The 144,179-nt window shown below is 40.7% G+C and overlaps 1 protein-coding gene and 1 long non-coding RNA gene across 2 annotated transcripts; one reads left to right on the top strand and one right to left on the bottom strand.

The window, feature by feature from the left end:
• Positions 1–19,571: 19,571 nt before the first annotated feature.
• LOC149469255 (uncharacterized) lies at positions 19,572–39,840 on the bottom strand. Its single transcript, XR_016311623.1, has 5 exons — positions 39,733–39,840; positions 27,719–27,878; positions 24,652–24,683; positions 20,603–20,726; positions 19,572–19,762 (listed from the first exon to the last, which is right to left on the bottom strand). It is a non-coding gene; the product is annotated as an uncharacterized LOC149469255 (long non-coding RNA).
• Positions 39,841–48,000: 8,160 nt separating this feature from the next.
• On the top strand, positions 48,001–129,964 carry AGTR1 (angiotensin II receptor type 1). The gene is made up of 2 exons (XM_089669533.1): positions 48,001–48,131; positions 123,322–129,964. Exon 2 carries the CDS (start codon positions 123,368–123,370, stop codon positions 124,451–124,453), a length of 1,086 nt encoding a protein of 361 aa, XP_089525659.1. The 5' UTR covers positions 48,001–48,131; positions 123,322–123,367; the 3' UTR covers positions 124,454–129,964.
• Positions 129,965–144,179: the final 14,215 nt, after the last annotated feature.

The raw sequence follows: 144,179 nt of genomic DNA, 5'->3' as shown, positions 1-144,179 counted from the left end.
GCCAGTGCTCCCGGTGTCATCCAGCGGTCGTGTCTCCACCGACAACCCTGCCGTCATTGATTGGTTGGCTCGGTCGTCTTCCTCTTCCCAGGTCACCTCTGACACCTACAGCCAACGGTCGGTGGGTACGTCAGACACAACCGTTAGTTGGCATGGCCCGGGAGCAAGCCCACTGAAATCACGTGTCCTCTACCTGCCCCTGTCCTTTGCTGTTCCCTCACCAAGCGAAGTATCGCATGCTGTGGGCTCAGCCCCACTGTACAGTGAGGAAGAGCTAACAGAGGGCGGTCAGGAACGGGGGGAGACATCGGCCTTTTCAGCAGCCAAGCGAACAAGTACTGGCGAGGAGAGTGGCTCGGTAGCCGGTCTAGAGACAGGTCTGTCTCCTGACCCAGACGCAGCCGAGGGGGCTAGTAGTGAGGCGGAGACCCTACTTGATGATGAGGAGGTTGATCGCACTTGGCAGCCTCGTCGTCATCAGGCAATTTCTTCCGCATCATCAGGAGAAGAGGGTGGCAGCTTGGCAGCGAGCAAAACAGTCGGTGGGTTGCCCAGGAGACAGCAGCAGGGTCGCATCAGTGTCAGTGGAGCCAAACGTCCACGGAGTAGAGCACCAGCTCCACTGCAGCCTACCACCACGGCCAGTAGTGGTGCCGGTGCGCACGGAGGAAGTAGCAGTCAGCCAGTGAAGAGTAGCGGGGGCAAAGTTTCCTACTCGGTGGTGTGGCAATTTTTCCTCAAGCCGCCCGAGGAAGTAAACGTAGCCGTATGTCGACTATGTGGCCAGAAATGCAAGCGTGGCCAGGGGGCCCATGTTGGGACTACAGCGTTGCGTCAGCATATGCAGCGTCACCATTCGGTGGCCTGGGAAAACCGTGATAAACATACGGCGGTTCTGCCTGCCCCAGCCCCCGCTCCATCACCCGCTCCGTTACTTGCTCCGTCACCCGACGTCGTCAATCGCCCTCTATCAGCCAGTCAAGGCTCCAACACCTCTGCTGAGGGGAGTTGTCGCTCGTTGGCATCTTCCGCTCGTTCAGATGCTCCTTCTCCTGCTACTCCTCTTCTCGGATTCCGTCAACAGTCTTTCTTGGAATCCGTATCCAAGAGACAACAGTTTGCGAGCACGCACCCGACGGTGCAAAAGCTGAACGTCCTCCTGTCCAAGTTGCTGGTGCTGCAGTCCCTCCCTTTCCAACTGGTGGACTCAGCACCTTTCCGAGAAATGATGGCTTGTGCCGCGCCGCGGTGGAGAGTGCCAAGCCGTCATTTCTTTGCCCAAAAGGCAGTGCCAGCCCTGCATTCACATGTAGAAGAGATGGTGGGCCAGTCTTTGAGCATGTCGGTCTCTGCCAAAGTGCACGGCAGCGCCGACGTGTGGAGCTGTAACTACGGTCAGGGACAGTACATGTCATTTACGGCCCACTGGGTGAACGTGGTGCCGGCACAGCCGCACCAGCAACTTGGACAGGTCACGACGCTTTTGCCTCCACGTTTGCACGTCCTTGGTCCAGCAAGCATGTCCGCCTCTACCACCTCTTTTTCCGCCGTGTCCTCAGCCGCCACCCCCGTGCCAAGTCCCATTACCCGACCGGCATATCACATGTGCAGGGCGCAACGGTGTCACGCTGTGCTGCACCTGGTATGCCTTGGCGAACGTAGTCACACAGGGGAGGAACTGCTGAGTGTAATGAACAGAGAAATCGACAGATGGCTGTCTCCGCGCAAACTAAAAATCGGAACCATGTTGACTGACAACGGAAAGAACATGGTGTCTGCTCTGCGTCAAGGAAGGTTGTGCCATGCGCCATGCATGGCTCACGTGTTCAATCTGGTTGTCAAGCGGTTCCTAAAATCCACCATCCCACTGCAAGACATCCTTAAAATGTCACGTAAACTGTGCATGCATTTCAGCCATTCCTACACCGCAAAGAACACCCTCATTGAGCTGCAGCGGCAGAACGGAATTCCACAGCATCGCCTGATCTGCGACGTTGCAACAAGGTGGAATTCAACCCTACACATGTTAGACCGCCTTTACGAGCAGCGAAAGGCCATCACCGATTTCCTGATGTTACAAGCGGATAAAGGTACTCCCCTGTGTAACTTAGATGTCAGCCATTGGCAGCTCATGCGTGACACCTGCCGCTTGCTCAGGCCCTTTGAGGAGGCCACGCTATTCGTGAGTCGGCAGGACTATGGGATGAACGACGTCATTCCTCTGTTGCACGTCCTGGAACAAATGCTGTTAACAATGGCTGGTCAGGGTGCGGTAGACGTGGCGCACAGATCTCAACGCCACATGACCCCTGTGGGGGCAGGACAGGAAGAAGAGGAGGAGGTAGAGGAGGACATTTGTGCTCAGGAATTATTGAGTGAAATGGGTGGTTTTTCCACTCAGCGGACAGGAGTGGAGGAGCAGGAGCATCTGGTAGAGGAGGAGGAGGAGGAGACAGAGGACCCAGACGCACCGTGGCAGTATGCTGTGGAGATGGAGGCAGGGAGTCCCTCGCATTCCTTGGCACAAATGGCCCATAGCATGCTCGGTTGCTTGCGTAGCGACAGCCGAATAATAACCATCAGACAGAGGGATGACTTTTGGCTGTCCACCTTGTTGGACCCTCGCTACCGGTCCAAAATGGTGGCCTTTTTCACACCTGCTGAGAGGGAGGCCAAAATTACGTACTATAAAAACCACCTATGTAGTCAGTTGGTCTCTGCCTTTGTGCGCCAACGTCCATCCTCAGACACTGTGGGCCCTGTGCGCTCGCGTTCCGCTGGCATGGCAGCAGGGGAGGGGTGGGGTGGTAGGAGCAGTGGCAGCTCCACCAGCAGTGGCTGCCTCAGTCTGCAGTCGATGATGAGTAGCTTTCTTCACCAGCGCAGTGAGGAAACTACTAACCAGCCGCAGCAGCAGCAGCAGCATCAGGTGGACCTGGAGCAGGAGCTCAAACAACAGGCTTGGGCCTACTTGGACAGCACCCTGCCAACCAAGGTAGACAATCCCCTTGACTACTGGGCAACGAAACTTGACCTTTGGCCCCAACTAGCTGAATTTGCCCTTGAAAGGCTGTCATGCCCGGCCAGTAGCGTGGCATCGGAGCGCGTGTTTAGTGCGGCAGGAGGTATTGTAACTCCGCGGAGGACACGACTGTCCACCCAAAGTGTGGAGAGACTCACGTTTGTGAAAATGAATCAGGCGTGGATTAGTCTGGATTTCAAACCACCAGTTCCTGACACAACTGACTAAATCCGCCATGAATCATGCCTCAAACATGTGCCACTTTCAGGTCTCCTCACACTGCTGGTGTGTTTAATTTTTTGACATAGGGTGCTGGCAGATTACGGGCCTCCTATAGCTGCTGCCAGGCCCCTAATCTGCCATAGGCCCCTATATACCGCCTCCTCATGCTGCTGCTAGGTCCAGAGTCTCTCATGGGTCCCTGTACGGCCTCCCATTGCTGCTGTCTCCATCGCCACACTCTGCTGCCATGTGCCACTTTCAGGTCTCTTCACACTGCTGGTGTGTTTAATTTTTTGACATAGGGTGCAGGCAGATTACGGGCCTCACATAGCTGCTGCCAGGCGCCTAATCTGCCATGGGCCCCTATATACCGCCTCCTCATGCTGCTGCCAAGTCTAGAGTCTCTCATGGGTCCCTGTACGGCCTCCCATTGCTGCTGTCTCCATCGCCACACTCTGCTGCCATGTGCCACTTTCAGGTCTCTTCACACTGCTGGTGTGTTTAATTTTTTGACATAGGGTGCAGGCAGATTACGGGCCTCACATAGCTGCTGCCAGGCCCCTAATCTGCCATGGGCCCCTATATACCGCCTCCTCATGCTGCTGCCAAGTCCAGAGTCTCTCATGGGTCCCTGTACGGCCTCCCATTGCTGCTGTCTCCATCGCCACACTCTGCTGCCATGTGCCACTTTCAGGTCTCCTCACACTGCTGGTGTGTAGAATTTTTTGACATAGGGTGCTGGCAGATTACGGGCCTCCCATAGCTGCTGCCAGGCCCCTAATCTGCCATAGGCCCCTATATACCGCCTCCTCATGCTGCTGCCAGGTCCAGAGTCTGTCATGGGTCCCTGTACGGCCTCCCATTGCTGCTGTCTCCATCGCCACACTCTGCTGCCATGTGCCACTTTCAGGTCTCTTCACACTGCTGGTGTGTTTAATTTTTTGACATAGGGTGCAGGCAGATTACGGGCCTCACATAGCTGCTGCCAGGCCCCTAATCTGCCATGGGCCCCTATATACCGCCTCCTCATGCTGCTGCCAAGTCTAGAGTCTCTCATGGGTCCCTGTACGGCCTCCCATTGCTGCTGTCTCCATCGCCACACTCTGCTGCCATGTGCCACTTTCAGGTCTCTTCACACTGCTGGTGTGTTTAATTTTTTGACATAGGGTGCAGGCAGATTACGGGCCTCACATAGCTGCTGCCAGGCCCCTAATCTGCCATGGGCCCCTATATACCGCCTCCTCATGCTGCTGCCAAGTCCAGAGTCTCTCATGGGTCCCTGTACGGCCTCCCATTGCTGCTGTCTCCATCGCCACACTCTGCTGCCATGTGCCACTTTCAGGTCTCTTCACACTGCTGGTGTGTTTAATTTTTTGACATAGGGTGCAGGCAGATTACGGGCCTCACATAGCTGCTGCCAGGCCCCTAATCTGCCATGGGCCCCTATATACCGCCTCCTCATGCTGCTGCCAAGTCCAGAGTCTCTCATGGGTCCCTGTACGGCCTCCCATTGCTGCTGTCTCCATCGCCACACTCTGCTGCCATGTGCCACTTTCAGGTCTCTTCACACTGCTGGTGTGTTAAATTTTTTGACATAGGGTGCAGGCAGATTACGGGCCTCACATAGCTGCTGCCAGGCCCCTAATCTGCCATGGGCCCCTATATACCGCCTCCTCATGCTGCTGCCAAGTCTAGAGTCTCTCATGGGTCCCTGTACGGCCTCCCATTGCTGCTGTCTCCATCGCCACACTCTGCTGCCATGTGCCACTTTCAGGTCTCTTCACACTGCTGGTGTGTTTAATTTTTTGACATAGGGTGCTGCAAGATAACGGGCCTCACATAGCTGCTGCCAGGCCCCTAATCTGCCATGGGCCCCTATATACCGCCTCCTCATGCTGCTGCCAAGTCCAGAGTCTCTCATGGGTCCCTGTACGGCCTCCCATTGAGGCTGTCTCCATCGCCACACTCTGCTGCCATGTGCCACTTTCAGGTCTCTTCACACTGCTGGTGTGTTTAATTTTTTGACATAGGGTGCAGGCAGATTACGGGCCTCACATAGCTGCTGCCAGGCCCCTAATCTGCCATGGGCCCCTATATACCGCCTCCTCATGCTGCTGCCAAGTCTAGAGTCTCTCATGGGTCCCTGTACGGCCTCCCATTGCTGCTGTCTCCATCGCCACACTCTGCTGCCATGTGCCACTTTCAGGTCTCTTCACACTGCTGGTGTGTTTAATTTTTTGACATAGGGTGCAGGCAGATTACGGGCATCACATAGCTGCTGCCAGGCCCCTAATCTGCCATGGGCACCTATATACCGCCTCCTCATGCTGCTGCCAAGTCCAGAGTCTCTCATGGGTCCCTGTACGGCCTCCCATTGCTGCTGTCTCCATCGCCACACTCTGCTGCCATGTGCCACTTTCAGGTCTCTTCACACTGCTGGTGTGTTTAATTTTTTGACATAGGGTGCAGGCAGATTACGGGCCTCACATAGCTGCTGCCAGGCCCCTAATCTGCCATGGGCCCCTATATACCGCCTCCTCATGCTGCTGCCAAGTCTAGAGTCTCTCATGGGTCCCTGTACGGCCTCCCATTGCTGCTGTCTCCATCGCCACACTCTGCTGCCATGTGCCACTTTCAGGTCTCTTCACACTGCTGGTGTGTTTAATTTTTTGACATAGGGTGCAGGCAGATTACGGGCCTCACATAGCTGCTGCCAGGCCCCTAATCTGCCATGGGCCCCTATATACCGCCTCCTCATGCTGCTGCCAAGTCTAGAGTCTCTCATGGGTCCCTGTACGGCCTCCCATTGCTGCTGTCTCCATCGCCACACTCTGCTGCCATGTGCCACTTTCAGGTCTCTTCACACTGCTGGTGTGTTTAATTTTTTGACATAGGGTGCTGCAAGATAACGGGCCTCCCATAGCTGCTGCCAGGCCCCTAATCTGCCATAGGCCCCTATATACCGCCTCCTCATGCTGCTGCTAGGTCCAGAGTCTCTCATGGGTCCCTGTACGGCCTCCCATTGCTGCTGTCTCCATCGCCACACTCTGCCATGTGCCACTTTCAGGTCTCCTCACACTGCTGGTGTGTTTAATTTTTTGACATAGGGTGCTGGCAGATTACGGGCCTCCCATAGCTGCTGCCAGGCCCCTAATCTGCCATAGGCCCCTATATACCGCCTCCTCATGCTGCTGCTAGGTCCAGAGTCTCTCATGGGTCCCTGTACGGCCTCCCATTGCTGCTGTCTCCATCGCCACACTCTGCCATGTGCCACTTTCAGGTCTCCTCACACTGCTGGTGTGTTGAATTTTTTGACATAGGGTGCTGGCAGATTACGGGCCTCCCATTGCTGCTGCCAGACATGTAATCTGCCATGGGCCCCCGTACCGACTCCTCATGCTGTGACGTTGCAACAAGGTGTAATTCAACCCTACATATGTTAGACCGCCTTTACGAACAGCTAAAGGCCATCACAGATTTCCTGATGTTAAAAGCGGATAAAGGTACTCCCTGTGTAACTTAGATGTCAGCCATTGTCAGCTCATGTGTGACACCTGCGCTTGCTCAGGCCCTTTGAGGAGGCCACGCTATTCGTGAGTCGGCAGGACTATGGGATGAATGAGGTCAAATCGGCCATGGGCCCCCGTACCGCCTGTTCACGCTGATGCTGGTCCCACAGTGTGACCTGGGTCCCTGTACGGCCTCCCATTGCTTCCACTCTGCCATGTACCTCTTTGAAATCTCCTCACACTCCTGCGGTTGTCCATTTTGTCATAGGTTGCTGGCAGATTAGCGGCCTCCCATAGGTGCCGCCAGGCCCCATATCGGCCATGGGCCCCCGTACCGCCTGGTCACGCTGCTGCTGGGCCCACAGTGTGACCTGGGTCCCTGTACGGCCTCCCATTGCTGCTGCCAGGAGGCAGCAGGGTCGCAGCTGTGTCAGTGGAGGCAAACGGCCACGGAGTAGAGCAGCAGCTCCACTGCAGCCTACCACCACAGCCAGTAGTGGTGCCGGTGTGCACGGAGGAAGTAGCAGTCAGCCAGTGAGGAGTAGCGGGTGCAAAGTTTCCTACTCGGCGGTGTGGCAAGTTTTCGTCAAGCCGCCCGAGGAAGTAAACGTAGCCGTATGTCGACTATGTGGCCAGAAAGTCAAGCGTGGCCAGGGGGCCCATGTTGGGACTACAGCGTTGCGTCAGCATATGCAGCGTCGCCATTCGGTGGCCTGTGAAAAACGTGATAAAGATACGGCGGTTCTGCCTGCCCCAGCCCAGGGTTCCATTTTGTCATAGGGTGCTGGCAGATTAGCGGCCTTCCATAGGTTACGCCAGGCCCCATATCGGCCATGGGCCCCCGTACCTCCTGGTCACGCTGCTGCTGGTCCCACAGTGTGACCTGGGTCCCTGTACGGCCTCCCATTGCTTCCACTCTGCCATGTGCCACTTTGAGGTCTCCTTACACTCCTGCGGTTTTCCATTTTGTCATAGGTTGCTGGCAGATTAGCGGCCTTCCATAGGTGCCGCCAGGCCCCATATCGGCCATGGGCCCCCGTACCTCCTGGTCACGCTGCTGCTGGTCCCACAGTGTGACCTGGGTCCCTGTACGGCCTCCCATTGCTTCCACTCTGCCATGTGCCACTTTGAGGTCTCCTTACACTCCTGCGGTTTTCCATTTTGTCATAGGTTGCTGGCAGATTAGCGGCCTTCCATAGGTGCCGCCAGGCCCCATATCGACCATGGGCCCCCGTACCTCCTGGTCACGCTGCTGCTGAGCCCACAGTGTGACCTGGGTCCCTGTACGGCCTCCCATTGCTTCCACTCTGCCATGTGCCACTTTGAAATCTCCTCACACTCCTGCGGTTGTCCATTTTGTCATAGGTTGCTGGCAGATTACAGGCCTTCCATAGGTGCCACCAAGCCCCATATCGGCCATGGGCCCCCGTACCGCCTGGTCACGCTGCTGCTGGGCCCACAGTGTGACCTGGGTCCCTGTACCGCCTCCCATTGCTCCCACTCTGCCATGTGCCACTTTCAGGTCTCCTCACGCTCCTGCTGGTTTCCATTTTGTCATAGGTTGCTGTATGGCCTCCCATTGCTGCTGCCTCCACCGCCACACTGTGGCTCCAAACACTGGTTTTGGCCCCGTGACTGGCCAAAGGAGTGAAGTGTGCAGTGATTCTAAGATCGACGGCACTCATCTGCATGTCATACTGACAGACAGTATTATTTCTCTTCCCCAGCAGACTCCAAGGGCATTTAAATTAAAGGTACAGTGTTCTGCACTAATATTAAGTCTCTCTGAAGCCTAGAAACACCCTTTTTTAAGTTAAATTCACAGCGAATTTATTCGACTCGAATCGAATATTGTCTACGAATTCGCCGAATCAGTCGAATCGAATTTTTCATTTCTTCGCTCATCTCTAGTCTACACCAAGAGGTGCTGTGTTTTTCTCCTGTTCTGGTCTGTGGGGCGTGCCCATAGGGGAACTAGTGCCCCCAGAGGCAGGCTGAGGATGTTATTTAATGCAAATGGCTTTTAAGATAGCACTTTATCTTAATGACATTACACAATTTAACCCACATATATTAACTTGGAAACAATTCAACAGTTTAACAAACCATAAAATGCTTTACATCCACCTGCTTACAGGTCTGCATGCAAATGCAGCCTGCCTAGGATCACCTCCTTCACCAGACTCAGACCTACCAATTAAGTTTCATTTTTGATTATCTAAGGCAGGGTTCTGTGATGATGGAAAGCTATGTACAGCACCCTAACATGTGTCTCACCAGTCATGATTAGCCTGTGTTGCGTAGAAATGCACAGGGAGTGCATCACTGGATAAATATTAGGTATGCAATGTAATTGGAAAGGTTTTGCTTTACATTCAATTAGCATGTTAATTGTGACATTTCAACCCCAGTAATAAAGGTATATAGTCTTTAATATAACAGTTTTGGTGTGCTGTGTAGCTATTTATGATTTAGGTTCTATTCACAATGGGCATTTTCCCAGCTCTTCTAAACACCTTTCTTCTGGCAGGAAACAAGCAGTATCCAAAATGCGTCTAACGCGTCAAGCGCTTGGGCTTTGAATCATTTAATTAGCCAGAATATTAATTTATTCTAGCCATTGAAGAGAATGAATGCTCAAGCACCTGACACGACTAGCATTTGGGGCAGTTTTTAGCTGCAAAATGTTCCTCTCCTGAACGCACTGGCTCTGCGTTTTTTTTTTTTTGCTCCTAAACAAGAGAAACACCTTCCATGTTTGCATGGAAATATAATCTAACATGGAAGGGCATTTAGAGGCAGGAAAAAATGTCAAACTCGCTTAAAAGTGGTGATTTTGATGTCCAGTGTACCTTGGTGTATTGTAGGAAGGTAATTCATATCTAAAGTGAGTGTAACATGCCATTCCATAAAAAAAGTGCTTGAATGTTAAATAAAGGATAGCAGCTGTTATGTTTTAGGGGATACCTGTACTGTACGCTTTGCAGTTTTTTGTAATGCAAACTTTTAGATGCAGTTGCTCAATGAAAGTGCTGTGAACTGATATTGGTTCTGACCAATCTTGCCATGACTCTAATGAGGTTTAATTTACTCACAGAAAGCAAGGTAGACAGTCATTAAGTTTAGAAGATAAGGGAATGCTATGCTCACTTCAGTTGTGCTTTTATTTTCAGGAAAAATCTTTTTTTTTATCTTTCCTGCACATGATTGGGCAGTCAGCCTGAAAAAAAAAACTTCTCTTTATTTACTAAGCTCAGTTATCATTAAAGTGTATTTAAAAATAAAAATGTAAAAACAAAATGTAGTGGGGAAGGATTAGAACCCAAAACAGGTTTCTATTGCTTTCCCTATTGGAAAGATTCACCATGCTATTTGGCTTGTGGTTATTGTCACTGAGACAAAAAGTGAGGGGAAATTCAAAATTTTAGAATTGTCACTAGAACAGGTGAGGGTAAATCTTGCAATGTGGGCATCTGTTGTGGTGACAACTGTCTAAAAGGGGATTTCCACTTCCTCTGTGGATATTTCATCTCACTTCCTGCTGCATCTGTAGGATAGAAAGCAAAGATAAATCTTTTTAAGGGAACGCAGCAAAAAAAAAAAAACAACTGACAGGGGTTTTAGCTATATACCTACTCTATTTAAAACCACCTTGTTACACCTGAAAAGATTGCATTGAGATGATGATCCATTGATAATTGTCACACAGCTTTCCTAACCACATGAGTTCCAGCCACCATTTAAAATGTCTCTGGAATAGTGAGTATTTGTCCCAGTGCCATTATAAAATGTCAGCTGGACTCAGCAGCTCTTGGGTACCCCTGCCAGCATTGACTCTGGAGCCGCCAGCTATTACAAACAGCCCAAATCCAGAGCTAGGCCCAGGAGCTAAAACGATCAGTTCCTCAGCTTCTGTGGAAGCATATTTAAACACTTCCATGTTGTAAAAACAAAATAATCGTGCCGCGCTTCTCTTAATAAATAATGTATATAATATTCCAATGTGACAGAATTGTATAAATATAAACAAAAAACTACAAAATTAAAAAGTCCATCTCCATATCTTGATTCTTTAATTATACAATGATAATTTGTGCCATTCAAATCTTCTTTTTAACATATACAGTGTGCCTTCACCAACACCGACACTGGTTGTGCTCTAACCTGAGATTTTTGACCGCACAATTAAGTTTTCTAAAAATGGCTTGCGCCCATTAAATGGACATTAAGTGGAAAGATCTCTATGAAAGCACACTCTATATGTTAAAAAGAAGATCTGAATGGCACAAACTATCATTATATATTGAAAAAAATCACAATATGGAGATGGACTTTTTTTATTTAGTAGTTTTATGTTTATATTTATGCAATTCTTTCACACTGGAATTTTATATACATTATTAAGAGAAGTGTGGCACAATTATTTTATGTTTTTCTGTATTTTGCACATTTTTATGCGTATGTGTAGGTGTAAGCTGCTTTTCTACTTTAAATGTTTTATTTGTATAAATTTTTGGGGGGGATTGCTCGCAGGTTTTCACATTTACATTATTGGTACTTCCATGTTGTGTTTCTATTGTGAGTGCAACAATGTCACATTTCCTGTCTGTACAGAGGCTGGGGCAGAGTTGTTAAAACTTTGTTCAGAGTATCCCTGCAGCAATAGATCAGAAGTTATCTGTTGCTGCAAATCTGCATATGGGATCTGGATCAGATCTGCACTGATTAGATCCAAATATCTAATGAAAAAAAGTTAAATAAAAAAAATTGTAAAAAAAAAGCATGAATAGAAAAAAATAGAAACATAAATACCAATACAGTATTTATTAAAAATAAATATATTATATATATATATATATATAATATATTTATGATGTATATATATATATATATATATATATATAATATATTTATGTATGTATGTATATATATATATATATATATATATATATACATACCCTACCCAGATTAATCCTATGAAAATTTTATGCTAAAAATTTCTGCAAACAATTTTTTTCCCTTCTGCATGTGCAAGCTTTACTAAACTAAAACATTTAGTTCACTTAGAGCTTTACGTTGCATAAAAGTCCCACTAATGGGATAACATTTTATTCAATCGACTTTGTTGATTATATTTTGGAGTGTGCAGATTATAAAAGGTTGTGTTGGGAAAAGATTACAGGAAAAATGCTTTTTATTTCTATTGTTTACTATTTATTTAAAATAAAAACTAAGGAAATAAAAATATATGTATCCAAATCTGGGACTCAAGGGCAGTTAAGGAGATAAAGGCCAAGGGACTCAGGTGTCCGTTTATGACACAGAAAATAGCTGCGATTCAGAGGATCGCAGCTATTCTCTGGTCATTCACAGTTTATGACACTCAGGAGATCAGCGGAGAACATATTCAGCCCTTCACTGGAGATCTGTGTTCTCCCTCCAGATTCTCCAGCCCAGAGCTGGAGAATTGGAGGGACCGCAAGCTAAGCAACGATAATTAACTCTGTTTAGTAAACTGATCTTTTACTGTAATCTTGCGACATTATAGTAAAATCAGCCGTTTTCCAGCGTTTGTAGACCGTTTTCCAGCGTTTGTAGACCGTTCTCCAGCGTTTGGAGACTGTTCTCCCTTCGTTCGGAGAACTGCTTCATAAAAGGCATTCACAGGAGAACTGTGTTCTCCGACAATGCCGGAAAACTGAGCAGCGATCATTTACCTCTGGTTCATAAATGGACACCTCAGGTGGTTAAGCATTTATCTATTGAAGTACAGCATTTACTACAGGATGTTTTATATTTTCTGTTGTCCATTTGTATATGAAATACTTATTAAGGTTTGTCTGCTGCAGACAATAACAGCTGTTTGGGTGAGTGTGGCAATTCGTCACACACAAATGCTATGACGTTATAGTGTTGTAGAAGTAGTGGCTCACTAAGGTCACTTTCAATTATTCATGTCCTGTTCAGAGTTAATATAAATATAATAATCCACGTGGTGTGGCACACAGGCTGATGAACAGCAGGGCTGCTATTTCGTTAGTATATAAATACAAAACTGTGTCACCCAAATTAAATTAAAAAATATTCATTAAAAATCTGTAATTTTGTCAATTTATGGCAAAGTGACAGAGCCAACAGCACTGGAAGCCACAGTCCAGGAAGGGTATAGCTGATGCAAAAACTATGTTTTACACATCTGTATCTGAGGGATGAAAGTGCTTAAAGTGTTAATAAACCCATGACCTCGCATTCACTATATCTGGTCTCCCACGGTACACAGAACATGAAATGCGATTATTTTAGAAAATACAAACTGCTAAATACTTTTTCTCATCAGCAGTATATAGCAGTTGTGTGACTTCTATTAGTTTCCAGCTGAACACTGGTTAAAGCTTCTAGGAGGGGTTTTCATTCTCCTCTGACTGTCCTATGGGTCTGCATGACCCCTGACCCTCTGCCTGAACAATGCTGATTGGCCCTGTGCCGATCACATGCACCTTTCCCAAATAAAAAAAGCTCTAGCAATACACACTAAACCGAGCATGTGCAGAGTGGCTCCTAGACTTCTGTACTATCACCAGATGGATTAGGTTCTGTAGAAGAAGGGGAATATCAGAGAAGACAGGATCAAACAGCCTTTTTACACAATGTGGAGGATTAACCACTTAGGTTCCACAGTGAGTATAACAAGCTTGCTTTACTGCAATTCAGACTGATTTTACTGTTGAGGGTTTGGAAACACTATACTATTTTTAAAATAGCAAACATGTCACACTTACCTGCTCTGTGCAAGAATTTTGCACAGATCAGCCCTGATCCTTCTCTTCTCAGGTCCCCTGCCAGCTCCCCTGGCTCCTCCCCCCTGCTATCTCTGAGCCAATGAGAAGTCATAGAGCCAAGAAGTAGCCGCTCTTGTGCACATCGCTGGTTCATGTAAGTATTAGGGGGGGCTGCTGAGGGAGCTGCATACTGAAGACTTTTTACCTTCATGACACTACAGTGACAAAGTACCTTGTGCTACTATGGGAGTTAAAAAAAGGAAAAAAAAACATTAACCAGTATGTAGGCTTGTTTAGCAAACTTTCAGTACACTTACAGTATAAAACATTGTTGTATGTACTTGGTGTTTCTCTCTTAACAATGAACAGTAATGCTGCCTATAATTTAAGTTTAAATTATACCTTAGCAGCTACATATTATTGTAAACTGTCACTTTAAGATGCCCGGTGTTATAAAAAATGCCATTGTATCTCAGAGCAAAATTGGTCTTCAGCCATAACAGACAAGTATGGTCATATGTGGATTTCTCTCTGCTGAAAAGGATATCCCTCATTTCCTGGCCCAATGGCACCTTTCATTGAGACAAAAAAGGAGGAATCATATATCCAACATGGACAAAGATACATTAACACATATCATTTTATTACAATTTAACAAGGTTAGAAGTTCTGTTCTGACAGTGGTCACCTGCAAATCAATGATATATCCACAATGAAGACCTAGGCATAAGTAAAAATCATATATAGTTTTATATAGTTACAAAGGGCGCTCAAGTTCCTCAAGGGACTTCACAATTCCCACAGAAATTGTGCAATTTTACGACACGTTATGCATATCCAGGATTAGGCATTCCACATGCTGAATGTTCACAGCAATGACTGCTGTGGGCTGGGAACCAACACGGCCGAGCTCGTCACTGATGGACGTTCTGTCGTCTTTGAAACATTTACACCATTCAAATGTCTTACTGCAGCTGAACGTTTAATCACCGTATTGTGCTTGAAGTCTTCTGTAGATATCCGCTGGCTTTACGCCTTCATTCACAAGAAACTTCATCACATGCTGTTCCATGCACGCACTAACACTGTTGTCTGCCATCTTGATTAACGGTCTCTGGACAGGTCACGTGTGTGGCACCTATCAGCAATAGGACACATTTGCCACTTACTACTGTGTGTAGTACCGCCACACTAGCATCCCTTTTTATACCTGTAAAATCAAAAGTTCCGGTTTGACTTGAACACCCCTCTTACATAGTTGGTACGGTTGAATAAAGACACCAGTTCATCCAGTTCAATGTGTGTGTGTGTAATTATATCTCTACAACCTCTTATATCCCTGAACATTGAGTTCAGTAAGATGCTGATCTAAGAATTTTATGAAATTAGCGACACTTCCCGCTGAAACCACAGATTGTGAAAGGGAATTCCGCATCCTTACCGCTCTGAGAGCAAAGAATCCCTTACACAGCTGAAAGTTAAACCGCTTCTCATCCAACTTCATTGAGTGGCCAAGTGTCTTTCTGAGTGACCTGAGACTACATAGTTGCCTCCCAATGTTAGAGCATTGCAGTTTCGGGACAGGTTATGCATTGATTATCCAGGATCAGGCGTTCCACATGCTGAATGTTCACAGGAATGACTGCTGTGGGCTGGGAACCAACACGGCCGAGATTGTCACTGACGGACCTTTCGGCTGTCTTTGAAACATTTACACCATTCAAATGTCTTACTGCGGCTGAGCGTTTCATCACCGTTCTGTGCTTGAAGTTTTCTGTAGATATCCGCTGGTTTTACACTTTTGTTCACACAACCGCTTCTCATCCAACTTCATTGACTGGCCAAGTGTCTTTTTGACTGACCTGAAATGGCATAGTTTCCTCCAAATTCGAGAATCACTATTAAGATATTTGTATATCGCTATCACATCCTCTCTTGGGTGTCTCTTCTCTAGGGATAATAAGCTTAATGTTTGTAATCGTTCCTCATAACTGAGATCCTCCAGCCCCCTTATTAGTTTTGTTGCCCTTCTCTGGACTCTCTCTAGTTCCAGCACATTCCTCCTGAGGTCTGGAGACCAAAACTGGATGGCAAACTCAAGATGCGGTCGCACCAAAGTTTTGTAAACTGTGGAAATATAGTTTTATCTCTTGAGTATCATGATAAAGCTTCTAACCTATCCACACTTTATGTAAAAAAGTGTAGTTACACTACCAACAATACATCCAAGAATAAAAACAACAGACATAGATTAACCACTTCCCGTCCAGGCTATGTACATAAACGGCCTGACAGGAGCAGTGCAGGACCGGGTGGTCATTTATAAACGTCCTCCCGCTTCCCTGCCGGTGCGCGCTCCCTGGAAACACACAGCACCACGATCAGGTGCCCGCTGTGTCCGGAGGATGCAGGGGAACACCGATTGCTGTACGGAACCTCTGTGTGAGGTCCCGATCATGTGATCGCTGATTGGCCAGTCGGTGATCACATGAATAGTAGTAAGCAAAATGTAACTTCCTGACATCATTGCTTACTACTAGTGAAATCTGTGAATGATCACAGAGGTCACATGGTACAAGGCTACTCCCAACAGCCTTGTACCATGTGACAAGCTGTGACCAATCACAGATCTCACAGTATTTCTCAATAGATCCAAGAATTCAGCCAGAGAAAAGGAGAAATGCTTGCTTTTACAGCCTTTATGGGTGTAAAAGCAATCAGTGTAAAAAAGAAAAGTTGTCATCACCCCTCACAAGTAGTACAGTGTCACTATAAAAGATTATTTATTTGCAAAATTTTATAAGAAAAACACTTTTTTTTCAAAATGTTTGAACTTTTTCATTTATATAGCAAAAAAAATAAAAATCCCAGTGGTGAATAAATACCACCAAAATAAAGTTTTATCTGTCTCAAAAAATGCTAAAAAATTCATATGGATACAGTGTTGCATGACCGCGCAATTGTCATTCAAAGTGTGATAGCACTGAAAGCTGAAAATTGGCCTGGACAGGAAGGGGGTGAAAATCTCCAGACTTGAAGTGGTTAAAGTAGTGAGCAATTACAGAATCGCTTCTTGTTGGCCTAATGGCTATTATACAAATTTGTGTTGCCATTGCTGGCTGCTTTAAGAAAAGATAACATAATAATCTAAGAAATAGTTTTGGGACTCAACGGAAAAGCATTTGGTATAAAGAGTAATTAGGGTATGTGGCTCTATCTGACAAGGTGTTAACTTTTTCAGCCACCTTCACAGAGCGCATTGACCACTTTGAAATGGCAATCAAATGTATGGTGCCAAATGATCAAGAATCAAAGCTAATAAATTCCAATTAAATATTTGGGGCATATGTCTGAACTAGGGAAATAGGGAGGAAGGGGAGTGAGGGAAATCAGGTCTGGACTGCACCAATAGATATTTACAGAGCATATTGATTTAATTTGTGCTGTCTGTAAAAAATGTGGTTGTGCTCTGGCTCTCAAGGAAAAGTGTATTAAGGGAAATATAAGATGTAACTGCTGATGTGTTTCTGAAAATGCAAGTTGCCTATTTTTCATGCTGAGTCATTAGCTTTAACACTTTTTAAGATACCTACCTGAAACAAGTATGTTGCAGGGTGAGTTGGAGTGAATCAAAACTCCTAACCTGTATATTCGTTCCATATCAGTGTTCTGGAAAGCACTAAAGCCAATGGGTCAGCATGACAATCAGACAACAATATAAAATACATCTGGAGAAAAGGTTTTTAAGTTTGGATAAAGTTGCGAAATGTCAGGTTATTTGTGTTGTCTATGTGTCAAGGTCCTGCCTTTTCCCTGAGGTTATGTTACTCCATGTGCTGGCGTCCATCTTGGATTCTGCTGTGCATGATGGGAGTCCTTTTTATGCCTTCAGGTCTCTGAGGTCCACCCCCCAGAGGGGCGTGGCTGATGACATATAAACCTGTGGCCCGCACATGCTCTTTGCACTTGTGTCTTGTGTCTTTGTGTTACTATTACTCTGTTCTGACTCTCGTGACTCTCCTGGTATTCTGATTCGGCTTGTGACTTGACTATTCTTTGTATTCTCCTTTGATCTGACCCTCTGTTGCTGAACCCGGCTTGTGACCTGTGATTCTCGTCTGCTGTCCTGTACTGTTTTGTCCTGTTGTTGTTGACCCCGGCTTGTCTGACTACTCTTTTGTTTCTTCCACCAGCTACACGCCATTGGCGGCGGCCATTACCGCAGCTGAGGTGTCTCGGGGGCCGCGACCTGGTTCCTGGCTGCGTAAAGTCCATCCCCACCATCAGGGGCCCTGGTGAAGGGCAGCCTGGGACTTAGACTCCGCGCCCTGAGGGACTCCGGTCTGTGGGTGGTGGTTGTCGTCAGCCAGTGCGTTACATTGTTAGGCCTGCCTGTCCGTTCCTCGGCTCCTGCCCTGACACTATGTCCAGTTGGGGATATTTCCCTTCACTTCTTGTCTGAGAGATGGAATAGAAATTGAAAAGAAATCTCTACAAAATGAGGGGCATTCCCCTTGTATATTAAAAAGCACAAAGAGATATGTAAGCGCTTGAAGTCAATATAGCTGCTAAGACACCAAAAGGTACCAAAAACACCTCCAAAGCATCAACATAAAATTGGGTGCAGCGCTAAAATGAACATAACCACATGTGTAAAATATGTATATAAATAAATGACAATAAAAGCATCTGTTAAAGTGACCAGTGACAAGGTGCTAGCAGATAAATTTGAATAAAGTGACTTAGTGATGACATAAAAAGTTGTCGCTATATGCATAACCACATATACAATTGAAAATCAATAAGAAATCTGTTAAAGTGACCAGTGACAAGGTGCTACCAAAAATGAATAAAGTGACTCAGTGGCAACATGAAACTCTGTCACTATGTGGTGACCAGCAGTGCATACAATATAGTGCTGGAAATGATAATCAGCAAATGTCCAATATAGGTGCATGGAAGATCATGAAGATTTCCAATAACTGGTTGTCTAACCAATGAGGTGGTGATGTGGCGAAAAGTATAAATACTGCGCACTCACCAGATGCGCAATCAATGTGGGCATTTAGAGATAGCACTCTCAGTGGCAAACTGGAGGCTCCTTTAAGGTGAATATGGTCTGGTCTGGTCTGATGTCCCTCACTGCTCAACTCCTGCTGTCAGCAATGGCTCTGCCTCTCCTCTCATGTAGCTCTGTGGGTGGTTAGAAGCTCACAAAGAGCCCCAAGAAGAGGAGGCCAATAGCGTGATATCGTTTTAAATGTATGCAGCTACTGTTGTTCAAACAATGCACTTTTTTCCTGCTGCCCCTTGTATATACTTGTCATTGAAACAAGTGTCCATATTGGAAGATTTCCCCCCATTTATTGTTCTTGTGACAATTCTAAAATGTTGGATTTCCCAACACTTTCTGTATCTAAAACAATGGCTATCAGAACAAGCAAAACAATAAGGGTGAATTTACCTAGCAGGAACACAAAAAGCAATAATGCTTGACAATGGGTCCTATTCTTCCTACTCCATATAAAACGAAAAAATAAAAAATTGTTTGTAGGTTGTATATACTGTACACTTAAAAAAACATATGTTTTCATTGTACAGTGTGGACAATACCTAATTTGTAACATTTACATTTAGATAATCTTAGTAAACAACTTAATTATATGTAATTTGTCCTATCACTGTAGCCTGATGATAATTTATTCTTGATGAAGTTTGGCAGCAGAAGACAACAAATGCATGACTGATCACAACACCAGTACATCAAATTGAAACTTTGAAAACACACTCAGATCTGAAGTCCATGACTGAAAATTAAACTCATTATTTATGAGCAAAACATAATGTTCTTCTAGTGACAGTGGAATCAGGGTTTGTAAATGTCCATTTATGCTAAAATATAGACAGAGAACAGGAGCAAAGTTGATATCCTAGCTCTGAACATACTACAAACACCTGCATAACTTTCGTATATTAAACAAAATGAAGCTATATAGGAAAAATCGATTTGTAAGGTGCCAAAAGTATAGACAAATCATATAGTATACAAAAAATATCAAAATTTTATTACAAAATGAAACATTGTTAAAAACAGAAATTTAATGGTACTGATAGATAAAACCATCACAAAAATATTTTGATGCAGCTTGAAATGTGCAGTGATTTCAACTAGACATGTTTTGCCAATCATTGCCTTCGTTGGGAGATTGGAGTACTGCATATAGATGCCACTACAAGCAAAAAAACAATAATTACAAACACATGAATAATACACACATGAAAACAGTATATACAAAAAGAAACTGGATCGCCTGGGGGCATCTTATCAGGGATGCTAAGGATCATTTAATGGGTAATAACTAGTTACTAGTTATCCATTTAATGGGTAATAGTCAAAGACCCTTATTTGTGGTCCACTAGGATCCCCATGAAGATATCAGCAAGCTATAGGAGGGATACAGCTCACAAAAACCTAATCCTATAGATAGGCAAAATGTGGAGATTTTAAAACTGTCACCCAACAATTGCCCAAAAAGAGCACTTGATTTCTAGAAATAAGCAAATGTGTCATGCATCATTCCACTTAGGTTATAAACACCAATTAGTGGAATAAAACATGAAACAACATAGGAAGTCCTTTGGATTACAGTTCACAAGCCTTGCACAGTATTCCAAAATGGGGACCTAACCCATAAGCATGTACAGAACAAACATTTCCACGAGCTAGAAATGGAAAATCCACCACTGTTTGCATTGAAATACTACAAAAGATAAAATTAAAAAAGGCACTATTATATACATGCCCAAAGAACTCAAAAGTCACATCCATCCCAGGATCAGATATCCAAAGAGCCTTTGCATATTATTCTTACCAAAATTAAGTTGCCAGATCAAGGATGGTTCCAGTAGCCTCTCCAAAGACAAAAACCACCACAAATTGAAATAATAGCCCTCCCATCCTGCTGCCGCTTGATGTCACCGGAAGGACGCGAATGCCCAGTAGCACCAACGTGCACATGCACACCTTCCCATAGGTGTTGTCACACACATGTGCATCAGCACCCACTTACCATATTGGAAGTTCCCTTTCCCAGAGACCAGACTCAGAGCGGGTCTCTCAATAGGCAATACACCAAACCACTTCTTGCAGTAAACCACAGGCCAAGGGGACAACCTAGATGGCAAAAAATATCCCTTGGACCAGGAGACAAAAAAAAACATTATTATAATGATGAAACAATCTACATAACAATCCCAGTATTCAAATGCTATAATTAAAGAAGCCCTATATTGATCCTACAATGAGCCTACAATGAGCAACCTCAGTAAACCTAATGCCACCCCAAAGGATCCTTACAACTGCACAACAAATAAATATATTGATTGGTTGCAAAAGAGAATGTTTAGCATTTTAATACGCCCACAAATATGTATGTAAGGCTAGACCTCATTTGCAAGCACTGCTAGAGGCAAGAACATTGCAAAGATTTGAAGCATCAGTAAGTCCTGGAAATTTGGTTGCTGCCAGATTATAAATTGGTTTAGTTTCATGCTGTAACAACAGCTTATCAACATCTCCTCCTCTCGTGCAGGGGTATGTACTCTAAAGCAAAAATTAAATCTTTAATAAATCAAATCCACGGTACAGCCCCACGTGGCGACTAATTGGGGTTTCACTTTTCTTTCTTTCTTTTTTTTTTAAATAATGGCAACATGGTCACAAATCAGTTGAAAGAAATCTCTTTTAGTTTTTAGAATGTAGAAGGCCCTACACTCAGATGTCATATAGTACACTATGCCAGTTGTTTAACAATCAGCAAAGAATCTGGGAGTAAAAAGACAGCCATTTGGTAAGGTTATTTGTTGGGCTTTCATTATAAACCTACAAAAAGGTATGTACCACAGGGAGCTGTCCCTGTGGTTTTGGCCTTGGTTTTGGTTTTAACCAAATATTGACTATGGACAAGTTGATCTTTTAAAGACTGAGACCTTCATTAGGTAATTTCAAAATAATTACCACGATGAGAAGGCAGATCTGCTTGGCGAAGTCTACCCATGTGAAAGGGCCCTTAGATTTTTATAGCTGTCTGTGCCCTACATATTTGTTATGCTTCCCAACAGCCACATTCAAAAATATACATACAGAAAGTGGAAAAAGTTATCAAAAAACACCTAAAAAAATAAAAATAAACAGACAACAAGCATGTCCCCTTAATGAACATCTATATAACAGTACAGTATTAAAATCATACCAACATGTAGGAACATATCTCCTAGATTGTAAGCTCCAAGGAGCAGGGCCCTTGAACCCCTTGTGTATTGTATTGTTACTGTATTGTCTCATGTACTGTCCCCCACTATAATGTACAGCGCTGAGCAAACTTTTTGGCGCTATATAAATACTATATAATAATAATAATAATAATAATAATATCTTGTTCCCATTAAAATCAACCCCATCTATTCCACACATAATCCCCCTCTCCCTATATCTAGAATATCCCCAGATAAACTGTATACAATAGGCTGTTAGTTCCTAAGTAACAATCGAATCTGGGCATACACATGGAGCAATTCAAAAATAACAAACAATATAATATAGATATCTATAAAGTACTAACTGCAAAACCTAGCAATATAAAGCCCACATTGCACTATTTAAAGTCCAAAATTGAGTAGGGTTAACATGGACAGTTAATTTGACAGATTCATTTAAATTCATTATTCCTCATCCCTTAAAGATATAAACCGTGCTTCAGCATATAATGATATTTAAAGTGTTTCTAAACCCAGGACCCTGCACTCACTATATCTGGTCTCCCACAGTACACAGAACATGGAAATGCAATTAGTTTAGTAAATATAAACTGCTAAATACTTTTTCTCATCAGCAGTTAGAGCAGTCTTGTGACTTCTATCAGTGTCCAGCAGAGCACTGGTTAAAAGCGTATAGGAGGAGTTTTCATTCTCCTCTAGGAGCATGCAGGACCCCTGACCTCTGTTTGGACAGTGCTGATTGGCCCTGTGCTGATCACATGCACTCTCCCAAGAAAAAAAAAACTCTCTCTAGCAAAACACACCAAAATGAGCATGTGCAGAGTGACTCCAAAGCTTTTTTCTGTCAGGAGATATTTAGGGGAGAATGGAAGAAGGGGAGGATTAGAGAAGAGAGGATCAAACATCCTTTTTACACAATGTGGATAATTAACCCCTAGGTTTCACAGTGCGTATAACAAGCATGCTTTACTGCATATACAGACTGATTTTACCCTTGTAGGTTTAGTAACACCTTAAGCCTAGATGGCAAGTTAACACAATCTTAATTCCTCATGGAAAAAATTCAGTAGAATGGTATGACTGGATGTAAACAGAGTAAATGTTCACTGTGGATATCCGAAAATAAAATTAATATTAAGGATAATAAGTAAATCATATAGATTCTATATGTACCCTATGAATCCACACAGAGATTCCCAAATGGCAGTCCCCAGGACTACTTTAAGGTGTCAGGTTCATTTCCAAATGTACCATGTGAGCACTTACAAGGAACATTCAATATTTCCAGTTGGATTGATCTCTTTCAATAGGTATACATAAATTCCACATCTCCAACTTGGAGGGGGAACAAATATCTCAATGCAAGACCAGGCTGTCAGCTGGCACTTTCAATAATTCTCAGAGTAGTTCTTCCAATATTGAGGCTAACGTCCATACCAGGATGCACAGTGAGAGGAGGTTGTAGTAAAGAAGTCTTAAGGTGATTTACATTCAAACATGCACACTCACATCTGCCATGCTACCGTTGCTATACTAATTATTATTATTATTCAGGATTTATATAGCGCCAACAGTTTGCTCAGTGCTTTACAATATAACGGGAGACAATACAGCAACAATACAGTTCTTTACAAGAGGGTTAGGAGGGCCCTGCTCCTTGGAGCTTACAATCTAAGAAGGAGGGGCTAGTGGTACAAAAGGTAGTAACTGTGGGGGATGGACTGGTAGGAGGAGTAGAAGACTCCATTATTAGCTGAGGGCAGGATAGGCTTCCCTGAAGAGATACGTTTTCAAAGATTGCCTAAAAGTGAGCAGAGTAAGCAATAGTCTGATAAATTGGGGTAGAGAGTTCCAGAGGATGGGGGAAGCTCTGGAGAAGTCCTAGAGACAAGCACGGGAGGAGGAGACAAGGGGGCTAGAGAGCATGAGGTTGTGCGAGGATCGGAAAGTACGGTTTGGGTGATATTTGGAGACAAGATTGGTGATGTAATTTAGGGCAGAGTTATAAATGACTTTATATGTTATTGTTAATGTTTTGAATTTTATCCGTAGGGCAATGGGAAGCCAGTGGAGGGTTTGGCAGAGAGGGGTGGCAGATACGGAATGGTTAGTAAGGTGGATGAGTCTGGCAGCAGCATTCATGATAGACTGAAGAGGGGATAGCCTGCGGTGAGGTAGGCCAATGAGGAGGGAGTTACAATAGTCAAGGCAAGAGATAACAAGGGAGTGAGTAAGTTGCTTATTAGTTTCCGAGGTTAAAAACAGCTGTATCCTGGAGATGTTGTGGAGGTACAAGATTTGGACAGTGATTGTATTTTGGGCTGAAAGGACAGATGCAAATCTAGGATTATACCTAGTACCCTGGCATGAGGGGAGGGACTGATGGTTGTATTATTGGTCTTGATTGAGACGTCAGGGGAGGGGGCACGGGCTGGAGGGAATACTAAGAGCTCAGTTTTAAAAAGAATGAGTTTGAGGAAGTGGAGTGACATCCATGCTAATACTAATAAGATAGGGTGCAAAGTTCAAGGAATACTCCCATCACAGGGGGTAACCTGATGGGTAGTGACCCCTGGCTGCATCAGAGGAGTTAGAAACCCACTATAACATGTGTGCACTATTGTGCATTGTGTAGGGGTGATGCAACGTATTGTTGCAAGTTGTAAGACATCACACTTATTACCTTTTGTTTTTTTGTTAAGTTTCTTGATATGTCACAAAATGACATGTCCTGTACGATGGCCCAATCGTGCATACTATGGTAGCTGTACTTATGTTACACCATTGGCCAATATTGCTGTTTGCATGACAATAAACAAAAGCAACAAATCAAATTTCTTACAGTTGGAAGATACAATGGGAATGACGAGACCTCTATAAGAGATGAGAAAAATATATATCAGTTCATTTTAAACAGTATTCAGTATCAATGGATGCCATATCTTGCATTGAAAGTAGATAATATGAGAAAAGGTATAGGATATATGTTGTCACAATGGACCTTAGTATTAGTATGAAATAACAGAACCAGTGGCGGACTGACCACTTGGAAACTCGTGCACTGCCCGATGGTACCAGGGGCTCAGTAGGGGGCCCCATGAGATGCCCCTGGTACCATAGGCTTTTTTGACTTTGGGCAAGGACACAGGGGCCCCATGATCCCCTATTGCCTGGGGGCCCCATGAGTTGTCAGTCCGCCCCTGAACAGAACTATCTCTGTTACCCATAAAACTCTTCATTTTTTAGTTTATCCTACAAACTAGAAAAACTATGGACAGCATGGTTCTCCTTTACTTTCCTATTCCTGATGATACTAGTTCTAGCCAATTACTAGGTTGAATTCTCAGTAGTATAGTTTTTATTCATTTATTCCCTACATTTATTGGTTTTTACTAAATGGGAAAAGTTGACATCATGGGCACCAAAAGGCATTATATGCCCCCCTACATGTATACTTTATATAGTATTTCCTAATATTTCCATAGCAGTGACTCAAGTATTTGGCATGTTAACATAAAGCAAAAAAGGAATGATTATAACCTAGGAGAGCACTGAAAAGTACACTCTAGTTTCTAATGATCAGTAACAATACAATTAACCGGTGATGCTAGAGAGCACAAGCTGTTTTTCTCTTCTGACAGAAGATTTTGTTAATGACTCATTGTTAATTCCTGAACTAGATGTTCAGTAATGACTGTTCTGTCGTCACTCTCTTGTTAATTATTTAAATTGAGAAACATTGCCTTCTGAGCACCAGAATATAGGACCCTATCTGTGGTGGCCCAGTCAGTGTCTCTTGTGATGGCAAAAAAAATCTGTTCTAGAGTATTGTAATCATAAGACCCACTGAGCCAATTTCCTATGGCTGGTGCTCATGTTAAATGTAATGGCCCTGCGTCTATGCTTTTATAATAGACTGATGGGAAATTAACGCAGTTCTAATTCTGTGTTGCAGTGGGGTTCAGTTTAAATTTCCTGGCACTGCCTGTGATGATATTTCAGTCATTTAATTGTGTGTAATTATTTAACAAAGACACGTTCCACAGCCAATTAATTTTGTGCTCCTTTTTAATTAAAAGCATTTAAAAGAGGCCTAAAGTTATTGCTCAACTATGAGGTTTCTATTTAAAAGTTGGTTTTATTATTTCTAACATATGGACATGATGTTGGACTTTTCTTGTGAGCAGAGAAGTGGAGTTTGAAAACATGAGAATGATTACTAATTAATACCTATGTGCAATACTGTATCAGTATAGAATAGATGTGTTCTAAAGAGGCTTTTTTTAACATTACAAATTGGTTCATTTATAATGTTTGAAAACATGGTGTTATGAGCTGTTATTGAAGGTTCTGTCCTTACATTTTCAAAGTAAAGAATAAATATAACTACCGTATTGCATACCATGTTACTGCTGTAACCAATTTATCAAAACATTCAGTAGCCATAATAATATAACCTCATAAACATGCCAACTAAAACAGAACTCCATATATACCAACTTACAAAGCATGGGTGGTTTGACAAGATCTGTCTAAATATTTTCAGTTCTTTAAAGTATTACTAAGACCACAACAGTAAAATCAGTCTGTATATGCAGTAAAGCCTGCTTGTTATATACACTGTGGAACCTAAGGGGTAATCCTCTGCACGTGCAAAAAGTATGTTTGATCCTGATCCTCCCCTTCTTCCAGTGTCTCCTAAAATCCATTGATGGAGCAGAGGCTCAGGGGTAAGCTGCACATGCTCAGTTTGTTGTGTATTGCTAGAGATTTATTTTTCTTGGGAGAGTGCATGTGATCAGCATAGCGTCAATCAGCACTGTCCAGACAGAGGTCAGGGGTCCTGCATGCTCCTAGAGGAGAATGAAAACTCCTCCTATACGCTTTTAACCAGTGCTGTGCTGGACACTGATAGAAGTCACAAGACTGCTCTAACTGCTGATGAGAAAAGATATTTAGCAGTTTATATTTACTAAACTAATTGCATTTCCATGTTCTGTGTACCGTGGGAGACCAGATATAGTGAGTGCAGGGTCCTGGGTTTAGTAAATTTTAATATCATTACACAGGTAAAATCAGTCTGTATATGCAGTAAAGCATGCTTGGTATACTCTCTGTGGAACCTAAAGGGTTAATTATCCACATTGTGTAAAAAGGATGTTTGATCCTCTCTTCTCTAATCCTCCCCTTCTTCCATTCTCCCCTAAATATCTACTGTCAGAACAAAGGTTTGGAGTCACTCTGCACATGCTCATTTTGGTGTGTTTTGCTAGAGAGAGTTTTTTTTTTCTTGGGAGAGTGCATGTGATCAGCACAGGGCCAATCAGCACTGTCCAAACAGAGGTCAGGGGTACTGCATGCTCCTAGAGGAGAATGAAAACTCCTCCTATACGCTTTTAACCAGTGCTCTGCTGGACACTGATAGAAGTCACAAGACTGCTCTAACTGCTGATGAGAAAAGGTATTTAGCAGTTTATATTTACTAAACTAATTGCATTTCCATGTTCTGTGTACTTTTTGAGACCAGATATAGTGAGTGCAGGGTCCTGGGTTTAGTAACACTTTAAATATCATTATATACTGAAGCACAGTTTATATCTATAAGGGATGAGGAATAATGAACTTAAATTAATCTGTCAAATTGACTGTTCATGTTAAGCCTACTCAGTTTTGGACTATAAATAGTGCAATGTGGGCTTTATATTGCTAGGTTTTGCAGTTCGTACTTTATAGATATCTATATTATATTGTTTATTATTTTTGAATTGCTCCAGGTGCCATACTTTAACTGCCATACTTTTACATAAAAAAACACTCACAACAAATAAAAAAAATAAAAATAAATAATAATAATAATACATTAACATTTTCCAAATGGTAACACACCAAACAAAAATGTATGTACCAACCTGCCAAGTTGCACTTTTTGCATTTGTATCTCCTGGTGCTTGTGGCAATTGCATTCCCAGTCTTACCTTGTGCAGAGATTTTTCAGCTCAAAGGATGACAACTTAAGCACCACCAGACAGAGAGTGACCATCACTGGGGTTGGTTTTCAGTTATTCCTATCTGCACACAAACAGTAGCCACCATCATATATTTAACCAAAACACACACTGTTCACATGATCTGCTATAGTAATTCTGAACTGTAAGAAATATCTGTGACAATCACCGCCATGCCCAACCAAGAATGTACAGAGTTTAAAATATAGTGGCATGCTTCAAAAAGTCAAGGATTATTTAATTTCTGATAAAAACATTTAGAGATTTTTCTTAATGATTTTAAAATACTGTGTTTAAGAAACAAAAAAATAAAAAGGCATATTTTACTTAAAAGATATTACAAAATAGACAATAGCAACAGCAAAAAAATTAGATTAAGAGTGAAAAGGACCTGGTCCTTGTTTCCAGAATAATCCAATTTGCTGCAGAGTAATAGCAATATATTAAGGACATAAAAGCACATTTGCCTTTCTGTTTGTGCTGGCTGTAGCTCGGCACCAGGCTGAAGTCAAAACTATGGGTGTTCCTGTGTGGTAGGTACAGCCAGTGTTTAGGTTCCCAACCTCTCTCTCATATGCTGTGTGTTTCCTATTTGCAGCAATGTTCTTATGATCTGGTAATCCAGAACAATTATTATTAATTACCTGATCACAGGTACATTACACAGAACACACAGAACACAAAGTGAAATGTGGATCATTGCACCATATTTGTGTACTGTGTTATGCACTGTACAAACACTGATCTTATACTTTTACACAAGAACAGGATTAGTGTCTGCTCCCTCTGCTAGTGCACAGCCTCTCCTTTGTAATGGGCCATCTTTTTTCCCAGTTAACTGGTTCTGTACCACCCTATAGCAGAAATATTGCTACAGGGTGGCACGGATGTGCAAAATCATGTATATGAATGTAATTTTGCAGTTCCGGGTAGGGGGAGCGTGTTGATCACCGCCATTGCTAGTATTAAAAAATAAAAAAAATTCCAGTATCTATACTGCCATTTGTAGACGCTATAACTAAACCAATTAATTTACACGTATTTGGAATTGTTTTTAGCAAAGACGTGTTGCAGAATACATTTTGGCCTAAATTTATGACAAAATTAGATTTTTTTTTTTACTGGACATGTTTAATAGCAAAAAGTAAAAAATATTGTTATTTTCTCAAAACTGTTGACCTTTTTTTTTTGTTTATAGTGCAAAAAAGTAAATACCACCAAAAGAAAGCTCTATTTGTAGGAAAAAGAGGACACAAATTTCATTTGGGTGCAGCGTTGCATGGCCACGCAATTGTCAGTTAAAGTACCGCAGTACCATATCACAAAAATGGCCTGGTCAGGAAGGGGGGTAAATCCTCTGGAGGGCAAGTGTTTAATTTTCATACCTTGATCAGCTTCACACGGAGCGTCTGTTCCCAGCTCTGATTTTAACCCCTTTTCCTTTCTTCAGGCAGCTGCAGCTAGCAGAGTGAATAAGCAGCACTGTATGGAAATGTAAGGCTCAGCACTGCTCATTCACCTTTTTTCAAACATTATAAGCGACCTCATACTGCCAGGTGCCAATAGCAGCAGTGAGAGTTTCTGAGCCAACTCCCACCCAATCAAAAAAGATGAGAGGTGTGATTTAGGATTGCTACAGTATTTTTTTCTACCAGAGTAGAAACTCCCTTAATGCCACATTTCCAATAATATTAAGGTTTCCTGATGCAAGGCTTTGCAATCTGAGAAATACTGTAGTAATGAATGGAATGAAACCATGATTGATAAAGACCAAACATGATATAAATCATATGCTTATTTCGGTGGGAGATTTATGAGACCAGTTTCACTTCTATACCTTATAGAATAAGCATGTAAACTTGTTATTGATGTAGTGCCATCATAGTATTAATTATGTAAATTGTATTAAAGAGTGTCCATGGTGAAAATTAGAGATGAGCGAATCGAACCTGGCGAAGTGGAATTCGTTTCGAATATTAGGAAAAATTCGATTCGCGCCGAATCCGAATATTAGCAAACTTCGGATGCGCGAATCGAATTTTCCCCGATCGGCCGATTTTCATCCCTTCTATAGCCGGCAAAAAGTGTCCCTGCAGAGAGCTCCGCTATTTCTGACAGTTCTCTGACAGTTCCTTCACATTTACAGCAGTTGAAACATTGTATCTATTTGTTTCCATTTAGGATACAGATGTTTTTATTCGGAAACAAATAGATACAATGTTTCAACCGCTGTAAATGTGAAGGAACTGTCAGAGAACTGTCAGAAATAGCGGAGCTCTCTGCAGATACACTTTTTGCTGCACTGGAATTCTTCTTCATCCTCATCCTACTTCTTCTTCTTCATCCTCATCCTACTTCTTCTTCTTCTTCATCCTCATCCTTCTTCTTCTTCTTCTTCTTCTTCTTCATCCTCATCCTACTTCTTCTTCTTCTTCTTCATCCTCATCCTACTTCTTCTTCTTCTTCTTCTTATTCATCCTCATCCTACTTCTTCTTCTTCTTCATCCTCATCCTTCTTCTTCTTCTTCTTCATCCTCATCCTACTTCTTCTTCTTCTTCTTCATCCTCATCCTACTTCTTCTTCTTCATCCTCATCCTACTTCTTCTTCTTCTTCATCCTCATCCTACTTCTTCTTCTTCATCCTCATCCTACTTCTTCTTCTTCTTCTTCTTCATCCTCATCCTACTTCTTCTTCTTCATCCTCATCCTACTTCTTCTTCTTCTTCTTCTTCATCCTCATCCTACTTCTTCTTCTTCTTCATCCTCATCCTACTTCTTCTTCTTCTTCTTCTTCATCCTCATCCTACTTCTTCTTCTTCTTCTTCTTCTTCTTCTTCATCCTCATCCTACTTCTTCTTCTTCTTCTTCTTTCTTCTTCTTCATCCTCATCCTACTTCTTCTTCTTCTTCTTCTCCTCTTCTTCATCCTCATCCTACTTCTTCTTCTTATTCTTCATCCTCATCCTTCTTCTTCTTCTTCTTCTTCATCCTCATCCTACTTCTTCTTCTTCTTCCTTTTTCTTCATCCTCATCCTACTTCTTCTTCCTCTTCTTCTTCTTCATCCTCATCCTACTTCTTCTTCTTCTTCTTCATCCTCATCCTACTTCTTCTTCTTCTTCTTCTTCTTCCTCATCCTACTTCTTCTTCTTCTTCTTCTTCCTCATCCTACTTCTTCTTCTTCTTCGTCTTCTTCTTCTTCATCCTCATCCTACTTCTTCTTCTTCTTCTTCTTCTTCATCCTCATCCTACTTCTTCTTCTTCTTCTTCATCATCCTCATCCTACTTCTTCTTCTTCTTCTTCTTCTTCTTCATCCTCATCCTACTTCGTCTTCTTCTTCATCCTCATCCTACTTCTTCTTCTTCTTCTTCTTCTTCTTCTTCATCCTCATCCTACTTCTTCTTCTTATTCTTATTCTTATTCTTCTTCATCCTCATCCTACTTCTTCTTCTTCCTCATCCTACTTCTTCTTCTTCTTCCTCATCCTACTTCTTCTTCTTCTTCTTCTTCTTCTTCTTCATCCTCATCCTACTTCTTCTTCTTATTCTTATTCTTCATCCTCATCCTACTTCTTCTTCTTCTTCTTCATCATCCTCATCCTACTTCTTCTTCTTCTTCTTCTTCATCCTCATCCTACTTCTTCTTCTTCTTCATCCTCATCCTCATCTTCTTCTTCTTCTTCTTCTTCTTCTTCTTCTTGCCATGGGCCCCTGTACCGCCTCCTCATGCTGCTGCCAGGTCCAGAGTGTGTCATGGGTCCCTGTACGGCCTCCCATTGCTGCTCTCTCCATCGCCACACTCTGCCATGTGCCACTTTCAGGTCTCCTCACACTGCTGGTGGGTTCCATTTTGTCATAGGGTGCTGTATGGCCTCCCATTGCTGCTGCCTCCACCGCCACACTGTGGCTCCACACTCTGGTTTTGGCCCCGTGACTGCCCAAATGAGTGAAGTGTGCGGTGATTCTAAGATCGACGGCACTCATCTGCATTGCATACTGACTGACAGTATTATTTCTCTTCCCCAGCAGACTCCAAGGGCATTTAAATTAAAGGTACAGTGTTCTGCACTAATATAAAGGCTCTCTGAAGCCTAGAAACCCTTTTTATAAGTTAAATTCGCAGCGAATAAATTCGCATCGAATCGAATTTATTCCACAAATTCGGCGAATCAGCCGAATCGAATTTTTGAATAATTCGCTCATCTCTAGTGAAAATGTAAAATCATATATTCATTTCCACATTGCATTTCAATTATTTCTAGCCTACTCCTCCTGTACAATCTTGACATTTCTGAACTTACTTTGTGGTGATACCCGCACATTTACTTGTTGAATTCTGTGACAAATATTCACTATGCCCTGTGAGTAAGCACTACTGTGTCACATATTTCACACACAGTACAGGAATATCTGCTGATAGGCAGAAAGGTACCATGGGGTACATAAATTGAGTGTAAACAGCAGAGGGGATGCTGCAAATAATGTAGGGAATGCTGGAAATTGTAGAAAGAGATGTCCAGCATTCAGACAGAACTTAGAACATGAAAAGAGATTTCACAACTAAGCCCATATTGGATTGTCACAAATAAGTATGTTTGCATTGCTATTATAGTACTGATGTTATAAAATGAAGGTGTATGTTGTGACCCTAGATTTCCTTTAAACACTGTTTAGTTCAAAAACCAGAATCTCAAATGAGTATTGTAAAGTCCCATATCAGATATTCATTTTACAGCCTAATTCTATTAGAGACTTTGACTTAATTAAGATTTAAAATAGCTATTGGCAGGTTTTGGCTTGCTAGATTCCACTAGGAAGGCCTTCTTTTCAGCCGGAATGTGTCAGAACTCCTTTCTGCCACCTCTGGCACTGGCTCTGTATTCCTTGCTCACTACTGTCACTTGTAAAAACAGAAACCCAGCTTCTGTGCTTACAAGTGACAATGTACCTCTCCCAGTGGCTCTCAAAGAACACTCACTGCTCTACACATCCCTCTGACAGCAGAGGAGGGGTGACACAGTCACACTAGTTTCTTAGCAGCAGTTCCACCTGAAGCTGTTGCCCGAAGACTGCACTTTCCAATTTACTGCTGTAAGTTAAAGCTGCTCTCTTGAAAAAGCCTCTCTCTCTGGTATGTGGGGGGAGAGAGAGATTTGATGGCAGAAGGAGAGCACTGAATTGTGGGGTCTAGGGGGAATTGGTGGGAGGTCATTTTTGGTTGTAAATTAGCCTCTGATATATGCACTCCTGAACCTTGCACTCTGTGCATGGTGCACTCCTGAACCCTACACTGTGTATAGTGCACTCCTGAACCCTACACTGTGTATAGTGCACTCCTGAGCCCTACACACCATACGTAGTGCACTACTGAACTTTGCACACTATATGTGGCATATTCCTGAACCCTACAGTCTGTGTGTAGTGCACTCCTGAACCCTACACTCTGTACCTAGCACACTCCTGAACTGTGCACACTATGTATAGTGTACTCCTGATCCCTGTCACTGTGTGTTGCGCACTCCTGTTTTTTAAAAAAGGCCCTCCCACTGTTAATGCAATTTGGCCACACCCACCATTTTATGTGCACAATGCACCACATCAGTACTCTTCCCCCCATGGATGGGTGAGGTGATGAGTTCCTGCACCTATTCTGACAAACAAGCTCTGTCACTAAGTACTGTTTAGGACAGACAGCCCCTTAGCCATTTATTCCAGTGAAGAAAAAAGTATTAAAAGAGGTGCTGGGACTTTAATCTTAGTTCATGTAAATATTGGAGAAAAAACATTTGGAGAGCTCACTGTCATGATTAAGTCTGCAGTTTCCCTGCCTGTGTAGTTCTTACCATCATGCTGCAGTGGTTCTCCTAGACCTGTGATTCCTTTTATGTGTGTTGTTTGGCTTCTGTGCTCACCTATGGGCATTGCCTGCTATTCTGGGGGTTTATATTTCCTATCCGTTTCATCAATTCATGGCCTACCTCCCAGTTTGCTTCACTGTTTAAGAGAAGCTCAGTGCAGTCCATGCCTGCTGAGCAACTTCCTAGGTCTCTGAGCTCCTGTTTGCCTACTATTATGTTTATTCAGTGTCTAACTTCCCATGTACCGACCCGGCTTTATTTTCCATTTGTGCTTGCCTGCCACCCACCCTGACCTCAGCTTGTTTCCTGGATTTCCTTCTGTTTCTTGCCATTTGTACACTGCACAAACAAGTGATCTCCGCATCTTCAGCTGGGTGTACCTGGGGGCTGTGACCTGGTTCCAGTTTGCTGTAAGTCCATCCCCACCATCAGGGGCCCTGGGACCCCGCACTCTGGGAAAATCAGAGTTGGCATTCTACAAGGGCTCACTGCCACAGAAACATGACACTCACTAGCTCAGTTCACACTGCTCTAAACAGACAGGGCTTCTCTGTAGTGATTTGCAGTTGCATCATTGATCTCACAAAAAGGACCATCAATCCAACTGTTCTCTCACAGTATTAACTATGTGCATGTTATGTGCATATGCAACAGTTATAACATACATATAGCTTCTTTAATAACAAATATGTTTTTCTAAACAGTAGTGATGGGCTTGATGTTCAAGTTGAACGTAAAAGAGTTTGATGGGCTGTTCGCCCACCACACCCCACAATGCACTGCGCTCTCACAGTGTGATGTGAATGGCCAAAGCAATGCACCTGGCTGCAGGTCAGGTGCAATGCTTTGGTCAATCCCAGCACAATTGGGTGGAGCTAACAGTCAAGTCACCACTAGCTCCGCCAAATTGTTTACATGTGACCAGCAAATGTCAGATTGCGGTGAGTGCTCGGTGGATGTGGAAGGGTCATTGTTGTTGTGACAACGCTGGACGCCGTGATTGACGATGGATTACAACGATGGAACCATTTTTTTTCCTTTTTTTAATTATGAACTTGTCAAAAACTTTTGTTTTGTTTTTTGTTCAATAAAGACATTTTCAAAAGACCGGTCTCTTTATTCTTTACTAAATGTAACCCTTTAGTGAATGGGTAGGGGTACAAGTACCTCTTACTCATTCACAAGGGGGGGCAGCATCAAGGTGCCCCCTTATTTAGGGGTACCCTGATGCTAATAAGCTCCCCTGCCCACAGACCCCCACAACCCCCGGACATCCCAATGCCAAGGGCCCATGGCCTGGTAAGCCACAGGGGAGGGCACTTGTTTGCCCCCCCCCCTTTCCTGCCCTGACAGGCCTGTGCTCAGATCAAGGGTCCTGTAGGAATTTAGGGGCCCCACACTTTTTTTCCCCATTTTTGTGGGTGGGGTCCCCCTTAAAAGTTCTACCAAACCTAAAGGGCCTAGTATGGTTTTTAGGGGGATACCCACGCAGTTCCCCTCCCCCCATTTTGAGGAGGTGGGGTTCCCCAATAAAATCCTAATGGGCCTAAAAAAGCCTGCTATGACTTTTATGGGGAACCCCATGCACTTTTAAAACTTTGTGTACTGTGAGGTCCCTCCTAACACCCTACCAGACCTAAAGCTTCTGGTATGGATTGGGGGGGGGGTCCCCACGCTCCTTTTTTTTTTCATAAATAAAAACGTCAGTCCTGCTGCATCAGGTTCTATACATTGTACAGACAGGCAACTTTGCAGGTAGTTTAAACACTTGCATGCAGGGCACTTATACCCCCTTCCTGCCCAGGCCAATTTTCAGCTTTCAGCGCTGTCGCACTTTGAATGACAATTGCGCTGTCATGCAACACTGTACCCATATGACATTTGTATAATTGTTTTGAGCTTTGATAGAGCTTTCTTTTGGTGGTATTTAATCACCTCTGGGTTTTTTATTTTTTTGCTAAACAAACCAAAAACCACTGAAAATTTTGAAAAAAAAAGTTTTCTTATTTTCTGTTATACTATTTTGTAAATAAGTGATTTTTCTCCTTCACTGATGTGTGCTAATGAGGCTGCAGTGATGGGCTCTGATAGGCTGCACTGATGGGCACTGATAGGAGGCACTGATGGGCACTGATGAGGAGGCACTGGTAGGTAGCACTGATGGGCATTGACAGGCATCACTGATGGGCACTGAAAGGCAGCATTCATATATGGCACTGATATGTGGCACTGATAAGCAGCACTAATAGGTGGCACTGACTGGAACTCATAGGCAGCACTGACTGGCACTGTTAGGTGGCACTGACTGGCACTGTCAGGTGGCACTGATAGGCAGCACTGACTGGCACTGATAGGTGGCACTGAAAGACAGCTCAGATGGGCACTGATATGTGGCATTGATGTGCACTGGTAGGTACTGATATGTGGCACTGATGGGCACTGGCAGGTAGCATTGACGGGCAATGACAGGTGGATTTGATGGGCACTGACAGGTGGCACTGCTGGGACTAAACTGATCATCAGGGAACACTGATCATCAGTGCCCTGATGATCAGTGTACATGTCCCCTCTGAGCAATGCTGATTACCGGCTCTCCTCTCCTCATGAGCTGTCAGCGTGACAGCTCATGAAGAGAGAAATACCAATAACAGGCATTTCCTTATTTACATGCAATCAGCTGTAATTGGACACAGCTGATCACATGACACACCCGAAGTCTTCAACTCTTTCCATTGATCGGTAATCCGCTGTGTCCCAGGGACACAGCGCACAAGCGATCACCGCACTGCGCGCCCCCGGGGGGCACACGCACGGTTAGAGTGGGAGGACGTCATATGATATCCTTCTAGAATGAGGGAAACCATCTTGCGCCCGTCATTTCCTTATATAAGGGGCGGGAGGCGGTTAAGAGGACCCCCCAAGCATGACATTTAAAGGAATTTTTCTTTTTTTTTACTTTAAGACAGTGGTTCTCAACCTTCCTAATGCTGCGACCCTTTAATACAGTTCCTCATGTTGTGGTGACCCCCAACCATAAAATTATTTTTGTTGCTACTTCATAACTATAATTTTGCAGTGAGAGGAGTAGTGCCACATCATTGGTGTCAGTGAGAGGAGTAGTGCCACATCACTGATGTCAGTGGGAGGAATAGTGCCCCATCGTTGGTATCAGTGGGAGGAATAATGTCCCATCACTGGTATCAGTGAGAGGAATAGTGCCACATTGTTGGTGTCAGTGGGAGGAATAGTGCCCCATCATTGGTGTCAGTGTGGGAGGAATAGTGCCCCATTATTGGTGTCAGTGGGGGGGGGGGAATAGTGCCCAATCATTGATACTAGTGTGAGGGGAATTGTGCCCCATCATTGGTGTCAGTGGGGAGGAATAGTGCCCCATCGATGGTGTCAGTGGGGGGAGGAATAGTTCCCCATCGTTGGTGTCAGTGGGGGGGGGGAGGAAATAGTGCCCCATCATTGGTGTCAGTGGGAGGAATAGTGCCCCATCATTGGTATTAGTGACACCAATGATGGGGCACTATTCCTCTCACTGACACCAATGATACTTACCTTGCTGACTCCTGCTCCAGCCTGGGCTCGCTCCCTCCCTCTCCCATCTACAGCCAGCATACCTGGCTGCAACAGCACCATCTGTACGCTACAGACACTTACCTGTCAGCTGTCTTCCTTCTATGGCGGCTCCCTCGCTTGATCTTCTTTGATCTTCGCGATGCTGCTCGGCTCCACCTCTCCAAGCTCCACCTCCTCGCCAGTGATTGGCCGTCTGTGTGCCTCTCCTGAGCTACAGTTCCGGCGGCCAATCACTGGCGAGGAGGCGGAGCTGTTGAGCGGGGATGTGGCCAGATGACAGGGGCGGCATGTCATCCTGCGCACACATCGCGGTCCAGGGAAATGTGGACGTATCTGCATGTGGGCGGACCCGCCTGGAGACTGATAGAGGAGCGGTGTCTCGGTTCCTAAGACCATTGGAAATACGTGTTTTCCGATGGTCTTAGGAGACCCCTGTGAGAGGGTTGTTCGACCCCCAAAGGGGTCGCGACCCACAGGTTGAGAACCGCTGCTTTAAGCAATGAAAAATGACTGTCCCCATACTTCTCTTATGGCCAATAATTTGCATATAAGCCTTCAAAATGGGCACTTTTGAATTAACAAGCTTGAGTTCTATAGACTTACAGTACATTGAGTTCAAAGTCCACGGTCGAACATTCATTAGGTTTAAATGTTCGACCACAAACTGAACATGTGAGTGTTTGGCCCATCACTACTAAACAGCAAATGTTCCAGCATCCAAAGTTATGCCTGCTAAATTGTGGTATAACTAGAATAAAATTACATTTCCTTGGGGCTAGCTTACATCAGTTTTTGGGGCTAGCTTACATCAGTTAGTTATTTTCCATTTACTCTTTATTTAAAGTATATATATTTTTCATTTTGGATAAAGTAGGCAATGTTTAAAACCTTCTAGGTAAAATGGAAAAGACAGCATGCAGATTGAGATATGTTAGCACTTCTCAACTGTTGTTTACTTGACCTCTGGAAGATTTACCCCATTCCTGACCATTTTTAGCTATACAGCACTGCGTTACTTTAACTGACAATTGCACAGTCATGCAATACTGTCCATAAATGAAATTTATTTAATTTTTTCCCACAAATAAAGCTTTCTTTAGGTTGGATTTGATCACCACTGTTTTTTTTTTTATTTTTTGCGCTATAAACAAAAAAAGACTGACAATTTTGAAAAAATATATATATATTTTTCACTGTCTGCTATAAAACATATCCAATAAAAATGTGAAAAAAATCATTTTTATCATTATTAATGTTATAGCGTCTACAAGCTATGAGATATACTGTATACTGGAATGTTTAGTTTTTATTTTTTTATATTCGCAATGGTAGTGATTAGTGACTTATAGGGGGACTGTGATATTATGGCAGACAAACTGACACTAACACTTTGTGGGAACCAGTGACACTAATACAGTGATCAGTGCTAAAAGTATACACTGTCACTGTACTAATGACACTGGCTGGGAAAGGGTTAAACATCTAGGGTGATCGAAAGTTTAACCAGTGTTTTTGTGTGTACTTTTAGGTGTTTTTACTAAGGGATGTGCTGGAGTTTATTCCTTGCTTTGCAGGGAAACAAAATCCAGCACATACCCACTGACAGGGCAGAGCTCTGCGCTGTTTACATATGTAGAACTCTGTCTTGTGTGTCTCCTCAACGATCAGTGGGTGCTGGTGGTCATCCATTGGCCAGCAGCCATTGATCAGCTTCTGCTGTGACAAATCAAAGCAGAAGTGGCACGCCCCCTGCCCAAAAGTGCAGAATCACGTATATATAAAACTGCCATAGGTCAATTGGCAAGTGGTTAAGTCAATATTGATAGAAGTTATAAAAAGGCCTCCTGCATTTGTAAAACATTTTAAGCTGCTATAGATGTATTCTCACTTTCCCAGCTTGTACAAGATTCATGTTATGCAGTGTTACAATACCAACATTGGGGGGTATCATCTTGTTGGTTTGTAATGACTTGGTTTTCTATCATTTTTCTTGAAAATGCTACCTACCTGGCTTCTCCTCCATAGACACAGTAACATGATTGAGCATTCTCATCCTAGGACAGAAAGTATGTTATTGGCAGAAGTACCAGGTGAAAATAAAGAAAAAAAAGTCTGAAAATTTGGAATCTAATGGATCCACCTAATCTAAAAACTGTAATCAGCAAAATGTTAGATTTTTGTTTTGCTGTGGGTGTAGATAAGATAACAGATCAGCATGTCAAGGATGAGCAAATGTTCGCAGGTTCAGTTTGCAGGGTGACCAAAAAGTTCACAAACTGAACTTTAAGTCAAACCCCACTGAAATATATGGGGGGGGTGAATTCTGATAATCAACTTCAAGCTTAATAGGCAAGGAATTTCAAAGGGCATGGGGAGCTTGGCACTGCAATGGGTGACATTTACAGTATCAAAGTGAAAAAAAGTTAAAGCTGAAGTTTAGCTATTTTTTTCTGTACAGCTTTAGTCACATTACTTACCAATATAGAAGTATTCTGCATGTCATGCAGGCAGCTGGACCCTATAGGAATTCTCTGTGCCGGGATGCCCCATCATCATCCTCTTTCGACACTGTGATGGTTAATAGCTTCTGGCTGTGTACTGAGTTGTCTATAAAAGTGGTGCCAGAGACTCTTCCCCTCCTCCCTCCTCCATTGAAAAAAGTTATTTCATTGTTTACACTGCATGTAACAGGATCTCTGTCTAATGATTTTCTCATTAATGGCCACAACACTTCTGTACCCAGAGACTAAGCAACTAACAATGACAATAAAAACAGTTATATAGCGTGACTACATACTGTATGTGATTGGTCATCCTAAACCTCTTTCATATATTTTTGTATTATATAAGAGTGACCATTTTATGGCTTCTTTTTATACATTTGTCCTGGGTGGTTGCTTTCCTGGCATAGCCATGGGGGGGGCACCCTGACTCTCTAGGGTCTCTGATGCTGGACTGCATGGGCTTTTTTACATCCATAAGGAGAGTTCTGAATGACATTTTATTTACTCAGGCAGCTTATTTCAGTTATACATCTATGTATGCACAAATTGGTATAAACATGATATACTGTATATTGTGGTAGTATAGGTACATACTGTAGGTACCGCTATATTTCCTCCGATGAAGATTATACAGTAAATGAAACGCGTTAGGTTTAAGACATTGTATTAAAGTCTATAACTTCTCTGTTTGATGCTGGAACATGGAACATAGTCCTATAATTTTAGGGGTACAGGACTTATGATTGTACATGCTCTAAGGGCCAGTTTACACCATAGAAATGTAGTCTGGACGCTTTCCAGATGTGTTTCTGCATGCAGGTTTTTGATGCAGTTTTGATGCTTTTTTTTATGTGCTTTGGTTTATTTTTTCCCCTATTCAACTTAATAAGGACATGTGTATTCTGGTGTGTTTTTGGTGGGCTTAAGTGCATTATGGTGTATTTTTGCTTTGTGTTTTTGATACGTTAACTATGTTCCAGTACAGTTCAGTGCAAAAAAAATGCAGCATGTTCTACTTTTTTTCTGGAACTGGAACGTAATGGAACTGACTGCACTGGTGTGAACTATGCCATTGGAAACCATATAGAGTTACTTGTTGTTTTTTTTATCATTTTAACAATATAAATTTTGTATTCATAAAAAATCTTTTTTATGTATTGCTGTTGTTGTGGCTGTATTAAGGTTGTTCTGTGGGAGACAATTTAGTCAAGGGACTTAGCAGCCTTTGACTCGTGATAATTCATCTACCTCTATCACTTTGAAGAGTGCCCTCCTCAGTCCTAGACCCCACATCATCTGAAATCATGTGAATGAGGTACTGCCTATATGCCTACAAGCATTTACCATCATCGCTGCCTCACCATTTAGGGATGTGAGGAGCGTAGGCAAGTTGGGGATGAGATGTAATTCTGTCACAATCTGTAAATGCAGACAAGAGGTTCTTCCACTGCTTCTCCTCTAAATTGCACATTTGTTGCTTCCTCTGGAATAGAAGCATTAGATCTGCCATTTTCTCTTTGTATCAGGGATCCAAAAGAGTGGCCACCCAATATTGGTCTCTTTCTCTCATGGCCCAAATCCTGGGGTCCATTCGCTGGCATTTCAGCATGAAAGAGCACATTCACCACAAACTGCCGGCAGCAGAGTATCCTGAGCTCTCTGTATCATTGAAAGCCTGCCTCACTAGGTGAAAGATTCTAAGTCTCACTACTGTTGATGTAGCTGCTGAAGCAAGGCCTTGTCCAGAATGAGGGTGTGCCACAGATCAAGCAGTTGGCAGGATGTTTATCTTGCCACTACATTTACTGTAAGCCAGGTGAATACTTGCAGGTTATGACCAGGACATGGGGTAGGATCACCAGCTCCAATGCTGTGCCCCATCCTGCATCCTTTCCAGCCACCATGAGATTCACCCAGTGTGCAGTGTGGGAGATGTAGCATCGCTGTCCATGCTTGCTGGACCACTCAATGTGAACCCTGCCTCTGACAGAGTGGTCTAGTGACATGGACACATTTTTTTCCACATGCTGGTTGAGAGTTGGGATGTATTTCTGAACAAAGTAATGGTGGCTGGGTACCTGCAAGACCAACACCATGAACTGGAATAGGAACAGCTGTAATGCCAAAGGTTTTTCCAAGGTGACTCTTTTTTTGCTCCACTCCAGCAGCTGTGGAAGAGACATGCAAGAAAAATAAGAGGGCACACTAGCAGTAGTTTAAAAAAACTGGACACTTTGGGCAGGAAGAAGAGGAAGGGTTCATAAACTATTCAGCTACAGTATGTCCTCTATGTGCTTTGGCTTTATAGCCCAGAAACTCAGGGACAGAAAAGGCAACTGTTCTGTGCCTTTTGATAGCGTGGCCCGACAACTGCTTTGTCCTAAAGAACATGTTTGTCCCCTATTCTCTCTATGTGTAGAACATGAGTGTCAGAAATGGACTTGCCAATAACGGTGGGACTCACCTGCCTTGTGGGCTGCAGTACCAGGGCTGGCCAGCGGGTGCTCTCAGCAATCAGAGACTCAACTCTGTAGTCAGCCAAACACCTGAAGCTGATTACGGAGGTGTATTTAAGGGATGGCCAGACCTGCAGTCTGGGTCTTGGTGTGTGTTTTTCCATGGGCCCCTGTATCTTGTTACCTGCATTCCTGTTCCTGCCAGACTTACTCGTTGCCTACCCTGCCTGATCCTGACCTCTGCTGTCTTCTCCTGTTTGATCCCTGGCTTGTGACCCTGACCATTCTCTGCCTGACCCCCTGTACCTACCTGCCCGTTAGTTGCTGTACCCGGCTCGTGACCTGACTACTCTCTGCCTGCTCCTCCTGTTCCTACCTGCCCGATTGTTATTGACCCGGCCTGCCTGACTTTGCTTGCATTGTATGTATTGTTATCTGTGGGTGGTTTGGTTCGTTTGCACTGTGTTATGTTTTAGTATTGCACTGTGTTTTGTATTGTTAGTATTAATAAATTATATTGTTTATAACATATCTGAAGCCTGCGTTTCCCTGCGTCAGTTCATATACCTCTGGTCATACCCGGAGCCCTGACAATGAGCATCTCCCTTTAGACTTACAGTACCTTACATTTTAAAACATGATTGTCTAACATTAATGTCAGCTAAAGCAATAGGAGGAATAGAATTTAGTGCTGTGGTGATTTGGTGCATAAAACATTACCACGCAAGTGAAGTGCTGCAAGCAAAGAGCCTGTGCCAGTAATGAGTCCAATCTGCTGACACTTAAATTAATTAAAAAGTACCTTAATTTTAAATAAAATTTACTTCCCCCAAATAATTAAACCTAAAAACCACTTAGCTTCAATCCTGTTTTCTTTTTTTTGTTAGTTGTTTTTTTAACTAATCAGAATGTAATAAACAAATATAAATGTGAAATAAAAGAAAAGAAAAAAAACAATAAAATACCAAACAAGACTGCAAGATGGTGCCGAGCAGCTAAGAAACAATTTACATCCCTGCTGACCCACACACAAAAAGGAGGTCTCAGAAAGGACTGTTGAGTCTTTGCACTGTGAACACAGGGGAGTACACAATAATATGTAGCCCACCACACTGCAATTTAGAAATGTAGCACAATGCAGCACCGTGTATAGCATTTTATAGTAGCAACCATCTCAAACACTCTGTTAGTTCTCCCTTTTTTTATATATTTATTTATGTACTTATATAGCACCGTCAATTTACACAGCTCTTTACATATGTATTGTGCATTCACATATCTATCTTCTCCAACACTAATAAATAACTGTTGGGAACCCATCATTTTATAGCTTGGGGGTGGCACATAAGAAAGCCCCCATTATAGGCCATTCTAAACCATATGACTTAAAGTTCAAAGAACACTAAATGCATTGCTGGTGGTTGATATGGCCCCAAATGGCTGCATTTGTTTACCATTTCAGCAAACTGCAGATGGGTTGAGTTCACCTCAGACCCATGTCTGATTCTATCCTGAATATCCTCTCTACTGTCAGGGCAGGAGCGGTGGAATGGGCAGGCAGGCCTAATGGTAGGGTCACGCAGCGACTGACAACAGCCGCTACTCACAGACCAGAGTCCCTCAGGGCGCGGAGTCTAAGCCCCAGGCTGCCCTTCACCAGGGCCCCTGATGGTGGGCATGGACTTGACGCAGCCTGAGACCAGACCCCGAGTAACCCCAGCTGTGGTAACGACTGCCGCAAATGGCGTACAGCTGGTGGGAGCCAGATGGAAAACATATAGCGTGGTCAGACAGGCCGGGTCGATAACAACGGAGCAAACAGTACAAGACGGTAGACAAGAATACTCAGGTCACGGGCCGGGTTCAGCAACGGGAGGTCAGGTAATGGGATAAAGCAGAGAATAGTCTTGTCCAAGTCGAGTCGGTTACCAGGAGAGCAACGAGAACAGAACAAGAGCTTGCTGCAAAGGAACATACAGGACACGAATGCAAAGAGCAACTGCAGACAGCAGGCTTAAATGTGATCAGCCACACCCTTCTGGAGGAGGAGCCGCAGAGGCCTGAAAGCATAAAGGCTCCCACCATGCTTTGCAGGAACTTAAGATGGATGCCAGCACATGAAGCAACACAATCTCTGAGGAAAGGTAGACCTTGACATCTACAGGCAACTAGATTTTTGTAAATTATATATGAATATTAGAGATATACAGGGTGTCCCTAAAGTCTGGGCACATAGGCAAAATGTATATTTTCAATACATTTCAAGACATTTTTCAACATTTTTTTTCAAATTTATTGCGTCCAACAGCATAAAACAAGTGCCAAAAGTAGGCATATTAGCTTAAAGTACAGAAAAAGAAAAAAGACAATCAATGACATTAGGCAGGTATGACAATACCAAAAACAGGAGTATCAAAGAATGAGAAATGTTTCATACACAAAATAAGAGGATAAGGAAGAGGGTACCATCACAGCCTAGGTCAATGGTTGGGTAGCGGAGCAGGAGTAGCTGCAGAACCGACTCGATAGCATCTAACAAGGAGGCCCTCCAGGAATGACCCATTCCACAGGGTTGCACACAAGGGAGTCTGCCCAACCAAAAAATGAAATGTGAGAGAAAGAGAAGCAAAAATAATAGGAGGAAGGAGAAGCTAGAGGACAAAGTGCTAAAAACAAGGGAAAAGGGAGAGAGAAAAAAAAGGTGGGGGAGAAGGAAGGGATCATAGGAGGGGATGGGCAGGGAGGGGTAAAGGAAAGGACCGACCGCTCGCATCAAATTCTGCCCCCAACAGCCCCCCCAACCATCCCCCATAGTAAACACATGAATACATCATCCCAGAGTAAGGGAAGTACACATAATTCAGCCACTGCACAAAGTCCATCTAGTGCACATAATGTTTGTACTGCTCCGTAGTTTTAAAATGAAACCAACAGGACCAGACAGTTGGGATCTTGTGTATCCGATCATGTGAAACAGAAATCAACTCCTGCATTTCTTCTATTTTAATAATTCTTAAGACCCATTGTTTGATTGAAGGTACCTGTACAGATTGCCAGTGGACAGGTATACAAAACCTGGCCACGTTGACCAGGCACATTGCTAGAGACTTCTCATATTGTTTTCTTGAGAGCGAGGTGTGATGCAGTAGATATTGTTCAGGAGTAAAATCCAGTGTGTATGTGGTGAACAACTCGATTATCTCATGAACCTTTTGCCAAAAGGGATGAAGCTGGTCACAGGCCCACCAAAAATGGAACATCGTGCCCACCTCTCTAACACAACTCCAGCACGTATTCAGGACAGCAGGTGCAAACTTATGCAAAAGAGCCAGGACTCTATACCAGCGGGTATGGATTTTAAAACTATTCTCCTAGATTGCAACATTGAGAGGCCCTTTATGGTAGTAGTCATCTATCACAGACCAATCTTTGTCAGTAAGGGTACAAGCAAGTTCTTTCTCCCAAGCGTATCTAGCACAGTCCAAGGGTAAGGGAGCAAACTGAAGCGATAAAGAATAAATTGTGGACACTAAATGTCTCTGGAGACCTTTTTAAGACATAAGGATTCAAACTGTGTGCAAGATCTGGACCACTGCTCTAGAAGACCCGGTTAGGATAAAAAATGTCAAATTTGCAGATATATCCAGAAAGGAAAGGAACCCCCCTGCACAAAAGTAGACAGCTGGTCATGGGTGATGAACCTCCACCTAACAAAAAAATGATGCGCATGGATATCGCCATGTGGCCATATGGTGGATAGAAATGTGGCAGCAATGCCTCGAGGGAAGTCCGGATTCCTACGTATCAATGTCAAAGGACCAGGGTGCAAAGAAATGTCAGGGAATTTACAAGCCTACCTGGCGCTAAGTAAAGTAGGGGCTATGAACGGGTGGGCAACAAGACGGGAGGGGGTGTATTTTGGAGGAAGCCATGGAAGTAAGTGGAGGGGAGAAGGGGAGAATGAGTTTTCCAATGGAATCCACGCCTTCCAATGTGCATGAGCACACCAGTCTACCACTCTAGTAAGCAGGCAGGCAAGGTAATATTTATGTAGATCTGGGAGACCAATTCCTCCTTTAAGCTTCGGGAGAGTAAGACAAGCAAATTTAAGTCTGGGAGGAGAATGTTTCAAGATAAATAAGGTGCAGCATTTCTTGAAGGTATCAAAGAAGGCATATGGAAGAGAGATTGGAATAGTCTGCATTAAGTAGAGGAAGCGTGGGAGAACGTTCATTTTAAACAGTGCCGAGCGCGCAGACCAAGAAATATTGAGACAATTCCAAGTCTTAAGTTCCTCCTGAACCCTAGACAATAGCGCACAAACGTTTCTGTAATATAATTCAGACAGATTGGAGCGGATCTGTATACCCAAGTATGTGATAGCGTCCCTCTTCCAAGTTAATGGAAAGTGTACTTGGCAGTGAGAAAGTAAAGGGGACGGAAGGGAAATATTCAATGCGTGAGACTTGGTGTAGTTCATTTTCAAATTTGATAATGCCCAAAGAGCTCCAAGTCACTGAGTAGGTTGGGTAAGGAGGTGCAAGGTTCAGTTAAAAAAAGAAGTAGCTCATCAGCAAAGGCCGCTACTTTACATTCCTGAGCATCCACCTGGAAACCCTAGATATTCTGGTTTAGTCCTGAGTCTATTCAGGAATGGTTCCAGGGTCAGCACAAATATCAGAGGCAAGAGCGGACAACCCTGGCACGTGCCATTGGTGATGGGGAAGGCGTCAGACAGGTGACCATTGACCCTAACCTTGGCCGTGGGTGTAGAGTACAGTGCTAAAATACTAGCACACATACAGGGGCCCAAGCTAATTGCCTGGAGCACGACCGACAAATAATCCCTGGCCACCCTGTCAAATGCCTTCTCTGCATCAAGAGAAAGGAAAAAGCCTTGTTGCTTGCTAGTGAAAAGCCAGTGATGCAAGTTAAGCGCCCTGATGGTGTTGTCTGTAGCCTCCCTACCCGGCATAAAGCCAACCTGGTCCTACAAAATCAAGGATGGGAGAATCGTAAGAACCCTGATCGCTAAGATTTTTGCGTATAATTTAATGTCGACTTTAGAAGGGATATTGGCCGATAGCTAGACGTTTGTGTGGGGTCTTTACCCTCTTTAGGGATCACTGTGATGTGTGCTTCAAGTAACCAGTCCATGGAGTCATGAGAAGAAGGCAGAGTATTGAAAGTTTTGAGCAGCCATGGAAGGAGAACCCCGGAAAAGCTCTTATAATATTGGACTGGTAGACCATCTGGGCTTGGACTCTTCAATGTAACTTCCACCATTTATGATGCAAAGTTATATGCTCTTTACAAGAGTCACATGAACCCCATGTAGTAACTCCACATTTACATCAATTTGAGCACATTCGTTCATAATGGGTTCCTTCAAGTGATTCATATTCATTGAGTACACCATCTCCTTTAGCATACCCCAAAAAAGAAGTTAAGGGGGTTAAGGTCTGGTAAGCTTATATAGTGATAAACTATACATGTTTTATACAGTAGACATATAGTGATATTTCTTATGTGTCCAGACTTTAGGGACACCCTGTATATTTAGCAAATGTTCACAGTAAACAGTTATCAATAAATCCCATTTTGTTTAAAAGTATAATTAAAATATTATATGCATGCCCCTTAAAGACCCAAGTAGTTATCATTTTCATTTCTACAAACCTATGTCCATCCCATGTTTTCCAAGACACTGTAAGATGAGATCAGCAGAGGTGTGTCTTGCAACTGATGTGAAGGATAAGGCACAGAGCTGCACTGAACTGCTGCACAGCTGTGAGTACATGCTAAAAAAAAATACTCCACTTCTTTATAAGGCACAAATGCTTCTCTGTCTGCTCATCATCTGAGTACAGTTCAGCCTGTAAACTGACACCACAGTGCTGGATCCTGAGCACCAAGGTAAGGAATAAGTAAATCTCCTGATCATCAATCTTTGTACATTACTTGCACAATTGTACTCACTTTTGACACTGAGAAAAAGAGCATGTCAAGGATTAACTGACATTTCTTACAGGTTGTCTCCTGGTATTCTCAAGCTATAAAACAAGTAAGCAATTACTTCCTTTCCTAAGTTTTCTTTGGAGACAGTAAAACTACATTTGAGTTAAATGATTTTGCAAGCCTATCTTTCTCTTTTTTCTCTAAGGAATTTTATGCAGTTTCAGGAGTATTACTTTGTCATAATAGTTTATTTCAACCATGTGTTGTATTTTACATTTTCTCTGTTGCAAACTCTCGTGTTTGTTTTATTATACATTATTAATTAACATGCTGAAGATAGATAAAGAATGGGGGATTATTTAATACAGAACACATAAATAAATCAGAAAGAAACTTACAACAACATTTTCATTTTGATTTTACCAATAACACTTTTGAAAGGCTGCTACCGTATTTGTCATTTAATTTATTTTTACTTATCTAAAGATTTGTATTTAGTTCAGGAATATTCAGATTAATTTTTCATTAATATTCTCACTATGATATGATGGTAGTTGGTTCCAAATATTTTTTTTTTCTCCACTTTGTAGCATTATTCCTGAATTGGAATTAGAAAACTTTTAAAAATCAATTTTTATATAATTTAATAGGGTTCTGCGATACTGTAAATTGGGTACCTTAAAAATCATTGGAATTGATTTACTAAAAATAGAGACCGTTTACCTGTCAAAGTGAATATTTACTTTGGAAACTGAATTTTAGTAAACAGGGTAAACCTGCATCCACTTTGAATACCCAATCACACATGAGAGAAATTTAAAAAAAAGATTTTTCCTAGCACATGGTTGGGTATTCAAAGCAAAACAATTACATATTTACTATATATACATAGAGCATATGTATTTTCCAAAGTTAACAGTATTTTAACCCCAATGTGTGTCAATCCATAGCTTGTTTTCCATTATACCCTATAGATATTAACTGACCTTTCAAATACAAGTGTCCCAAAAGTCGCCATACCCAGAGAAAATGGGAAGTTGTAGCTAAATTTCCAAATATTCATTACAAAATTTTACAAATATTTACAAAATTGTATCTTTCTACACACACACACAAAATCTTCTCCCCAACTCTTACAACTTTTAAGATACCCTGCATAAATATGTACCTTCCTAATGACAATCCATGTGTTTATCTCCAACCTATCCTAGTCCTTGGAGGTGGTTGTTGCATTAGTTTTCTTTCTTCATACTTTTTTCTTTATTTTAACCTGAGAATCCTGCCATTAACACACACCCTATTCAAGGATTGCAACCATATTGAGCAGTTTTGTCACCATAGGACAGGGAGTGTGCTAGGAGTACATAAAATCTCCCTTTCATCTCCATGACAACAGGAGGAGGTATTTGTAGTCCATGGAGATAGCAGGGAACAATGCAAAGTACAAGAAGTTTTCAGCTCACCAGATTTCTGGCTGGATGAACAGCTACTTTTTTGCACTCTTTAAACAGATATAATAAAATGCTGGTATGTATAGGAATTTACATACACTTTAAGGGATGTCATACTAACACTAATATGTTTTAAGCTGATTAAGATTGAAATAAGCAATCAGTTTAATTCCCACCAGTTTATGACGTTTGTTTATTGACATATTTGAAATACGCCATGTATGTAAGGCATATTTCAGTTTTGGCAATGATTTATAGCAGATTTGTGCATGATTGTCAAAAGTGTAGTTTATTTTTTTAAATTATGGTAATATTACATAAAATATTAATGTATTAGTGCTATTCTTTACTTGATTTTACGTTTATTTTTTCTGTAGTACATGTATTGTTTCCCTGGAGTTTTCACACTGCTTTATCTGTAGGTTAAATCAGTAATCTAATGTCCTTCTCCCCTTCAAATTAAACTGTTAATAGTGTCATTTGTGCTGTGGTGACAGTAATTTAATGTAGAATATTGTGTACAGAAGTAGTTTTTCAGCTTCCTGTTAAGATCCTCTAATCTCAGCTGATTAGATAGATAGATAGATAGATAGATAGATAGATCGATAGATCGATCGATCGATCGATCGATAGATAGATAGATAGATACCGGTAGCTACTCCAAGAGAATTCTAACATTTAATATAAAGATAAATTCATATATTTTTTGCTACTTGTACTTAAGATAATACTTTTTTGGTGAACATATACTTGGAGTAAATGTTTTTTTTTTTTAAATATCTCAAAATATTTTAGGAGACTAGTTTATTAATGAATATAGGCATTTTCAGAACAAAATAGTCATAGGCACACACAAATGACAATGAAAACTCTGCCCACAGGCATAACCGAAAGAAACCAAAAATAAAGAAACACAGATGATTGTGATTATGGCTGCTTGGCTGCTGCAGTCTTCAAAATGTGTATAACTTCCACATTAGTGAGCCCTATAAATGTGTATATAGACTGCGCTGCCAAAAAGGTGAACCAAAACTACCAACAATTTGCCACATGTTAAAGTGCAAAAAATGGAAAGAAATTATATAAATAAACAACACAAGAAAATACAAATAATGTCCAATGTATCAGTAAGTCCCATTCAAATAATCGTTGCTTGAAAGACAAAAGATAGGTGAACAGGTGCTGGTGTCATTAGTAACAACCAGGGGCGGACTGACCATTTGGAAACTCAGGCCCGGGGTCAGTAGGGGACCCCATGAGATGCCCCTGGTACCTTTTTCATAGGCTTTTTTGAGTTTGGGCAAGGACACAGGGGCCCCATGATCCCCTATTGCCCAGGGGCCCCATGAGTTGTCAGTCCACCCCTGGTAACAACGAAACAGGTGACCACTAGGTGCTCCAGGTGACCCCACCTGGATTTACACTCACCGCAGTGGATGGACTTTCTATTACTAGATAGGTCTCACTGCACTTTTTTTGGTTGGACCTACTGTGTGTCTTGACACAAACTTAACCATTCACATGTACCAGAAATGTGATTTCTTCAAATGTAATATACTCAAAAAACAGTATCAGGGAAAAGATTAATTGTGCAAAGCAGCTGACTTTATTTAATCATATAAACCTAACAATTACAATCACATTCACATGTATATGTACCTAGGGACCGGCTTCAGGTGCATACAGCACTTTAAGATGACTGCCACCGACCCGTAATCAGAAGCTGGCTTGCGCTCCAGGGATGGGATGGGATGGGATGGGTTGTGATGTATCGGCTGGGGGACACTGCTTCAACTAGGTTCATCTGTACCTGGATGTCTTCAGGAGCTTCATGAAGTTTTTTTGGAGGGGTGATTTTTGTTGACACACAATGTTCATACATTTCGGGGGGGATAGTATGTATATTATTTTTAAACTTGACCTTCAGTAAAATGGATTTATGTCTTATGTCTGCATTGTTAATTTATAGTCCCAATACAGTTAATTTAGAGGTATATTGTATGTGCAGGGTTAGGTTTTGGATTAGGGAGGTTAAATTGTATGGGCATTAAAATATTTATATATTACAAGCAGACAGTAAGGCTTCCTGTACACAAGCAGCTCCTAAACTCATGTTTAGGAGCTTTTGGCATTTTTTTGCCAAAGCTCCTAAACTCAACTCAATAAAAACATATGTGTCCATGTACACATAGGCTTTTAGCAGAGTTTAGGAGCTCCTGCGTTTAGGTGCAGTTAAACTTCCCGCTCCTGAACACGGAAGAATTGCATTCAGAATAGGAACATTCTGACCTGAGGAAAATGCAAATCACAGCAAAACGCAGCAACTTTCAGAATATGAAAATACTTTCCTGTGCATGATATGGGCACAGGTTCATTTTAGGTTAGTGTGGGGATTTAGTAAATCATTTAGATTTAATGAATATATTTAGCATTAAGCTCAATATTTAGGATGGCTTGGAAGAGCTAGGGTTAGGTTTTAGGGTCAAGTTACTGTAAGTGTTCATTTTTAGGCTTCTAGTTTTATTATTAATCCCGAAAGCAAACATTTATTATATTGCAGCATATCCATTCTTAGGCTTGGTTCACATCTGTGTGGGTGGTGCCACTGCGGGACCCACACAAATACCTGCAGCCGCACCACCCATACAGAGGAATGCGGGACCCGCAGGCAGGTGCCATTAATTCTAATGGCAAGCCACCTGCACTGGAAATCGCAACTGTACTGGAAACCTCAGTTCCTGTGGGGGCTGTGATTTCCCAAGTAGAGCAGGGACTTCTTCCCTGTGTGTCCCAGGGCTCAGGAGTCCATTCAAATGAATGGGCTCTTGTGCCTGCGCAAATCACGGCCCGCATGGCCACACATATGTGGACCTGGCCTTAGATGTATTGGCTGCATTTGTTTTGTTTTGTTTTTAGGCTTTCCTTCCTTGATTTTCATCTGTTGATCTGGCCAGTAAGTCTGTTGTTTTTCTACATAACAAGATCTCCTGCAAAATGTATCAGTTAAGAGTGTTAAGAAAACAAATGTACCACTGACAGGGGTGCTTATAATGATCAGTTTTTATTTATTCATGTAGAACCTTTATTCCAAAAGGTAAAAAACAATGTTGCTGTAACTGCTTGTGTAACTGCAGTGTCAGCTGAAGTTTGGCTTCTATTTGTTAGTTTATCTAAATCTACTAGTACATCTAACACTCCCCTCCCCCCAGATTAACAATATTGCTGTCTGCTGTGCTCCTGTGTTCTTTCATTCTGAGTGGAGGCACTATAATACAGGAGGAGTGTTACTGGCCAGATCTCCAGGTGAAAAAAAGAAGCCTACAAAAGAAAATTAATTAATCCACCACAACTAATGATTGGTAAGCTTCAATATATTACATTTTTTGTTTTGGGTTTAATACCACTTTAAGCTAAGGCTTCAGGCATATTGTTAGGTTTTGGGTTACAGAGACACTATCACTTTGCTCAGACTGAGTAAGGTGAAAGTTTATACAGATATTCCCTCCAAGCTTTTATACTTTGTAAGCCACACTTCCTTGTTGTTTACCTGCTTTAGCATACCAGAAATACCATACAGTCTAAATTCTGGTGTTGACTGGTTTTGACAGGGAGATGATCTCACAGACTCACAACAGTGTTTGGGTTGCTGATTGGCACTGTCAAATTGGGGGTAGTCCAGGGGTGGACTGACAACTTATGGGGCCCCCGGGCAATAGGGGACCATGGGGCCCCTGTGTCCTTGCCCAAACCTATGAAAAAGGTACCAGGGGCATCTCATGGGACCCCTCTACTGACCCCGGGCCCTCAGGCAGTGCCCGAGTTTCCAAATGGTCAGTCCGCCCCTGGGGTGATCACATGCTCCATCATACCTGGAAACCCTTTAGGGGCAGCATGGGAGTCTAGCTCAGTGAGTATAACTGCTTGGGTGGTGGGATATCTGCATTAAATTAAAAAATTAAAATTATGGTGCTTCTCTTACTTTCAGCCTCGGTGATAGTGGTCATACCAGGTGTGAATTAACCTGTTGGGAACACAGACAACAAAAAAAGAACACTTAAATCTAAAGTAAAACAAACAACTAAATATACAGAGATCTTCCAACAAATATTTCAAGTGTCCACAGCAAATCCGTAATTCTCTATAGTCACTATAGTGTAGCAATTGAGTAATCCTTGGTTCACCTCTTGTGATTTTATCAAACCAACACTTGTGCACCTCCACCAGTTGTGCTCTCGCCTTATAAATATGAGCAAACCGTTAAGTGAGGTCATATAAAGCCTGTCTCCTTTATTTGAACTATAATGAGATGAGATTTCTATCCAAAGGGTCTGGGTCCCCTTCACTCCTGTAGTTGTCCTCCTCCATCGGTTCAAATGCCAAGAAAAATAATCAAAACATAGCGCTTTATCCTTATAAAAAGCATTTGTTTAATATAAGCTGTATTCCACTCACGTGTGTAATATATAATAAAGTGCTTTAAACAAAGATCAATTGCTCCAAATAGCCGCTAACGATTCTAGCCTGCACAGCCTGCTGATACCTTTTTAGTCGAGCATCGTGACATCAAACCCCTCCCCTACGTGTTACGCCACCGGGTCATGTGGCCCCCTGATGACTTAATGTTTGGTCATATATATAAGGTAAGAGCACAAATGGTGGAGGTGCAGAAGTGTAGGTTTGATAAAATCACAAGAGGTGAACCGAGGATTACTCTATTTTCTACACTACAGTGACTATAGAGAATAACAGAGAGAATAAAAGATTTGATGTGGACACTTGAATTATTTATTGGAAGATCTGTGTATATTTAGTTGTTTCTTTTACTTTATATTTAAGGGGAGTTTTTGATATTTGTAAGTATTGGCACATCTGTATGGGTATGTGTATGGTACAAGCAATCTGCTAATATTTACATAGTATAATATATTTATTTGTTTTGGTACTTTATATTTGAAGTAGCAGCTCACAAGATTTTACTTAATATAAATAACAAAAAAAAGAAAAGTTCTAGTCCTTTCCAACTCTGTAATAAATGGCTCTGGATACATTTTATATGCTATTTTTATGGGATATGTGTTTGATTGTTAGGGATTCGGTGAAGGTTAACCCAATCACATGAATTCTGCCTTAGGGAAACACATCCCTGAACATATGCAGCCCTAAATGTAAGTACTTCTTGGTACAGGATCCAGCTGCTGAGTAACAAGAATTTGATGCTGAGGGGATTTGATATTGCGGGGCCTTACCACCTTTGTGCATTTAGACTAAATAAGTATTTATTTCCTATGATCATCGGCTCCATCTGGTGGCCAAAATGCAGAACTTTCCTCAGCTATTCTATTATGTATGAACAATACCATTTGACCTGCAGAGAAAGTAGTCTAATAACATTTAGTAAATTGTAGACTTTTAGAGTGCCTCATACAAAATATTAAAACAAAAGTAAACTGGAGAAGAAAAATAGAGTCTCTGCCAACTCCTATTAAGCGGACTTTATAGGCACATCACAAGACAATCTTTATAAAACAAAATTAATATTATTATGAATACATCCTCTTGTTGTTAAAAAAACAATATACACATACATTTATTTAAAATCATATTCTTTACAAATACCCTCTATTGGACTGGTACATCAGCTAGTCCGAATCTATATGCACACTCCTATAGGATAATTATTGTATATGCACAGGCGTTCTTGTTTGAATCCAGATACATCAACAAGTTTTACAAATAGATATCTTCACCAGAAAAATGAGAGTGTTAGAATCAAACTAAATATAAAGAAAAATAACAGTTTACACACAATATAATAGTCAAACAATTTACATAAAGAACGCAATTCATATAAGAGTCTGTCAGTGAATGCTGACTCACAAAATAAGCTTGATTATTATATTGTGTGTAAACTGTTATTTTTCTTTTATTTTCTTTATTTCTAATTTTCTTTATATTTAGTTTATATTCATATACCTTCATTGTCCTGATGAAGCTATCTATTTTCGAAATGCGTTGATGTATCTGGATTTGGACCAGCGCACCTGTGCATATACAATAATTATCCTACAGAAGTGTGCATATAGATTTGGGCTAGCTAATGTACCAGTCCAGTAGAGGGTATTTGTAATAAATCAGATTTTAAATAATTGTATGTGTATATTGTTTTTTAACAACAAGAGGATGTATTTATAATAAACTTAATTTTGTTTTCTAAAGATTGTCTCATGATGTGCTTGCTTAATAGTTGGTGGAAACTCTATTTTTCACCCCCAGTCTTTTTTAGTTTTAGTCTAATAACATTCTATTTTGCTCCCATCTACATGAATGTACATGCCATTTCACAGGACGAACAGCTCTCTGAATTTTATATACACATACCCCAACAAGGGTATCTAAACCCAACTGCAAATTGCAGCCTAAGCACTGGTAAACTGCAATATATCACATTTTTGGTTTTGAGTTTAGTTGCACTTTCAGGATTATAGGACAAATTAGAAACCGAGAAATTACTTCTAAATGGTGTTGTTTTATTTTGTACAATGCCTTTTCACTTGCTAAATAAAGTCTGTAATTTTCTGTCTTCGTACTATTATCACATTTGTACATTTTATTGGCTATCCTTTTATTTTAGCAGTAACAATGTGGTTATTTTTATTGGCGAGTTTTTCACTCCAGTAGTAGCACAATGGCTTTGGTTACATGAAACTTGAATTGCTTTGCCGTGTTTTCTTGAGAACAAGTTTTTGCTGGAAACCATCCAAAATCAACATAGTTTCTATATTAACAATGAGGGGGTGTCTGATAAATAGCATTGTGGTATGTCATTTCTAATATGCATGTTTGCAGATGTGCCAGAAGTCAGATACAAGAATGTAAATTCACATGTGCCTGTACACATATATTTTGAAAGAGCTGAAAACGCAGAGTGTGCAAATCCCAATCTACGTTATACAATAAATTCCACAGCACAGAAAACGCCATAATCTTTAGTCTTCAACACTTCAATATGAATGTGGACTTACCAGAACCTTTATGAAGTGACTGCTTGAGAATATTTTTCACATAGTCTCATGGATATGGCCTTGTTTATTTGATATAAATCATTTCCGCCTGCAATAATAAACAGTACGAATCAAGTGACCCTTAAATTTGCATTCCACAATATTTTTAAGCAAATAGGTCACAGAAAGAGATCCACTATTTATTGTATGTTTATTGCTCAGAAAAATAAAAGCAGGACAGCCAAAAGTACAAAGCAGTGTAAGGCTACATTGGCATTTGAGCGTCTTTTGGTCATTTTCCAGACTTTTTTAAAGCATTTTTGTAAGCATTTTTGGAGGCATTGGAGTCTTGGGTGTATTTTTTGAATATCTTTAGTATTTTTAGCCAATGGAAGCCTGTTGCTAGGGTGTGGTTTTTCATGTATTTTCATGCACTCCAATTGAAATATATTGGAGCCAAAAACTTTTGAAGCTTGTAGCTCAAAAAAGCTCATGTACTTTGTTGAGCTACAAGCTTCAAGCAATAATAAAATCATTCGGTATATGCAGTAAAGCATTGTACTCACTGTGGAACCTAAGGGGTTAATTATCTGCATTGTGTAAAAAGGCTGTTTTCTGTCTTCTCTGATCCTCCCTATCTTCCAGTATCCCCTCTTATCTCCTGATAAGACATATGGTATGGAATCACTCTGCACATGCTCAGTTTGGTGTGTATTGCTAGATAGGGTTTTCTTGCATCTGACCAGCACAAGGTCAATCAACATTGTCCAGACAGAGGTCAGGGGTTCTTTATCCTCCTATAGGAGAATGAAAACTCCTTCTACAAGCTTTAACATGCAATCTGCTGAACACTGATAGAAGTCACAAGACTGCTCTAACTGCTGATGAGAATAGGTATTTAGCAGTTTATATTTATTAAAATAATTGTATTTCCATGTTCTGTGTACTGTTGGAGACCAGATATAGTGAATGCAGGGTCCTGAGTTTAGTAACACTTTAAATTGTACTATACCTTAACAAGCTTCCTACTTACTGCAAAATCTCGTTAGAAGATACCCATAATTGTCTGATGTAAAATAAAACTGGACCATTGCTTGGAGACCAATGCTTGTAAATTTACGGAATCCCTAAACTCTCAAAAATCACGAAATCCCTCTACTCTCATTAAAACAGAACCTGAAATTTGAGATTTCAAATGTATTCACATTGACATATATATGTACGGTATATGACAATATATTATGCAGAGATTTATAGTAGCTGATTAACTAATGGATTTTAGAACGTTCACACAATAAATTGTGTGAATATTTACTTAAATTATCCAGTTATGTGCAGATGGGATAGTAAACAGGGATTTTATTTATACATGATAGTATAACTGAAGGGATCTTATTGTGTGAATATTCCCAAATCCTTAAAACAAAATCAGCCTTAAATATAGAACTAATTATATCTTTCCATAGAATCAAACCCCTACTACTAGGAATAAGGAAAATTGTTTTCATTTACCCAAAATTGTTGGTGAAAATCATCAGAATCATGAATTTTAGTAAAATTTTGGCTAACTTTGTTGAAGTCAAGGATAAGGGGAAAAAATTTAAATTGATTTTGGTGGTTTTATTACCCAAGTGAACAGTTTATATATACTAATCTAATAAGAGTAGATAATGTCAAAATGTACATTCAGCACAATCCATATGAAATGTAACACGCAGAATGCTCTGCTCCTTTATGATGCTCAGTGAGTGACTTGGATGTCATTCTCGCCTTGGCAAGAATCCTGGAAGTGCTGGGGGGAGTCCGAAAAAAATTGTAAAAAATAAATTATTAAATGTCTGGTTGTGAGAGAGGAGGCATGGGAGTGCAATGAGGGAAAGTGGTTCATAGAGAGTGAAGGCCTCTTTTAACCACTTGAGTACTAGCCTGTAACATCCCGTCATTCCCAGGCCATTTTTCAGTTTTCAGTGTGGTTATATTTCGACTGACAAAGACTCTGTCATACAATACTGTAGATAATATATATCACTTTTTGAGACAGATAGAACTTTTATTTGGTGTTTAATAACCACTTTTTTTAAGTACGCCTGTACTAAAATTGTATGAAAAGTATATAGGTTAAAGGAAGCATGCACGCAGTATACATGTGATCCCAAGAATCTGCCTGTTCTGACCTGTCTGGAAGAATGTTTTTTATCTGGGATCAGGCAACTGATATTTCCACCATTGTAAAGGGTTACCAAATGTAAGAATATAAGTCAAAACCTATGAGTGCAATTCATGCTACATTTCTTTCTGCGTTCAAGTATTACATACATACTTGGAATTTCAACTGGGTTATGAATAAATCACCAGATATTCCAGTGTAAGTCTGCTTTTATAAAGTGGTCATTGCTACATTGGGAATGGTATGTACATCTCCCTGGGAACATGCTTTCTGTGCTAGACTTATGCAAGTAATAAGAGAACTAAACATATCAATAATAGGTAAAGAACTTAAGTACGTTTTTATATTACAATGATTGAGCTTTACTTTAAATCTGGACTCCAGGCAAAAAGTTAAATAATAATTATTTAATACTAAATATAAACAAGTGCAGCACTAAAAGTTAGTAATAGTAATAAATAATAGGTGCAAAGTTAATATGTAATAAATAAATAAATAATAAAAACCAAATATAATTAATAGTTCATATAGGTGACTAATTGGTGCTCTTATAATCCTGATTTCTGTAGTCGGTGCTTGTGCTTTCATAAACGGAAGGAATGCGCACTCACCGGAAGCGCAGTTATAATTCGCGTTATGAAATATATCCTGGTGTCATCAAAGGATCATCAGGGCCAGGTCTGGTGTGGAAATCACTCCCTCTCAGGGTGGATGGATTCTGGGGCTTTAAATGATGATCCAGCCGGGGAGCGGTCCCCTATTTAAAGGGCAGCATTTCTACATTTGCAAAATCGTTACTTTTAAAAAGTAATAGGTGGATTTTGACACAAGGCCATTCTACATATTCTTAATTAGTTTAAAAAAACTTTAAACACCCAAAGTGTTTATATAATTTTATATTAGTACGCTCTATGTGGAGAAATCCCAATTTTCCAAATTTTTTGAAAATAAATCCCCATACAATCATCAATGGCATTCACAGTGGGATTAATAGTGAAAATTCACTGCTAATAATAAGGAAAAAACAGAATATTTATATGTACTAAAGAGGGGGAAAGACCCCATGAATTATGATTTCAAGAAAACCTTAAGACTCAGTTCATTATTTAAAACAAATGGTGTCAAAGTTTTTAATTTAAAAATCCAACTTTTTTTCTTTTTTCAGTAGTACTGTATTAAAGTCACCTCTCCTGGATGACAATTTAAGAGCGAAACATTCTTTCACTCTCAGGCCAGTTATTTGGCCTCCATGATGTTCAACAAAATGTTGGGCCAAAGGCATGTCTTCATTTAGTCTAATACTTTTCAAAATTTGTATTTCTGTCCATCCAGTCATGAAATTTCCACAGCCTGCCATGCCAGGTGGACACTACTTATAGTTAAAGCATAAAATGGCATTCTCTTCCCCCTTAGCCTGCTGACTGAACAGTAGAAGAGCAGCAGCAGATTGATAAGGTCTTCTTACTGCTCTCTTTCTATCAGCATTTTCCTTCATGGCTCATTTGTATGCACCACACCTGATTGGCTCCCAGCTCTGCCTTTTCCTCTCACAATCTTTGTTGTGCTGTTCAGTGGATTGCAGGAGACTGATATCAAGTCAAATTCAGGTACTTACACTGCTTTCATGTAAAAATAAATACATTTAATAATATATTACTGAATGCTTGGCTGCTTTGTGCCTTTTATGAATGCCTGGAGTTCAGCTTTAATTATCTAGAGACAATGGTCTAATAGCACACAGTACTCAAAGACAGTTTACCAGTACAGCTTAAGATCAAGATAATCGGAGGATAATCAGCACAGAGAAAAGCAATAAAAAAAATTGCTATCAGTGTCACACGCCATGTCTCTATAATTGTATTTTAAAGTAAAATGCACAAAAGCACCCACGTCAATTAAAAAAAAATCATGGAAACATGAACCATTATGGACCCTTAATATTTTAATGTATTTAGTGCTATTCCATTGACAACATGGATCACATTGACATTGGCCAGTAATAAGTTTTAGCATGATATTATACTGATGTGAAAGATGAGCAAATGTTTGTATTTTGTCTGAGCTCCCACCTCACTGACAGCAACCTTCTCGACCCTTTACAGTCTGGCTTTCGCCCTCTACAATCCACTGAAACTGCCCTACTAAAACTCTCTAACGACCTACTAACTGCAAAAACCAATGGCCACTATTCAATACTCCTACTACTCGACCTCTCTGCGGCTTTTGACTCGGTTGACCATCCCCTCCTCCTCAAAAACTACACTCTCTTGGCCTCAGAGACTCCGCTCTCTCCTGGTTCTCCTCCTATCTACTGCAGAGCTCCTTCAGTGTTACCTATAACGCTGCCACCTCCTCTTCACTTCCTCTCTCTATAGGGGTCCCTCAAGGTTCTTTCATTGGACCCCTTCTCCATCTTCACCTCCTCCCATGGTCACTTGATAAACTCCCACGGCTTCAATTACCATCTCTATGCTGATGACACGCAAATCTATCTGTCTACCCCTCACCTCACCCCTTCAGTCTCCTCTCGCATTACTAACCTACTAAAGTGACATATTGGCATAGATGTCACTCCACTTCCTCAAACTCAACCTTTCCAAAACTGAGCTCCTAGTATTCCCCCCTGCCCGTGCCACCTCCACTGACTTCACCATAAATATCGATAACACAATTATTAGTCCTTACCATCATGCCAGGGTACTAGGTGTAATCCTAGACTCTCATCTGTCCTTCCAGCCCCAGATCCAATCGCTGACAAAATCATGCAGATTTCACCTCCGCAACATCTCCAAGATACGACCGTTCCTAACCCCGAAAACCACTAAGCAACTTATTCACTCCCTTGTCATATCACGGCTCGACTATTGTAACTCCCTCCTCATTGGCCTACCTCATCGCAGGCTATCCCCCCTTCAGTCTATCATGAACGCTGCTGCCAGACTCATCCACCTCACTAACTGCTCTGTATCTGCCACCCCTCTCTGCCAATCCCTCCACTGGCTCCCAGTTGCCCAACAAATACAATTCAAAACACTAACTATGACATACAAAGCCATCCACAACACTGCCCGAATTTACATATCCGATCTTATCGCTAAATATCACCCAAACCGTACACTCCGCTCCTCGCAAGACCTCCTACTCTCTAGCTCCCTTATCTCCTCCTCCCATTCTCGTCTCCAAGACTTCTCCAGGGCATCACCCATCCTCTGGAACTCCCTACCCCAATCTATCAGACTATCATCTACTCTACTTACCTTTAGGCGATCATTGAAAACCTATGTCTTATGGGAAGCCTATCCCGCCCTCTGCCAATACCGGAATCCTCTACTCTTCCAACCACTCCACCCCCCACAGTTTTACCTATTGTACCACTCACCCCTCCCTCCTAGATTGTAAGCTCCAAGGAGCAGGGCCCTCAATTCCCTCTTGTATTGAACTGTATTGTTACTGTACTGTCTCCCACTATAATGTAAAGCGCTGAGCAAACCGTTGGCGCTATATAAATCCTGTATAATAATAAATAATAATAATATTTTATTTAAATGTGAAAATGGATACAATTATTTTCAGGGCAGAAAACAAAACACTCTACAGATTGTTTGTTTTCTCCCAGCAGCCATTTGGTAAGGTTGATAAATAGAGGGAGAATGCAATAATCTGGATATGAAATGTGATCGTGAATATATGACAAAGCATGTGATTAAAATTTTAAAATCACAGGAAACATTACTTTAGCATAAGAAAGCCAACAAAGAGAGCCATTTTCCAAAGACATCTGAACATTTAAATGAACAAAAAATATAAATGATTTAATAAAACTCATCTGAAAGAATTCAAAATAAGATAAAATAAAATAAATAATGTACAACTGGGGGAATCAATGGTGGAGAAGGATCTGGGAGTTATGGTAGATCACAAGCTTAATAATGGCATGCAATGTCAAGCTGCAGTTTCTAAAGCGAGCAAAATCCTCTCTTGTATTAAAAGAGGCATAGACTCCAGACAGAAAGATATCATATTACCCCTGTACGAATCATTAGTAATACGTCATCTGGAATATGCAGTTCAGTTTTGGGCACCAATTCACAAAAAGAACATTGGGGAACTGGAGAAGGTACAGAGAAGGGCAACTAAACTGATACGAGGCATGGAGGAGCTCAGCTATAAGGAAAGATTAGAGGAACTGAATTTATTCTCTCTTGAGAAGAGGAGATTAAGGGGGGATATGATCAACATGTATAAATACATCAGTGGTTCATATAGTGAACGGTGTAGAGCTATTCACCCTGAGGTCATCACAGAGGACAAGGGGGCACTCTTTATGTCTGGAGGAAAAGAAATGTAATCTCCAAATATGAAAAGGTTTCTTCACAGTGAGAGCTGAAGAGAATGTGGAATAGACTCGCTCAAGAATTGGTTCTGGCCAGCTGAGTGGATTGCTTTAAAAAAGGCCTGGATTCTTTCTTGGATACATAGAATATAACTGGTTACTAACATTTATAGGTAAAGTTGATCCAGGGAATATCCGATTGCCTCTCAGGGATTCAGGAAGGAATTTATTCCCCTGTAGGAGAAAATTAAATAATGCTTTGCTGGGTTTTTTTTTGCCTTCCTCTTGATCAGCTGTGGGTGTAGGATTATAACTTTTTTTTATGGTTGAACTGGATGGACTTTTGTCTTTTTTCAGCCAGACTAACTATGTAACTATGGAACTTGAGCTTTTTTTAAAGGAAAAATACAAAAACATGCACACATGCACAGGCATTCCTATCATGGACACTCTGATCTTAGTGCTGGTTAGTCAGCTTGAGCCTTATAAAATCACTCAGCATTACTGAACTTCCTGTCCACAGGTTGCACCTGTCACATAGGCAGGAACAGCAACCTAGGCTCATCACATCAGTTCAGACTAAGCCCCAGTTCACATATATATGGTGCGGGAAACGCAGTGAATCTTGAGCTTTTCCCACACCGCATTAAAATTGCACGAGTGTTGTGACATCAAAGCCCCTCTTGACATCACAATGCTGGTAGGAAAGGCAAGTGCAGTACAGCTGACTGCAGGGTAGTGGTTGGAGGATCCATATTAATAGCATATTAATAGCAGTACCTTTTGGAGTTACTTCAAGAGACACGATAATATACATCATATATGTGAGTGGAACGCTGTTTTGTCAATAAATGTTTTATAAGGATAAAGCACTGTGCTTTGGTAATCATTTTTCGGTATTTATCTGATGGAGAAGGACAGTTAGGAAAGTGGAGGAGACCCATGCTTATCAGACATCATATAACAGTCCACACAAGGGACTCACGCTATATATGACCTCACTTAGCATTTTGGTCATATACACCAGGTGGAAGTTTATACACATTGGTTTGCAGTGTTTCAAGAAGTTGGTTGTATTTCAAGCATCTGTGAAGATATCAATACATGGGCACTTACTGTATAGGAAGATGTTTATGTTGGTTGTTTCTGGTTTAAATCAGAAGTGAAACGCGGCACTTGATTGATATCTTATGTTGTATAACACATTTTGAATGGGAGTGTGATTAGTTTGAGTGATTCACAATTTTGTTTTATTTTATGAAATAGTTTATTATTGACATTTTTTTAAGTTATTTTGCATCACTGACCTGGCATAGCAGCTCACAAGATTTAGCACTTTATTCAATGTTAGCTGAGGTAACCATTTTTGTCAAGACGGGGGTTGGCGGTATGTTTTGGAGAGGGTGAGCAGTAGACTTAGGAGTTGCAAAAACAGCCACCTCAGTTGGCATCCACCCCCAGAAAACTCCTGAAAAAAAACACACTGTGCTAAATTAATCTCCCCCCCCCATGCTTTTGCAAAACAGTGCTTTGGAAATTGCTTCCCATTGGGTTCTTTGAAGCCACTTTCTGAAGTAAAAGATGTTTGGGAGAAGGCCACTAGAACCCCTAAAGAAACTGCTGAACAAATACAGACAGAAAATTAAAGTTCTGAAGATCTGACAGTGAGCTGTAAACAGACACCGAAGGCCACAAGCACTATTGTGAGATCAGCATCTGGGGTGTTCATCCCTTGAGGTTGGGCTAATGATGCACAGAAGGAAGAAGGGCAAGCGGAGGTTTCATAGTGCACGTATTTCTTATAGCCTAGCTCTAACTTCGATGGAGTGTAGAAAGGTCAAAATCCTTTGTAAAGTCAACCTTTTGTTGCTGTCTTTTTTACTATTTGGAAGCTTTATCTTCACTTTCTGTCTGTTTAGGATTATTAGACAGAACAGGACTGAAGAGGAAATCTCTAATGGAGCACTGTTAGGAGAGTGCATCTTGCTCTCTCGTGGCTGCCACTCAGAACTTTAACATCATTACTGTGTAGCCAGTGGCCACTTTCTCCTACTGGTTGCATATGCTCTCTGCCCTGATTGGCAGTCAGGGGTGGCAGTTTCCTAGCTGCTGAACAAAAGGCAGCCTGAACCTTTCTGCCTTCTCCCTCCTGACTGGTTGTGCTGATCGGGCACTTTATTTGAACATCACAAGCCCAGAGATTTGGGCTTGTGATAGTGTCAGCTTCCTGGTTTCCATCTTGTTGTGCCCTGCTGTATTACCTGTCCTTGGATTTATCATCACTGACTACCAGCTGCTATAACCATATGTACAGTACCTTGTCTAATTCGCTCAGTCCAAGTGCTGTCTGGTCAGGAACCATCACATAGTGTTTTCAGACCTGGGACAACTCAGTAAAGGTAGGCCAGCTTACAGTAAGGGAACAAGGCTACTAAAGGCTGAAGTAACACCAGCCAGCTATAGTTCTTGACCTAGGCATCAGGCTGTATGTTACAGACACAGACATCAATGTCTTCTGGTAGAATGGAAGAGGTTTAGAATCATCTCTCAGGATTTTATTGTCTCCACGAAAAATAAAAATTCCCCTCACTCTCTTTGACAGGTGTCACACAGAATAGCAAGCAAAGGTAAATCTCTTCAACAAATAGCATCTAACATTTAAAAAAATGGAAACATATTCTCAACTGTGCAACAGACAGAATTTTAAACCCAACCTTTCCCTTTTCTTTCAAAAATGAAAGTTAGGCTGGTATTTGGCCTTACCAAAAGGCAATATTGTACAGTAAGGGTGGGTAAAGACAGGCAGGTGTCTCGTCAATAACAAAACACAGTAACGCATCTCTGCAAGATGCTGGGACTCGTCTCTTCTTCCTGATTCAGTTCACAGATGGATGAGTTACATACACCATAAAAGTTTTATTAGTGTTTCTTTGTTAAAAAAAAGGCACAAATCTTTTTACAACATGGAAAATCTATTTGTGTGATAAAAATCACTTATTTGTGTGCTTCTAAATGGTGCTCATTTCAGCTTTTATTAGGCTAAGTGCTAGTGAACAGGGGTATCAGGGTCAAGTACAGAAAATGGCTTGGATTTGTAGTCAGTATAAAATGAGAATGGGATACATTTAAATGAACTGGGGTGATGTATAGCATAAGCAGCAACATATGCAATTGTATACTGCTCATTTAAGTCCAATTCAAAATTCAGACATCTGTAAAAAAAAAAATTAATACAACATTGTGAGTAGCAAAATATGAATGGATATAAGCAAAAGCTATTAGTATGGCCAGTCTAGTCCAGGGGTAGGCAGTCTCAGCACTCTAGCTGTGGTGAAACTAAAAATACCATGTTGCATTGCAAGACTGAAAACCATGGGCATAATGCCAAGAGGCAGGGACATAGTATGTTTGGAGTACCGAGGCTGCCTACCCCTAGCCTAGATAATAACAGCCAATCAGATTTCAGCCTTGATCACTTCAGGAAGAATGAGAGATGAGAGAGGACTGCTGATTGGCCGTTATGGGCTGCTGTACATTTCCTATTGTTTTGTGCCTTAATAACCTCTTCAACTATTTTGATGAAGAAAATCAAATAAGGCAGCACTTTAGAATAAACAGCTGAATTCAATGTAAGTAAATCAACAACTAATAAAAAAAATAATATGCAATTTATCAATGTATCAAAGTGTTATAAATGTATATAACATGAAAGTGTACATAAATTATTGTGCAAAAGTCTAAAAGAAGAAAGTGCTGGAAAAAAAAGTGCATATGCACAATGCATAATGTCAATGGACACTTTCATGCTATATAAATTTATTACACTTTGAGACATTGATCAATTGCACATTTGTTTTGGATTTATTTATTTAGTAAATATATATATATATATATATATATATATATATATATATATATATTATATATATTAGACGTGAAATTCAGCTTTTCATTTTTAAAGTGCTGCCTTATTTGTTTTTTCTTATTTAGGAGTGTTTTCATATTAGCACTGGTATAGGCAAGCACAGGGCTGTCTTTCAGGAGGGGCACAAGGGACAGCTGCCCTGGGTCCAGTCATTGTTGTGGGGCCCAAAGCAACTGTCCCATACTTGCCAGTTGTGCTGGTTTACATTCCCTTGTCCCTGGAAGTCTTTGCCCTAGGCTGTGTCAGATACCTCAGTGTGAAGTGCTGTCATTTATGCTACCCAGCTCTGTCCTATTGCCATGTACAGGTGACTCATGTGTGCAGACCTTTTCAGCATTCACATGTAAATAACAAGTAAATAAAAGAAAGGTGCAGGGCTTAAAAATAAATGACTAAAAATGCACATATAGACATTAAAAACTTAATGATATGCCCGCATAAAGTGACATAGTGCAAATCAGGTGTAAATAAATCTGCAATAAGGTGCTATAATAAGTGACAATCGTGAGCACTTATTAGTGCTAAATTACACCATAGATAATGCCATATAAAGTCCACAATTTAATAAAGGTGAAGATCCATCAAATGGTCTCAATCAGGTGATCAGTATACTTCTAGTAGTCATTCAGGTGATGTGCCAGAGTTAGATGTTAAGATTGCACACTCACCAGATGCAAAATCATAATACGCATTTGTATATATGATAAATCAGCTAGAGGTCCCTTTAAGGATATCAGCAGCCTGGTCTGGTCCGAGAGATTCCCTTCCCCTGGGTTATCTGCCGTACCACTGCCGTCCTCCAGAATGGGCTCTGTAGTAGTATTGGCTCATGCAGAGCCAGAAAGAAGGATGCCCATAGTGTAGTACTTTTATCAGGGAATGCAACTTGGATAGGATAAAGGGGTTATGGGTTGTGCAATTTGATTGCAGAATAACAAAATGAGGACAGTTTCCTTCTCTAGCACACTGCAAAAATGACAGATATTTTACTGTGTTCCAGACAGAACCACAACTGTCTTTAGCAAAGTAATCCTTCTAGGAATTTGATGTCTCCTGAGTGGATTTTCGGCAAAGTGACAATCTGTAGGAGCTCTTGGTCACCTTAGTGAACAAAATACCAACCCATCTGGCTTCAGTACCTGATCCCAGGACAAGGGATTGGGTAAGCATTAGACTGTCCCCTGAAGACTTCCAGGAGCTTGCATCTAGCAGACTTCTTCCTTATAGGCCCTGGGGGTGTAGAGGTTCTTGCACTGTTCTTGTCCTGTGGATAGAACTGCTTTCAGGATTTGCACTGGGCTGGTTCTTTTCCAGGCTTTGCAGACTGTCCTTTCCCTGGTGGACTGCAGGGCAGTGGAGCTCCATCTTTCATCTTCCTACTTCCTCCAACCTCCAGCCTGGAGGCAAACCCCCCCTTCTCCGGGGCCCCCTTACAGGCTACAAAGCAGCACTTCAGCCATTCATCTTTCACCTGACTTCCCTGCTGGTCAGGCTCTGTCATATTTATGGGCTGGTCTGACACACTGCCAGGCATCCTGCCTGGGATTGGTCAGACTCCCATAAATATGCAGATCAGCTCCTCCTCCTACTGTCTTCTAGAAGCTTCTAGAGCAGGGGAGTATCAGAGGACTGACCTGTAGAGCCCTTCAGCCTGTCTGGAAGTAACCCTCTGACTCACAGCCAGGTGTCTAGCAAGCCTCTAACTACACTTATTAACTATCTTCACTAGATGGTGCTACTGTTATATATAGCTGTGAATGTTAGAGTAAGAGCAATAATTCTAGGTCCTTCATTTATGGCTAAATCTATACTGACAAGTAAATACATTTAAACTGTAATTTCTTTCCATTTCACAAGTGCACACAGTATTGAGGCTGAAAATATTTGATCTCTATTTATTCAACATTACCTCATCTTTTATTGTGTACAAAAAATTGTGGACTCAATTGTGTTTGTTTGCACTAAATTTATTTTAGTGTCTTTTTTACTGAAAATACAGCGAAGAACACTGAAGCATTTGAACACCCTGCGATTTTGCAAGTTATCCCACTTAGAAATCATGGAGGGGTCTAAAATTCACATTGTAGGTGCATTCCCACTCTGAGAGACAGAATTTTTTAAAAAAATCAGGAAATCACATTGTATGATTTTAAAAGAATTTATTTGTCTTGCACTGCTGAACATAAGTATTTGAACACCTAAGAAACAGCAAGAATTCTGGCTCTCAAAGACCTGTTACTGTGCCTTCAAAAAGTCCACCTCTACTCCACTCATTAATCTAACTTAGTAGCACCTGTCTGAGCTCTTTAAAGACACCTGTCCACCCCACAGTCAGTCAGACCCCAACTACTACCATGGGCAAGACCAAAGAGCCATCAAAAGACACCAGAGACAAAATTGTGGACCTCCACAAGGCTGGAAAGGGCTACGGGGCAATTGCCTAGCAGCTTGGTAAAAATAGATCAATTGTTGGAGCAATTGTTAGAAAATGGAAGAGGCTAAAGATGACTGTCAGTCTCCCTCAGACTGGGGCTCCATGCAAGATCTCACCTCATGGGGTATCACTGATAAGAAAGGTGAGGAATCAGCCCAGAACTACAAGGGAGGAGCTGATCAATGACATGAAGAGAGCTGGGACCACAGTTTCAAAGGTCACTGTCGGTAGAACACTACGCCGTCATGGTTTCAAATCATGCATTGCACGGAAGGTTCCCCTGTTCAAGTCATCACATGTCCAGGCCCGTCTGAAGTTTGCCAATGACCATCTGGATGATCCAGAGGAGGCATGGGAGAAATTCATGTGGTCAGATGAGACCAAAGTAGAACTTTTTGGTCTAAACTTCACTCGTTGTGTTTGGAGGAAAAAGAAGGATGAGTTGCATCCCAAGAACACCATCCCTACTGTGAAGCATGGGGGTGGTAACATCATGCTTTGGCGGTGCTTTTCTGCGAAGGGGACAGGACGACTGCACTGTATTAAGGAGAGGATGAATGGGGACATTTATTGTGAGATTGTGAGCCTCCTTCCCTCAGTCAGAGCATTGAAGATGGGTCGTGGCTGGGTCTTCCAACATGACAACAACCCGAAGCACACAGCCAGGATAACCAAGGCTCTGTAAGAAGCATATCACGGTTCTGGAGTGGACTAGCCAGTCTCCAGACCTAAATCCAATAGAACATCTTTGGAGGGAGCTGAAACTCCGTGTTGCTAAGCGACAGCCCCGAAACCTGACAGATCTAGAGGAGATCTGTGTGGAGGAGTGGGCCAAAATCCCTGTTGCAGTGTGTGCAAACCTGGTCAAGAACTACAGGAAATGATTAACCTCTGTAATTGCAAACAAAGGCTTCTGTACCAAATATTAACACTGATTTTCTCAGGTGTTCAAATACTTATGTTCAGCAGTGCAAGACAAATATATTCTTTTAAGATCATACAATGTGATTTCCTGAATTTTTTTTTAAATTCTGTCTCTCAGAGTGGGAATGCACCTACAATGTGAATTTCAGACCCCTCCATGATTTCTAAGTGGGAGAACTTGCAAAATCGCAGGGTGTTCAAATACTTCTGTTCCTCACTGTATACTGTATATTTGATTAAGAAGATTAGGAAATTGCAATTACCATATATGCATTCAGAAAATATATAAAGTTCTGCAGGTTTTAAGTTTTATAGCCAAAAATGAAGATTTTATAATGTGTGTGAAAATGAAAAAAATTGCTGCAAAGGGGACTTGGTTAAATAAAAGTCATACTTCACCAAACAATGCATTGTCTTCCCCAGAAATAGATTTGCAGATTATAAAGGATTTTCATTTCTAACTTGTTAAAAACATCTATGTATTCATAAAATATAACTGCAATAAACGGGTTATTAAATGTTTTTGTAATTGTTATATTTTCTAAGAACATTTCAGAAAAAAAAAATGACTGGCATGCATTACATAACTATTTCTTTAGTGTGGGAGAACTAGTGGGGGTAATGTCAGGGAAACATGTCTACATCTGGAACAAATGTGGCTTTGCTATTCCTGTTTGGAAATCTGTGATCCCAGGGCTGTGTTTTACATTGAAATTTCCTATACATCCCATTTTGAGAAAGCTTTAGCTGAAAAGAGTGTTTATTGCTCCTTGAGGAATTGGAAAAGGATATCGCCCCTGAGAAGATCTCATGCCATTTTTGTGGAATGTTCTCCCCTCAAAGATGTATTACATGTGTTTTCTATTTCCACAAAATGTTTTGTAGTTTGCTTTTTTTCTGTTGTTTTTGTACTCAAGTTAAAAAAAAATATTGCTATCCAGTCTCATCCAGTCATAGTGAACTTGTATCCAGTTTCTAAAGTTTTAGAGGCAGACTATATACAACATATTTAAATGCTATAATTTAGTATACTGTATATAAAACTAAGTCTGCACAAAATTAAATTTTTTTATGGAAAATTGTGACTTAAATACCAGACTGTGCCTAGTCACAGCTACCTTGTCACTATAGCCTATAGACACAAATGGCAAATAGGTGCTTTTTAGGTTATTTGTGGAGATGCTCCTGTTCTTTCTTTGCAGTTCAGTCCATTGATATGCCTGGTTAACACTATTTATCTGTAAGTGCAATCACTTTGTCTATTCCTCACCACGCCCAAGCAATTTCTTCCTCAGTGGCATCCGCCACCAAATGGTTCAGAGCTTAGAGAGAACTGTAGCATCCCCTCCTCTATCATGTGACAATGTTTGGTCTAGCAATTGGCCACCAAGAATTACATTATGAGAGGAGGTTACATGAACCCCCTTGCCTGGATGCAGATGGAATTTTGCAGTGGCAGCCACAGAAAAAGGAGTGGTGTGGGAGGCCTGGGGAGAAAAGTTCAGATTGGTCAGGAGTAGGCTTTACACAGATGCTGTCATTTAGTTTTAATTGGGCAAGGTGGCATTGTCTCTTTAATCCTTAGTGAATTGCCAAACATAGAGACCATACATTGACGGAGACTGGAGATCTGTTGATCTCAGAGAAGAAGGAGTCTGTTCAAGGTGGGTCAAAGATGTGTGTTTTTAGGGAAAAAGAATTTTCAAAGGAGTTTCTCTAGTAGCTTCTTGCTTTCAGTGTTTAAATTATCATTACATATCTTTATCATACGTCACATTCAGTATTATAGTACGAAAACTGCATTAGGTGTACATAGCTATCATTAAAGCAAAGATCTAGTCACAGGCATCTTTATAAATCTTTAAAAGTAGAACTATAGGTAAAATATGATTTTTTCATTTTGAATATAGTAAGGAAGGGATATAAACCATGTAAGGTATATTTATGCTATATTTGTCCCATTGGGGAGATTTACCTTCACTTCCTATCATATAACCAAATAGGAGGGAGTACCGCACTATACACACATGGACCTTAATGCCCATGCTAATAAATTCAAGTTCTTGCCAGAGCCAGGTTCCTGCAAAAGCGTAGTACAAATTTTAATTTTATTGTCATTGTGAAAATATTAAAAAATATTCTTAAATTGTTTAAATAACTAAAAGCATTCTAAGCCAACAGTCTGTTCACATTTGTTAAAATATGAAACACTGTATTCCATGGTAATATGATTCATAATTATAGCATTAAAAATTATAGCAAACAAAGCAGGTGTGTACATTTTCTCTAGAAAAATTCAACGTATGCTAACTCTAACAAAGTATACAAAATTGATTCAACATGCTAAACTATATTCTTAGCAAAATTTTCTATGATCCTTCTAAAGTATATATAAACTCAAAAACAAAAAGTAATATTGTAACTTACTAGTTCTTAGATTTGGTGGCTGCATTCGTTTTCTTTAGAAGGCTTTTTTTTATTTTCGCCTGGTCACATTTCCTGTCCCAGGTTAACAACACTCACTTATCATACCATATCTATGGAGGAACAGCATTGTCACCCTAGGTATGGAATTGTGTTTCAAAATACACAACATTCTCCTCTCCTTTTCTCCATAGCATTAATCATAGTAATGTGTATCATAATTGGGGAGATGTTTTGTAGCCCACAGAGAGCTGAGAACAATGGTAACTAACAGGGGCGGACTGACCATTTGGAAACTCAGGCACTGCCCGAGGGCCTGGGGTCAGTAGGGGGCCCCATGAGAGGCCCCTGGTACCTTTTTCATATGCTTTTTTGAGTTTGGGCAAGGACACAGGGGCCCCATGATCCCCTATTGCCCAGGGGCCCCATGAGTTGTCAGTCCGCCCCTGAATACAGGATATTGTTTTGAATTAGAACAGGGGATCTGTTTGCGAAAGCAATACAAGTAGTAGGCAGCTGAAGCCTTATCTTCACATTGAAAAGCTTGAGATGCCAGATTTTACACATTTTCCATCATGATTACCTTCACCCAGTGAAAAATACATTGCAAAGTCTTCAAAAACACTTTTGTCACTGATTTTTATCACTGCAGTCTGTAGACCTCCCTGCTAGGATCACCTATTTTACACAGAATATTTTCTTGCTTTACTGGCTTTAACCTGAATTAGAATACTTTGACAATTTGTAAATAAGATTATCAAAGATGGTTATATTTCTACCAGTGCTGGGAGAACAAAAATATCTGGCCAGTGGGGGACAGGGGACAACTGTCTCTGTTTCTTCTACCTAGAGACAAAAGCTGGTGGATGGAAAGATGAAAGATTAGTTTTGATATCCAAATGAAATATTGACTTTTCACATCATTAGTGATTGTGCTTTGCTAGAGCATTTCAGCTATTTTTCCAATAGGGTTTGATGCTACTGAGATAACAGCTCAGAAAATACAAATGTATTTATTTTTTTTGTGGAAGGAAATAGTGCCTTTTCTTGATCTGTCTTGTGAACTTTAACTGATCTGTGACATAGTCCTCCTTGCATTATCCATTGTTAAAACATATCATATAAAACCACAGTACATGATTACTAGTGGCTGCTATTTCCTGTTGTGGAGACTGGTAACTTCAGCCTGTTGTCTATGTGGTGGGTGATGGGTCTCCTCAATGCCCACCCAGTATTTCTAAATTGGCAGCACTGACATGGTGACAGAAGGAGAAAATGCCAGCCACTGATGCTGCATTTACTCTGCCTGTCTCTACCTTGCTCAGAGCCTCCAAATATGGTGAGCATCCTCCAGCACCTTTCTAGAAGCTGAGGAATCTGACAGTGTTGTGAGGCTTTAGTGGAGCAGAATTGCTGTCTGACATGATGTGCCTAGTTTTTTTTCTCTGAACTTTAATCCACTGATCAGCTTCCTTCATCTTCTGACTAAACGTTTTAGTCACATCACTTACTTGTAATAAAAGCTGCCCCATGTTATGCGGGCATCTGGATCCTGGAGAAATCTTCACTGCAGGGATGTCGTGTCCTCTTCCTCTCTCTGAACCTCTGGCACTGCAATGGTTACCTTTCAATCTTCAGACAATACTGCAGTACAGATAGACATGCCACCTTCTTCTTCTTCCAGTAAGAAAAGTTCTTTCTTTGATTACATTTGCCTGTAACACAGTCTCGGAATAGGGACAGTCATTGGATTCCCCCCCCCCACCCCACCCAACCTTCATTAAAATAACTTATCTCAAAGGAAAAGAGGGCAGGAGGGGGTGTGTCTCCATTGGACCATCTGTACTGTACTGCTGTTCTGTCTGAAGACCCAAAGCTGTTAAATATTGCAGGGCCAGAAGTTCAGAGCCAGGAAGAAGACAGGATATACCTGCAGTGAAGATTCTCAACATGGGACATACTTCCTTACAGGCAGGTAATGTGAATTAAGCTGTTTTTTTTCTTAGCTGTAGTTTAACTTTAAGAGTTGCTTTAATTTGGTGTTTCTAAACTCCAGTTCCCACGTACTAAATTGTTTCAAAATTCTGCTTCTGCAGACTGTAGAAGTGAATGGATCGCTTTATAGATACCCTGATCGCTTCTACAACAAATAGCTGAGCCTGCACATAGCAACCACCTCACTGGGAATAACCTTATTGATCCTCTTCAGTCTGGATTTTGCTCTCAGCACTCCATGGAAACTGCTCTCCTCAAACTTACAAATGATCTACTATTCTGTACTCCTCCTCCTGGACCTGTCCATTGCCTTTAACACAATGGACCACCCCCTCTTCCTAAAAAAACCTCTACTCCTTTGGTCTCCATGATGGTGCTCTTCATTGGTTCTCACCCTACCTATTCCACTGCACCTTTAGTGTCACTTACAATTCTACTTCCTCTTCCTTTCTCCATTGGGGTCAATTGATTGCCTCCCATGGATTTCAATACCATTTCTATGCTGATGACACCCAAATCTATCTCTCTACCCCTCAGCTCACTTCATCAGTCTCCATATGCATCACTAATCTACTAACAGACATATCAGATTGGATGTCACACCACTTCCAAAAAATGAATCTATCCTAAACTGAGCTCATAATATTTCCTCCCTTACGTACCCCTTCCACTGACTTCTCTGTCAAAATCAACAGCTCAACCATCAACCCATCCCCACATGACAAGGTTCTAGGTGTAATCCTGGACTCTGAACTATCCTTTAAGACCCACATCCAATCACTGTCCAAAGCTTGCTGCCTCAACCCCCGCAACATCTCCAAGATACGCCCCCTCCTAACCAATGATACCACAAAGCTTCTAACTCACTCCCTGGTCATCTCTAGCCTTGACTACTGCAACTCCCTGCTCACTGGCTTACCTTTGCATAGGCTATCCCCCCTTCAGTCCATCATGAATGTTGCTGCCAGATGCATCCACCTTACCAACCGTTCAGTGCCTGCCACTTTTCTTTGCCAGTCCCTCCACTGGATCCCACTCACCCAACAAATACAATTCAAGATACTTACAACAACTTATAAAGCCATCCACAACTCAGCCCCTTGTTACATCACTAACCTGGTCTCAAAATACCAACCAAATCATTCTCTTCATTCCTCCCAAGACCTCCTACTCTAGCTCCCTTGTCACCTCCTAACAAAGGTTTATCTCCAAGATTTCTCCAGAGCCGCTCCCATCCTCTGGAACTCCCTTCCCCAATGTGTCCAACTATCTCCATCTCTGTCCACTTTTAGATGATCCCTGAAAACTCATCTCTTCAGAGAGGCCTATCCTGCCCCCACGTAGCAACTGTACATGTATTTTGTCCATCAGCCCATCCCCCACAGTTATTAACTTTTGCATGTCTCAGCCCTCCTACTTAGATTGTAAGCTCTAATGAGCAGGGCCCTCTGAACCCTCCTGTATTCATTTGTATTGTAGTTGTACTGTCATATGTTCTAAAACGCTGTGTAAACTGTTGGCGCCATATAAATACTGTATAATAATAATAATAGGGCATATATTTGGCAGTAAAAGTGTCAGTCAGTGTATTGCTTTAATTAGCTTAGAGTCATTTTGACAAGTGGAAACTTTCAGGATATTTTATGAGTAATTTTGCAAAAACTAGTTCTTGGAAATGACTCACTAAATTGTTAATGTTCTTCTAATTCTTCCCCATAAACTACTTCTGTGTGAAAAGATAACATAGATGCTCCATGCTGGTGTCACTAAATCATTTTTTTGTAATTCTGTTTCACAGTAAGGAAACCTGTTATACTGCATAACTGTATCCAAGAGAAATTTGGATGGCAGGTAACAGTAATAAGTTCTTAAATAGCTTAACAAATAAATAATGCTCTGGACATAAATCCTTGGTTTTGCTGGCCAGAAACTTCAAACAATGCTGAAAAACTATTTCCATGTGTTAGCAAAATGATGCCTTTCCAGAGATTATACTTCTTGTAATAGCATATCCTTGGATTAGAGTGTTAACCCCACTAGTAAAATAAATCTCCCCTCTTTCAGAGTGTACCATTTAATAAAGCCATGAGAAACCCAGGAACATTTCTCTACAGAATGTGTTATGAGATGTCAAAGGAATGCGCTCATTTTGTTTTTAATAAAATAGCAGGAAAAAATGCTGCTTCCTTGACATCCATCAATATTTCTGTTATGCAAAGTATTGCACATATACTGCTGCTCATAATTTACCAACATATAATGATAATCACATGTAGTGGGAAGAAAAACAGACAAAAAACAGAACAGAAAAATAATTAAAAAATGAGCATGTTTCAAACCATCAGCCAGGGCAAAAAGAGCAATTTTCTGGGTCCAATTTGACAGGACACCACTAAGGGAGTTGAAAGTATTGTATTTTGTTTGAACGAGAAATAGTTCATATATTAATTTCCAGATGCTCTTGGAAGCCACTAGATTAGTTGTAAATAAGAGAGTATCAACTTTTTTTTCAATCAACACAAACCTGAAAACTTAAACACATCAGTGCTTGTAAAACAACATAGTTAAAGTGGTTTTTAATACAGACGGTTTTTTACCTTAATGCTTTCTCTGAATTAAGGTACAAAACCTCCTGTGTGCAGCTCCCCAGCCAGCCCCCCCCCCCCTTTATACTTACAGTGCCTGAGCCCGATCACGATCCAGCGCTCTGTCCGAGACCAGCAGAACTCTCTGTTCTTTCCCTCTTTACAGGGCAGATTGGCCATTGGCTCTTGCTGTTTAAAAAAAAAATGCTGTGACAAGGGAGTGGAGGTGAGGCCAAGCCACACTGCCTGTGTTTATGGAAATAGAGTCTTCCTATGGTGGCATGTTGAGAGGAGGAGGTGCTAGAAGCATCAGCGGCGACCCTAGAAGAGGAGGGTCGAGACTGCTCTGTGCAAAACCATTGCACAGAGCAGGTAAGTATAACATGTTTATTATTTAAACAAAAAAGGCCCCTTACAATAACTTTAAAGCTAAGACTAGCCACACATGCATTGATTACTCTTGTTCAGGTCATGGACTGAAGGAGAAAAAATAAGTTGATCCTCCATCCATGCTAAACAACATGAATGAAGGAGTCTCCACAGCCGGTTATTGTATTCAGAGAACTGTGAAACTTACAGCTGCCTGAAAATTCAAACAGTAACTGTATCTGATAGGACACAGTCACTGGTTGACACCTAATTCTCCAACCGGCCCATTCTTTTTTTAAATTGACTTATATCAAGGCTGGTGTTTACAGCTGATTGCATTAAATTAGAAAACATTAACTTTATCAACAAGAGTAGTACTAATTTATTTTACAAAATATGGGATCCTTGGCTTGAATATGGTCATTGCTTTTCCTTTCATTTCCTTTAAAAAAATACAATTTTGTCCTCTCACTTTCATTTTTTCATATACCGTGCTGTATATCCCTGAAGTGCATCTATAATTGTTGGCTTTGATGAGTATATGTGTACGGCTCTAACCAAGTATCACAAAACTCTTGAAATCTCATAACACAGTGAGTGAGACAATTGTAGATAACAGAAAACTTTATTCAGTGGTTTCATACTGAAAATGTAATGGTTAAAGCAAACAGAGCAACAAGTTCAATAATCACTAGTGGAATTATAATTTTGACATTAGAACATCAACATGTGTGATAAGACAGTTCATTTTCACTTTCTAGCTAAGCTAACTGTAATATAATTACCAAACGTCTCCATGGTGAGCTCAAAAGTTTGCATTCTGTCACTGTACAACTACACAGTGACAATGTTCTTTCAAAACTATCAAAGTAGTAGCCAACTGTCTCTTAAAGACTCTACACATTGAAAGATTAGTGATGTGCTCAGGTGGGTTTGGTTGATTAGCTGTGAAAGATGACAGATAATCAACCATTTCAGAGGCATTCCCCACCCAGCAGCCACACTTTTACATACCCCTTAAAAATAGGAAAAAATCTCCCGCGATAGCACTGCACATTGATGATAGGATCTAAGAAAGCAGCAAGCACCCAACTATATACTAAAAGAGAGAAAATGCAGAAGGAGTAATGGTGCTGCGCTAACAAACACAGGGGAATCTAAATAAACTAAAGATAGTGAATGACCATAAAACCATAACGCTTGTATAAGACTATATGAACTCAATAATGCCACTATTGCTTTAACAGATATAAAATAAACACACATATGCACGTATTAGACTCCAAACATGTGCTGGGAAACTAAAAGAAAAAAATATGTAATATAAGAGTCAATGGAAAAAATATAATAGTGGATGATGAACAAATAACAGGAGAGCCCAAAAGGTGATATCTAATGGTGGGAAATAAAAATTGGATGATATAAATGTCAGGACAAATCAATAATAAGTGAACACAGACACAAAAATACACAGCATAAACACTAGTGGCATTATGGTGTCTATATAGTCTTCTACATGTGTTATGTTTTTTGTGGTCATTCACTATCTTTAGTTTATTTAGATTCCCCTGAGTTTGTTAGCGCAGAACCATCCCCCCCTTCTTCTATACACACCCCTTGTATACGTGCAGCTGTGGGGCAGAGAATACATCTGCTGCCTATTAAAACGTAGGGTCTTGTGAGCTACTATGATGTAAGAAAGTATTCTTACATCATAGTATTAAATGTATTAAATCAATATTATGAATAATGCTAATACAAATAAACATAAAAAGAAACCAATAGAAATGTGAATGAAATTGAAATAAGTGGGCCGCCTACACTCTACACATACTCATACCCAGTGTGTCGTATGTGAACCAAAAAAATCATAAACAGTGTTGCGCTCCACTAACAATTACAATAAAGAGTGAAGAAAGGTTTTTAAATAAATTAATTAAAATTAAAATAAATTAAATACAGTCCAGCAACAAATTAAATGTGATAATGCAATCATGCTTCGGCTGCATAAATGTCCTTAATCAATCCGTGACTTTGATATTCCTTCTAGTGATGTGATAAGAAATGATTTGCATGCCATCCACCAATCATAAAACTGTGTACACCTTCACCGGTTGTGCTCTCACCTGGCATATATGACTAAACCATTAAGTGAGGTCATATAAGGCTTGTGTCCCTTTAATTGGACTTGGAGATGGATGGGATTATCCCTCTTCACAGTTTGGGGTCTCCTTGCTTCCTTAGGATTCTTCCTTTCAGCTCGCCAGGCAGGACTTATCTGATCCTGTCAAGGTCCTACCTTTTCCCTGAGGTTATGTTACTCCATGTGCTGGTGTCCATCTTGGATTCTGCTGTGCATGGTGGGAATCCTTTTTATGCCTTCAGGTCTCTGAGGTCCACCCCCCAGAGGGGCGTGGCTGATGACATATAAGCCTGTGGCCCGCACATGCTCTTTGCACTTGTGTCTTGTGTCTTTGTGTTACTAATACTCTGTTCTGACTCTCGTGACTCTCCTGGTATTCTGATTCGGCTTGTGACTTGACTATTCTTTGTATTCTCCTTTGATCTGACCCTCTGTTGCTGAACCCGGCTCGTGACCTGTGATTCTCGTCTGCTGTCCTGTACTGTTTTGTCCTGTTGTTGTTGACCCAGGCCTGTCTGACTACTCTTTTGTCTCTTCCACCAGCTACACGCCATTGGCGGCGGCCATTACCACAGCTGAGGTGTCTCGGGGGCCGCGACCTGGTTCCTGGCTGCGTCAAGTCCATCCCCACCATCAGGGGCCCTGGTGAAGGGCAGCCTGGGACTTAGACTCCGCGCCCTGAGGGACTTCGGTCTGTGGGTGGTGGTTGTCATCAGCCAGTGCGTTACATTGTTAGGCCTGCCTTTCCGTTCCTCCTGCCCTGACAGATCCCCAGTCCATCGATGTTCAAATCAATGATTGTGGACTATGATATAATGGATAGGCTAGTCCCATTGTCCACTGCAAACAAAATCTTCACCCAGTGATCCAGGAACAACAGACCTGTCACCTCCACCAATGGGTTGAATGAAAACTCACCAGAAGATGTTGCCATTTAAAAATAAAACAGCAATAGCGTTTGTATGATAATAAATTCCCAAGGTGCAATCCTTCAGTATATCAGGAAGCTTGATAGTACTCCTCATATCCCACTCCACCAGGTGTCAGTACATGCACTCTCATCCTTCAAAACCCACCAACAAATCTCTCATAGTGTAGTAGTTTTAATAAAGTGCATATATACACAAATAAATTGCCGATTAAAAGCAAATAAACCGCTGTGTGTTCACTTACATAAGGGGCTGTCAGACTCTTGGAATGGCGGCACAACATCCAGCAATAACACCTAACAACCCAATTCCATTTCGCGTGACAGCGCGTCCTCAGTGGGTCACACACTAACAAGTAACAGTGGCATCATAATGTAGTCCATCTATACAGATGCTGAGACGTCACTTTCGGTCTCAGCACCATGTTCTCGTGGTCTAAAGGAAGTATAACTACATCATATCTGGTATTGGCGCCATTTTCTTATAGTCTCAAAAGACCAAGACATGGCTTGAAGTTGAAGAGTTGAAGATCAACTCACAGGAACAGGTAACAAAAACCAGACCCACTCTATTAATGCACAAAACATTAAAAGTATAAATCAAATACTCAGATGGGCTACATATATCGATAGAACTAAAACCACAATAATAAATTACATACTGACATAAAGTTTTTCTGGTGGGGGGGGAATCCAAAACTAAACAAAAAATATATATAATAATAATAATAGAAATAAAAATACAAATATTGATACATGTATGACATGTGAATCTAAATATATTGTATATCTATTGGAGTGTCCATGTCAGATGTCAGAAAATATATGTTGGTAGGACTACTAGAAGGCTGAGAGATCGCCTTAAGGAACATGTTTACAATATAAAAAAAGGGTTTAAAAAACATAGTTTGTCAACACATTTTCGGCAATATCATAATAGAGACTCTAGGGGCCTCAAATTTATGTCAATTACTAAATTGCAACCTCATTGGAGAGGATGCCACTGTAGAAGAGAAATTTCTAAACTTGAGATGAAATGGCTGTATGAATTAAAATCTTATGCTCCATTAGGTTTAAATGTAGATTGGGATATACATTGTTTTATTGATACCTTTTATTAATATATATTATATTATTAATTATAAATATTTGTATTTTTATTTCTTTTTTTATTATTATTTATATATTTTTAGAGGATTTTCCCCCCACCAGAAAAAAAACTTTATGTCAGTATGTAATAAGTATTGTGTTTTTAGTTCTATCAATGTATGTAGCCCATCTGAGTAGTTGATTTATCCTTTTAATGCTTTCTGGAATAATAGAATGGATCCTGTTTTTGTTACCTGTTAGATCCTGTGAGTTGATCTTCAACATGATGGCAGCCGTGTCTTGGTCTTTTGAGACTGCAGGAATATGTAGTTACATTTCCTTTACACAGGGATACATACAGTCATGGCCGAAATTGTTGGCACCCTTGATATTTCTCCAGGAAATCATGTATTTCTCACGAAACGTATTGCATTAACACATGTTTTGCTATACACATGTTTATTCCCTTTGTGTGTATTGGGACAAAACAAAAAAAGGGAGGAAAGAAAGCAAATTCGACATAATGTCACACAAACCTCCAAAAATGGGCTGGACAAAAGTATTGGCACCCTTTCACAACTGCGGATAAATAAGAATGTTACAAGCATGTGATGCTCCTGTAAACTCACCTGGGGCAAGTAACAGGTGTGGGCAATATAGAAATCACACCTGAAAGCAGATAAAAAGGAGAGACGTTCACTTAACCTTTGCATTGTGTGTCTGTCTGTGCCACACTAAGCATGGACAACAGAAAGAGGAGACGAGAACTGTCTGAGGACCTGAGAACCAAAATTGTGGCAAAATATCAACAATCTCAAGGTTACAAGTCCATCTCCAGAGAACTAGATTTGCCTTTGTCCACAGTGCGCAACATTATCAAGAAGTTTGCAACCCATGGCACTGTAGCTAATCTCCCTGGTCGTGGACGGATGAGGAAAATTGATGAAAGATTGCAACGCAGAATAGTCCGGATGGTGGATAAGCAGCCCCAAACATGTTCCAAAGACATTCAAGCTGTCCTGCAGGCTCAGGGAGCATCAGTGTCAGCGCGAACTATCCGTCGACATTTAAATGAAATGAAACGCTATGGCAGGAGACCCAGGAGGACCCCACTGCTGACACAGAGACATAAAAAAGCAAGACTACAGTTTGCCAAAATGTACTTGAGTAAGCCAAAAGCCTTCTGGGAAAACGTCTTGTGGACAGATGAGACCAAGATAGAGCTTTTCGGTAAAGCACATCATTCTACTGTTTACCGAAAACGGAATGAGGCCTACAAAGAACAAAACACAGTACCTACGGTAAAATATGGTGGAGGTTCAATGATGTTTTGGGGTTGTTTTGCTGCCTCTGGCACTGGGTGCCTTGACTGTGTGCAAGGCATCATGAAATCTGAGGATTACCAAAGGATTTTGGGTCGCACTGTAGGGCCCAGTGTCAGAAAGCTGGGTTTGCGTCCAAGATCCTGGGTCTTCCAGCAGGACAATGACCCCAAACATACGTCAAAAAGCACTCAGAAATGGATGGCAAAGAAGCGCTGGAGAGTTCTGAAGTGGCCAGCAATGAGCCCAGATCTAAATCCCATTGAACACCTGTGGAGAGATCTTAAAATTGCTGTTGGGAAAAGGTGTCCTTCCAATAAGAGAGACCTGGAGCTGTTTGCAAAGGAAGAGTGGTCCAAAATTCCGGGTGAGAGGTGTCAGAAGCTTATTGATGGTTATAGGAAGCGACTGATTTCAGTTATGTTTTCCAAAGGGTGTGCAACCAAATATTAAGTTAAGGGTGCCAATACTTTTGTCCAGCCCATTTTTGGGGTTTTGTGTGACATTATGTCATATTTGCTTTTCTGCCTCTGTTTTATATTTGTTCCAATACATACAAAGGGAATAAACATGTGTATAGCAAAACATGTGTTAATGCAATACCTTTTTTGTGTGAAATACTTGATTTTCAGGAAAAATATCAAGGGTGCCAACAATTTCGGCCATGACTGTATACACAGGGAGAGCCATATTTGATCAGTACATATGCAGGCTATGCTTTTTCATGCCTGCTTTCCAGTGCTACACAGTGGTTGTGCTTTATTGACTCTTCTTACAATGTATATCTATGGCATACAGAAAAACATGCACTTTTTTTGTGACTGCTATACCATCTCAACAGTTGTTGAGATAGAGAAATTGCAGTGAGCCACTGAGACTAAATCTGGCCATACATAGTGAGATAAATGCTGATGAACCTCTCACTGCTGTCTATTGTATTTTGGCAGCCAACTGTCATGGCTGTCATAATATCTGAACAGTGACTCCAGCTGAATGGTTGCAGTCACTGTTCAGTGGACTTTTTCTCCCACCTGAGGTTTGTTGAGGCAGATCGAGTGGATGTCAGCATGGTCAATGACAGTTCAGTTTTTGGCAGATTTACAGGAAGTGGCCTAAATTCAAGCTGCATATGGCCAGCTTTAATCTATTGGTTCATCTACAGGGAGTGAGACAAAGACTGCAATAAGGACACAGACAAAAAAAAAAGCTTTCAGAGGTTCTAACCTTCCTCTACGGTACTGAAAAATAATTGTTATTGCTGTCTGTGCTCTTCGAGCAGATTTCCACCTTTCCAGCAAAAAATTGTGAATTTATTTTTTTCTTAAAAGGCTGTTTGATCCTGTCTTCTCTGCCCTCCTCTTCTTCAAATATCCATGTCTTATCTCCTGATAAGACAGACTGAACCCAAAGCCACATGCACATGCTCAGTTTAGTGTGTATTGATAGAGAGGTTTTTATTTTCTTGGGAGAGTGCATGTGCTTAGCACTGGGCCAATCAGCACTGTCCAGACAGAGGTCAGAGGTTCTGCATCCTCCTAGAGAAAACTCCTCCTACAAGCTTTAACCAGTGCTCAGCTGAAGTCACAAGACTGCTCTAACTGCTGATGAGAAAAGGTATTTAGCAGTTTATATTTACTAAAATAATTGCATTTCCATGTCATGTGTACTGTGGGAGACCAGATATAGTGAATGCAGGATCCTGGGTTTAGTAACACTTTAATATAGATTGAGAGTGTTTTGTTCTGCTTTAACAACATTTGAACATTATGTGTTAAATATCAACTAAAACCACAGTGCAAAAATTAATAAATAAATAATCAACTAAGAGTCCATTTTATCTGGTGAGTGCAGATCATATTGAAAGTAATGAATGGTGTGGGCACGTTGAAGTTCGTTTAGCAGTGGGTTTATTTATGTTATTATGTGTTAAATGGTTATGAAATATTAAGAAACAGAGACACCTGTGCAGTTAACCTGGCCCCCACCCAGACCTTTGTCAGTGAGCTGGTACAGCTCCCCTGAATCCTGCTGTCACTTGTGAACAGAGCAGGCAAAGGTAGTAATCTACTACTCACTTTCTCTGAGGCTTTAACAGATGAAATCATTTGATAGACATGTGCATTTTGATTCTGTTTTTGGATGAAAATTTAATTTCTGAAGATTTGGATGTATACGAATGTCTGCATGGTAACGAATATCAGCAAATCTGAAAAAAGTTATAACAAATTAACAAATGCATTAATTTCATTCTGATGACATCACATGACACATTAGTAGTTTGGGCCCATGGGGAAATGAATTTAGATTTTGAATTAGTTCAATAATTCGAATTCGGATAATGAATGCATCTGAATTTAATTCAATATGCTGTTGATCCTTTAATCTTTCCGTTGTATAGAATCATTTTAACTTACCCTCATGGATCATCTCCACAATTGTGATGTCTGTATATTTATGTACATGTACATATTATCACTATTTCTAATGTCCTGTTCTGTTAAATTTGATACAAAAATATAATAAAGAAAAATTTGCCTTGAAAATATAAAAGTACTCGTAAAAAAAATGGTATTGGTGCATCTCAACTCTGTGCTATACATTTTGTGTATCACTGTAACCCATTCTGCCCACTGTGCTGTACAATTTACATTCCACATCATCCCATTCTGTATGGAGTGCAGTACATTCCCTATCCCAAACTAGCTCATTTTTCATCACCTCTTTCTTTACAGTAGGTTGTAAATCTCATATTGCACAGCACCTCCTTCTGTATGCTGCATTGTTTATTTTATATCTCTCTATCCCCTATGCAGCCTCATTCTTTATGCAGTGCTATACATTTGATATTCCATTCTAAACACTGAGCTTTTCCTAAGTCACTTGGCAAGGCATAAAAAAATGCTTCCACTGGTGTCAGTAGGAATTTATGTGCCTTAATGCCCATGCTTAGTGACACCAATGCAAGAAGGTGATTTGCTTTAGGAGCCTATCACTAGCTTCTTATGATGACTCTAAAAGCAAAGCAGATAAATACCTTTGTAGGAGGCCTAAAACTTTGCTGTATTGCAGATTCATGGCTGCCAGTTTTGACATTTAATATTTCTGGAAACGTCCATTACATGATCGCCCTATATGTACCATGCTTTCTCCTGCTACAGAATACATTAGTGACATAGGGATCAGCAGGAGGAAGCGCCATACCCAGATAGGAATCATATATTGGATAGTTTTTTGATACCAGCAGTAGCTGGAGAATTGTAATACCATGAGGTTTTAGGCCACTGCATGCCATAAATGTATTTATATTTTCCTTTTATAGGCTTGTCTTAGTGTCATTATGTTAACTCAGTAACACGGTAACTTGAAAGGATAGGTGTACTTTTAGTTAATGTACACGGATATCTTTTCTTTAGTCTCATGGATGAATAATACCAATCATCCCTCTCCACAGATCTTTACATACCTCAATATCACCCCCATGCCCTCTTCAGCTCTTTGTCACCTGCCATGGCAATTAGGGTTTTGTACCATTGTGTGGTTCTTTGGGCGGCCTATGAGTGTTTCTGCTATGGGGACAGTGGTGTATTTAGGTTTTTTGCTGCCCTAGGCAACACATAAATCGGGCGACCCCCCCCCCTCCCCCACGGAGAAAGCCTGACATTGACCAACAACAATCCTGCCCACCCCCCACCTGAGAGAGCCTTCCACTAACCCCCCTTCCACTAACTACCCTTCACAGCTCCAGACATCTCCGGTAAGGAGAGTCAGGCTCTCCATACATCATCAAGCAGCCTGCAACTTCTCTTGGATCCCACCTGGTCAGCATGCTGCATGTGTCCCTTCTTCCATCCCCCCCCCTGAAAAATGCTGCCCTAGGCAAATGCCTTGTTTGCCTTGTGGTAAATACACCCCTGTATTGGGCCCCTTGATTTTTATGTACTCCCTTGTTCAAAAGATGTGTTAATATTAATACACTCAGAGAACAGTATAAACAAATGAAAATATATATTAGTTCAAACCTGGTCAATAGCATTTTAATTGCTACTTGAAGCAAGTTTTAGGAAGATGATTGAATTTCTACTGCATAAACAGATATTCATTTCACTGCTATAAATTTAACATTATCAGCTCCTAAAATGTGATTTAATCTTCATCTAAATCCTAATAATTGATAAAAAGGAATTTAACAGACAAACACACATTTTATATTTCCATATCCTTGGCTGAACTCACATGGGCATTTAGCCACAGTGCGAATCCCAAGGGGAGGAATCTAAAGATTTCTGTTGCTGGGTTTGACAGCTGTGAGGGGATGACTGCGGCCGCCAAGGCCGTATACTGCAATGACAGATTGTCAGCGGTGATCGTGGCTGGACGCACATAAAGTGTGCTGCCACTGGGATTTGCACCATGGCTGAATGCCCGTGTGGATGCAGCCTTTACTGAAAAATAGTTAAGGCAATTATGGTTATTCACAGGACAAGTACCTGAACCTCTATGATAAAAACATTTTGAGAACAAGGTCATTGGTTTTGAATATTTTAATTAACAAGTTAGATGTTGTAAATTATTCAGGTGTGGGTCTGACCTGCCCTGTCATAAAAAAAAAAAGTTAGGCAGGCCATACACGGGTCAAATTCTGAATGAATTTTCCATAGAAAAATTGGAATTTTTTTGCTTTTTGATTTAAAAATTCAACCAACCAATCCTTTAATTTCACCTCATGTTCTACAGAAAAGATTTTTTATGGCTGGGAATCTTTTCTTTTCAGGTCACGGCTCATGCTCATTTCTTTTTGGATTACATATCTCACACGATTCTTCCATCAATGATTAGAAATTTGTTAGTTTTTCAAAAAATTTCCAACATGTCTAATCACTCAAATTCGGTGGCTGCATAAAAATCAGCCGATGCTCCAGCCCACTAATGGTGTGAAATTCGAACGAAAAATCCTAATTACAATTTTCTTAAACAAATTCTTTCAGCATTTGAGCCATATATGTCCTGCATAACTCTTTATAACAGAATTCTCTTAACCAGTTGAGCTCCAGAAGGTTTTACCCCCTTCTTGACTAGAGCATTTTTTTTGCTATTCAGCACTGTGCTACTTGAAGCTACTTACAGCCAAATGAAATGTATAGCATTTTTTCACATAAATAGAGATTTCTTTTGGTTGTATTTAATCACCACTGTTTGTTTTTTTTTATTGCATAAAAAACACTGCTAATTTTGAAAACAAATTATATTTTCTCGAGACAAATACAAAAATAAACCCCAGCGCACAGGACCACCCCTTGAAAAAACAATAATATACCAGGGTAATGAGATTCTGCTGTACACAGGTATTTTGAACCAAAATTGAAAATTGTAGAAAACAGCACAAAACACAACCTAACTCAAATAAATAAATTAATTGATATTGAGAAACATATAAAAATAAAAAACTTAATTCATAGATAAATAATAGTGATCAAATAATATTAATAGTGTCCAAAGCAATAAAAAAGTCCCAGTGACACACAAATAAAATAATATAAGAACTTCATATCTTCCCAGTGCCAATAATGATCCTTCCACTATCCACCAGTGAGGCGACCAACATAAACCAGATAGTGGTGAGTATAGCGCCTTTTAGGACTATTTAGGGCTCCTGGACAGGAAAGAAAATTCCAATAGTGTAATACCGCTACAACTTTATATTGTGTAAAAGCACTTAATGCCAGACCACTCACAAATATTTCGAAATACCTTCCAACACCCAGCGTGTCCTCATACTGTACAGCAGATAATCCCATTATCTCCATTCTCTGTATTCTACTGCCTTCTCTATCTTCCGTGTGTATTCTACCATCATCTCCATCCTGTGTATTTTACCATCATCTCCATTCTGTGTATTCTACCGTCATCTCCGTTCTGTGTATTCTACCATCATCTCCATCTTCTATGTGTATTCTACCGTCATCTCTATCCAATGTATTTTATCGTCATCTCCAACCTCTGTGTGTACACTACTGTCATCTCCATTCCCTGTGTGTATTCTACCAACATCTCAATCCTGTATATTGTGCCATCATCTCCATCCTCTGTGTGTATTGTACCGTCATCTCCATCCTGTGTTCTGTACCATCATCTTCATCCTGTGTATTGTACCATCAGCTTCACTTCATCCTGTGTATTCTCTCTCCCCACCATCAGTGTTCCCTCATTGGACCTTCCTGGCAGCAGTGTCCTTCTCACTGTGGTTCCCCCATCACTTTCCCCCTCATTAGAGGTCCCTCCATTAATGTCTCCCAACACTGACTGCTGGGAACAGACACAGTGCCCCCCACATTGAATTTCTTTAATATGACCTCCACGAGGGTTGGATCAGAGACTTGGTAGGTGGGGCTTAGCGGGCAGGACTTAGTGGGTGGGGCTCAGCAGACAGGACTCATGGGAGGGGTTTATTGGGATCTGGACTGGGTGGGCTCAGTATCACAGTATTTTTTTTATTTTTAATTATGGCACATCCTGACTCAGTCTGAGTGAAGCAGGGAGAGGAGGCGGAGCACTGATGGAAGTTCTGTTCTCCTTCACTGAATGCTGGGGGTTGACCAACCACATGGTTGGTTGCTAGACGCCCTAGCAGCCAACCACTAATGCTGGGTATTGGAGTACAGAGCTCGGCTGTGAGGGAATGCTGCATGCTAATTTAACAGGGAAGCCGCAAGGGCCCCCTGGAGCTAGGGGCTGGAGTCGCAAATGTGACCTCTTTGGCCCCTGATGCTACGCCTATGCTGACAAGTCTGCAGCAGTCCTGCATGGCACCCGCAATCAGCTTTACTGGCTCTGAGTAAAAAAATTAATAAATACACATTACTTACCTGCAAAAAGATGTGTATTTCTTTTTGTTTTAAAGGTAAACTTATCCTTTAAATTGGAATTAAACTCTCTTAACCAACATCAACTATTTTGAATCCTTTTGCTGCTAGCATTAGTACATATAATAGGCATATTATATTTACTTGTTTTAACCTTTTTTTTTACATTTGTACAGTAATTGATTCCTGGTCTCTGGCCTCGGCCAGAGTCATGTCATACATTCCAGGAGTCTTCATGGAAATTTTTTTTCTTTCAACTGGAGGAGCTCAGCTAAGCACACCCTCCTGTCTGCATACCTGAGCTAAGAGCAGATGGATTCCACAAAGTAAATGCTAGATGAATCATCTGCCCTTACTCAAGATGGCAGTGGCTAGAAATGCTAGGGGAGTGTTTTTCAAAGTGATTTCAAACTAAAACATGAAGACATGGATGGGTGAGTTTACTTTGAATATTAAAAATAATTAAATTGTGTTTAGTTTGTGGTGCTCAAATACAGTTCCACTGTAATGTACTTACCCCAGTACACATTTGAAATTTCTCCCTTGAGTGTCATTGCTGCATAAGCAGTGGCTTAACCTCCCACCCGAATCTTTCCTCTTTTATGAAGTGCCTATGAGAAAGAAAACATTTTTACCACAAAACATTAAGAAATAATTGCTGTACATCCAGCAGAGGACACAAGCTTGCACTGCTTGAGTTATGACATTTCATTTTGTACATGTGTTTTCTATCTAATGGAAACCTACTTTGTTTCATCTCGATCAACTTTCTCATGTTCTCCTTTATCTTATCAAAGCACTATATTCAGAAACACTTAACATCAGCAACCAAATTTGTACTTCAACTCTTTCCCTTATGCAAACTGTATTTCCAGCTTGAGACCTGTGTTCCCTGTACTCATGTAAGACTACTTTCACACTGCTCTGTATGAAAAATGCAACAAAAATGCATGGAGGTTTTTGCCACATTTTTCCTGCATTGTGTTAAATGTAACACAATGTATTCTGTGTTTTTTATGCATTTGCATTGCATTTTCCCCATATCACCTCTCACTTTTCTATTGTGATTTTCATGTGGTTTCCAGTGGACTATTGATGCAACTTTGATGAAACATTAAACTGAAGCATGAAAATTTGTCAAGCCTGGGTTCACAGAATTACATAACAAAGCAAATCACATTATATTCCAACTGCAGTGGGATTTCAGCCCCATAGACTTCTTTGTTATCTCACAGAGGTAGTATCAGCATAGATAAGAAACATTCCAATGTGACTTTGATGGATCAGTGCATTTTCTTTAACCCTCACCTCTCTTCCCTCATTCTTGCTGCCTAAAACCTAGATTCACACTTAAAGTGGTTGTAAAGGCTCAAGGTCTCTTACCTTTATGCATACTATGCATGAAGGTAAAAAACCTTCTGTGTGCAGTAGTGCCCCCAGCCCCCTCAATATTTACCTGTGCCCCATTGCGATCCAGCGATGTGCACGACAGCCTTGGCTGACCCGGGTCTCTGCCTCCTCATTGGCTGAGACAGCAAGTGGGAGCCATTGACTCCCACTGCTGTCAATCACAGCCAGTCAGCCAATGAGAAGACAGGGGGCAGGGCCAGGCCACGACTCTATGTGTGAATGGACACACCGAGCAATGGCTTGGGAACACACCTGCTTTGGGTGCTCCCACAGCAAGCTGTTTGCTGTGCAGACATCCGACAGAAAAGAGAAGCCAGGAGAGCCTGTGGGGGACCCAAGAAAAGCAGGATCCAGGCTGCTCTGTGCAAAACCACTGCACACTGTAGGTAAGTATGGACATGTTATTTTTTAAAAAATTAAACTTTTAGAATAGCTTAGAAAAGCAGTTTTGATCATGACTTCAATCGATCGATGAGTCCTTCCTTCGATCAATTGATCCTTCCTTCAAATGATTGGTCCTTGCTTTAGTCGATCGATCCTTCCTGTGATCAATCAATCAACCCTTCTTTTGATTGATCAACCCTTCTTTCAATCAATTAATCCTTCCTTTGACTGACCAATCAAAGAAAGGAAGGAACAAAGGAAGCGTCGACTGATTGATGGAAAGATTGATCGAAGGAAGGTTTGATTGATTGATCGAAGGAAGGGTTGATCAATTGAAGGAAGGGCCAATGAATAAAAGTAAAGATCAATCAACAGAAGGAAGAGTCGATCGCTCAATCAAAGGAACGCTAAAAAATCGCAGCTGTATCAAAATCCATGGATGAAGGATGACTAGGAAGAATAGGTGAGGCTTAAAAAAAAAAAGCACTGAATCCATCAAAGTTGCATAGGAATGCTTTTTACCTATGCTGATGCGACTTCCGTGAGGCTGAAATTACATTGAAGTCCACCAGAAATCTTTTCCAAAATCTCACTGTGCTGAGTTGATTAGAAGAGCACCATTGAATATAATGTAATTTCCCTTGTCATGCGATTCTGTAAACCAGCCTTGAGAACTTCCCATTGGTGTGTTTTATAATGCATTTTTTATGCATTTTTGATGTGGTTTCCATTCATTTCCATTGGAGGGATGCATTTTTGTTGTGTTTTATTTTTACCAGACCAAACATGAACCAAAATTGCAGCAAGCACCAAAAGTGGATCTGTGTGAAAGCAGCCTTATGGAGATTGCCAAGCATTTGAATTATGCTAACCCTTTTATACCCCTATGTTAACTCTCAAAACACTGTTTGCTTTACTGGAATAATTATTTCATTCCTGACATTCAAAAAATAGGTAGGTTAAGCACACACACACACACACACACTGCCCATTGAGATCAGTGGGGCTGTACCACAATAGCCAAATGCTTGCAGTTGAGGAATAGTCAGGTGATGTAAAATCAGTGGAATGCATTAACGCCTGTCTGAAAGAGCCTATAAGGACTTTGGTAAATTTAGCTTTTGCCTGATCATTTCTTCTATCAGACTACCCTGTATTTTGGATTGCTTTCTGTGAATAACTCCATATTTTAGCTTCACTGACTTGACTTCCATCTGCTGCAATAAGTTTTCTTGGCCGACAACTGTGTCTACAGTCCTCAACATTGCCTGTTTCTGTGTGCTTTTTAAAAGTTCTTGAACAGTACATCTTCAAATGCCAGTCTGGTTTGAAAACTTTGCCTGGCAGAGACATTGCTGATGCAGTATAACTACCTTGGTTCTTGTTGCTGTGCTCAATCTTACCATGGCGTATAACCTGTGATATGAAACTCTCTTCTGCAACCTCACCTTAGTAGCAGAGTTTGGCTGTTCCTCACCCAGTTTTAAGTCTCCTACACAACTGATTCTGTTTCAGTTAAAGCGGAGCTCCACCCAAAAGAGCAAGTTCCGCTTTAAGGACTGCTCCCCCACTCCCCATTAAGGATTGGCACCTTTGGGGGGTGGGGGGGAGTGGGTACCTGAATTTGACAGGTACCTGCTCCCACTTTCGGTCCAATCGCCTAGACGATCGGAAGCAGAAGGTGTCCTCCTTCCTTCCTTCCCTGTAGTCTTTTGGGACGTGTGACAGGTCCCAGAAGACTACAGGACCATTCATGAAGCACAGAGCTACTCACACATGCGCAGTGGGTACCCGGCTGTGAAGCTGCAAGCTGCACAGCCGGGTGCCCACACTGAAGATGCCGGCCTCCTGGAATACAGGACGGCCAGTGAAACGGACTTCGGGGGCACATCGCAGGACCGAGAGACAGGTAAGTGGCTGTTTTTCAAAAGTCAGCAGCTACAGTTTTTGTAGCTGATGACTTTTATTTTTTGACAGGGTGAGTGGAACTCCGCTTTAATGACTGCTTACCAACCTACATATGAAATAGATGATCATTAGCCTACTTGGTATTATTGGTTAATCATACACCTGACTCCAATCCTACAAAATCCCTGACTTTGTGCAACTGATGCTGGTTTAAAACTAAAGGGTAGTCACACCAAACATAGATTTGATTTAGATTTTTCTTCTGTTTGCTCACTTTGCATTTTTTTAATTGATAAAAATAAACAATTAAAATATGTATTTTGAAAACATTCTGACTTTACCGCATTTCTTCACACCTACCTAAAACGTTTGCACAGTACTGTGTGTGTATATATATATATATATATATATATATATATACTCATTACCTAAAATCTTATATAAGTCTTACCATATAAATTTAAAAATTAATTTTCAGTATTTATAAATGTGCCAATTTTATTAAAAAAAAACTGGAGATCCATGTATTTGCCAGACACTTCCCGTCATAGGAGTTACAATGCTGTGTGGCTCCTAGTTATTCTTCTTTGTTGTCACCTTGTCATATGGACTTCCATTGGAGACTACAAATGGTCATGTACAGTATCTTGAAATCAACATATTATGCAGGTATGATCAGTTATAGTCACCTTTAGAAACCATCTCTGAGAAACGCCATTCAATTACTACTGGAGTGCATGTAGACATGAAGTGGCTGCAAAGAGGCTGACAGAAAGGATGAAAAAAAAGCAGTGAAAGTATTTTATTAAAAGAAAAATAGAAACTGTTTATGATATGTTGTGATTTAGCAAACTAATTTCAGCTAGTGTTTGCATACATTGTAATGACTGTGATAGTGAGGAGGTAACCTCGGATGTTATTTGGGTACTCTGTTTAGTTCATTGGGTGTTTAGCACGCTGTTTGTATTTAAAACTGTCATCTGCTATTTGGAAACACTGACTGAAAAACTACAGACTTTTGAAATTGTAGCTTTAAGGTAAAGATAGTCCAGCTTGTAAATAATCCTTTAACTGTACTGTACTTCCTTGTTTTTATTGAATTATTCCTCTTATAACTGAATTATTGGGTGAGTTATCCTTACCCATGATTTTGAATCCAATTGATAAGTGCGCAGAAAAACAAATAACCAATTGCTAACCCTCTTTGTTCTAAACTTTACAATTTATTGTTATCACTTACTTACAACTTATTTTATCACTACTTTTAATCTACCTTATTCTCTGTATATATACTTATAATTATGAATGAAGTTCAGGTTTGTTGCTTCTACAAGAATGAGCCAAATCCTGCAGGTCTGAGATTCAAAGCTCCATTGAATTTATGTGCACATCCACCATGGAGATTTTTCTTTTTAACCATAATGCATTGCATGTCCTTTGGACTATGGCCATGAGACATAGAAAGGCCAATTAGGGGGATTTTGGATAAGTCAGCCCTCTCATTATAAAAGGGAGTTCACAGAGAAGTTATTGTGATATTGTATTGAAGCTGCTGTAGAGAAAGGATAGTGAAAAGCAGAAAACTGCATAGGGAGAGATTAGGGTCAGTTAGGAAAACACGACTTAAATTCTGATTGACAAATTATTGAGCAATAAACCCCTTTGTTGCCTTTTTGTTATTGTTTTTGATATCTTTAACCACTTACCGCCACAGTAACTCACAGTACTTTAAGTCCTCATGCACACTAGACGTTTTTACATCTGCTATTTTTAGCTTCTGGTGTTTTTTTTCTACAGCTAGCAAACTCCCCAGCATATTATCCTATGTGTTCATGCATACATAGGCTTTAATCATCTTTTTTCAGCAGGAGCGTTTTCTGGGTGGAAAAAAAACAGAACTAGTGGGTTTAGAGGAGGTTTTTTAGCTGTAAAAATGCTCTAGCATTGATAAAAGCTGAAAAACACTGATAAAAGTTGAAAAATGCAGATAAAAGATGAAAAAAGCTAAAAATAACTGCAGCTATTATGAGCATTTTTGAGCCTGAAGATTTTGTGAGAGTATACCTTTGCTAAAAACGCAAACACTAAAAAAACGCTGAAAAAAACTAATGCAAAACAGGTAAAAACGCAAAAAAACCTCATGTTTTTATTGCAGCATTCTACAGCTAACGCTACTGGCGTTTTCATAATGTCCAGTGTGCATGAGGCCTTACTGTGGACGGGTGGCTTCCCCAGGCTCAGCAAATGTATGTCACCTGGAACATACTCACTGGCACACCCAGTATGCAGGGAGTTGCTCCTCTGATTGCTGTGTCTACCAGATAATTGGTCATAGCAATCACATGATAACATGGCTTTCCATTCATGAACAGCTTGCTCAATGTTGTGATCTGCTTGCTCAATGTTGTGATCTGTGATTGGCCCACAGCAAGTATAGATCACAACCATAAGCAAGCTGTTTATGAAAGGGAAACCCATTCATGGAGAGGGAGAGGTAATGGGCACTGTGAATCATCCCCGAACGGATGGGCCGTCCACCTGACCCTGGCACTTCCTCCAAGCCACAGGCTTAAGTGTTTTATGTTCCATTGCTTATTCCAATAAAGGTACTCCCCCTAGTGGGGTTTTTATATTACTACCACCACAGCGCTGTTTTTTCTATGGATCTTCTAGGTTAAAATAGGGTTGAAGTTTATTGTTTCAGAAATTCTTTGGGGCGGGGTTATACTTTATTTATTTTGTTAGGACCTTTTTATTTTTTTTTATTTCATTATCTGAAGTACACACTTTTTGCTGACACAAGGTAAGCTACCCTTTGCAGCACATTACTGTATATTTGTACAGTAAATTATTGTGCACCAAAGCACCACAATTTTATTCCCCAATTTGCATATAAGGAGAAAACTCTGCACTTAGAAGTGTCAACAAAGAGCAGCCAGCACTAAGATCTGTGATATCAAATCCTAAAAAATATGTAAAAAAAGTGAAGCGATAAAAATAATATATGTAAAGAAACATTCAAATGTGAATATTAAATGTATATGTCACTATAAAGTGTTCATGTATGAACAATATACTCAAAAAACACTGAATAAAGTTCAATAAAAAAGAAAAGTCCATATTCCCAAGTGTCCCTGCAAAGGGAGTAAATAAATCCAAAATTGAAAGGAAGAACTACACCTATATTGGTCTTCCACCATATAAATGCAAGAAGACTCTTTACTCTCCTTCTGATGATCTCTGCTATGACAAAACGCGTTGGCTTGGGCCAGTGGAAGTGTTGTCACCACACACGCTGACACTGGAAGCGGCTTCACAGAGCAGACAGTGGCTGATCGGATGATCATTGAAGATGTGAGTGGGCATTTGTTTATGGTTTTATTAATTTGGGAACTGACTTCACTACACTATGAGAGTCTCTTCTCTTTATATATCATGTTTGTCACGACTTCTGAAGTGCTTGATTGTGTCATCTATTTGAAGATCTTTGAGGCCAGAAGCTTGTGTGTTTTGAGCCATGTATGACCATATCCTCATACATAGTCATATGCCCTTTGGTAAAGTACTCTGCACATAAGGTGAACACGTGGTGTGTGAAGGGTCTTCTTGCATTTATATGGTGGAAGACCAATGTCAATGTACTTCTTCCTTTCTTTTTTTGGATTTATTTGTTGCACAGACACTTGGGAATATGGACTTTTCCTTTTGATTGCACTTTATTCAGTTTTATTTTTTGAATATATTGTTTATACATGGATAATTTATAGTGATTTATTAGTAGACTGAACCTGTGTAAACTGATCAGTCAAACAGAGCTTTTTAAATCATGTCTTCCAGACCTCATCCGCACCATAGGTTCAGCAGGGCCCCTTTCTCATATTCCTGGATGACACTAGCCATCAACGGTCCAGAGATACTCAGCTTTCTTATGTACTCCACTCAAAAAACGGCATACAAATAGAAAAGCCTCATGGTGCAGTAGAAAAGCAAGGTATTTATCACATTAAAATATTCATTTACATTATAGTAGCTAGGATAGGCATATCTGAAGTCCCAAATATTAATTCTGGAAAGCTTGCTGCGGTCCTTAATGTGATGATATCACACGTCACGTAGACTCTGCCACTTTTTCTACTTGCATGCCTGGGGGGCAGGAGTCTTACTGAGCCTGTGATTCTGTCAGCTCTCCATGGTCAGGCTGAGAGGTGGCTGACACCATACTATCTTCTACCAGGCAAGGGTACAAAGGTACTATCCTTTTGACCACCTTCTACAGGGAAATTTTACACATGTTCAGCAGATGTTCTCATCCTGGGGGTGCAGCAGTTTCCGTTTAAATACCCTGGTTGCCAGGAGGTTCATCATCAGGCAGGAAAGAATTTGTGACTACTGAAGGCAGTTAAACACTTTCAGTGATGATCTGCCTGCCAACCACCTGATCTGTGACATCCCCACAAGCTGGAAACCAATATTGGCAATGGCTTTAAAAGTGCTGAAGGGTAAGGGTGCCCTCAGTGTAATTCCATAAATTGGCCACTAGATGTCAACATAGCTAGGTTTGGAAACCCTGTAGTGAGAGTAGGCAGTGCAAGTGCTTACAAAGTCACTAGTACCCTGAGAAATGGGGGGTATGTGCCCTAGATAGCAAGAAAGTGCCATCCCTACCCTCACCAGTATGATGCATTTGGTTCAGCTTCAGCTTGAATATGCAAGTCAGTTTTGGTCTCCAATCCTCAGGAAAGATGTTGCTGAATTAGAAAGAGTTCAGTGAAAGGCAACAAAATTAATAAGGGGGGTGGAGGACCTCAGCTTTGAGGATTGATACAAAGTTTACATTGTTTTTCATTGTAGTAAGAGTAGGCAGTGTAAGTACTTAAGAAGCCACTAGAGGTCTCAAAAGAAATGCCTGCCTGTGTGGGGCATCTTAGGTAAGGGGCTCCGTATAAATACTCTGCTTGAAGTCTGTGTGTCATCAGTTGATCAGTGGAAACAGCGCTGGACCAACTCAGCAAGATGTAATCTTTAGGATCTACTGTACCTTCTAGGAGCTTCCCCTTGGATGGAAGCACTTAAAGAAAGGTATATGACTAATGGGACTATTCATATCCCATGGGTACGGGATAAAAGACTCTGGCAACCCCCTAAAAGTTGTGGGATGTTCCTTTACTTGGCTCTCTGCTTTGCTATTATCTGTTTGCAACTGAAGGAAATGCCATCACCATTCAAATGTGTTTGAGAAAAGTTTTAAAAGTGTGTCATTGTATGTATTCTTTCCTCTTGCAATCCCATGTTGGGAATGTCTTCTAGAAATGAAACTGGTTGTGGAAGGGCAGCTGCTGGGATACACTGCTGTAAGACCTGAGGAAAGTATGGAACAGCCTGGGTGATGCTGGTAAGGCCTGACTAGGAGCCTCCTAGGTGATGCCTCTATCATTGTTCCTGGGGGAGGATCCAAAGTCCATAGCACCTTAGTGGGCCAACCAATGCTGGGCAGGAATAGGCTAAAGAGTGCAGCTGCTTCCCTACCTCGTAGCTGTGGAGCATGGAGGAAATGCAGCTAGAACTCAGCTACTCAGCAGTGCCACACAACTCAACCTCAGATATCAAAATTACAAAGTTTGCTGCAGGGCAAATCCTGCTTGCGCCTACAAATTTGTGGCCTACTCCAACACCCCAGCACTGCAAAGGTGCCACAAAATAGTTCCACAGCTGGAACTGCATTGTGCCTCAAATTATGAGTGGTTTGGGAAAACCCTGCAATATGGCCACTAGATGGAACAAAGGATCATAATTATATAGCAGCTTGGGATTTAACCAAGCTAAATGTAAAACAAAAAATAAATAAATAAAATCACGTAACATCTAAATTATGTGATGCTAGAATATGTTGTTGCTCATGCTGTCCTTGAAACTCGTAGTGTTATGTAACACATACAGCAACCCTACTCTGCCATTGACATGTGTCATATGTTGGCAGCAGCAGGGGTATTTACAAACAGCCCTGTCTGCTATAGTGTGTGAGCACTAGTCAAGGTCCTTTTTCCTGCAACTCCTCTGGCATGTATCCTGGACTCCACTGTCCCACTCGCAGGTCAGAGGCAGGCATGGTGAGTGTCACTGGGTAGAGCAGATGGAGCTCAATGAACATCCCTATGCTGATCCTTGCTATTGTGAATGAACGTTGAAGGAATGTGTATATTACTTCCATGTTCAGTGCTGTCATTTCGCACCTAATGTGGCTGGGGATGAAACTGATCAAGCACAATTTGTGCTTGATCATTTTCATTTTGGATCCACTGAGAACCCCTAATGTCACTTTAAAGAGGACCAGTCACCAGCAAAGTGCTATTACATGGGGGGCTATTGGTCTCCTTTGTGATAGCAATAACGTTAAGTAAAAAAAAAAGTTTAAAAAATTAAAGTAACAGATAAACAAATAAAAAAAAACAAACAAAAAAAATGAAGTTCACTGCTCCCAAGTACATGCACAAATATACATACCCATGCACAGCTTGGGCACCGACGTACAAAAGCAACAATTGGGCCACACATAATAGGTATTGCTGAGCATCCTGACATAAAAGCAATAATTACAAAGCCACCATTTACGGTTAAAGTGAATGCACAGATGCAAACTCACATAATCAAACACAACATTAGATTTAGCTACCATATTGGCATGTACATTTTTAAAAAAGCAATTGTTTCTTTGGGGTTTTTTTGTTATTGTTTTTTTTCGTTCTGTTATTATTTGGTCACGTTATCAACATGATCTATGAATAGAGGGGGGAAGCTATCAATCATCCACTCTTCCCCGAGCTGTAGCACGGCTTTTATGAATGGTGGATCTGGCAGGAAGGGGCAGACGTTGTGATGCTCTCTTGATGAGATCTTTGATTGTATTAACCCCCGCCACACTGAAAGATAATGGTGGCCGGGGGGGGGACAGAGGGGGCTCAGGCCAGAAGAAGATTTCTCTTAAAAAAAAGAAGAATCAGCACAAGGGAATAAAGTGTTAGGTGTAAGAGGAGTTATAGAGGCTAGGGATGTTAGGTAAGGGGCTAAGTTATAGAGGCTAGGGATGTTAGGTAAGGGGCTAAGTTATAGAGGCTAGGGATGTTAGGTAAGGGGCTAAGTTATAGAGGCTAGGGATGTTAGGTAAGGGGCTAAGTTATAGAGGCTAGGGATGTTAGGTAAGGGGCTAAGTTATAGAGGCTAGGGATGTTAGGTAAGGGGCTAAGTTATAGAGGCTAGGGATGTTAAGTAAGGGGCTAAGTTATAGAGACTAGGGATGTTAGGTAAGGGGCTAAGTTATAGAGGCTAGGGTTGTTAGGTAAGGGGCTAAGTTACGGAGCCTAGGGATGTTAGGTAAGGGGCTAAGTTATAGAGGCTAGGGATGTTAGGTAAGGGGCTAAGTTATAGAGGCTAGGGATGTTAGGTAAGGGGCTAAGTTATAGAGGCTAGGGATGTTAGGTAAGGGGCTAAGTTATAGAGGCTAGGGTTGTTAGGTAAGGGGCTAAGTTATAGAGGCTAGGGATGTTAGGTAAGGGGCTAAGTTATAGAGGCTAGGGTTGTTAGGTAAGGGGCTAAGTTATAGAGGCTAGGGATGTTAGGTAAGAGGCAACATTGTAGAGGCTAGGGATGTTACGTAAGGGGCTAAGTTATAGAGGCTAGGGATGTTAAGTAAGGGGCTAAGTTATAGAGGCTAGGGATGTTAAGTAAGGGGCTAAGTTATAGAGACTAGGGATGTTAGGTAAGGGGCTAAGTTACGGAGCCTAGGGATGTTAGGTAAGGGGCTAAGTTATAGAGGCTAGGGATGTTAGGTAAGGGGCTAAGTTATAGAGGCTAGGGATGTTAGGTAAGGGACTAAGTTATAGAGGCTAGGGATGTTAGGTAAGGGGCTAAGTTATAGAGGCTAGGGTTGTTAGGTAAGGGGCTAAGTTATAGAGGCTAGGGATGTTAGGTAAGGGGCTAAGTTATAGAGGCTAGGGTTGTTAGGTAAGAGGCAACATTGTAGAGGCTAGGGATGTTACGTAAGGGGCTAAGTTAAAGAGGCTAGGGATGTTAGGTAAGGGGCTAAGTTATAGAGGCTAGGGATGTTAAGTAAGGGGCTAAGTTATAGAGGCTAGGGATGTTAGGTAAGGGGCAACATTGTAGAGGCTAGGGATGTTAAGTAAGGGGCTAAGTTAAAGAGGCTAGGGATGTTAGGTAAGGGGCTAAGTTATAGAGGCTAGGGATGTTAAGTAAGGGGCTAAGTTATAGAGGCTAGGGATGTTAGGTAAGAGGCAACATTGTAGAGGCTAGGGATGTTACGTAAGGGGCTAAGTTATAGAGGCTAGGGATGTTAGGTAAGGGGCAACTTTATAGAGGCTAGGGATGTTAGGTAAGGGGCAACTTTATAGAGGCTAGGGATGTTAGGTAAGGGGCTAAGTTATAGAGGCTAGGGATGTTAGGTAAGGGGCAACTTTATAGAGGCTAGGGATGTTAGGTAAGGGACTAAGTTATAGAGGCTAGAGATGTTAGGTAAGGGGCTAAGTTATAGAGGCTAGAGATGTTAGGTAAGGGGCTAAGTTATAGAGGCTAGGGATGTTAGGTAAGGGGCTAAGTTATAGAGGCTAGGGTTGTTAGGTAAGAGGCAACATTGTAGAGGCTAGGGATGTTACGTAAGGGGCTAAGTTAAAGAGGCTAGGGATGTTAGGTAAGGGGCTAAGTTATAGAGGCTAGGGATGTTAAGTAAGGGGCTAAGTTATAGAGGCTAGGGATGTTAGGTAAGGGGCAACATTGTAGAGGCTAGGGATGTTAAGTAAGGGGCTAAGTTAAAGAGGCTAGGGATGTTAGGTAAGGGGCTAAGTTATAGAGGCTAGGGATGTTAAGTAAGGGGCTAAGTTATAGAGGCTAGGGATGTTAGGTAAGAGGCAACATTGTAGAGGCTAGGGATGTTACGTAAGGGGCTAAGTTATAGAGGCTAGGGATGTTAGGTAAGGGGCAACTTTATAGAGGCTAGGGATGTTAGGTAAGGGGCAACTTTATAGAGGCTAGGGATGTTAGGTAAGGGGCTAAGTTATAGAGGCTAGGGATGTTAGGTAAGGGGCAACTTTATAGAGGCTAGGGATGTTAGGTAAGGGACTAAGTTATAGAGGCTAGGGATGTTAGGTGTGAAATAGAGGTTGTGGGTAGGAGGCCAATGACACTGACTCATAGCTTTCACTGGGGCCCAAGAATGTCAAAAGTACATGAACCAAAATATAGTTTAAAATGCATTTTCCCTGAAAGAGATGTACTTGTCCTCTGGACATTAGACTAAATGGTGGGCAGCACAGTGGATAAGTGGTTAGCACTTCCACCTGGCAGCACTAAGGCCATTGGTTCAAATCCCAACCACGGCACTGCTTGCACGGAGTTTGCATGTGCCTGCATGGGTTTCCTCCGACATTCCAAAGATATGCTGGTAGGTCAGTTAGCTTGTGTCTAAATTGTCCCTGTTATGTGTATGTATGAATGTGAGTTAGGAATCTTAGTTTGTATGCTCCTTGAGGGTTAGGGACTGATGTGAATGTACAATACATATATGTAAAGAGCTGCGTAAATTGACAGCGCTGTATAAGTACCTGTAATAATCAGATGATACCATGTGTCTCTTAGTATTATAAATGCAACACGCTGTGTCTATGATGCTGCTTTAATATGTACACTGAAAGTCTCAAAAGCTCAAAGCGGTATTAACCCCAAAACTAAAAATGTATTATATTGCAGCTTACTAATCATTAGATGTGGTGACTGCATTCATTTTCTTTTATTTGGTTTTTCCGCTCTGTTTTCACCTGGTGATCTGTCAAGTAACATATCTCCTGTACTAATGGGACACAACTCTGGATGAATGAGCTCAGGAGGCACAACAGACAGCAGCAGCCAGTCTGGAAGGGGGAGGGAAGTGTTAAATGTATTAGCAGATTTAAATATAGTATCTAATTGAAGCCAAAATCCATCTCACACTTTATAATCATTTACAGCAATGTAACTGATTACAAAAGGTTTTATATAAAAAAAATAAAAGCTGATCATTATAACCACCCCTGCCAGAGTTAAATGGTTTGTCTCATCCATGTAAGCTGATACATTCTTCTGGGCATGAGCTTATAAAAAAAAAACAGACTTGCTGGTTGGATCATCAGATGAAACTAGAAGAAAGAAAACCTAAAAAAGGAAATGGCATCACATCTAAGAGTTGGTAAGCTGCAATATAATAAATAAAATACAGCAAAAAATGCAGCGCATGAGTGTATAGTAAGGAGAATTAACATATGTACAACAGACTTAGAATGAAATACATTAAAAGTATGACATGCACCAGGTTTAACGTACATAAATTAATGTAAACAGTGGTCGGGTGAGTAATAAAGATTCATCCAACCAATCAAAGTGCATATAGTGATAGGGATGTTAGAGTCACCTTAGGGACTCGGCAATAAGACCCAAAAGAGAGAAATCTTTTAGGGATAAGGATACCTCTCATACCACTTGTTACCTACTAGGTTCATGCATCTGACTGTCGGCCATCTTTTTGGATTCTGTGAATCAACTTCTTTGGACATTACCATGTAAGTGTGCTACCTGTTTTTACCAATCTCTTGAATAAAAATACTGTAGTAATCACTATCAAGATTTCTCTCTTTTGGGTCTTATTGCCGAGTCCCTAAGGTGATCTCCTGATATGAAAGCACACCACCCCTGGTGATAGAGGTTAGAAGGCATATTCGTGTTACTGTAAAGAGGCGCACTCCCCCTGGTGGTAGGAGACGGCAAGAGTGGTGCACAGGTGTTCCTGAGGGCTCTACGCTGATGACCATTTGGCTGTGACCAGGAGTAGGTCATTATACTCCAATGCGCTTTTACTTGCGCTATCTGGTTAGTGCATTTTACAGCTATTCTCCTATCACAGAAGTCACGGATTTGATTGGCACTTGGATGTACCCCCAGAACTAATGACTCTAACATCCCTATCACTATATGCACTTCGATTGGTTGGATGAATCTTTATTACTCACCCAACCACTGTTTACATTAATTTATGTACGTTAAACCTGGTGCATGTCATACTTTTAATGTATTTCATTCTAAGTCTGTTGTACATATGTTAATTCTCCTTACTATACACTCAAGTGCTGCATTTTTTGCTGTATTTTATTTTCTATGAAGAGGTTATACGAGGTTTACCTTTATGCTAGCGGCTTGAATCTGTCAGATCCAGCGCTCGTTTTTACCCTATTTACCGCATGCAATATAATAAATGTTTGCTTTTAATTTTTATAACCACATCCTGATCGCTCTATAGCAGATATACTGCTACAGGGCAACATGGGTGCACAAAATCACGTAATTTTGTATTTCCGTGTAGGGGCGCGCACAAGCCACGCACACATTCCCAGTAGTCCCCAGATCCCAGCCGGTGATTACCCGCCGGCGCCCGGGGACTACTAAGCATCTCTGATGGGCAGGAGGACTACTTTGTTTACTAACAGTCCTTCTCCCTGTCAGCTCGGGCACACTGCTCTGGATGGCTTTGCACAGCACAGCCATCCAGAGCAGTGTGCTTACAGTGAAGCACCAACACACTGTCCCCCAGTAAAACATTCCCAGCACACAGTTAACCCTTTGATCAACTCTCATGCTAACCCCTTCCTGCCCAGTGCCATTATTACAGTGTCAGTGCTTTTTTTGGCACTGATAACTGTATTGGTGTCACTGAAGATGTCAGTGACACCAAGTCAGTTCCTCCCAGTGTCAGAATGCCCGCTGCAGTTCTGCTATAAGTCGCTGATCACCGCCATTATTAGTAAAAAAAAAATTCCAGTATCTATACCGCCATTTGTAAATACTATAACTTGCGCGTAAACTAATTAATATACATGTATTGGGCTTTTTTTTAGCAAAGACATGTAGCAGAATACATTTTGGTGTAAATTTATGACTAAATTAGATTTTTAAAAATTTTTACTGGACATGTTTAATAGCAAAAAGTCAAAAATATTGTTTTTTTCTCAAAATTGTCAGTCTTTTTTTTTTATAGCGCAATAAATAAAAACTGCACAGGTAATCAAATACCACCGAAAGAAAGCTCAATTTATGGGGAAAAAAGGATGTAAATTTCATTTGGGTGCAGCCTTGCATGACCACGCAATTGTCAGTTAAAGTAACGTAAAAAATGGCCTGGTCAGGAAGGGGGGTAAATCCTCAGGAGGGCAAGTGGTTAATCATCACCACAGACTGGGTAATGTGCCTGACAACATTGCTTTCTCTGCTTCCCTGTTGCTTCATGTGTACATCAGACAGTTTTCTTATACATGTCCAATATATGGAAGTCTACATATCCCCTTTGTTGATGTCTTTTCAAACCTTAAGTGGTGTAGAATCTGTTCCCCAAAACTCCTATAATTATAATAGTTTTAACATTGTAACCTACCCAGGACCATGCTTACCAACATGTACTATAGGTGCGCATTTTTATGCACAAAGCCAAAGTGTCTTGCATAGTTATTAAGCTTAATATTTTTTTCCTTGCTATAGAAAAATATATTTGTTTACAATTGTAAAATATAATCTAATTTAAAATTTGCCATATTCTAGCACATAAAATAACTGGCTAGACAAGAAAAAGTTATTTACACTAAGGTTGCCAGAGTTTATATGCAAACAGGCTCCAGCCATGAAAAACACAACTGCCCCATATATAGTTTGCTGTTGCAGTTTACAGTGGTGGTGTCTGTCTCTATGTGAGAAGTGATCTCAGAGCGAGTGTGAAAGAGGATCTAGTTGATAGAAAGTGTGATGAGGCTGAAGTATTATGGGTGGAATTGCACATGGGGGTGCATACTAGAAAGGTCATCATTGGAGTTTGTTATAGGCCTCCCAGTGTTAGCGAGGAGGAGGAGCTCCTTGCACAGATCGAAAGGGCTGGGACAGTGACAATAATGGGGGATTTTAACTACCCGGAAATTGACTGGAGTAATGGTACTGGAGGAACAGTTAAAGGGCAAAAAATGTCAAATCTACTACAGGACAATTTTATGGCACAGTTCATAGGGCCCCTACTAGGAATGATGCTCTGCTGGACCTGGTAATCTCAAACCATGCAGAGCTTATTACGAATGTCCATATAAAAGAACATCTGGGTAGCAGTGACCATAACATGATTTCATTTATTGTTAGCTGTAAACAGCAAGCACATATGGGAAAAATAAAAACGCTCAATTTCAAGAGAAGTAATTTTCCAAGGCTGAGAGCTGCTCTCCAAGACTTAGACTGGGAGGGAATATCAGCATCAATGAACACAACACAGAAATGGGAGTTCTTCAAAAAGACTGTATGTGAACACACTGCAAAATATTTTCCCATGGGCAACAAGTTTAAAAGACTAAAAATCAAACCTGTATGGCTTACGGTCAAAGTTAAAAAGTCTATAGATAATAAGGAAAGAGCTTTTATTAAATATAAAAATGAAGGAACGCTATCATCATTTAAACATTACAAAGAATATAACAGAATATGCAAAAAGGAAATAAAGGCAGCAAAAAAATTTAAAACAAACGACAGATTGCAAAAGATAGCAGGACCAACCCCAAAAAACTCTTCAAATATATTAATAGTAAAAAGGTCCGGTCCAAGCATGTAGGCCCTTTACAAAATGGGTGACTGGGGACAAAGAGAAGGCAAATTTATTTAATACCTTCTTCAGCTCTGTGTATACAAAGGAGCATGGGGGAGCTCTTGTCCATAATGGGCATGATATGGACACAGCTCCAGATGATCCACATTGGCTCACAATTGATATGATCCAAAAATATTTAGACAGTATAAAGGTGAATAAAGCACCTGGACTGGATGGCATACACCCATGGGTCCTTAAAGAATTGAGCTCAAAGCCATTGTTTCTAATTTTTAGGGACTCTTTCATGACTGGCATAGTACCACTGGATTGGGGTAAGGCCAATGTGGTGCCAATATTTAAAAAGGGGTCAAAATCTTTACCAAATAATTATAGACCTGTTAGTTTAACTTCTATAGTTGGGAAGATACTGGAGAGTTTAATAAAAGACCACATAGATGAGTTCTTGCTGGAAAAAAATATTTTAAGCAACAGACAGCATGGATTCATGAAAGACAGAAGTTGTCAAACAAATCTGATTTCTTTTTATGAGGGGGTGAGCAAAACCTTGGACAGAGGGGTGGCGGTGGACGTGGTATACTTGGATTTTGCAAAAGAGTTTGACACAGTTCCCCACACAAGGCTAGTGTGTAAGGTAAAGTCTATGGGCTAGGAAAAATCTGTATGTAAAGGGATAGAAAACTGGCTAAAAGATCGTATTCAGAGAGTAGTGGTTAATGATTCATACTCTGAATGGTCTGGGGTCATCAGTGGTGTACCCCAAGGTTCTGTGTTGTGACCCTTACTTTTTAATATATTTATAAACGATATAGGGTCTAAGATTAAAAATCTCATTTCAGTCTTTGCAGATGACACCAAGCTGTGTAGTGGAATAACGTCATTACAGGATGTCTTCAACTTACAAGCCGACCTCAATGCACTGTTTAATTTGGCAACTATGTGGCAAATGAGGTTTAATGTTGATAAAGGTAAAGTTATGCACTTCGGGGCTAAAAATATGCATGCATCATACATACTAGGGGGAGGACAAATGGGGGAATCAATGGTGGAGAAGGATCTGGGAATTCTGGTAGATCACAAGCTTAGTAATGGCATGCAATGCCAAGCTGCGGTTTCTAAAGCAAGTAAAATCTTCTCTTGTATTAAAAGAGGTATAGACTCCAGAGAGAGAGAGATATCATAGTTCCCCTGTACAAATCATTGCAAATACCTCATCTAGAATATGCAGTTCAGTTTTGGGTGCCAATTCACAAAAAGAACATTGGGGAACTTGAGAAAGTACAGAGAAGGGCAACTAAACTGATACGAGGCATGGAGGAGATCAGCTATGAGGAAAGATTAGAGGAACTGAATTTATTCTCTCTTGAGGAGATTAAGGGGGGATATGATCAACATGTTTAAATACATCAGTGGTTCATATAGTGAACTCGGTGTCGAGTTATTCACCTTGAGGTCATCACAGAGGACAAGGGGGCACTCTTTATGTCTGGAGGAAAAGAAATGTAATCTCCAAACACGGAATGGTTTCTTCAGTGAGAGTTGTGAAAATGTGGAATAGACTCCCTCACAAGTTGGTTCTGGCCAGCTCAGTGGATTGTTTCAAAAAAGGCCTGGATTGTTTCTTAGATACACAGAATATAACTGGATACTAACATTTATAGGTAAAGTTGATCCAGCAAATAACCGATTGCCTCTCGGGGGATCAGGAAGGAATTATTTTGCCAGCAGGAGAAAATTGGATCATGCTTTGCTGGAGTTTTTTTTTTGCCTTCTTCTGAATCAACTGTGAGTATAGGATTTTAAAAAAAAAATTCTATGGTTGAACTGAATGGACTTTTGTCTTTTTGCAGCCAGGCTAACTATGTAACAGGCTCCAGCCATGTAAAACACAACTGCCCCATATAGTTTGCTGTTGCAGTTTGCCATATTGAGAATATACTGCAGAGCATAAAAGCTTGTAAATCTGAAGACTTGTTCATAGACAAGCGATATGTGACCCCAGCAAGTTTTTGGATTGCTGCACTTCCCTACATTACAGAAGGTCAAACAGGAAATGATTTATGGAGTAATCTGGCAGATAAATAGAGGCTTGTGTTGCCAGTATATCCAGATTTTTTTTACAGAAAATGCATTACTTAGTTCATCTCTGCAACCTCTCTGATACAACTGTACAAATATGTTTGCATCAAAGATATATATGATAACATCATAAAAGGTCTTAGAAATGAGTCACAGGATCCAAGAATAGAAGGTCTTTTCTTAAATGGCCTGAAGAAGAATTGTGTAAATCTTGGCTTGGTCTCCTAACTGAAGACACCTAAATGTACAGTTATCCAATGCATTCATGGAACAATTTGTTCAGTTACAAAACACATTAGTGTCATGGCCTAAGTTATGTTAAGTCCTGTTTCAGCTGGACAGCCTGTATTCCTAAATAGTTTTGTGCAAACACATTGCAAAATATTTCTGAAACTGCTTCTATTGAAATGTTCACTCAGCTAAATTTGAATATAATTTCTCATTTGGTTTCTGTCATCTTTTCCACTATAACACTTTATACCAGAGGTGCAGTTTTTGGGTGTCCAAATTATTAGACACTGCTCTTCTTAGTCCATGCCTTCTTGGTAATGTTTCTCTCTCCTTAAAGGAAAAGCACAATGTTTTGAATATTTTTTTTTTATATTTATATCATTTTACTTATAGTAAATAATGTTTAATTACACCAGTATGAACTACTGCGGATGAATATTTGAATATTTTATATTTACTACATACATTATTCAGCAGTACATTTAAGGCAGAACTTTATAGATCTGCTTGTTATTTTATTGCTAGGCTGTGAGCCTATAATTTTATCTCATACTTGTTAAATGTGTTTACAGTACCCTTGTAAAGTTGAAAGGATCAAAGGAGGGATAAACAGACCTGTATGGATTCTTAATTAGAGAGACATAGGCCAACAGTGAACAGCTAGTGCTGGGCTTTCTTCTTACCATTCTCTGCAAAACATATAATGAAAGCACCACTTACTAAATGTTTGCAAAACTAAAGATTTTATATAAGTGATGAACAATTCCATATAATATCAGTTTATAAATGTGTTAACAGAGAAAGAGGTAATTGATTCCATGATATATGGATATATGTACAGCAATAAAAAGCAAGCACAGCTAAAGCCAGTGTACCTCCACATTAAAATACATTTTATTTATTTCAGTAAAAATTACTACGGTATTTCTCTTGAACTTACCAAATCTTAAAAATCCTGAACCGCAAAGTTTAACTAGAACAAAAGGTTATTGGAAATCTGTTGTTTCTCACAGAGAAACAGAAATGTATGCTTGAGCTTTTCAATGATTACTAGAAAAATTGCACAATAAAAATCTGACTTAATGAGATTTTTCTGTTCTTTCCATTTACTCATTAATCATGAGCTGTTGTAAAGACAGTTTTGTGTCTGTGGACCAAATACATTTTGTAAACTATAGTTGGATGATATGATAACATTTGTGGCGTCTCACCATCTTCATGTCATCTTAGAACATTTCAAACATAAATTTGCTGTATTTATGTATATACCACAAACAAATTCCACAGCTACTTTGTAGAGTACATTCACACGTTTACGTGTCACTGTTCTGTCTATCATAACTTTTTTTCAAGTGTAATTGCGCTGTTACAGCATATGCCATAGTTGTGTAGCCAGGTACTTGGCTGTAAGGAGCAAGCCATAACACTATCTGCAGCTACATGTGAACTGCAACTAAACAGACAAGCTGGACTTCATTGCACTGCCGCACCCATCAGCTGGGGGAGTGGGAGAGTCAGCAGTGCCCCATATACTGTGAAACTGGTCACAATGGAATGTGGGAGTTGACGTTGAGGCAGGGGAAGTTGTTATGGACTTTCATTACTCAATGGACTACAGCTTCCAAGGGAGACTGGGACAGGGGAGGAGAAAAGAGAGGTATATTCCCAGACTATTTTTTGAATAGCATAGTATTTCTATGGATGGAGTTAGAGGGAGAGCATCTAGATCTGTTCATAGCTGTAGCTAAGGCATCAAGCATGTAGGTGGGGGACAAGAGAAAGAAAGGATCATAGAGCGTGGGGACTGGGACTGTGTGACCACTGGAGATAGCCTCTCGCTGCACCAATGCTAGAGCAGTACCACTAGGTGAACTGAGGACCCAAGTCAGGCTGAGCTGAAACATTGGATACCCTATGTTGTGGAATTTAGTCACGTCCACTCTCTTTTGATGAACAAAAGATATGTTTATTGACATATACATGCATGCATGGACCAACCCTCCAGAGGAAAACTGGTCAATAGTTACTGTTTTGCAATGTTTATTTATACTGTGTAGGAGGCACAAACATGGTTGGTCTACATTATTAGACACTATCAGCTTGTCATCATATATAATTTGGAATAAAATATTGAGTATGGCATATCACATTATAAATAGATAACAAACACGGTGCAGGGCAACCTTTGACATATGTTCCTGGATTATCACGTCATAAAACATTCTTAGCTTTCTTGTTTTAGCTACCTAAAAGGTCCTGAAAAGTTTGTGACACAGGTTTGAACCATATTGTTTAAAGCAGCAGTTATAGTATAGTATCTATTTGATATCTAAGGCCTGCTTCCTTAACACCTACATGCAGTGGGAATTCCATGCCGTGTTACTGGGTCTGGTAAGAGGGCCTTGTGACCATTACTTGTTGCTATTAGAGAGACTGACCCTTAAGAACTGACTACAAAGCTACCTAGTAGCCTTATTACTGCCTGCAGGTCTTATTGGGACTGTCCTCGTGTGCACCAACAATACAATTGGGCCCCAACGTTACATGGCTGAAGAGTTAGGACAAAAGACTGCCCATTTACAGATACCACACATACCCTTTGCTTGAGGCTTAGTTGAGAGATACCTCTCAGGGGATATTACACAGAACTCTCCATATTATTTTGCACTCTCAGCCAGCTACAGTATCATTATCCATGCTACAGTTAATGTTTATATGCGCTGCTTATTAATGATCTTGCTGATTTATGAGTTGACTCTAGTGTAGTGGTACAGAATTCTATTCAAGTTACCTTGGTAATAGAGATCACATTACATTGTCCATCAGACTGTGTCTCAATATATTTCCTGTATGCTGTCTTGTGTCTATTTCCTGTTATTAGCTCAACCAAGGTAATGGCATCTATACTTATGTCTCTGTAAGTACTTGCAATGACCTTCATACGGCTAGGAGTTGAGGAACACAGCAAAGAGCCCAAATTACCAAGCGGCTCCTGTGGGGGTAGAGCTACAGTTGTTTAATTTTGTCAATTCATTATTTATTTAAAATGTATAAGTAATTGAGCATTCCTAGAACTGTTTCCAGTTATGATCCATTTTCATGTGTTCTTCACAGTTATACAGTATCTTAAAAAGTATTAAAGCAACAAATTTAGCCAAAGAAATGTACCTCATATGCTTGGGATTTTTATTGTTGCGCCCTGCATTTAAAGAGTGACTGCAACCTTGTCTGCCACAGCAAGTAGCAATACCAGGTGGTTCCAGTTCCTGGCAGCATGTGAGCTCCTCATCAAGCCATGCACTAGGGTTGAGCACTGTTACATGACCAAGATGACCACTGCTCCCTTTTTTTGCAAGCATTAGTGATTTTAGTGGGGTTTGGGGAGCCACCTTGTAGAGACCTGCATGGCAAAATAACAGTGTCTCTTTAATTCCTTCTTTCCTGGATCTCATAGGTCCAGGAAACTCCTTTTAAAATGTAGCCATATTCTAACCAACACTCTTAAACTTTAAGAGGTCATCCCTGTGTATGTTCTTTTTGCATTCCCTAACAAACAAAGACATTTTGAAAGAACTAACAGACTGTTTTTGTATCTATCTATCATTTTCTTGTTCAAATATTTTATTGAAGGTAACATATCTGAAATAATAATTACAGGTGTAAAGATTACTGGTAGGCAACCATAACAGGAGATAACAGCGGTAGTATTTTAAAGAGTGCCTGAAAGACATTCATAAATGGTGGGGACACAACCCCTAGCAGTAAGAGCAGAAACAAAATACATGGAATGAGTACAATGGAGCCAAGTTTACACACTGAGCAGTATATCGAAAGCATTGACAAATCAGGGTAAGATTAGCAGTATGTGAAGAGTAGCTCATCAATTATACCAATGAGGGTAACATTTCTGTTATATTAGTTTGCTTAACCTGGGGGGTAGGGAGATGCAGGTATCACGGAAGGTATATTTAAATAAATCAAAAAAGACAGAGAAAAAAAATGGAGGAGGGAAGAAAAGGAAGAGAAAGGAAAAGGGAGGGAAGTTATGGAAAAGAAAGAGAATGGGAGAGGTATATAGGGGAAGAGTGAAGGGCGGCGAAGAGGTAGACTGGGGGGGGAAGGGTGAGGGGAGAGGAGCGGCGAGGGGGCGAGTAGGGTTTCTTCAAAATCAGCTGGGAGGAAATGTTCTATACAAGGTTTCCACAGCATTTTATATTTCCGCACTTTATCTAAAAGGACTGCTTCAGCCTTAGCATGGATCATGGCTCTAGTGATCCTGTGTTTCACTTCTAGGATATGGAGGTGAGGAGATTTCCAGGCCTTGGCTATGGTTTGTTTTGCTGCAGTTGTGACCTGCAAGAGGAGTTTGAATTATCTATGAGACACGTCTGGTGGCTGTTTATTAAGGAGGGCTGTGACCAGGTCAGGGGGTAGGGAGTAGGAGAACATAGTAGAAAGGATATGGAAAACCTCAATACAGAAAGAGTGGGCCACAGGGCAAGCCCACTGTGTATGGAAATGAGTGCTAGGGTTGGAGCAGCCCCTAAAGCAAGCAGAAGGGTAGGAGGGGAGATATTTAGCCATTCGAGCGGGAACCATGTACCACCTCATAAGAACTTTGTGATTAGTTTCTAGGGCCACTATATTTTGGGAAGCCGGTTTTGTGGATAACCAGATATCATCCAGTGGTTTCCATTTTAAGACCGAGGTCTTACTGTTTCTTTCAGGTTTCATTTCAAATGAAATGCATTTGTAAAATCGTTAATCAAGTAGGATGTAACCAAGTAACAGTGATTTCTCATTTGTTTTCAAGCCTTTAATTGGAATGAAAGGTGAACTTTCAGTCTTAATTGAATTTCCTGGATTTTGTCATCTTGTATGTGTAACACTGATCCTCACGGCAGAGCTCTTTCATAGGTGGTTTTAACATAATTTGATGTTCTAATTATAGCCTTCGGAGTTTTGAAAGAGGTAATTTAATTTATGTATATTCTACAAGGCTGATCAAAATGTTCGCAGTACCTCATGTTGTAATATCTGTCATAAATAAATTGTCAGCTGAATTTTGTTTCACTTTGATGAGTTGTACTAGTCTGTAATGTTTGAGGATACAAACAAGAGACAAATTAAAAATACTTCCATAGGATAATTTAATCCCACATATTGTAATAAAAGGAAAGCAATGGGATGGTTTCTGAAAACGGTAAAGAAATTATCGTGTAAGAAAGCATAATACACAAAGTCATGTAAAGCCTAACTCCATGTTTTAGTGAACTTTATGCAGTTTTTTTGCACAGCCGCTATTGGCATTGTATAAACTGTATGTAGCCTCCGCATACAGTTTACAGTATACAGCACTGACAGCCACTGCATGTGCTAGGAAATAGTTTGTTTGGACCAGCTTGACCCACTTTTCAAATATGTTGTTATTTAACTTTCCATGATAACCAAGAGTTATGGCAATAGTTTAATTTGAGATTGAAAGCAGATATTTCATTAATGTCCCTCCCCAGGCAAATAAAAAATTATCCCTTGCAGTGGAGCTGTGTCTGCACTCCAAAGGTTACTTGCTCATTTATGTCTAGGGGAACAATAAAAGGAAATATCCTTACCCGATCCTCTGCTCCTTCTTGCAACTAGACCGATCCCCGTCCTAACATCATCAAGACCAGAGCAGGTTCCATACTGTAGCTCTGCTTTTGACGTGAGGAATAGTCCACCACTGGAGCATGGGGGAGCACCATCTGCCACGGAAGTGGTGGATCAGGTAAGTAAAACTGTTTATCCTTTCCTCTAGACAAAACAAGTTATTAACCCTTGTAGTATGGGCACAGTCTGCAAGGGATATTTTTTTTTCTGCCCAGAGCTGGGCTTTAAGTAGGTTATCAGAAGCCAAGATTGTTTAAGCAATTGGTGGTCAGCTTGGCCTTCCTGCTTAGGTGCCTGAGACCAGTTTTTGTTTTGTTATAGTTTCCTCTTTCATCTCCTCCCATACTTCTGGCATCTCATTAATAGAGTTCAATGCTTCAAAGATGTACAGTAACTATAATGTTCAGAGCACTAGGGCAAGAAACCAAGAAGGGCCCACTTGACCCCCTCCTTCAAAATAGCATCTGCCAATGAAAGGGTAAATCATGTCCAGTCACCAGGGATCTTCTAGCAATAAAACTTTCATTGCTAGAAGATCCCTGATGACTGAACATCATTAACCTTTTCATTGCTGGCAGATGAGATCCCAGTTGGAAATACATGATTAACCCTTTCAGATTTGTGTTGGAAGTGTATGATTATCCAGTTCAATGCTAGCAGATCCCTAGTGGAAATGCATGATATTTTCACCAGGCATCTGCTAGAAATTAAACAGTTAATCGTGGTTTATCATCTCTTGCGGGGTGCCCAGGGTCCCAGGTGGTGTATTGCCACCTCTGTGGCAGCTAGAATCCGTTTAATTTGGGGGAGAGGAGGGGTAAGAGAATAAGTGATTTGAGGTGCTTTTGCTGCAGATACAAGATGACATGCTAGAAGGGGGTGGGGAGGTCGGATTGCAAATCAAACTGCCACTTCTAGCAGAAGTGCTCTCTGCTCTAAAAGCGTCCCTCCAACACTTATCCTCTTACTTCCACCCTCCCTCCTAAACTCTCCTCCAAGTATACATCTCTTAACTTGACTCCCTCACCCCCCTACTCGGTCATTGTGTCCCCCTTCCCTGTAGTCTCCATACATATTGTATTACTACAGGTCTCAGATTGTGTGGCACATGCCAGCTGCAACATAGAGAAAGTATTGCAGTGTGTTGGAGCCCAGGCAAGCTGTGAGGGAGGTGTCACTACAGCGCCCATGCCAGGCAAGTCAGTGGAGCCCAGTGCCGCAATTGACACTGGAACTTAAATCAAATCCCAGGAGGGACCCAGCAAAACAGTGACATGCCCTTCCTGGTGCCTGGTCCCCCACCATGGTGGTGAAACCACAGGGCTTGGTCACAAGTGCAACCTTTGTGACCCTGGTAGTTCTGCCACTGTAGCACTTATTACCAAAAGCATATTATTATTATTATTATTATTATTACAACAACTTACTTTGTTATAATGCATATGACCAGATTTTTAGAAAGTCTACATAAACATTAGTCTAGGAAAGAAGATATTCAGGAAGGACAACCCCTTTTATATTATCTTAATATATCTCATTCCAATACACTGTAATTCAGCAGGGGAAAAAACAAGGTACGGGTTTCATTCAGTACATTCTTTCTTATATAAGCCTGCAAAGACAATGCAATAGTGAGTTAATACTTCATTAGAGATTGCAGTTTTTTGTCATGCTAAAATTACAGAGTGTCACCTAATTTAGACCTGCCTGCCCAGACTAGCCTTACAGATAATATAGTTCCAATTCATTATAAAAAGCAAGGTAAGGCACCCAAACCCTCCATCTCCAGGCTGTAAAGAACATAGTGGTAATTGAAGAAAGAGGTATAGCTATGCTAAGTGAAGAGAGGGATGGTACCAAAATCAAGTGACATATAATATATCTCATTTATGCCCATGTATCTCAAATGAATGTAAGAATATCTAAAAAGTGAGCAGCATGAAAATTCAAAGATACTATTTGAAAGTCACTCAAGTTCTCAAATGTACCAAGTAGACCACACTATATGAAATTTGTTTGAGTGACCTCGGCTCAAAAACAATTCTTTTAGAGGTGTTTATTGGAGTTTATGAAATATTTCTTGCAAGTGAGTGTTGGAGCAATGTTTGTATTTTTTTTCCATTGAGTACAATGGCTGTCCTGGCATAAAATAGAAGTAATCCAAATAAGTCCTGCCACTATTTGTTGTGACATATGGCTTTACTGGTGGCCAGCGTTTTTGAAAAAGAAATATTTGCTATTGTTTTGTCCCAAAACAACCAGTCACAAATAATGCTTCATTGTCCTGAACTGATAAACATCTGATTGGCTACTGTAAGGCTAGGTTCACACTATAGCAGATGGTTACGGGTGCAGGAATCACACCCGCAACTCCCTGCAGCACAACTGCGCTTCTCTTTAAAAACGCTGGTGTGACGTTCATTCTTAATGGCACCCCCATGCATCTAAAAACGTAGTGCGTTTTTGGGTGTGGGAACCGCGTGAAAATTTCTTGTCCTCTACTTTTACAAAATGCTGCAGGAAACTTTTTCCTGCATGAAACATAGGCACAGCAGCCCATTCAAATGAATGGGTTGTCGTGCCCATGAAAACGAGGCCCACAAAGCCGCAATAGTGTGAACCTAGCTATAACCAATTGTACTGTCTTAGCTAAACATGATTGTTTTATACATATAGTACATGAACCTAAAATGTATTTACTGGTGATGCCTATGCCCTTTACACACTTATTTAATGTATATGCAGTAAATTGGAAAAAAAATCAGATTTTTATATGTTATTTGGACATTTTAAAGTTAAATTCTACATATAGCAAGGGAATTTGTGTTATATCAATGGTATCTCAGTAAAGTTTGCACAGTTGTTTTAATAACATGTGTTTCCCAGGCCTAAATATGGAAACTAGAGGTTTGTAGATTCTGCATTGCTGTAATTACTCTCCTTGTGTACTGATAAGATAACCTCCAAAATAATCAATGTCTTCATTTCACAGTGGACCATAGATCAGCAATAATCTTCTAAAAATGATTTACTATAAAAGCACAATACAGCAATATTTTTCAAGAGCTGTATAAGTGTAAGCAAATAAAAATTAAGTTTTCTCCACTTAGCTTTAATATCAAACAAGATGACATTTAATTTCATTGCCACAGCAGAAATGTTACTATCATTATATTTTCACAATAATATCAAGTCATTTAATAGAGTCCGTTAAGAGAGGGATAAAAAGGTTGTATCAAAGCACCATTAGGAGATAATAATATGAGATGATTTTTAGACTCAGTCAAATTGGTCACTAAAATTTTATGTGTCAATTACATTGTGCCTAGTGAGCCCAGAGGTTTGATAAGGTGCTATCATTTTAAAAAGAGAACTAGTCAGAAACGGTTTATAATAATTTGAAGGGCCCAACTGCAGGAATGTGATGGATGGCCAGCCGGGTCACAATCATACAGATACAAGACATCAGAGTCAGACATTACCTTCCTCTGCAGGCGCAGCTCTGCTTCCGCTTATGAATGGGAAGAGAAGGGCTGGAACTCCACAGTGATCATCAGTCACCAGACGGCTTTCAGTAGTGTGATAGGAACACTGGAAGGAGAAGCATCTCAGCTGCTACACTGCCCCGGACACCCGCCATCTTTCTCTGTCCTTTATTCCTGCCCTCAGCTGAAGGATCATTCATGATGTTGCAGTGTCCCACACAGAGAGAGTGCCGGCCTGTGCTGCGCCCAGGTGCCGCTAGGTGGCAGTGCCCTCCGGCCAGCAGTCTAGATTGCCTAGTGGAAGCACCAGCCCTTCCTGGCACCACCATTTGAATAGATTTAGAGATGATGGTATCTGGTTATCTCTTCATATAGCCTTTGTCAAAACTTGGCTGTTAGTTATACTTAATAGTACAGCTCCCTCTGTACTTCTCCCCCCTGCACCACTAGTGCTGGTGTCGTATTCTTGTCACTATTTATGCTTGGCAACACGCAGCCTATGGTGTGGCCATGCATTTTATGAATGGGAAAATCATACTTGCAGGACTAGCGTTGGTAAGGGGGAAGTACAATTGGAAATGTATTGTCCGGTAAAACTAAGATCCATATTTTTAAGCTGTATGAATAAAAGAGGCACCTCATTATTACACAGCAGAGATAAACAGCTACTAACCACTCTCAAGCTGTTTAAATGATGGTGCCTTGAACTTAACTTTAGCAGAGGTCATTCAGATTGTTAAAAATCATCCCTGACTAGTATTAGTCAATCATAGTATTCAGATTTAGATTCAGAATACTTTAATTTGTAGTAATTAGTATTATGTCACTTTTTTGTTGTAGCTCAGAGTTGGGTATTTTGAAGGCGGACTCCATTAGCTTTCTCTTGTGCAAATTATTATTGTGTTCATGGTGTAAAAATAATATAAATTATATCATGTAAAATCACATTTATTTTTAATTATTCATCTTTTCTACCATTTATTAGGTACAAATGAGGTATGTTAGATCTGAAAACCATAATTAGTTATTGATTTTATTTTTTTTTTATTTACTGCTTGAAAGTTATAAGGAAAATTATTAGTGGCTTAAAAGGGAACATACTAAGTTTTAAAATACATCTGTCAAAAGTTTAAAATAAAAGTTCCCATTTTTATACTGTTAAGTCACATACTAATCCCATGGTTATAAAAATGAACTTATTAAACTCTGGTGCATGTCGCATTCCTGAAACTAGTATGCAGTCCTAAAATCAGAAAATAACTGTATGTCCAGCCAATGCAATTTTTTTGTTTTGTCTTTGTTTTGGATAGAATGGAGGAGAGTTAGAACCCCTACCAGGCATGACTACAAATTTTGATGGGGCCCCCAAGTAACTTCTTTCTGTGGCATTTTGCAGTTACGCAACAATACTGTCACTGATCTTACCAGAAAATAATGCTGAAATCAAGGATAGACAGAAGGAAAACTGTAACTTAAGCTGACCGTGCACATATGGATTTTTTCGGATTGGATGCAGGCACTGTTCTGCTGACAATTTTCTGCCCTGCTCCTTTGACTTTTCAATTCAGAGATGTTGGGTGGGAGGCAGCCAACACAGCCACCCACCTTGCAAATGTAAGCCAGTTCATCAGGAACTTACAAAATTCACTCTGTGTATAGCCAGCTTTAGTCAGTGCACTACTAGTGACCAGCACATTGGATAAAAGTTTTTTAAGTTTATCAGATCTAAATTGTCAGGGATTAAGGCGGGCCATGGATTACTCAGTTTTTTTTTTCATGCAACCAGAAGATTGAAAAAAAAAACTGACCCAATGTCAAATGTGTGGATGGGGGAATCCTCCCCACTGTGATGTATTCTGACAGTGGAGAGACTTCCCTGCCATCAGAATACACAGATTAGCATAGCAGCCTATAGCCTGCAGCGTTAATCGGCTTTTAAAACAGAGCGGTTGTACAGAAGTCGCTAGATTGACTTCCATTCAACCACAGTGGCAATACATGGATCGAAATGTGCCCAGTCTCTGCTAAACCAGCCGAATTTCAATCCATATATGGCCTGATTTAATGTAAAGGGGTGGTCTATTAGTCAGTAAAAAATCAGGTGAAGTAGCAAAAATAACCAGCAAAATATTTCATATGATTACATAATTATTAGAGCGCCTGCATGCATTTTCATTATAGTCTTAACACAAACTTTAAACTCTGACTTTTTTGGCAAAACTACAAATCTCAGCTGTTTTATCAAATTTTAGCTAACGATACACTTTATTAGAATTTCAGAAAGACTGCATTAGATATACAGAGTTAATTTTGGAGTTCCAAGCATAAAGTTAATAAATCCACTCAATCTCCTGCACTTGGAAGTTGTCCCACAAATGACGCTTGGCTAAATCTCCCTCTTGGGTCTGTCAGATATGCCTCGCCTTGTTGCCCTCTCATGACTGGGGATGTGTGAGAACACTATAAACGTAAAAACAAAACAGAGGGCGCACCAGCCTAGTGCATTATTCTTAAGACTAAACTTTATTATTAAAAACATGAAAAGTTGTATACTCATAAGACCACAGATGTACAAAGGCTAGTCACAACACAACAGCAAATTCTAACCAACGATGCATCTTATTACATTGTAGAGTATAGAGAGATCAAACCTCCTGATGTGTTTCAAGGCCTTGCCTCTTCTTTAGAGCTGTATGAATCCATGGTGAGTATCCATACTTATATGGTATAAAACAGGATATGAAACTTGTTCTGTTTTATACCATATAAGTATGCATACTCACTATGCATTCATACAGCTCTGAAGAAGAGGCAAGGACTCAAAACGCATCAGCAAGGTTGATCTCTATATACCCTACACTGTGATGAGATGCATCGTTGGTCAGAATTTGCTGTTGTGTTGTGATAAGTCTTTGTACATCTGTGGTCTTGTGAGTACATGTTTTAATAATAAAGTCCAGTCTTAAGAATAATGCACTAGGCTGTTGCGCCCTCTGTTTTGTGTTTACGTTAATTTTGGAGTGGCTGAAATGTAGTAGAATCTATGAAGCAAATAAATCTGCACTGCTATGACAGCTAAGCAAAAGAAATAGATTGCAGACTTCACTGTTTAACCAATGGAGGTCCACAAGCTCTTAATAAACATTCTGGAATTCAAAGAGTTAAAACAAGTTCATGGCTGCTGTGACCTTATCATTTTGCTCTTGGTTATCAAGTAAAAGTGATGTAGAACCACCCAGTCTCTTTTACAGTACTGTGAAGGTGCTGAAGTAGAGGGCAGTGGAGACATTAGGGCTCACGTAGACCTCTGATGCCTCTTTAAAGAGTACTTGTCACCTGCCAAATGATATCATATAGGGAGCAATAAAGTTACATTAAACAAAAAAATAAAATACAAGTGTTAAAAAAATTCAAATTATGATAAAACAAATAAAAAATTTTTAAAAGCAACCCTGTTGCCCCCCCCCCCCCCCCACACACACACACACACACACACCCATTAATGCAAATGCTTTAGTAGTGCACAGATATCTAAGTAAGCAGAGATGGTGCCAAACATGTTAGGTATTGATGCGAACTGCAAAGTAAGAGCAATAATTCTAGGGCCCTCATGTTCTGCTAACTCTAAAGGCATAGCCTGTAAATGCTTTTAAAACTTTGCTATGGACAATTTTTAGTACCGTAGTGTTTTCTTTTTATTATTGTGCACATTTTTTGGCATGTTTGGTGTCTATATATTTTATGCAACCCAATCTTTTACATATTATGACAAGATTGTGTGTTATATTTGGTTTGTGTGCACTAAAATTCATATTAGTGTATTTCTTCCCGAAATTATAAATTTGATTTAAAAAAATTGTAAATGACACCATTTCTCCTACAGGGCCCCTGCTTTCAGTAAATATATACTTGTATGGGCATTTTAAGTATTTTTCTGGGCACAAATGTAGATTTTAAGATGGCCCACTATAGCTATAGCTTTAATGGTATCCAGACCTTTATTAGGGATTTCCTCTTGCTCCCTATTCCACTTTTTCACCAGACAGTAATTGAGGAAAAATCTACAACAGGGACACAGACAGTGATTAAAAGCTGTTTGACAAAGCATTTTTATATGCATTTATGTTGCCATTAAATATTTACCATCCTTCCTGTCTGATGAAATCATTATCAGCAGTACAGGAGGTAATAGGAAATCTTTTTAACTGAGTCCTGGATAGCAATAACACCTCATAGGGTTTCTAACCCTTCCCCAATATATTCAACCCCTCCCCAAAATTGTTTTGGCTGGACATGTACTTTAAAGCTTTAAAAAGGTAAGTACTAGAGTTAATCACTATGTAATATTTAAAAAAAAAAACTAATTATTGTTATCTTTTCTCTCTTCAGGTACAATTTCAAAATTGTGAATTAAATACCCTTAATAATTCTCAACATGAATGCATCAATAGAAAATGTTGATGTTGACTGTTCCAAATCAGGAAGACACAATTACTTGTTCATCACTGTCCCAATAATTTACAGCATAATATTTGTTGTAGGAATTTTTGGGAATAGTCTTGTGGTCATCGTCATTTATTGCTACATGAAGATGAAGACAGTGGCCAGCATATTTTTATTGAATTTAGCCATTGCGGATTTGTGTTTTGTGATCACGTTACCTTTGTGGGCAGCCTATACAGCCATGCACTATGAATGGCCTTTCGGTAGCTTTTTGTGCAAACTGGCATCAGGAGCAATTACATTAAATTTATACACATCCGTCCTTCTACTTACGTGTCTCAGCATTGACCGATACAGAGCCATTGTGCACCCTATGAAATCTCGCATTCGGCGCACCATGATGTTTGCCAAGATAACCTGTATTGCAATATGGATTCTTGCATGTTTGGCTAGCCTCCCCACTTATATCTTTCGGAGAGTAATCCTTATTAAAGAGGAAAACTTAACAGTTTGTGCTTTTTACTACAAGTCTAATGATACACAAAATGTGTTGATTGGAATGGGCATTACAAAGAATGTTCTTGGATTTTTCATTCCTTTCTTGATCATTTTGACAAGCTACATCTTCATTGGCAAGACACTGAAGTCAACATTCCAAAGGCAAAAAGGTAAAACCAGGAATGATGATATACTTAAAATGATAGTCGCAATCGTTCTGGTGTTTTTCTTCTGTTGGCTTCCACATCAAGTGTTTACTTTTGTGGACATTTTGATCCAGCTGGGGCACATAAAAAGTTGCGTAGTAGAAGACGTTGTAGATTCAGCTATGCCAATTACCATATGCATTGCTTACTTCAACAGTTGTCTGAACCCATTCTTGTATGGTTTTTTTGGCAAGAACTTCCGAAAACACTTCCTGCAACTTCTTAAATACATACCACCACAACTAAGGACACATGCAAGTCTGAACACGAAAACAAGTACTCTTTCTTATCGGCCATCAGACAATAACAGAGCCTCAGTCAAAAATCCTTTGAAGTTGAATGAACATGAAGAAATACATACAGGGGGTACTTAAATTGGTAAAATTCAAAGACTGTAAAACTTTGCATTAGCATACAGTGGCACATGGATGGGGTCATAGCTGATTTAAATTGTACAGTAAAATCCCATTTTTTCTTGAGGAAAAAAATCTTATATGCTAATCTTATACACTGCATTTATGTTGGCAAATTTCACTACTGAATCATACCAATTCATGCTCTATAGCGAGCAAAACGTGTATTCCAATAATTTCCTGCTTTCTGAGCGACAGCTGAGGCAGTCTACCTGATAAAATGACATGAGTGGTCCCAGTGCTATAATGAAGAAAAAACCACTAGGCAGTGAACTGTATCTGGGAGTATTCTGTACACAAATCATGTATAAGAGCACCCCTTTTTTGATAGTTATAAGGACGTGACATTTATAGTAGTAATAAAAATTATAATAATAATCATTATGTCCAGCCAGTTTTGACTAGAATGGGAAAAGTTTAGAATCACTGTCAGGCTTTTACATCTTTCTGTTTTATAGCTGTCTTTTTCTTTTCAGCCCCTTGCCAGTTGTTGTTGGTAGATAAAGACAGGGTAGAGTCCAATTTTTTAGTTGTTGTCAGAACAGGAATTGAAGGAAGATATAGACATCTCTTCTGGTAACAGCTGACAAGGATTGTGTGTCTGAGAGCACACCTACCCAGTGGGAACACAGACAAGAATAGAAATCTGACAGACATTTTAACCCTTGCCTTAACTCTTCCCATAACTAGACATTTTAAAGCCTAAGTGTAGAAAAAAAAAGAAACAAAAAAATCAGCACAAGGGACATTTCATACTATCAATGCACTGTGTCCCTTATGCTGCTGGCTCTATAGACTCCAATTCTCCTCTAGACCTTCCTCCATAATCGTTTGGTGTGGTGCATATGACAGGTCACTCTCAAATAATCCCTACTGCACTAGATGATTACAGTGGCTGGGGTCGGGGATGGAGGTGGGGGTGAAAGATCAGTGGAGGAAGATTTCAACTAAAACAGGAGTCAGCAGCACAAAGGACATATGGCATCAATAGTAAGTCATTTCTCTAGTGCTGATTTTTTTTTCTTTACTGAACTTAGGCTTTAACCATAGTTGCACTTTAAATGAAAAATGTGTAGCAACTGTATATAGATGTTTTATGAAAGTTGAGTTATCTATACATTTTGAAATTCTCTGGATTGATTATTGCTTACATAAGCTAATATATTTGTAAAATCAGAGAGAGTGAAACACTTGTCAATAAAACATACACCATTGATATAATTGTGGTAAGAAATGTGTACAGTATGGTAACTCTCTGCAACCTCTGAGAACTCATCTTCCACTATGCTCATCCCTGCAAAATAAAATCAGAATGTTTGAATTTTTTTGCTGCACCCAATTGCTGTTCTCTGCACTGCTTCATAGTAAAAGCTCAAACACGCACTAGACTTAAGCCGGCCATAAAAGGGTCAAATATTAATTGATTCAGCAGGGACCAGCTGTGATTCGATCTATCTAGTGCTGAATTAGGGAAGCCATAGATAATATGATTTTCTTTACTGCAATCCAAGAAAATCGCTGGAATCCCCCATCAACTCAATCAGTGTGGATGAGGGATTCAAGCGAGTTTCTTGCATGGCAGGAATGAAAATTGCATTATCTATGGCTTGCCTTAGAATCAAGACCTAGCCGCCAAATACTTTCTGTAGGCTTTTCCTAGGCTCCACATTCCAGAAGAATACTGCATGTACAGTTAATTTTGGTAAATCAACCGAATGAATGAGAGAATTGATGAATGGATGAATGATTGAACTAACGAACAAACTTTCATTACTATACCTCATTTTAGCAAAGAATGCTTTCAGAATGTACTTTACTATAGATGCATTTTACCACATAAAGGTTAAAATATACATATATTTTTATTTTCTAATGTATATTCCTGTACATATGTTTTTCAATCACATTCTGGTTTCTAATATGTAAATCATTGTTTTTTATTAAAGGATCTGTCCACCCAAAAGTGATGTTTTGGTTCGAGTATAGTTTGGTATATAGCTACTGTAAATGACCCAGTGGCTTCGTAGGTGTCTTGTATATAAGATCTCCCTATTATAGTGTGGCTCTTTATTTTACTACATTTGTGTTTGGGGTGTTCTTTCATAATTATCCTGGGGCCTCACTGCTCCATTTTGTATTCCCCATAACATCAAATAAATAAAACATCTAACTGGAAGAATGTGTCCTTCTCATAACAGCCATGGCAGAAGGGCTGGTCTGGAAATTTATTATCAGAGATCTTGCTACTCAGAGAGATAAGAGACAGGTAGATTACCAACCAATCAACCGACATTGGCTAACATTACTGAAAACTGAAATATCAGTTTTGAGTAGACAAATCCTAAAACTAATGTGAGAGGACTTCTGCATATTTATAAAAGTAAGTATTGTTTATAAATCATTTTACATATTTATTTAAACAACAGGCAGATTCAGAGTTATCTTAAGTGGTCATATACTGGCTTTTTGGTCCTTCAAGAAAAAATATTAATATCTATAACTGTGTTCCTGAGCTATTTCAGCAGTTACTTTTTTCATACTGTGTTATGATTAAGAACCAGGTTGTCTGAAACACAGTGGCATTCAGGATTGTAATTTTTAAGGCTAATGCATTTTTCATTGAAATAATGGAAACACATGAAAAAATGAAAATGCATCTTACCGGGTGTTAATACACTTTACTTATATGTGTTGCAATGTACTTATCGTTGCACAGTAACACTCTCGAGTAATGACTTCAATAGGAACATAAAAGCGTTACAGCACAAGGTGGGAATTGGGAATTATAAATTGTCATTGACCTTGCATTGATAATTGAGGAAAGTGCCTGTAGGGCTAACTCACAGGTATTGCTATCTTAAAGTGGTAGTAAAGTCTCTCTGTTTATCTTCTACCTACAGATAGGTCTATAATAACGCTTACCTGTAGGTACTGTAAATATATCCTAAGCGTGCACCGTTTAGGAGATATTTATTTCTGTAGAAGCCGGTGATGTCACCGGCGCATGCACCTTGAAGGAACATGACGGGCATGCTCCATGTCACGTGTGGGACTCCAACACGCATGAGCAGGAGTAGCGTCATCATGGCCCGGCCAGTCAGATGGCTGGAGTCTGTAAACCCGGTCAGTGGTGAAAGCGCATTGCTGGGGGGCTTTGTTTTAAGCTATTTCATATTGTGCTAGTTTGTGAAGCATAGTAGCACACTATAGCATTGCCTTGCAGGGGAAAGGTTTTGCTTTTTTTTTTCAAGTTTACTATCACTTAAATTATTGATGTTGATGTACATTATCTGGTACCCAGGTAGGCAGCTTCTACACCCCAGAGAATCTCCATGGCCTCCTTGGCTTGTAGTGTAATGTGACATGCCACTGATGATACTGATGATATTTTCTCTAAGTATAGCCCTGCTTCATAAAGGGGGATGTCCAACACAGGCTTTGCCTCTAGGGATTTCAGCATATTATTACATTCACAATGATTCCATGAATCAAAAATTATATTAAGGATTTTATTAAAATGCAGAATATCTAGCATTTTAGCCAATAAAATAGAACATGTAAATAATCAGAAATCCAAAGAGCTCATTGTGTAGTAAATAAAACATTTCCAATTTATTAAATAAAATGATAAAATTCACTCACAAACGAGCTGGAAGAAGGAGCATGTAGTCCTTAGCATGAGCAGCCATGGGTAGGTCCACATCAAGGCACAGGAGTAATGGAAGAATCCCAGCCAGGCTGGATGGAGGTCATACTGCAGCTAGCTGGGAAAATACTTACCCTATTGCTGGGGAAAGAGAGACCAGCCACTATCTGTGCAGACACACCTCTTGAATGATGTCATAGATTGGAAATGCCGATATGGAGAGACACTCCTTCTTCCACATTGTTTTTGAGTGCATTTCATTATTTTATTTATTAAATTTAAATATTTTATTTACTGCACAATGAGCTCTTTGAGCTGGATTTCTTTCTGTTTATTTGAATGACTCCCCCTCCAGCTATCAGGCAGCATCGGAAATCTGTACCCTTCACGAGATGCCTGTTACATAGGTTTACCCATGACCATTTATCAATATTGGGCCAGTCTATTCAGTTGATATCCACATTATTGTTTGTACCTTGCTCTGTATTTGTACACTATATAGACCATACCATTTGTGATATTTACTAATAGTCCAACATTTGGATTGACCATCTTGTGATTTTGTTTCTTTTTTTGGTACCAATAGAAAATGTAAAACTTACAGAAATTTTAAACAAAACCTTTACTATTAGGATATTAGGCTATAAAAATACAATTCAATTTCAGTTCAGCTTCTTCTCTCTGTGAAGGTAATTGATAGTCTATATTGTACTCAGTCATAATATTTTAGGCATATTCAGTAATGTAGTGCAAAGGGCCCTGGTGTTAAGAACTTATACAAAATGCAGTAATCAGTAGTTGCCAATCTTCAAAGATAGTTTAAACTTGAAGTCCGGGCTAAACCTATCCTATACTAACTAGCCTGTAGAGGAAAGATGTCTATACGAACCTATTCAAGGCCACTTTGGTCACATGATTGGCTCCCAGCGCCAGCTTCAGGGAGGGGAGGGATAGCCAACAACTGATGCCCTATAGTAAGTCTATGGGTGACGTCGCTGCTAAGGCATTGCAGCCAATGTTTCTGCTCTCTCCTGTCCCCTGAAGCCAGCACTGGGAGCTGATCACATGACCAGACCGGAGTGCCCTTAGAATAGCAATATACAGACATCTTTCCTCTACAGGACTTCTATGGGGGGCACCCAAGTAGGCTCGCTCCCAAGCAGCTGCTCTGTGCATCCATTCACACACAGGAGCTGCTTGACCCCGCCCACAATCTCTTCTCATTGGCTCACTGGCTGTAAATAACAGTGGCTCCTTCTGCTGTCTCAGCCAATGAGGAGGGAGAGGCCTGGAACAGTCAAGGTTCTTTTTCCCATGGGTGGATCGAGATGTGGCTCAGGTAGGTATTGGGGGGGGGCTGCTGCACACAGAAGGTTTTTTACCTTCATGCATAGAATGAATGAAGGTACCTTGAGCCTTTAAAACAACTTTAATATTAGAAAGGTTTAGACTTCCACTTTATTGGTAAAAGAATATGGTTATTTTGAGTTGCATCACTTTGCATATTACCATTGCTTCCTACACTGCTCTACTGAATAATCTTGAACTCCAGCGCGCTGCTCACAATTATGTTTGTCTTTCAAGAAATGTAGCTGAGAAACAGTGTGAAGTATGTGAATCTGTGCAGTATGGTTAGGATATTCTTTTGTTAAATGTTGTGTTTATGTATAATATTTTGTAATAATGCACTGTATATGTCATCTATTTGTGTCCAGTATAAATATAATGCTCAAATATTGTGCTTGAAGTGAATGTACTTAAGTATTAAATCAAATTATAAATGTTTTCTAGTTCTTAATAAAGTGACATTTGTTGTTTAAAAATTTCTTCTGCTATTTATAGTCATTTTTTCAGGAATATATAGAGGCTACTCTTCTGGAACTTTTGCTGGTTACATGGCTGTGATGTTGTTCCAATAGCTTCTAACTCAAAATACATATGCAGATAAGTAGCCATAACTTCACCCTGACTTCACTTGATGCATACATTCAAGTTAGTTAATTAAATATTATAATTTGAGAGTTGGGATTAAGTTATTAGCATTTCAGAAGATATTTCTCTATTGATAGGTTCCTTTAATTTGTTATTTGTAGCATAGATAAGCAGAAACCAGCCTTTGATAGTTTGATTTATCCAAACTGATGAATGGAAAACTATGGCTCAGGATACATGGTCACAGTTCAAAGTATAAGCTGGCAGTATAAAACTGGCTTAATACAATTCCGGGATGTTAGAAAACATTCCAGCTGATAAAAGATCTTTTATCTTCTGTTTTAACCTACAAGCTAACATGACTGTTTCGGACATTTGGAGATGGAGCTTATCCCTTCTATCTGGAAAGTAGAGAAGTATGTTGACTAATCATACCAACATTTTGTTTTTGGCCCCATGAAGGTCTATTGAGAGAATCTGCTGAGGCCTACAGTTCACCATAAAACACACTTATCATGTAAACATATAGCAACATGATGGAAGTGGAAGTGTCTACAGGCTCAACAGCATGCAAACTAAAGGTCAACAGCATCCAGGATAAAGGAACGATACAGGGAAGCATGAATTAAGAAGACTTTACTAGCATGCTGCATATTACTGTTGAGGTTCCTGGTCTTCCCTTCTGTCTAATTCAGACAGGAAATTGGCATAAGGAACTGTAATATAAATAATACTTGTAAGTCATTTATTATTACAACTATTATCTTTAATAAAATAAAGCATTGAGACCATCAAGATAATAATAACAGCAAAAAATGTTTACAAAGCTTATTTTCAACAGCAATAAAGACTGAAAGCAGACACATTGCTAAGGTATGTTAAAACACAGTTCACTTCCTTTTAAAGTGTCTACAGACGTTAAATGATAGTCTCCCTATCTGACCAGGTTGTACACCAATCTGAGGTTTATGGCCAGTCTCTTGAAAACACCAAAGAAATGTTTTTAGGGATTCCAGGCAGCTCCAACACCAGCCAACAGACTTCTTTTAGGTAAGGTTTGTATAGAACTGGATCTGTTTTTGACTGAATCAGTTGAAAAAATAATCTATAGATCCAAACAGAAGTACAATACCAAAGCCGACAAGACAGTAACTGTTTTGGACCTTGCTCTCCAGAAACTGAACAGCACTCCTATACCGATTTGCCTTAAAATTCCCAAATATGTATACACAAGTAATCCATTTAAGGAGCTTCATGAATTTTTGTAAACATCTGTCCAAGATCTACAAAGCAAATACACTTTTTTCTCAAACTCCCTTTCCTGTCATCATCCCAAAGAGACCTATTATAGCATCCAATTTCATCAGTTGAAATACTTCAAGTTATCAAAGCCCTTAAGCCTAATAGGGGACTGGGCCGTGTTAGTTTGACAGCTACCTACTGTATTGTAAAAAAAAATCACTTTCAACTCCCTTCTTGAACATCAGTCCTTCCAAGCTGAAACCTTGAAAGCTATCATTACTATGATCCCCAAGCCTAATACCAATAATACTGTTTGGGCCAACTACAGTCCCATCTCCCTCCTTAATTTAAACATCAACATGTTATCTAAAGTCCTTGTATCCTGCCTCAGTTCTCTTGTCTGGTCCTTGATACATAAGGACCAAATGTGGTTTATACCCTTGTGCCAGGCCAGTGACAACATATGTAGCGTGGCCCTACTAGTTAATACAACACACACCAGATGTATGTCAACCAGTCTCTTATCTTTAGATATTAGAAAAGCATTTGATACATTCTCTTCGTCAAATCTCCAATATATTCTATGACACTGGGCATTTGCCACCCACTTGTTAGAATGGGTTGCTTCCCTCTACAACTAGCTTAAAGCACATGTGAGATACGCCAGTTACCGTTCTGATTCTCTTATAGTCAGTAGGAGAGCCAGACAAGGGTGCCCACTCTCTCCCTCCTCTTCACTGTTGATATTGCTATTGAACCCTTAGCATAGTTGATATGGTCCAATCTGAATATTAGGGGAGTAGAGGTGGGGGGACATCAACACTAGCTCTGCCTTTTTGCAGATGATGTGCTTCTCTTCTTCACATCCTGGCTCATTTCCAAACCTAATCTTCTCCGTATATTGGTAGGCTTCTCCAAAATCTCAGGACTGACAGTTTACCCGCAGAAGCCACAGACTCTCAATATCTCACTACCCCCGCCTGAACTCGCTCACCTGCGAGAGGCCCTTCCATTTACATGGGCTCCACATTTTCTACCTTTTCTGGGTATCAAACTTTTCAGCAGACTAGTTGACTTAACTATCCCCCTGTGATAAACCATCTTACATCATTGCTCTCTATGTCATCTGTCCCTGTTTCATTGATGGGAGTGATTAATGTTATAAATATAAATATGCTACCTGAAATTCTCTATCATTTCCAGGTATTGCCTACCCTGTCCAGGCCTATTATTTATGAATTTACAGCGTCAGTTCTCCCAATAGATCTGGGGAAATGTGAAACCATTCCAGATGCACCATGGGACTTTCTAAGCTTCGAGGGGGATTGGGTCTCCCCAACTTTGCAAAATATTATTATGCAGCACATTTGCCCCAATTTCCAAAATATCAGTCAGTCCATGAAACTCTACTTTTGGCTATTTTTAGAAGCCATTAAATGTGATCCTCTTTTGGTTGCAAACCTCCTATGGCTTCACCCCTCTGATTGGACCCAATTTCCTAACCCAGTTACAAAACATTTTCTCACCCTATCACATAGATTCAAAACCACCTTTAGACTAATTTCCCCACATAATCCATTTTATCTTGCCTTTGTTTCCCTGGCATCTTCATACCTGATGGCTGCAAAGCTGATTAGGTTCCATGAACTGAATACTTCAACTACCTTTAGATTATTCCTGGCCTTTCAGAAATTCCATGGCTTGCCCAACACAGAAATTTTCTGCTACTTAAAAATTTATATTTTCTATTCCCCATATAGAAAGGCTAGTCTCTAGACCATATGACCCATTTAAAACACACATGCTGTTGTGACCCCATACTTCAGGTCTTACCTCGTCTATATCTGCAACTGCAGGACAGACCTGATTCCAGACCCCTCACATATATATGCAAATGGGGGCAAGATCTTAAAATTCCACTGATTGGAATACTCTTTGGGACGCAACCAAATTCTCTGTGCAAAATATTAGTGCCTTAGAAACAAAGTATAAAGTCTTTACTCTGTGGTACCTGGTCACTGCTAGATTTGTCCTATCTAGGTACCCACCTGCATGTCTGGTGGTCATGCCCTACTGCGTGCCACTTCTGGGCAGAAATTCTCTGCATCATCTCCACACTTTTCTCTTCCGTGTTCTTAAGTGACCCTTTTTAGCACTGCTCAATTCCCACCCCCCAAACCTGACTCAAGCTCAATTTAAACTGTTTCTACCACTGTAAAACAGACTATTGCAAAGTCTTGGAAGTCTCCCCCTCTTCACATAACAGAGACTAAAGAACCTGATTCACACTAAAATCACAAAGTCAGAGAGTCACAAAGTACATTTGGATATGGTAACTGTGAGTGAACCATTTTCTGCCCCCACATTTTGATGACTCTCTGCTACTCCCGTAATAACCATGCCATTTATCCACTTGGATATGTTTTATTTTGAGTCAGGTTTCAGCCAAACCCCTGAGAAGCCCCCTATTCCCCCCTTCTGCTTTCTTCACCCTGTTTCCTACTACCTTGTCACTTGGTTTCTGTTATAGTCCACACCTGAACAGCCATTGGTCTCTCTACAAATGTGCATAATATGTATTGATCACCGTGTACCGTATTGTTGTTTTTCTCTAAACTACTCTGCTTGTACAGTTGGTCAAAGTTTCAATAGTTCCTCTAGCAAACCTCCCACTTGATTGCTTATTACCCAATTGTCTTGTTGTCTTGCCAGTTCAACCTGAGGATTTCCACAATGCTATGGATATTCTTCTCACTTTGTGTAATTGAAACCTTGAGCACAGGTATCCTAAAAGTCATGAGTTACTGTGATGAGTTATCCAAATCACTGCTTGAGGTACAGAGCTCAGCAAACAACAGCCTATTGGCTAAGAAAGCCTGAAAATGTGCAAAAAGAGCCTAACTCTTCACCTGCTAGCTAAAAGAAAAATATAACATATTACTATATAATATTTTAAATTTGCTGATCCATAACAACAAAATGCAAATATAAACAAAATTACTACACAAATCACTTTAATGGAGAGGCTCATTTTTTCATATTTCCTGTAAAAAATATACAAATAATAAACCTTGTGAAACCTCATGGTGGGAAAATATGTGGATTTTCACGTTGTGAGCCAGAGTGCTAAGCTACTCAGATGAAGCATCACTTAAGTAGAGTTGTAAGCAGGTCACTAAATTATAACAGCTTGAAATGTTAGATGGTCATTAACTTTTCTACTAAATATCGTAGCCATATACATAAAAGAGAAGTAACACAGGCAAGTAACAAACCTATTTACTATTATGTTTTGTGTTCTGTCTAAAGCTCTTTTAGAAACCCCAGGGGTTTTAATGCATAGTTACATTGGTTTAGCTGTGTTACCAGTGGGACTGATGTGGAAGAAGAAAATCACTGTAGTAGTCACCACTACTACAGTAATGCTTTTGTCTGGGTCCCATGCCGAATGACTGCCCTGCTGCTACATAACCACAGGAGGTCACTCGCTCAGCATGGGTATTTTTCCCAATGAATGCAAAGTGTTCTCTGATAGGACAAGATGAAAGTTGTGATGTCACCATCCCCCACACCTCTGCCAATTAGAGAATGCTTTGCTCTTGTTGAGAAAATGCAAGGCATCCTGTGAAAGGTTCCTGAGCCGAGAGTGATCCCTTTGTGGTTATTTTATAGCAGGGCAGGCACTCGTTATAGCCCCAAGAAAGCCAATCAATGTAGTAGTGGCTACCACAGCAGACTCACAGGTATGACATATGCATGCTTACACTATGGCTATGACTATGACTATGCAATACAATTCACACATTGAGTTCAAGTTAAATCCAGTCATCTCTAGATTTATAGATACTGCACAATCAATGTTCCAAATATTTGTAAAAGATTTGGAGATATATATATATATATATATACTGCTTAAAAAAATTAAAGAAGCACTTTTTAATCAGAGTATAGCATCAAGTCAATTAAACTCCTGTGATATTGATCTGATCAGTTAAGTAGCAGCTGCTTTGGTGTTAATGAAATTAGCAACAGGTGCACTAGATGGGCAACAATGAGATGACCCCAAAACAAGAATGGTTTTACAGGTGGAGGCCTCTGACATTTTTCCGTACTCATCTTTTCTGACTGTTTTTCACTAGTTTTGCATTTGGCTAGGGTCAGTGTCACTACTGGTAGCATGAGACTGTACCTGGACCCTACAGAGGTTGCACAGGTAGTTCAACTCCTCCAGGATGGCACATCAATACGTGTCATTGCCAGAAGGTTTGCTGTGTCTCCCAGCACAGTCTCAAGGGTGTGGAGGAGATTCCAGGAGACAGGCAGTTACCCTAGGAGAGCTGGCCTGGGCCATAGAAGGTCCTTAACCCATCAACAGGACTGGTATTTGCTCCTTTGTGCAAGGAGGAGAAGGATGAGCACTGCCAAAGCCCTAAAAAAATTACCTCCAGCAGGCCACTGGTGTGAATGTCTCTGACCAATCAGAAACAGACTTTATGAGGGTGGCCTGAGGGCCCGGCATCCTCTAGTGGGCCCTGTGCTCACTACCTGGCACCAAAGAGCTTGATTGGCATTTGCCATTGAACACCAGAATTGTCAGGTCCACCACTGGCCCCCTGTGCTTTTCACAGATGAGAGCAAGTTCACCCTGAGCACATGTGACAGATGTGAAAGGGTCTGGAAAAGATGTGGAGAACATTATGCTCCTGTAACATCGTTCAGCATGACAGTTTTGGTGGTGGGTCAGTGATGGTCTGGGAAGGCATATCCATGAAGGGACGCATAAACCTCTACAGGATAGCTAATGGCACCCTGACTGCCATTAGGTATCGGAATTAAATCCTTGGACCCAGTGTTAGACCCTATGCTGGTACAGTGGGTCCTGGGTTCCTCCTGGTGCACTACAATGCCCAGCCTCATGTGGCGAGAGTATGCAGGCAGTTCCTGTAGGATGAAGGCATTGACACCATTGAATGGCCCCCTCGCTCACCTAACCTAAGTCTAATAGAACTCTGGGATATCATGTGTCAGTCTATCCAACAACACGGCCAGGTTGCACCTCAGACTGTCCAGGAGCTCAGTGATGTTCTGGTCCAGATCTGGGAGGAAATACCCCTGGACACCATCTCTCGTCTCATTAGGAGCATGCCCTGATGTTGTCAGGCATCCATACAAGCATGTGGGGGCCATACAAACTACTGAGTACCATTTTGAGGTGCTGCAATAAAATTTCAGGAAAATGGACTAGCCTGCTGCATCCTTTTTTCATTTTGATTTTCGGGGTGCCTTTGAATTCAGTACTCTGTAGGTTGATCATTTTTATTTCCATCAAACGATGGGGCATCCTTACATTCCTAACACATTAGTGTGTTCCTTTAATTTTTTTGAGCAGTGTATTTTTTTTTTTTTGCTCTTCCAGTTCAAATTTTTAAATTGATTTTTCCAGCGCATAATTTAATACAGTTGTAGGTTTAAATATTCCTAAAATATAACAATTTTTAACATAAATCCAAAGAAAATATTTGTAAAGCCAAAATCAGAGCAGCAGCCACATAGGATCACATTATGGCAATTAAATCTGAGCAAGAATTTCATAGAGGATTGTAAAAAGACAGAGTAACTAAGATGTAAAGGTCTCTAGGTTCTCAGTTGTGAAACATATTCCCATCTGATCTGTAAACGAAGCTATTACAGATCTTTGCACTAAAGATAAACGGGTTCTGAAGATTTATTGTGATGTCAATTCTAAGACTTCAGTTATTTTCCTATGTACTCAGAAAAATGTAGCACATAAAGTAAATGAATATTGCCTCTAAGTAGTAAACATTATCTAAAGAAATCCAATATGTGTTGATAAAATGTTTAATTTTCATCTTAAAATGTAAATGTACCACTTTCCATTTTTATAGTGAAACAGTTTGTTACAATGTATCAGTACTTGGTAACAGCTGTTTTGGATCTCAGTGGTTATGAACTAGCTCTTTTGTATAACCAGATTAATACAGCTGGATCAACATGAGTGCAACTAGAGATAATGAAAATATCCTCAATTACTGCTTGGGACTACTGCAAGCAAACAATCTAAATATACAGATATTTGCAAACCGCTGCAACATTTAAGACGTGTTGCTGATTAAATTTTGGCTATTCCTCATTTAGGGTACTCTTGATTTGCAAAGGCTAACCTAATGGCAGGTTTGCTTTAAGTAAACAGTGGTTACAAAATGCTAAAGCATGCTGATTTACCAAAAGAATCATGGAAGACTTAAAATAAGGGTCAAAAAGGACATGCGAGTAATAGAGCTCCATTGAAAGATATAAAGGATGTCAAATTTCAGACAACTGGTACGCTAAGAAGGCAATGCATGGTTTTGAAGAGGAAAACAACTTGTTTCAGTTAATGATAAATTTGATATTTACTTTCTTGTTACTAAATTACCTAATACAGGGATGTATTTATTACTTGTAAGTTGGTAAGTACAGAATTGAATATACATACAGTTTGTTCAGTTATGAAAACAATATGTTTGTAGTAGTTACATAGTTACATAGTTAGTCCAGCTGAAAAAAGACAAAAGTGCACCCAGTTCAACCATTAAAAAAAAAAAAGTTATATTCTTATACCCACAGTTGATCCAGAGGAAGGCAAAAAAAACCCCAGCAAAGCATGATCCAATTTGCTCCTGCAGGGAAAAAAATTCCTTCCTGATCCCCCAAGAGGCAATCGGATATTCCCTTGATCAACCTCACCTATAAATGTTAGTATCCAGTTATATTCTGTGTATCTAAGAAATAATCCAGGCCTTTTTTAAGGCAATTCACTGAGGTGGCCAGAACCAACTCTTGAGGGAGTCTATTCCACATTTTCACAGCTCTCACTGTGAAGAAACCTTTCCATGTTTGGAGATTAAACTTCTTTTCCTCCAGATGTAAAGAGTGCGCCCATGTCCTTTGTGATGACCTCAGGGTGAATACCTCTACACCAGGTTCACTATATAAACCAATGATGTATTTATACATGTTGATCATATCCCCCTTTAATCTCCTCTTCTCAAGAAAGAATAAATTCAGTTCCTCTAATTTTTCCTCATAGATGAGCTCCTCCATGCCTCTTATCAGTTTGGTTGCCCTTCTCTGTTCTTTCTCCAGTTCCCCAATGTTCTTTTTGTGAATTGGTGCCCAAAAATGAACTGCATATTCCAGATGAGGTCTTACTAATGATTTGTACAGGGGTAAAATGATATCTCTCTCTCTGGAGTCTATACCTCTTTTAATACAAGAGAGGATTTTGCTTGCTTTAGAAACCGCAGCTTGGCATTGCATGCCATTATTAAGCTTGTGATCTACCAGAACTCCCAGATCCTTCTCCACCATTGATTCCCCCAGTTGTACTCCCCCTAGTATGTATGATGCATGCACATTCTTAGCCCCCAAGTACATAACCTTACAGTTATCCACATTAAACCTCATTTGCCCAATCAAACAGAGCATCAAGGTCTTCTTGTAAATTGAAGACATACTGTAAGGACGTCATTCCACTGCACAGCTCGTTGCAGGGGCGGACTGACAACTCATGGTGCCCTCGGGCAATAGGGGATCATGGGGCCCCTGTGTCCTTGCCCAAACTCAAAAAGCCTATGAAAAAGGTACCAGGGGCATCTCATGGGGCCCCCTACTGACCCCGGGCCCTCGGGCAGTGCCTGAGTTTCCAAATGGTCAGTCTGCCCCTGGCTTGGTATGATCTGCAAAGACTGAAATGGGATTTTTAATCCCAGACCCTATATCGTTTTTAAATATATATACAAATTAGAAACAATGGTTTTTAAATGACAGAGCTCAATTCTTTAAGGACCCGTGGGTGTATGCCACCCGGTCCAGGTGCTTTATTCACCTTTATTCTGTCTAAATATTTTTGGATCATATCAATTGTGAGCCAATGTGGATCATCTGGAGCTGTGTCAATACCATGCCCATAATGGACAAGAGCTCCCCCATGCTCCTTTGTATACACAGAGCTGAATAAGGTATTTAATAAATTTGCCTTCTCTTTGTCCCCAGTCACCCATTATTTTGGAAAGGGCCTACATGCTCAGACCGAACCTTTTTACTATTAATATATTTGAAGAATTTTGGGGGGTTGGTCCTGCTAACGTTTGCAATCTGTTGTTCATTTTAAATTTTTACGGCCTTTGTTTCTTTTTTATTTTTGCATATTCTGTTATATTCTTTGTAATGTTTAAACGATGATAGCATTCCTTCCTTTTTATATTTAATAAAAACTCTTTTCTTATCACCTATAGCTTTTTTAACTTTGGCCGTAAGCCACATAGGCTTGATTTTTAGCCTTTTAAACTTGTTGCCCATGGGACTATATATTGCAATGTGTTCACATAAAGTCTTTTTGAAGAACTCTCATTTCTGTATTGCATTCATTGATGCCAATATTCCCTCCCAGCCTAAGTCTTGGAGAGCAGCCTTGGAAAATTAACTCTCTTAAAATTGATTTTATTTTTCCTGTATGTGATTGCTGTTTACAGCTTACAATAAATGAAATCATGTTATGGTCACTGCTACCCAGATGTTCTTTTATATGGACATTCGTAATAAGCTCTGCATGGTTTGAGATTACCAGGTCCAGCAGAGCATCATTCCTAGTAGGGGCCTCTATGAAATGTACCATAAAATTGTCCTGTAGTAAGTTTAAAAAATTTTGCCCTTTAACTGTTACTGCAGTACCATTACTCCAGTCAATTTCTGAGTAGTTAAAATCCTCCATTATTATCACTGTCCCAGCCCTTGCAGCCCTTTTGATCTGTGCAAGGAGCCGATCTCCACCTCCTCATTAACACTGAGAGGCCTATAACAAACTCCAATGATTACCTTTGTAGTACACACCCCCAAGTGCAGTTCCACCCATAATACTTCAGCCTCAGTCTTATCACACTCTCCATCAACTAGGTCCTCTTTCACACTCGCTCTGAGATCACTTCTCACATAGAGACAGACACGGACCACCTTTCCTATTTACCCTGTCTTTCCGAAAGAGAACATAGCCAGGAATAATAATGGCCCAGTCATGTGAAGAATGAAGCCAAGGTTCAGCAAAACCAATTAAATCATAGCTCTCTTCATGCACCAAGGCTTCCAACTCACCTATTTTGCTTGGCAGACTTCTGGCATTGGTGAACAAACACTTTAATTAGTTGACACCTTGCTCACACGCATTTTGCATATTTTTTATTTTCATACAAATAGTACCAATTCCACTGGTTGTTTGTAACAAGGGAACCTTCTTATCTGCCATAGCCTTCCCCCTATATTTCCCCATTCCACCCACCAATAAGTACTGACCCCTGTATGATATGTCTACCCTGTTATAAACTAATGCAGTATAATCTAGTGCAAATGGTTACTCACATATGGAGAACAAACAGCGCAAGTGTTATCCTAAGAAGTAAGAAATCACCTAGACAACATATCCATTGATCTAACATCTTCAAGTCATATATAAAAGTACACCAAGGGAAAAAATGGTCCTGTGATTCACCACCATGAAATAAAGCAGTGCCCTGCCCAAATAGTGGGGGGTTTCTACTGAACTGTAACTGACCAAAAAAAAGAAAGAAAAAAATAGGGATCAGACACCAACTTGTGGCTAACGCAAATAATTTTATTAGAAAAATGCAACATATATACAAATAAATACAGATGGCATCCCAGAATTCCCAACTCTGAAAACACCCCAACTCTTCCCCCCACGACCCCCAAAAAGAGGAAACCCCCAACTCTCCCCTCCCTGAACCCAACCCACCCCCACATAAGTGGGGTCTTGAGTGGGGGTGGGTTGAGGTCAGGGAGGGGATGTTGTGGGTTTTCTCTTTTCAGAGAGCAGGGGGGAAGAGTTGGGGCAGTTTTTGGGGTTGGAGTTCTGGCTTGCCATCTTTATATATTTTTATATACAGTGTTGTGAAAAATATTTGCCTCCTTCCTGATTTTTTTTTTTTGCATATTTGTCACACTTACATGATTCAAATCATCAAATAAATTGCAATATTACACAATGATAACCCGAATAAATGCAAAATGCAGTTTTTAAACAATGATTTCATTTATCCAAGGAAAAAAGCTGCCCAAACTTGCCTGGCCCTATGTGAAAAAATAATTACTAATAAGTGGTTGTGCCACCCATCAACTGCAATCAAGCATTTGTGATAACTGGCACATAGCTGTGGAGGAATTTTGGCCCACTCTTTGTCGCAAAATTGTTTTAATTCAGCCACATTGGAGGATTTTCAAACATGAACAGTCTGTTTAGGATCATGCCACAGCATCTCAATCTGATTTAAGTCTGGACTTTGACTAGACCACTCCAAAACCTTAATTTAGTTTTTTTTTAGCCATTCAGAGGTGGAATTGCTGGTGTATTTTGGATAATTGTTCTGCTGCATAACCCAAGTGCACTTGAGCTTGAGGCCACAAACTGATGGCTGGACATGACATTCTCCTTCAGGATTTTCTGGTAGAGCACAGAATTCATGGTTCCATCAATTATGGCAATTTGTCCAGGTCCTGAAACTGCAAAGCAGCCGCAGACCATCACACTACCACCACCATGTTTGACTGTTGGCCTGATGTTCTTTTTATGAAATGCTGTGTTAGTTTTACATCAGATGTAATGGAATGCACACCTTTCAAAAAGTTCAACTTTTGTCTTATCAATCCACAGAATATTTGCCCAAAAGTCTTGGAGATATTATAGATTTGTTTTGTCAAATGTGAGACAAGCCTTTGCATTCTTTTTGGTCAGCAATGGACTTTGCCTTGGAACCCACCCATGGATGCCATTTTTGCCCAGTCTCTTTCTTATTGTTGAATCATGAGCACTGACCTTAACTGAGGCAAGTGAGGCCTGCAGTTCTTTAGATGTTTTTCTGGGTTCTTTTATGTGCTCTTGGGTGAGCCGTTTTTGTGCTCTTGGAGTAATTTTGGTGGGCTGGCCACTCATGGGAAGGTTCACCATGGTTCCAAGTTTTCTTCATTTGTGGATAATGGCCTTCACTGTGGTTTACTGGCATTCCAAAGCCTTAGAAATGGCTTTACAACCCTTCCCAGACTGATACATGTCAATTACTTTGTTTCACATCTGTTCTTAAATTTCTTTAGATTGCAGCATGATGTGTTGCTTTTTGAGATCTTTTAGCATGCTTTATCAGACAGCTTCTATTTAAGTGATTCTTGATTCAACAGGTCTGGCAGTTATCAGGCCTGGGTGTGGCAAGTTTAATGTAACTCAGTTTTAAAAAAGAATTAGGTTTATCGCAGTTCTTTCATGGTTTAGGAAACCAGGCAAGTTTGGACAGCTGTTTTTCCCTTAATATTTATTTATTTATTTATTTATTTTATCGAGTTTATATAGCGCCAAAGGGTTTGCTCAGCGCTGTACAATAGAGGGGGGGACAATACATGAAACAGTACAGTAACAACAAACAGCACACAAGGGGTAAGAGGGCCCTACTCTTTCGAGCTTACAATCTAGGAGGGAGGGGGTAGAGGTACAGGAGGAAATGGCTGTGGGGGATGGAGTGGTAGGAGGAGGGAAGGGCAGCGGCTGTTAGGTGAGGGTGGGGTAGGCTTCCCTGAAGAGGTGGGTTTTCAGGGAGCGCCTGAAGGTGAGGAGGGAAGGTGACAGTCTGATGGATTGGGGTAGTGAGTTCCAGAGGATGGGGGAGGACCTGGAGAAGTCTTGCAGTCGTGCGTGGGAGGAGGAGACCAGGGAGCAAGATAGAAGGAGGTCCTGTGAAGAGCGAAGGGTACGGATAGGGTGGTACCTGGGAATCAGGTCGGTGAGGTAGTTAGGGGCAGTGTTGTGAATGGCCTTATAGGTCAGAGTGAGCAGTTTGAATTTAATGCGTTGGGCAATGGGCAGCCAGTGGAGGGAGAGGCAGAGGGGGGTGGCAGAGGTGGAGCGGCTGGTGAGGTGGATGAGTCTGGCCGCTGAGTTCAGGATGGTCTGAAGCGGGGAGAGTTTGCACTGGGGTAGGCCGGTGAGGAAGGAGTTGCAGTAGTCAAGGCGTGAGATAATCAGGGAGTGTACGAGTAGTTTAGTGGTGTCTGGGGTAAGGAAGGAGCGTATCTTGGCGATGTTCCGGAGGTGGAGCCTGCATGTGTTTGTAAGTGATTTGACATGAGGTTGAAAGGAAAGGTTTGAGTCCAGAATGATGCCAAGGACCTTGGCTTGCTGGGCGGGATTGATGGTGGTGTTGTTGGTAGTGATGGAAAGGATGGGGGGGGGCGGGAAGGGGGAAAGACGAGAAGCTCGGTTTTGGAGAGGTTGAGCTTGAGGAAATGGAGCGACATCCAGTCAGAGATGTCGTTTAGGAGGTGAGTGATGCGGGCGGAGAATGTGGGGGTGAGGTGAGGGGTGGATAGGTAGATTTGAGTATCATCAGCGTAGAGGTGGTAATTGAAGCCGTGGGAGTGTATGAGTTTGCCAAGGGAGGAGGGGTAGATGGAGAAGAGAAGGGGTCCAAGGACAGAGCCCTGGGGGACCCCAACAGAGAGGGGGAGGGAAGGGGAGGTGGTACCATTGTAGGAAACGCTGAAGGAGCGTTGGGATAGATAGGACGAGAACCAAGAGAGAGCAGTGTCTCTGATGCCAAGGGAGAGTAGTTTATTAAAGAGGAGGGGGTGGTCGACTGTGTCAAAGGCCACGGAGAGGTCTAGGAGAAGGAGGACAGAGTAGTCGCCTTTGGCTTTGGCGGTTAGTAGATCGTTGGTGATTTTGAGGAGGGCAGTTTTGGTGGAGTGTAGGGGACGGAAGCCGGACTGTAGTGGGTCAAGGAGGTTGCTGTCAGTTAGGTGGGCGCTTAG

Source organism: Staurois parvus, unplaced genomic scaffold, assembly GCF_062004578.1.
Source record: "Staurois parvus isolate SC_StPar_1 unplaced genomic scaffold, SC_StPar_1.0 ptg000078l, whole genome shotgun sequence".
Classification (NCBI taxonomy): Eukaryota; Metazoa; Chordata; class Amphibia; order Anura; family Ranidae; genus Staurois; species Staurois parvus.
This window is presented reverse-complemented; position numbering and strand designations above follow the sequence as displayed.

Coding starts and splice junctions, on each gene's coding strand:
- AGTR1 (XM_089669533.1), top strand. CDS start 123,368: ATGAATGCATCAATAGAAAATGTTGATGTTGACTGTTCCAAATCAGGA.